Source organism: Panulirus ornatus, chromosome 3, assembly GCF_036320965.1.
Source record: "Panulirus ornatus isolate Po-2019 chromosome 3, ASM3632096v1, whole genome shotgun sequence".
Classification (NCBI taxonomy): domain Eukaryota; kingdom Metazoa; phylum Arthropoda; class Malacostraca; order Decapoda; family Palinuridae; genus Panulirus; species Panulirus ornatus.
This window is the reverse complement of record NC_092226.1, coordinates 12640377-12749890: the sequence shown is the minus strand read 5'-3', so window position 1 is coordinate 12749890 and position 109514 is coordinate 12640377. Positions and strand designations below refer to the sequence as shown.

Below are 109514 nucleotides of genomic sequence, written 5' to 3'. Positions count from 1 at the left end.
TGTACCTTCTGTGTGTCCTTCACCCACGCTCCTGTACCTCCTGTGTGTCCTTTACCCACGTTCCTGTACCTCTTGTGTGTCCTTCACCCACGTTCCTGTACCTCCTGTGTGTCCTTCACCCACGTTCCTGTACCTCTTGTGTGTCCTTCACCCACGTTCCTGTACCTCCTGTGTGTCCTTTACCCACGTTAACACAATGCTGATTTGTTTATGTATTGTTCAGACAAGTAAAGATTTAAAATGAACCATCACAGGTTCTCAAATAACAGCCCCACATCACCCTCTCAGGTCCGTCAGAAGCGTCAGAAGCGTCAGACCAGCTCCCGTTTGTCTTAGAATAATAACATTGTGGATGGGGGTAGATGAATCATTTTTTCATTATCTCAGAGACTGAGTGAAAGAACACAGAGAAAGAGGAGTTGTGGCAAAAGAAGATGGCCAAGGGGGGAGGAGGAGACATCAGACAATTTGTAACAGTGTAAAAAGATGCATTCAACCTCCTTTACATAATTCCTTACTCGCATACACATTCCTACCCCCCCTCTATAAATAGACACTGGCACATAGCCATCTTCAACCTAGAGAGAAACGGCAACCCACCACTACACATAACACACACACACACACACACACACACACACACATACACAAATGCAAGGAAATGTTCAACCTATATATAGGCCCACGGGGCCAAAAAAAAAAAAAAACTCCCTCCCCGCTACAGTACAAATACATCATTACTACCAGGTAATCACACAACTTACAGGAGTACAAAAAGCGACACGATACAGTCCAAGAGCTCAGAGGGGGGTGGGGGGGGGGGGGGGGGCGTCGCGAAGGCAGAACTTCCTCCCAGTCCGTTTAAATGGGTAATTACAAAGAACATGGGAGTTACATCATGGCGTAAGTGGGCAATTACGTTGTTTAGTGATTCTCAGAAGTGGCTTGAGTACTATGATTAAGGTCATTACATTTGGCAGTGTACAGATGTCACTGTAGCAGCAGCAGCAGTGGTTATGACGTAATTATGGAGACGGTACAGTGAACGTCATTATGTACATATATATATATATATATATATATATATATATATATATATATATATATATATATATATATATATATATTCGTCTGTTTCCTTGCGCTACCTCGCTAACGTGGGAGACAGCGACAAAGTATAATGAATGAATGAATGATATATATATATATATATATATATATATATATATATATATATATATATACACCTGCCTTGTGTACCGTGTAGCGTTGCTGACCATGACGCATTCACGGGCCGCCCAGGGTCCAACACACAGGTTCGAATCCTGTTTGCGGCAGTCGGTTCACAGTCAACCCAGCTGTTCATCCTCCCCTACGATCTGGTCGATGAATTGGGTTCCTGGCTTATGTTATATATATATATATATATATATATATATATATATATATATATATATATATATATATAACATTGTTGGAACTACTATTCCTTCAAACATGTAACATGGTGGCAAGGCATGGGTTATAGATAGGGTTGTGCGGAGGAGGGTGGATGTGTTGGAAATGAAATGTTTGAGGACAGTATGTGGTGTGAGGTGGTTTGATCGAGTAAGTAATGAAAGGGTAAGAGAGACGTGTGGAAATAAAAAGTGTGTGGTTGAGAGAGCAGAAGTGGGTGTTTTGAAATGGTTTGGGCACATGGAGAGAATGAGTGAGGAAAGATTGACGAGGAGGATATATGTGTCAGAGGTGGGGGGAACGAGGAGAAGAGGGAGACCAAATTGGAGGTGGAAGGATGGAGTGATTATGATTTTGAGATCGGTGCCTGAACATACTGGAGGGTGAGAGGCGTGCAAGGAATATAGTGAATCGGAACGATGTGGTATACCGGGGTCGACGTGCTGTCAATGGACTGAACCAGGGCATGTGAAGCGTCTGGGGTAAACCATGGAAAGGTCTGTGGGGCCTGGATGCGGGTAGGGAGTTGTGATTTCGGTGCAACTTCTACTGACGGCAGTGTTCAGTTATGTCACTATAAGCAGGACAGGGTGTTCATTCATGTGGTACATCATGTATGTGTAGGTCAGGGTGTTCATTCATGCGGTACATCATGTATGTAGGTCAGGGTGTTCATTCATGTGGTACATCATGTGGAGGGAAATACATTCATGCCACGCACGTCAGTTTTTTCTCTCTTCTGTACTTTGTGACGTTGTTACTGTAGTGAGTTGTGATGCACAGTACAGCACGGGGTGATGGTACGTGGCACATGATAATGGTAAGGGGACCCCTCGCACGGTGTTGCCAACACGTCATCCATGATATGGAATGCCAACCGTTCGTTGGCCGGAGGTAAGTAAACACCCAAACTTAATCATACAAAGTTTACTGACAATGCCAACGAAAAACAAAAAATAAATAAATATGAAAGACACGGAAGAACGTAGATCCTTAAAACGGTCATCATAACTGTTAAATTTTACGTAAAGATGGTGACGAACAGAACTGGCATTGCACAGGGGAAGGGTACTTTATGTAATTCTCTTCAGACAAATAGTCATACATTCATTTCTAACCTTATTGATTATAATATGGCGAGATGAAACGTCACATTTAGTATTAGAAATGATACAGATGTCAGAGGAGGAAACTGCATGAGTGTGTGTTGGTGTGTGTATATTAGGGGCGGGTATGGCGCCTGCTGCCCAGCCACCCCCCCCCCCCCCCGAGGAGGAGGAGGAGGAGGAGGAGGAGGAGACATGGGGGGGAGTGTACAGCGAGGAGAAGCAGCGGAGTGGTCCTCAGTCCGCTCCCGGCCACCCACTGGTACTGGCTGGCCTCCCTGTCACCACCATCACCGACCTGACCGACCGACCCTGGACATCTATCAGTCACCGTCTACCAACAGTGAGGCTCCTCCAACACAAGACAGTGTTCAGTACCGTCTCCTGCAAGGTGAAGTGTGTGCGTGTGTTCAGTTCCAGCTTAAATCAACTCATACAATATACATACATACATATATATATATATAGATCACAATTGAGCGCGTGATCAACTAAATTCCTTTCTCAACCACAGGGAAATGAAACACGGTAAGTGCACTTTCGTGTAATAATCACATCATCAGGGGAGACACAAGAAAGAAATATAAGTCAGTTGATATACAACGAAGAGGCGTAGCTAAGACGCCATTTGGTAAATAAGTAACTACACGAATGGAGGTCGGGTGCGTTCAAGTCTGGCAACATGGGCATCATAAAAATTTTATTACGTGGTTACGAAAGATATATCTTTCAAACTATTCGCCATTTCCCGCATTAGCGAGGTAGCGTTAAGAACAGAGGACTGGGCCTTTGAGGGAATATCCTCACCTGGTCCCCTTCTCTGTTCATTCTTTTGGAAAATTAAAAGAAAAAACGAGAGGGGAGGATTTCCAGCCCACCCGCTCCATCCCCTTTTAGTCGCCTTCTTTCTCCCCTATCCCCAGGGATAATATATATATATATATATATATATATATATATATATATATATATATATATATATATATATATATATATATATATATAACGACATGGGTGCTACCGGACTCTTCCTGCATGTGGTCACACCGCAAATAAAAAGTCAGTTTTTGTTGAGGCTGTTATCACTTGCAGTGTGGACTCGTTAAAGAGCTTCACTCGCAAGGGGGAGTCAACAGTTCCTTACTACTAGAAGTAGCGCATCCTTGAGCTGTAGGAGCATTTAGAAAGGGTCCTGGGGAGCACCAGGACCCTTTCATAGAAATTGGTTCCGGTGGTAATCATGAATAATATATATATATATATATATATATATATATATATATATATATATATATATATATATATATATATATATATATATGAAAGGATCACAATTTAGCGCGTGATCAAGTATATTTCTGTCTTGTATCTCCCCTCATGATGTGATTATTACACGAAAGTGCACAGGGGAACTATCGTGTTATATTTCCCCGTGGACTCATACGAATATATGTATATATATATATATATATATATATATATATATATATATATATATATATATATATATATATATATATATATATATAAGCAGTAAAAGCAAGGTTATTAGGTTTGTCAGTGGAAAGAGACAGTTTACTTGGAGTGTGAGTTTGTATGAAGTGAAGATGGAATATGTAAGGTGTTTAGATACCTGAGAGTGGCCATGGCGGTAGGTGGAACCATGACAGATGAAGTGGGCGGTGACGCGGGTGAGGGAGCGAAGGTCCAGGAAGCACCGTGGACTGTGTGGAGCGTCTGCAAGAGCAATGATAGGTCATGTTTGACGGTACAGTAGTCCCGACGGCGTATTGTGGATGCGAGGCCTGGGCGCCATGGATGAAAATATATATGGAAGACTATGGCTGTGTTGGATACTAAATGTCTAGAGGACAAATTTGTGTTGTGAGGAGGGTTGACCAAAGAAGAAATACAGGGCAAGAGGGAGGTGTGATAAGAGGAGGAGTAGGATGTATGAGAGAGCTGAAGCGTTTGCTCAAATAGTTCCGAGTGTATGGCAAAGATGAGTGAGAAGATGACAAACAAGATATACATATTGGAAGTGGAGGAAACATGGGGAAAAGCGGGAAACCGAGGAGGAGGAGGAGGAGGGTGGTGTAATGCATGTATGGGATAGAGCGAATTAGAGTAATGTGGTATACAGGGGGATGACGTGCTATCAGTGGGGCTGAACCAGGGTTATATGAAGCCGTTAGGAGAAATTCTGTAGGGCCTGCATGGGGAGTGGGTACTCTGGTTTCTATTATACATGGCATCTAGTGAGCCAGGGAGCGCCAACACCAGTACACTTAACGTTGTGCTCCACCGTCATGATGGGTTCCCCAATAATCGATTACTTGTGCCAGGTGCTATTTTGCGTAACAATTATTTACAATCATGTGCACGGGAATGCCTCATCACCTCGATCATCATATTTCTTTGTACAATTATTATAATATTCCTGTACGGCAACACGATGACCGCTCGGTCACTCCACACTGTATGCGGGACATTAAAGTGCTCCCGTCTGTGTATGTTTTGTCTGGGTGTTGGGACACAGTCTTGTGAGGGTGATAACCCTTAAGAACAAATACGTAATAGAAACATGATACTTACAACATATGTGCACCCCATGTGAGGGGCGACCCCACCTTATACGATTTTGGGACACGCTGTTATGTCGATTTTCTTCGTAATGAAGACAAAATGCAAGTTTTTTTATAACTCCCGAGCATTGTGTGATGATACAGCGTTCAAATTCATTACATATGCGTCGTGGGCAGAGACACACACACATCAGGGCTTACAATTTCGGTGGATATCTTTTTTTCTTTTTCTTCTTCCTTTTTTTCCGACCTACGACGAGGCAATATTAAGACAAGTGCTTCTTGAGTGTACTCTCTTGACGGGTATGGCGAACTGTGCTGTAAAGTTCTAGACTTATAGAATTCATCTGTGAAAATACTAGTGTTCTGGAAAGTGATATTATCTGAATGGTTCGGAAGTGTTTCGTTTGGTGGCCATACCTCCTGTGCGACATTTATATTTCTCGTGTGCGAGGTATCGATATTATTTCTAAATAATAACAATAATAATATCAACAATAACAATAATGATTTTGGGCGGTAATGATAATAATAATTCAATGGTCACCAAAGATACAATGGAATTCACATAGCAACAGGCCATTGCATCCTTTCGAGGCTGTTTGTGACAGTGAAAGTTATAAGAAACTCAGAGAACAGTGCGGAAAAATTAGAAGACATACAGATAATTCCAAGAGAGAATATCCTGCAGATTGTCAGAGTGACTAAGGAACCGCAAACAATGGAAGTTGTGGACTCGAAGAGAAATATGTGTCAAATCTATTCTTAAACATACGCACAGCACTGCTTTCAACAACTCTAACAGGCAAATCATTCCGTATGTTTACGATCCAGTTGAAAAAAAGGCTGCTTCATTCGAGGTAAATCGTTTGCCTACGAGTTTGTATCCATAACTATGAGTAAAATAACACCAATCAAGTCTTAAGTAGCTTGATGGATCAAGATTATCAAAGCCTTTGATCATCTTGTATACTTGGATCAGATCACCTCTTAACCTTCGCTTTTCTACGTTGAATAGATCCAAGTCGTTTTACCTGCTTTCGTAAGGTATGTTTCTGAGTGCGGGACTTATCTTTGTAGTTCGGCGTGCTACTCTCTCCACTCTGTCCCCGAGCCACTGATATAAAGAGGAGGAAGATGGTAGGAGACGAAGCAGAGCCTTGAGGAACACCACCGTTGGCAGATGATCCATCAAACATTGTGGGAAGATGCAAACTCGCGAACAAGAGACATGAACGGAAGCCAAAAAGAAGGGCACTAAGGATGCACGACACCCCTGCATCACACCACGCTCATGAATGGCTTCCAAATATCCAGGACTGAGACACACACGAGTCCCCCCCTAGGTTCATCTGACACACACACACACACACACACACACACACACGAGTCCCCAGCTTCATCATTTGCCGTGTGGTGTGTCGCTCCTCCCGCTCGTCCTACAGACTGTAAAAGTGACCCATCTTATTTAACAGAGTACCTGAGAATCAGGTACCCCTTGTGCCATGCGAGTCCTGTGTGGGAGTTTTGACCGATAGTGACACCACAGACCAACACGAACACTTGCACGCCCCACAACACATAAGGTTCTCCTCACACACAGTCCACTGTTGTCCTCACACACAGTGCACTGTTGTCCTCAACACGATGTGCGGCTAAGCAGGACTCACTAACCCGGCCAGTGTCAGCCTTCGCTTGTAGTCCACACGTATTGGTTGCATGGCAGCCGCCGCCCACACCACCACCACCACCAGGAAATGTTTGGCGGCGAATACTAAGACGTACAGACCGCGTTCCCACGACCGAAATGCGTCACTTTGGACAGGGGATTCGTCTGTTTGCCTGATGTGCAAGGCTTCGATAATGTACAAAACTGGATGGTGATAATTACATCAGCACCGTTAGGGCAGCTGACCAATGCTGCTTGCCAACGAGGTTTAAAGGACTGTACCCAGCTGACGTGGTCTGCACCACTCCCACACTGAGGCACTTTATGCAGCAGACAGACCGGTTCTTCTACTACAACACAAGGACCTCCGTAGGGAAGTCATTCTCAAAATACGAGCTGTGAAACACAATCTCTCATAACCCTATCAAGGTACAACATTTCAGGCGATCCGATATCGGTCAGCGGGACAGAGGAAACTGAAAGAATCGAGCGATTTGGACACGAGAGACTCCCTCCCTCCTCACCCGACGATGATCACCTCTCTCATGAAGCAGCAGCTCCACTTCTTGACGGTCACACCGCCAACATCTGCCAGACACTCTCCCATAACAACACCACAGCCCCGACATTCCCCCCTAGATAGTACAAGAGTATGAAGTTGTCTGCTACACAGACGCAGGGGAGAACTCCTCACCACGTCCACTGCCTTTACGTTCGAGACGCCAGAAGATGATTCCCCTGATTGCGTTAATCCTCTTTGTTTCAGCAGGTTTCTTATATCCTCACATTACCAGTCAAAAAAAAACACAATTTTCTAATGGGTTACGATCCACTGCCATTATCCCGATCTCAGATTACTTTTCGAAACGTTTGTCCAACGTGGCTTACACAGACGTTACAGACCACAACAGACCCAGGCAGGTGAGTAATGTGAGGGCGTTCTCTCATCAGCTGCCTCGTCACCTTCCTAAAATCTATCGGAGTCTTGAGAAACACAAAGTTCTTACCTTCATTAACTCTACCAAAGCTCTCAACATGGCCAGCCCTAACGTGTTTATCAACAAAGCTCTCAACACAGGGCTGAGGAGAAAATGTTTTCCGAGACTAACATACTTCCTGAGTGAGCGTCATCATACTATCTGCTTCGTAAGACACATCTCCCTCCAGTCCCTCTTCCCTGGCGTCCCACAGGGAAGGAAGTTGAGACCTTTGTGCTTCTTCATCCTCGAAGATGATGTCCGGATGTTATCAAGGACAACAGCTCCCCAGACCACACCTACCACCAGAACACCCTCGACAACCCTCAGAGATGGACTCCCACCATCAACCAAACCGAGAACTCAGTCATATGCATCAGCCTCACTTCCATTTTTGTCCTAACCACTTCTCTCGAACTAGGTCCCAGCTCCCTCCTGGTTGTTCAGTCCGCCAAGCTTCCCCCGATGTCGAACTGAACGATACACTAAGCAGGAAGGGATGCGTTAAACGGGACGTCATCGCCATCGTGAAAATCTCAAACTATTCTTTTTTTTTCCCGACATTCTTCATTGTAGAAAGACACTCGGACTCCCAGTGTCTGAGTTCAGTAACTTCCTTACAACTTTCATTCTTCACGCTCTCCCGAACGCCTTCCCCCCGCCCGCGCCAGACCTTCTTCTCCGACCTACCACTCAACAGAGGCCACGAGGAAAAAAATGATGCAGAAAAGGGACGGAAGAAGACCTTCGTCGGTCCATGTTTCCAGAAACTCTCAACACATGGGTCCTTCCGACCCCTCTCTCTCTCTCTCTCTCTCTCTCTCTCTCTCTCTCTCTCTCTCTCCGACCATCACCTGGTCCTCACACATGGGTCCTTCCGACCCCCCCCCCCCTCTCTCTCTCTCTCTCTCTCTCTCTCTCTCTCTCCGACCATCACCTGGTCCTCACACATGGGTACTTCCGACCCCCCCCCCCTCTCTCTCTCTCTCTCTCTCTCTCTCTCCGACCATCACCTGGTCCTCACACATGGGTCCTTCCGACCCTCTCTCTCTCTCTCTCTCTCCGACCATCACCTGGTCCTCACACATGGGTCCTTCCGACCCTCCCTCTCTCTCTCTCCGACCATCACCTGGTCCTCACACATGGGTCCTTCTGACCCTCCCTCTCTCTCTCCGACCATCACCTGGTCCTCACACATGGGTCCTTCCGACCCTCCCTCTCTCTCTCTCCGACCATCACCTGGTCCTCATCTCACACGGTCCGGCAAAATGCTATTGCACCGCGTATGTCGCCACCGTCACCTCCCTCCTGCCAAGTGATGACCACCAGCTGAAAATTCTCGAACACCTTCAGGTGTTGAGGTTACTTGAAAGGCCATGTAAACTCTTACTACGTACATAATGACTATAGATTAGCAGTACAGGACATATCATCGAGGCTGGAAACCCTGCCCTTCTTGTATTTCAGTCTCTAAAAAGACGAAACAAGAAAGAGACGAGCAGGGAGTTCTCATTCTCCTCGAAGGCTCAGGCTGGGGTGTCTGAATGTGTGTGGATGTAACCAAAGATGAGAAGAGGTATGTTGTATGCGTGAGGAAAGGAACATTGATGTTCTGGCTCTGAGTGAAGCAAAGATCAAGAGTAAAGGGGAAAAGAATGGTTGGAAAATGTCTTTTGGAGTACGGTCAGGGGTTGGTGAGAGGACAAGAGCTAAGGAAGGAGTAGCACTACTCCTGAAGCAAGAGTTGTGCGTGAAAGTGTAAGAAAGTGAATTCTAGACTGATGTGGGTAAAAATGAAAGTGAATGCCCACAGACGGGTAATTTCTGAAGCTTATTACCTGAAGCAGGATAGGTTAGTGATGACCACTTCAGGTAACATGGTGATCTTGCCTCAGTCAACCATACGTCGGCTGGTTGGAAAAGATCACCTGGCCCAACTTGCTATTGAACCAAGTCATAAAGTTGTACACTGAAGGAAAGTACACGCCTACTTGTCCTGTGTGAGATTCGAACTCACGACCCCTGGGATATGACAGCACCCCCACACTACCTGTGAACCAAAGCAGTTCTTACAGCGATCTGATCTTCCAATCATCATGGAAAGCAAACGTTCATATACAACTTCTCCTCCACCACAGTGAGGGGACGAGGGATGGAGACCGTGTCGCCTCTAAAACGCAACTGTTGTCCTCCAGCCATCTTGACTCCCGTGTTAACATCTGTCGTGTCTCTTTGCAGGTTTTTTGAGTTGCCTGCCTGAGCCCCACCACCACCACCACCACCCATGGCCAACGTAAACACTCAAGGTAAATATCTCAACATGTTTGCACTCGGTGCCACCATGGCAACGAGGGTAACATGTCACTCTAATAACATCAACACACATGATCGATCCCCTGTGGGGGTGGGAGGGGTGGGGGGTCGGTCGGTCCGTGTTGGTGGCAACGTTATGTACGGAAGTGCGGGTTCAACTTCCCCTCCCCCCCCTAAACCTGGCCCTCCCTTGTCCCCTGGGGGCCGACTTATGACCTGAATCACGTGTGTCGAGTCTAAAAGGTCATGTGGTCGTCAGGTCACATTTTCCCCTACTTCAGAACGGGTTATTGTTTACCTATGACGTACAAGCTTCTCCCATATGACGCTGCCTGTGTCCCTGTCTACGTGTGTGTCTTTTCTGTCTACCTATTTTTGTCTACCTGTGTGTCTTCCCGACTACCAATGTCTGTCGACCTGTGGTATTATCTACCTGTGCTACCGTCTATCTGTGTTACTGTCTACCTGTGTTACCGTCCACCTCTTCCTGTCTACCTGTGTTACTGTCGACTTGTGTTCCTGTGTACCTGTGTTACCGTCCACCTCTGTTCTTGTCTACCTGTGTTACTGTCTATTTGTGTTCCTGTCTACCTGTATTACTGTCTACCTGTGTTCCTGTCTACCTGTGTTACTGTCTATTTGTGTTCCTGTCTACCTGTGTTACTGCCTACCCGTGTTACTGTCAAACTGTGTTTATGTCAACCTGTGTTCGTGTGTACCTGTGTTTGTGTGTACCTGTGAGCGTGTGTACCTGTGTTCGTGTGTACCCATGTTCGTGTGTACCTGTGTTCGTGTGTACCTATGTTCGTGTGTACCTGTGTTCGTGTGTACCTATGTTCGTGTGTACCTATGTTCGTGTGTACCTATGTTCGTGTGTACCTATGTTCGTGTGTACCTATGTTCGTGTGTACCTGTGTTCGTGTGTACCTGTGTTCGTGTGTACCTATGTTCGTGTGTACCTATGTTCGTGTGTACCTATGTTCGTGTGTACCTGTGTTCGTGTGTACCTATGTTCGTGTGTACCTATGTTCGTGTGTACCTGTGTTCGTGTCTACCTGTGTTCGTGTGTGTACCTCTCCCCCCGCGTGAGGCTCCTCACCATACATAGTGATTTGGTGGTCGTGTCCGCAGGTAACCCTCCCCCAGTAGGGTACCAGCCCCCGCCAGGACCCCAGCAGGCCGCGCCCCCAGCCGTGGTGGCCACGCCCGTCGTCATCATGGGACAGACCTGCCCCACCTGCAAGGCAAGTGGAAATGACTCCTCGTCTTGTGGCATGATTACTCCACTCTCTCTCTCTCTCTCTCTCTCTCTCTCTCTCTCTCTCTCTCTCTCTCTCTCTCTCTCCATGTGGACATACATCTGTGTCTATAACCCAGTGTCAGTTATGCAGAACGCTTCTACGCCACCTGTTGCAACAGACCGTCTCCTCCCTACGTATGACAGTACAGACTGAAGACAGACAAATTAACAGACCCGTCTCCTCCCTACGTATCACACAGTACAGACTGAAGACAGACAAATTAACAGACCCGTCTCCTCCCTACGTATGACAGTACAGACTGAAGACAGACAAATTAACAGACCCGTCTCCTCCCTACGTATGACAGTACAGACTGAAGACAGACAAATTAACAGACCGTCTCCTCCCTACGTATGACAGTACAGACTGAAGACAGACAAATTAACAGACCCGTCTCCACCCTACGTATCACACAGTACAGACTGAAGACAGACAAATTAACAGACCCGTCTCCTCCCTACGTATGACAGTGCAGACTGAAGACAGACAAATTAACAGACCCGTCTCCTCCCTACGTATGACAGTACAGACTGAAGACAGACAAATTAACAGACCGTCTCCTTCCTACGTATGACAGTACAGACTGAAGACAGACAAATTAACAGACCCGTCTCCTCCCTACGTATCACACAGTACAGACTGAAGACAGACAAATTAACAGACCCGTCTCCTCCCTACGTATCACACAGTACAGACTGAAGACAGACAAATCAACAGACCCGTCTCCTTCCTACGTATCACATAGTACAGACTGAAGACAGACAAATCAACAGACCGTCTCCTTCCTACGTATCACACAGTACAGACTGAAGACAGACAAATTAACAGACCCGTCTCCTCCCTACGTATCACACAGTACAGACTGAAGACAGACAAATCAACAGACCCGTCTCCTTCCTACGTATCACATAGTACAGACTGAAGACAGACAAATCAACAGACCGTCTCCTTCCTACGTATCACACAGTACAGACTGAAGAAGACAGACAAAGACCTAAATGTTATGACAATTTTTCCCTGGGGTCCCCGTCTAACTGTGCCTTGTGCCCCACCGCCAGACCGGCCTCATACAGAGCGAGTTCACCGCCTGCGGGATCTGCCTGGCCATCTGCTGCTTCCCTGTGGGTCTGGTGTGCTGCTACCTCATGAGGGAACGTCGCTGCTCCAACTGCAAGGCCTCCTTCGGCAGCCCCTAGTGGGTCCTGCCGGCCGCCACGCCCCGCATCACCCACAACCCCAGGACCTCGTCTCGCAGACTCCAAGTAGCGGGGCCTCCAGACGCCGCCGGGTGCTAGCCAGCCACGTATCGTGAATGTCGCTGAGGGGAAAATCCTCTGACGTCTTGACCGATTCATCAGCCAAATAAAGCCTAAGTTTTATCAGCATATCCCCGGCGACGACGACCGGGGGTTCGGGCGAGGCCCTCTGTATTTCCACAGTGTTTAAATGACGCTCTCTCTCTCTCTCTCTCAGTGTGACGCCCCCACCCCCAAGACCGAACATTCCCCCTCCCCCATCACTGTCTGCTGGTCTTGCTTTACGTCACCTTTGCGTCACATGAGATATAGCCCATCGTATCATGGCATTTCCGACGACGACAAATCTACGATGCTTCAAGACGCGCCCGAGTGTTTTCTCATTGGCCTCACGTGATACGCTTTCTTATGGCCTGGAATACTGCATTCTGTGGGGGCCTCCCCTCCTATGGTGTAGCAGCAGCAGCAGCAGCGGCTGACGTCCCTGACACTGACGCATTCACGGGCACGTCTATGGGAGCGAGCCCACATATGGGTTCGAATCCTGGTCTCGGAAGTTAGGCCCACAGTCCTCCCTCAGAGGCCGGTCGATGAATGGTCATGAGTTACTCAATGGTCAAGATGCCAGACACCGCCAACACTCAAAATTACCCTCGGCTGGTTGGCTGGATGGTTGGGCTTTACGCCTGTTAACTGCCAGGGTCATTAAGGCCGTTAACTTCAAATCAGAACCACCAACCGAAAAAAATCTTTGACTCCTTCACATGTTTGAGATAGTTCTAAGTCCACATACACACTGCCATTGTGTATATGGTTCTTGCATGGTTGAATATATGTACGTGTGTGTGTGAGGGTGTGTGTGTGTGTGTGTGAGGGTGGGTGTGTGTGTGTGTGTGTGTGTAAGATCCACCAATATCAAGCCATTACTGGCACAGGTCGGATGTGTGTTCGGGTGTGCCATTCTTGGCACAGGTCCAGCCCATGTATCTACCAACATATACCGTTAAGAGGAGGGAGTTTCACACTGGTAGGTGGACCCCCTTCCATCGCTTAAAACATTCTCTACCACAACACAACGTCTTATATTCATGTCCGTTGTCTGCATTCACCACGACCCACGCATTCATCCACCACATCGTGAAACACTTATAGACATTTTCCAACACGTTTCTCGCTTAATTCCGTGTCATGTCCTGTGGTTGCTCCATCCCCATATCTCTGGAAGACGTGTGTATGTGTGTGTGTGTGTGGATACGTTTGCCGTGTAAGATGAGCACATGAGACAGAAAACGGTGTCTGATAACCCCCATATTAATACGTGCGAGGTAACCTTAAATGTGTAGTATGGCACAGTAGTGTTAATATGGACGCTGCTGGTTTTGATACCACATTCTTTTGAGAGATCTGAGTAATGTCATCTGTTTAATGTCATTTTATATGAACCATAAGACGCGACAGGGAAAGAGAAATATAATTGTGTAAATTTTTTTTTCCCTTATGTGTCAGTAACTATGTGTAGTTTGGTGAAATACCACATATATGGCTGCAAAGGTTGTAAAAAAAAAAATATATATATATATATACGATGTTTTACATATGCATAACACGATTCTGAAATCCTCTTTTACCTCTCTGTCACTAGACGTAAGATAACACTCAAGAGTATTTTCTTCAATTGTCAAAAAAAAAAGAAAAAAACTATGGATCTTTTTTTTTACAATGTCCCGCGGTGATTTTTTTTTTTTGACAATTTTCTCGAATCACATGTTTTTCCCCCAGTAAGAATCATGGCAACAACGATACAATCAGGAAAAAAAATATATATGAACGTACGCGACACTGGATAACAATATGTGCTATCACCATTCGGACAACTGCAGTTGTCTATCGTTCACAACTTTTGGGAGAAATGATTAGTCTAATTCACAGTTACGTGTACTCACGTCATCTACAGAGGTCAAAGACCACCAGGACCAGGTCTGATCAAAGATGAAGAAAAACCCTGGCATTCGTGTGGGACTCATTGTTCAAGACGTACCACCCTCATGATCCCATTATCCAACCCTCCTGTCGTTGTATGTCATTAGGAAAAAAATGTGGTCAGCTTAGGATCGCCCGTCCCTGTATGGTGGACTGGTAAAGGGTCCAACCCGACACGGGACTTGGGTTATTATTGTTGTGTAATCTAATCTGTCCGATTAATATACAATGGTGTGACATGACCCAACACTTTTTCCCAGCTTATTCACCAATAGATGTATTTCCAACTTTATTCATAATGTTCCAGACCAATAAAAATCATTGCAAGTGAGAATACATCACAGGGTGTTTACCTAAACCAACCAGATATCACAAAGAAGATTTAACAATGTTGCCAATAGTGGCGGTGGATTTCGACAGCTACAAATGTGACTGCTGCTAATAACAAAGACGAGTGATAGTGATGGTAACACTCATCATATCAACTGTAATACTAGTGATAATATGATAAAAAAAAAACATATATTAGTTTCTTCCTCACTGCCTTTCCTGACTTAACGATGTATCATCAGGATTAAACGATCAACCGCCGCACTGGCAGGCATCCAACCTCTAGTTATCACATATAATGCATCCAGACCATAGCCCCACCATCCACAGTCCATCCCTACACACTGCTCCCTGGTTTCTCTCCACAGTTTCATCTTCCCTGGTTCAGCTTACTGACAGTACGTCGTCTTCCATATACCACATCGATCCAGTTCATTCTATCCAATGACCCTGTGAATGTTCAGGTCAGTCTCCTTCTTGGCCTCTCCCTTTCTTTCACTTGCTTCTGTCGCTTCTGACACACATAAATCCTATCAGTCAATCATTCTTCACTCGTCTTTTCCATAAGCTTCAACCATCTCAGCACACCTTGGTCGTCCATCTCAGTCAAGCTCTGTGTCTCTCCGACTCTTTCATTTATCACACGATCAACCCATCTCACGTCCAACACGTCCACCCTCCTCCATTCTTATGCGTTCGGAGCCCAGGACTTATATCCACAAACCAGTGTCAGAACTATCATACCTTCAAGCATACTTATCTTCGTCCATACAGACGCTAACCTCTCGTTCCAAACAAACCTTAGCGTCTCAAAGACCTTAGCCCCTTCTTCCATCCTATGACGCACTTCGTCTCCATGGTTCCAGCCTCTGTCATGTCCACTCCCGGTTATCTAAAACATCCACTCCCTCCAGGTCCTCCCCCTTTTCAAACTCACATTCATCCCATCCTGTTTCATGGCCCTCCTTCCGGACTTCAGTATCTAACTTTTCAACTTTCTCCTTTCACACATCCTTCACACCTCTGAAACCAGCTTTGGAGTTTCTCTTTTAGAGTTTGTCATCAAGGCCGCACTATCAGCTAACAGCAACTGACTCACCTCTCAAGTATCCCAACCTCAGCATACTGTAGACCTGCCTCTTTCTAAGACCCTCACATTCACTCACCTCACTAAACCCGTCCATAAACAGATTAAACAGCCATGGTGTCACCGCACATCCTTGACATAGTTCCACCTTCACAAGACCCACTCAACTTCCCTTCCGACTCGTATCATACGTGCCTTGTTCTCCCGGCAAAACTCCTCGCTGCATTCGCCACAATACAAATCTCTCTCTCTCTCTCTCTCTCTCTCTCTCTCTCTCTCTCTCTCTCTCTCTCTCTCTCTCTCTCTCTCTCTCTCTCCAAATATTTCTCACAATTTCTTCATAGTAAACCACTCCTTAAACTACCTTCCTCCTCCTCCTCCGCAATCAGATGCTCTGTGCATGCCAACACATCCTCAGTCTCCTATATACTTTATCTGGGACACCCCAAACAGACGTATGCCGTGTAATTCGAAGGTACGCTCAGTTTTCTTTACCTTGGTACAAAGTCAACATGCCTTTTACCAGGCCTCTGGCACCTCAGGTGAAATCAGAGTTAGGAGACTCAAGATCCAAGTTCCAATACTACTGTGAGCACAAACTCCACCCTCGAAGCGGAAACGATGGTGCAGAGGAGAAGCAGCCGTGGACAGCTGGGTTTCAGAAAGAAAATGATAAGGGAGGAGGTAAATAACAAGAGGTGTCCAACAGAGGGAAGGTTAGAATTAAGACCATGAATGTTGCTGAAATGGATCTAAGGGGAGAAAAAATGTCTAAGGGCTGCAGTGCAGCTATGGAGTGGGATGAACCCCAGTCGCACGACGTCGGTTGGTCGCCAATGGATCAGCCCAACCCCTCTCAACCAGTGGCGCCGTTCTGAATCGGAGAATTCGTACGTGGCTGTACTGCCACTAATCACGATTCCAAAACAATATAATGGAAAAAAAATTATGAGACTATCTATGAGTTATGTGTTGTCAAGCTGAATACCAACAACCCAAATGTGGCTCACTGCACCATCCCCACTGTAGACTACGTGCAAATGACTTCACGCACGAGTTGTATCTGATACCGACGCCATATTGACTATCACAGTCGCAGCGGGAAGCCTAGCCTTCAAATGAACCAGTGAAAACATCTACGATTTTTTTCGTCCTGTATGTATTCTGGTGCCTTAAAACTTTTAAAATTTTCATCAGGTCTTGATAATGTTGCAAAGAAACGTTATTGTGATGGAAGTGTGACAACAACCTATTGGTATTCGATTCCAACGAGAGAAAGGAAAGCAGCTACCAAGTGTACGCTCAATAAGGTTCCCTATGTTAGCTGTCCAAACGTGTATAATGGTCACCTCGCCTAGTTACACCCGGAGTTGCAGAAGTCTAGAAACATAACAATATTCTACGTCTGGATAGTTCAGAAACATGCCACTTTGTTTACGAAAAGACCACTTTGTCGGGACATCGAAAGTACGTTTATTTGTATTCTATTTTTACTGGTATTCTATCATGATCAGTGATACTGAGTACTCTTGCGAAGAAAGAGATTTCACTGTTATTTCTAGTTCGACTGTGCAGCACCAGACAACTTTTCAAATGTCTATTTCGCCCAGTTTTATTGTAAAAGATGCTAAACCTCATTTTATATATATACATATTTGCCATTTCCCGCGCTAGCGAGGTAGCGTTAAGAACAGAGGACTGAGCCTTTGGGAGAATTTCCTCTCTTGGCCCCCTTCTCTGTTCCTTCTTTTGGAAAATTAAAAAAAAAAAACGGGAGGGGAGGTTCCTTCCACGACACGCAGGGAATACGTGGAAAGTGCCAGTTGCATGCAGCACTAATGGTTTTGCTACACAAAGCAATGACCGAAAAAAAAGGAGGGGTGAGGGGGCTTACTCTCAAGAAAGCTCATTTAAAGGTAACCTGCAAAAACTGCAGATATTTCGAATTATTGGCCTAAGACCAGGCCTAGCGTATCAACCACGATATGTGTGCACGGTTTACTCTGGAATGGCTGGATGGTCGCCAAGATTTTTTTTTTTCTATCCTCACAGCAGCTCACCAAGCCTGGCAACCTTTCTTTTAATGGCCGGACACCTACAGGAGGACGGACCTGCCTCTCCGGTTTTTCATAAAGATATGTCTACATCTGCTTCCCCCGCTTGGAGATGTGGTCCTGGAAGCGGAAGCACCAACTAATAAATCACACCGTACCACAGAATTCAATGAAATTACGGAAAATTATATTTCCTGGGAGAGAATACTCAATCCAAATTACATACAAAATACATGAATTCTCTTGAACATTTGGTACAATGATTGTTGGTTAGTTACTTGAGTTTCTGGCCTATCAATTGCCAGAATCTTAAAAGCCGTCAACGCCTAGTTATAACTACCAACTGAAAAATCTGAACAGCCTTCTTTAAGCGTTAAATGATTGTTTAAAACCTCATACATTGATTGGACGTAGCCCTAGCTGGTACTCAAATTAAAAGTGTTGTAAAATACTACACCAACAAGACGCGAATCAAATCTGGATCTGTAAAGTGGAGGCTCTGGCGAAAATACGAAAATCACATTGACCACCATCGAAATCCCACAAACTTAGTCTAAATTTACCTCTAATATGATGCTCTTCTGGCTCATCTTCTTCCCTGAAACACAAGCTTCACTGGGCACTTTCTAATCCATTGGACAATTGTAGGTACATGAGGTGATAATGCAATATTACAATGTAAACAATGCTGGATGCACGCACGCCATTACTGGGACTGGCTATCATTGCACTTTCTCCTAGGGAGCAACCTATCGTCAGTGTCTATTTGCCAATGCTGCGAACTGTTCTTCTTTCGAAACTACATCATTTGGGCGTTTTTTTCGCAAATGAATTACTCGTTTCTTCTTGAACAATGTACAAAATACTGTATAATCCTTGGTGGTACAGCCACTTGACAGCGAATGATCGTTCTAGCGACTCTTGCTGAGAAGAGCAAATGCTCTATTGCAGGGAGTAGTTTTTTTACATATTATTTTCAATCAACATTATCTACAGTCATTATTATTATTATTATCATTGTTGCTATTATTATTATTACCATCATTATTATCGTTCAAACGGACCACATTCTGTATCTCATGGTAATCACATTTCAGTCAAATTCCTGAAACAGTTCATGAAATATGTAACACAATTAATCTGTATAAGTATAAACATAATGCTTATACAAAAACCGAAAAAAAAGCGATGAAGTTTTCCGTGTTGGTGAAAGATAGATAAGTGAGTAGTGCGAGTCTGTTGATTTATTGACAAGAATTAATTGCGTCCATGACCAGTTTCCCAATATCTTCAGGAATGCGCCAAGCCGTTATAATGATCGTACAAACACACTAATCACATATCAAATATAGATTGTTGTCGCTTGATAATTCTATATGCAAATGGAGGAGAGTAAGTAGTTTCCACGGAGATTGTCCGACGAGTCACATGAGCGTGGCGAGGTCGCCAGGTGTAGCCAGCTGTTGCTGCTCCCAGATGGTACACCAACGTCGTAGCAAAGGCTTCCTCAAACATCACACAATATACCTGAAGTAGGTCAGTATGAGATGCAACTTAAGTTTTTATAGTTTGCCTATGGATGTTTCTGATTGGCTGACATGAACACGATTCCTAGAATTACTGTTTTGTCATAGTGTGAATTGAAGTGTAATGGCGTGTTCTTCCTTGATACGAACTTGCCGTGAAAGTAGTAAATATTATAGAAGGCTCAACCCTTCAAAGTATATTTAGTCGCCACTATAACTACGGTGTAGTTATAGATTATTGTGAACCAGATTCTATATTATTTTTTGTGATAATTTAGAGGTTTTGAGCAGTTTCCTCTTTGTTGATAATTTCAGACAGGGCCGACTTGTCACCATTAACGAAAGGTGCAAAGGTTCTCACAATGCGTGAATATCAAGCAATTGCAAGTAAAAGATCGCCAGGTAATTATTTATTTTTTTTGCGGTGCATGGAATATAACTTGCCATTAACAGCGAAAATCATATCATGGAATTGTTACAGTTAGTCAACTGTTAAGCCCGTTCCACTCCAAAGGATATTAGATTACGTCATGCTAAGTTATGGGTAAATTTTTGGTTGGTGTTGTCATTCTTTTCATATCTGTATTTCTTACAAACTAAACTAAACGTACACGATACCAGTTCGAGAAACCTATTATATAATCCAGTCTAAAATAACTCAAGTATTATCTGAAGTACTCATTACCCGTGGAGAATGTTTCAACCAACAGTAACACAATCATTAAATAATATTTTCGCCTGCAACGTTAAGGTGTTTTTCCCCGTGCCCAAGATAAGATGATTACTTATCTTTACTTATGATTACTTTACCTGTATGTAAATTACACGGATTTTTTTTAGGTTCAGAAACTCCTTGAAATATGAAGTTTAGACAGGCGAGTTTGACGGAGGACTAGGCTTAGAAATGTTGTTCTTTCATTTTTTTTTTTTTTTTGTATGGAAGATCAACACTTTTACCCACTACTTTTTTTGAAAAAAGTTTTTGATATGAATTTGAATACGTTTGTACAAGGTCTAAATTATCGTCTGTGGCAATGATAAAGTTTAGTGTTTGGATAGGTTTGTTTGGATAGGTTTCTTGGGTTAGTGTAATATCCTGGTCATGTCAATATGGTTTTACAAAATAAAACATAATAAAACAAAAAAACCTAGCCTTGCATAAAATACCTAACCTACCTAGCAAAAATAAAACATAAAAACCTACCCCAGCATAAAATACCTAACCTACCTAGCAAAAATAAAACATAAAAAACCAACCCCAGCATAAAATACCGAACCTAGCCTAGCATAAAATACCTAACCTAGCATAAAAGTAATGTTCTTCAAAGTGACTGCTACGAGATTAATAGAATTCTGTTACCTGGAAGAGAATCCACTGAGATTATTTTCGTCTACATTGTCAAGAACGCCACGTCAGTCAACCAGAAAAGTACCATCGTGTTCAGCCCAAAGGTTGACGGGTTTGCTAAGGAAGAAAAAAGAATTAAGGTACACAGGCTGGACTTTACTATACAGTAACTCTTTAAAGGTCCTGGAAAGGCAACAGGGTTAAGACCAAGACTTGAGAGACTGTTATGTAAGCAAAGGTTTAAAGAACTCAAAAGGATCCCACTACAAATGAAAGTACGCACTCGTGATTTTATGATTTTTTTTTTTCAAGATAGCGTAATAAAATTGTTTTAAAATGGAATCCCTGCTTAGAAGTCGAAGGAGCGTATGTGCAGTGAGTTTGTCAGGTCTTGTAATAACCTTGCACACCCGAAGGAGTTAATGATATGTTCTATTGTTGTTTATAGCTTTTCGTTGACGGCCGTAATGACCCTGCCAATCCATAGCCTTACACCCCAAAATAACCAGCCAACCTGATCGATGTTTACACGGATTCAGGAACTAGAAATGACAGGCTAAATTTTGAGGTAGAAGGGGTTTCACACTCATTGCGAAATGTATAATTACAAATAGGATAATTGAAGAATGGAGGAAAGTGTTTGCCGATGTTATAAACGCCAAAACAATATACTTATTCAAGAAGAGACTTGATGACTGTTACAGGTAGTTTGGCTGTCATAGTAGATATATGATGACCCACAGTTGCTTCATCGAATAACCAGTTGCAGGCCTGTGGGTCTGCCTTTACCTGTTTACTTTATGCTCTGTTTTCATGTTTCCCTGCACACAATTTATCGTCTGTATTCTTCCTCTTAAGCAGTACATGGGACGAACGGGTAACTGAAGCCTGATGGTCCAAGCGAGGTTATCTGCTGATGTATTGTAAACTGTGGTAGAAACAGGATAGGAAAAGCAAAAGAGATATTTTTCAAATCAGCAGCTTGGCGATGCTTGATTCATGGAGCAAGGAGGAAGGAGACTGGAGGATAGCGAAGGGAAAATTATCCCATTTCTGTCCATTGTAGAGACACCTAATCTAAATTAGTTACCACTGTAACAACTGGTTACAGCGAATAAACTACAACAGAAACCAAAGAAAATTATATTTCTGATGGTAAACTACTATATTCTGAACTTGTTATTCCATAAAGTTATTCACCAGGCGCTTCACCTGCTCTTGATTTATACTTTTTGTTTTTATCTTCCAGAAGCTTGTTGAGCTAATGTAGTGGGAATATACCTGCAGGTATGGAGCACCAAGTCCCCTCACAGTCTCAAGTCTCGTGCCAGAATCAGCAGGACACATCACCACCTCCGCTGCACAAGTCCCAAGATCCTTACTCGGAACACGAGCACCATCCTACACCCTCGGGGTACCAAGATATTATTGATCTAGGACATGAGTACCATCCGACACCCTCGGGCTACCAAGATGTTGATCTGGGACACGAGTACCATCCGACACCCTCGGAATACCAAGATATTGATCTAGAGTACGAGGAACCAGCAACCTCAGCGCACCAGGACACACCATTAATACCATGGTACCAGGCCCTAACTTCACTTCCAGGGCACCAGAATTCTTCAATTCACCAAGGCCCAACGTCCCTCTGGCAGCCGAACCCATCACTCCAGGATTGCCGAGTGATGTCGATCTCGGAATACCCAGGCGTATCACCTCTCAAAGAACAAGATCCAAAACCAGCTGGACACAAGAGGTGCACCGTAACCGTGCCGGCAGTACTGATGGACAACAATCCAACCCAGGTGACGACGGGAAAAAAATGCCCAGCATGTAGGGTAAGTTCACCCACCTTTTACTCTATTGAACTAACTCCTCTCCCTGCCTACCCCTTACTGACATATCTTGTGGATATTAAGTACGATTGTTCCAGATCTTGGGAAATGGTTTGAAATCGAATGCTGAATTTTGCCAACAATGACGAACCGAAGTCTTAAGATAATGTACATTTGATGGATAGCCAAGCAATTAACACTGACAAGGGAAGAGTGAGCAGATATTGGCTAAGAATCAATGTAAAGAAATGTAACGGTAAATAATGGACAGTAAAATGATTACTACAAAATGAGAGGACTGACAGCTGATTATTCAAAACATTTCCTGGATCGGTTTCATTATTTGTATGCCAAGATATACTAGTGATATTGTTACTTGTTAGAGGGAATTGTACAAGACCTTTAACATCACCTTAACAAAAATGATATAGAAAGGGGACAAGTCCAGATATCCTGACCATTATTGAAAGTCAGGTTAACCTGCTATGAGACACAGGTTAACTTTCTCAGTTTTCTCTTCGTTTTAATGTCAGAAATGAAGTCAGATAAGGGAACGCATAAATGATGGGGACAAAGTATAAATCACCAGAGATCAGTTGATAGATAGTTGATAGGAGAAATAATTACAAAAAAAATCATAAGTCAAGATGATTACAAGTGAAAATACAGAAAATGAGGAATCATGTTAAGATCATGGAAGATATCATGAGACGAACGAGGATCTTAGAGACCTGAAAAATATAGTCGGTGTGTTCGAACAAAGATTCAATTTAAGAGAGGGGACTAATAGGCTATATAACTAGAGGTAGAAGGGGGAATTCACTAACAACTATATATATCATTTTTCAACGAACTTTAATGTCCACAATAATCATAGATCAAAATATCACACACACACACACACGCACACACACACACACACACACGCACACACTTTCAAGTATACTGTTGTTCAAGACAGTGTGTGTGGTGGTCGTCCGGCAGGTTGGTGTGCTGCGGAAGGAGTTCACGCCGAAGGGACTGTGTCTGGCCGTCCTGTGCTTCCCTTGCGGCCTCTTCTACTGCTTCGACAGCAAGAGAGAGCGCTGCAGCCGCTGCGGGGCTAACTTCTGATCCCCTCGGGTAACACAGTCAGGCCTCCGCCTCCTGCAAGGGGAGGGTGGTGCTGATCCCCTTCGCCAGTTACCTTCCCCAACGTCCAAGTTTACCACACTGCTCCGCCCTCTACGTTCCTCACCATCTATACTTTACACTTCCCTTTTCTCAGTTTTTTCCTTTTCCTCTTTTTATCCATCTCTTTTTCTTTTCTTTTCTTCGTTTTCTTCCTCTCGAGATGTTCCACCAGCCCTGGCTGACTGAGCTGGATGATGTAATGGAATGGTGAGTCTCTCGTGTGTGTGTGTGTGTGTGTGTGTGTCTGTAACTGACGGTAATCTCGTCAAAGAGATATTTTTTTCTATTTTTGTTAAAGTTTATTTTCACGTATGGAGACTGGAGGATGTGTCTTTGTGAAGTCTCTTGGCCACCAGGAGTGTTCTCTGTCTCTTGGCTAACGGTTTAAGTCGCTTGGCCACCGGAGACCAAGAAGGTACAACCTTGGTTCCGTAGATCTCACAGCTTTTTTCTTTTTTCGTCACCATGGCCCACTTGTGCTTCTCGTCTTAACAGTTTCCAGTCATTAGAAGTCTATCATCAGATGGTGGGTGTTTATGGTTCAGTTAACGTTTACATTTATCACCCTTGTCTGTTGTATGTATAGTGTAATGTGTACACATTCTTGATAGTCTACGGGTTGACATGGGTGGGTGTTCAAATATGTGTCTATTTCGGATTGCGATTTTTATAAAGTATGACTCGACAAATTGAACTTTCCGTTACTGGAATGTTTTTTTTTTTTCTGACAATGATGGAAATAATGGAGATGAGTAAATTATTCTGAAAGAAATCTTAAAATGTTTTATTTTCTACGAGTGACCATCTTTATTGAAATCCTTATTCATCCTTGCACAGACATACATGTTTATGAAGCAAAATAAGTCGTTTTCTTACAACGAGAGACAAAAATGTGAGTTTATATCACTTCAGAAATAGGTTCCCGTTTTCAACATGACAGAAGATACACCGAAGATGCTGTAGATTACACTGCACCACAGAAGACGTAGGATGTTCCTCAGCAACGTCCTTCACAGTATTCCTATTCTCTCAACAGCATTGCAACTTTCCACACTGCGGACTATACAACATATGGTACATAATCCGTAAACCTCGACTCAGCGGACCTCTGTTCATTGGACTTCGGAAACAACGGACGCTGTCCGCCAGTCCCGAAAAAGTCGACAATTCTCTGTCGTACGAGACCACATAGATCGTATCATAAATTACAGTGACACATCATTATCTGACTTCGAAGTGGACACCTATTACGACCGTTCTCGAACATTCGAGTAAGTCTCTGTAAGGAAGAAGTACCGGACTATGCGTCTATCTAAAGCTCGTCTCCTTCAACGCTGTTGTAGCTTCTGATCCTCCTTCAGCACGATCCTAGTCTATACCAACAAGAGGACGTTGGAGCATCACGTTGATCATGTGGTCTGAGCCAACCCTGCCAGCCGCCACCTGTTGCCTCCGCTGCATCAACACACACCAGAAGACATACAACTCACACAAGCAACAAGAGGTCAACAACCATCCATTTGTAACATCATGCCTTACCACTGAACTGTCGAAAGGTCTCTTTAACTGTATATACAAAAGCATTAGAATATCTTAATTTAAGCCCTCCCGAAAAACGAAATTCATTTTACATATTGTAACAGATTAGGTAGTACGCACCAAATTCTTCTAAATCATTTTATTATCATTATTATTGTTATTACACATATGCATTCCCAGTGTTAATTTCGCGGAAGTTTCTGTATGCTGAGACTTATAACGGCTGTTATGAAGGTAACAAAACATACGGTTTGACTTGCTGGTTTACTGTGGTAACGTGATGTTAAACATCAGGATACACAGGTGTGGCAGGCTAGAGGTATACAGGATAATTTGCCTACCATGCTTTACAAGCGTTGCATTTCACTTAGGATCAATCATCTGTCCTTTTTCTTTCAAATTTTTCGACCAATATATAGTCTTAACGAGGTAAAGTAATCTTCATAGATAATGATACATATATCTCATAGAACAAGACCCAATATATCTTTATTAATGTCTTTCACTCAATTTACTAAATACTAAGGAATAGTTTGATATCTCCTAGTCAGACAAAACCAATCATACTTTAATATATCAGGATATATTTCATACAATAGTAAGAGAAGTTTAGATATGATACATGTTCAGAAAACACATCACAATAGATACACTGGTTACAGTTATTGCCAGACCAGGGGGCACATGAATGATGTACGAGGGACGTTAAGGCAAGAGGTAGAGGCCAGGAACGAGAGGTGGAGGTTAAAGGCAAGAGGTAGAGGCCAGGAGCGAGAGGTAGAGGCGAGGCCAGGAGCGAGACTTACAGACCACGGACAAAGGTAGAGGTCAGGAAGAGAGGTCCGAGGTGAGAGGTTAAGGCCACTGTTGAGATGCAGAGGTTAGGGAGGGTGTCAGAGGCCAAAACAGCATCAGGAGGAGGTCAATGTGGCGTCGAGAAACTGGCACTGAGTGTCGGCACTTGGAGGAAGGACATCTGTACCGTAAAGGCTCCATGTTCACAGCCAGGTTGTGGTCGATCATGAGTCGTTAACTCGGCCGCCTGGGGCACCTCCATGGATGTTGTACCCCGGGACCTCTCTCCATCACGACCAGCCATTGTCTAAGATCCATCCTCACACTACTGGGGGGGGGGGGGGGATGTTGTTACTGGGATGGTATCATCTCCTGGTCTTCGGGAGGGTCCGTGGGGGTTCCCTCTCCCCCCTCGGCCTTCTCTTACGTGGGGGGAAGGGGCCCCTCTGAGGGGGGGGTTGTTTGTTTGTTTGTTCACCTCTTCTTGCTGGCAGGCCGGCCTTCCCGACGCTGGGGTGGCGCTGGTGATGGAGCCTCATCACCTACGCGAAGGTGAGGCCACAGTTGGAGCAGCGTCGCTCCATCATCAGGAAGCAGCAGACCAAACCTACAGGGAAGCAGCAGATGGCTAGGAAGATCCCCATGCACGTAAAGTCATTCCGCAGGAACCCAACCTGAAAGCGGAGCGAAAGAAAACGGATCTAAGATTAGCGTAGAAGGCGAGAAAAACACGAAATTGGGGTTGTTGTTGTTTTTTTCACGGGCAATCGAGACTAGATTAATATAACATGAATGAGCAAGATTACCCAAGATTTTGTCGTTTATGGTTGAAATAACTAGCCAGCCTACCCACAGTACAGGGAAACAATGGACAAAAACCTCAGTATAGGTGAGTTCCCCATCCCTCACTCATGTTGTCTCACGCCTCACCACCCACATTTCCAACCAGTCGTGCGTAACGGCACATCCCACAAGGACATAGAAAGAAATATAACCCAAACTTCTCAACCATACGTTACACATCTCATAAAACAAAGAAACAACCTCAAGACAAAAACACTCACCAAATCAGAGAACAAATCCAGAGTCTAAATATTCAAACTTCGTCAGCAGACTCATCTCTGACAAGACAGTTGCAAACCGGTACTCACTCTCCTCAACACAGTAAGCCACAATAAACCTACACCAACCAATTCTGGAGCACGCTGATGAAGATCCGCACTCATCGTACCAAACCAAATCAGCTCCCACTCGTGAAGAACTCCCGACCCATTCCAGTGACTCTTCTTCTCCAAAAGAACACATACAACATCCTCATGAGATCTAAAAGATCAACCACAAACCAACGTCATCCATAAACAAGAAAGGTAGCGAGGAACTACACAGTTATCTTTCCAGATACAACAGCCCACCCGCCTTTCAACCCCCAGTGATATAAGTCATGCAATTAGAACCTCAGAGAGTTCTTCTGCTACAGCCCCTGACAACACATCAAACTTCCACATAGAGCACATTGGCCTGGTTGTTGTAATCCCAGCACTGACATACATCTTCAACCACTCTTAGGTACGCAACAAAATCCCCTAACATCTAGAGACTTGCCAACATAATACCAGTCATGAATCCATCCAAAACCACCTACCGCACTTTTTCCCCCTCCTTTCATCATCATTCAAACTATGTGGGAAAAAAAAATAAGAATAAAATCAATAGAAAATATCCCTGTCTTCAGCCCCAAGCACTACACCACCAACACCACGCTTCACAGTAAGTTCACACAATATAACCTAGATGGTTTCAACCAATCGCAACCCCACGCTCTCTCCCCTTCCCGCACAAGGCTTGTAGCAACAGACATCAACAAAGTATTCCACTTTTCCCTTCGACGCATCTCACAATAGATAGTCGACACCACACTCCACAACTAGGACAAGAAGTGACTGATCATCTTCATGGCCGGGTGCCGTGGTAGAGTCAGGCATAGAAAAATGGCTTCACCTCTAAAAAACACTTAGGCTCTACAGCGGAGTTCCCTAAAGCCTAGTTCTTTCTCCAACCCACTTCAGTCCCTTCCCACATGGCCACTACCCTCGCCCTCACACCACCACCAACACTATCCCCTCATGACCACTAGCGAATCGCAGCATGAAGATGCTTTCCTATGTACCCTGACCATATAATGACATCACTATCCACTGACACCATAGTCACAACAGTAAACAAGGAGCACTACAGTATACCCCAACGGGAACAATGGCTCAGCCGAACCAGAATGTGTCTGCATTCCCACAGGAAGCCTCCAATCACTCTCTTAACCCCAGCCAGACACGAAGCCACCTTACACCACCTGGTCACCTTGAATGGACGGACAATTGCTTCCACTGGGAAAAAAGAAAAGAAAACACCAGCCATTCTAATCATCTTAAAAGACACACATGACATTCACTCCCGACACCAAAAACTTCCAACACTAACGCAACACACAAACTAATTTCCCTCAGAACACAAACTGGAACGAGATCTACACACACACACACACGCACACATTTATTTACCAAATGGCATCTCTTTGTTATATATCAACTAACATATTTCTTTCTTGTATCTCCCCTGATAATGTGATTATTACACGAAAGTACACTTGGGAACTTGTCGTGTTTCATTTCCCCGTGGACTCATAGGAATATATATATATATATATATATATATATATATATATATATATATATATATATATATATATATATATATATATATATATATATATATACATAATTTTCTTACCCTGCAGGCGGGGCAAACTCCGCCCGTTACCACTACCACTGGCGTTGCCGCCGACACCACGGGTTGGGTCACGACCACTGCGGAGGAGGGGGTCACCTGCTGCGTATGCACTATCTGCGGCTGCTGCTGCTGGAACCCCAACGGAGGAGCGGGGGAGTACGGCGGAGGTGGACCAGCTGTGCGGGAGAACCAGAAATTCCGTTGGTCAACATAGTAATACCAGCGAGTCACGGCTGACTGTCTTAAGTTACCCCTCTGGTGTACATATTGAAAGAAGAAAACGTATTCCGAAAGATTGTTATCAATAATTCAGCTTATGAAAACGATAATTGGTTATTTTCACTTTTTTAAAGTTTAACTTGGCATATCTGGCATTATCATAGGGTCCTTGCACTCATACCGACGTCAGGAGCTCGAAAACAAGTAAATAGATGAATAAATAAACTGCCGAATTTAAAACGTTGCTATAAAACGTGTCGTCAACTCATGAACACTGGTCAAAAACACGGCATTTTATCCTTTCATGTCTCGATGTTTGTGCGTTATAATAACAAAACACACACATAACTGTGGGCATATCGAAAAATCTAGTCAAAATCATCGTCTATTTTCCTTATTCATGAATTAAGATAACCATCACAGTACGCACACCACACCTTAACATTACATCATCTATATAGACCTAAACAACGCTAAAACCGATGAAAGGGAAATGAAAGGAGAAAAATCAATTCTGTCTCATCAAAACGGGACAACCAGGCTAGCTAGTCCTGCCACCTTACAAGCACCCGTATACCAAATCACACCTCACTTTATTTTCCTCAAGTTCTCTTGCCGTCTTCTATCAACACAATCACTTTACCACATATTCATGATTTAAGAGTCCTATCAACAAACGTATGGTTCCTCGTCCCCGGTGTCGAGGGGTGCTAAGAATCTGCGGGTTACTGACAGATTTTGCTGCCAGTGAGAGGAAAGGCGCAGACAACAGTAGTACAGGCCCCTCCCACGACTTTTCCTCTTTGACAGACTGCCTTCATATATATATATATATATATATATATATATATATATATATATATATATATATATATATATATATATATATATATATATATATATATATATATTTTTTCATACTATTCGCCATTTCCCGCGTTAGCGAGGTAGCGTTAAGAGTTAAGAACAGAGGACTGAGCCTTTGAGGGAATATATATATATATATATATATATATATATATATATATATATATATATATATATATATATATATATTACATGCTTTGAAGAATGTATGTGAGAAATACTTAGAAAAGCAAATGGATTTGTATGTAGCATTTATGGATCTGGAGAAGGCATATGATAGAGTTGATAGGGATGCTCTGTGGAAGGTATTAAGAATATATGGTGTGGGAGGCAAGTTGTTAGAAGCAGTGAAAAGTTTTTATCGAGGATGTAAGGCATGTGTACGTGTAGGAAGAGAGGAAAGTGATTGGTTCTCAGTGAATGTAGGTTTGCGGCAGGGGTGTGTGATGTCTCCATGGTTGTTTAATTTGTTTATGGATGGGGTTGTAAGGGAGGTAAATGCAAGAGTCCTGGAAAGAGGGGCAAGTATGAAGTCTGTTGGGGATGAGAGAGCTTGGGAAGTGAGTCAGTTGTTGTTCGCTGATGATACAGCGCTGGTGGCTGATTCATGTGAGAAACTGCAGAAGCTGGTGACTGAGTTTGGTAAAGTGTGTGGAAGAAGAAAGTTGAGAGTAAATGTGAATAAGAGCAAGGTTATTAGGTACAGTAGGGGTGAGGGTCAAGTCAATTGGGAGGTGAGTTTGAATGGAGAAAAACTGGAGGAAGTGAAGTGTTTTAGATATCTGGGAGTGGATCTGTCAGCGGATGGAACCATGGAAGCGGAAGTGGATCATAGGGTGGGGGAGGGGGCGAAAATTTTGGGAGCCTTGAAAAATGTGTGGAAGTCGAGAACATTATCTCGGAAAGCAAAAATGGGTATGTTTGAGGGAATAGTGGTTCCAACAATGTTGTATGGTTGCGAGGCGTGGGCTATGGATAGAGATGTGCGCAGGAGGATGGATGTGCTGGAAATGAGATGTTTGAGGACAATGTGTGGTGTGAGGTGGTTTGATCGAGTAAGTAACGTAAGGGTAAGAGAGATGTGTGGAAATAAAAAGAGCGTGGTTGAGAGAGCAGAAGAGGGTGTTTTGAAATGGTTTGGGCACATGGAGAGAATGAGTGAGGAGAGATTGACCAAGAGGATATATGTGTCGGAGGTGGAGGGAACGAGGAGAAGAGGGAGACCAAATTGGAGGTGGAAAGATGGAGTGAAAAAGATTTTGTGTGATCGGGGCCTGAACATGCAGGAGGGTGAAAGGAGGGCAAGAAATAGAGTGAATTGGAGTCATGTGGTATACAGGGGTTGACGTGCTGTCAGTGGATTGAAGCAAGGCATGTGAAGCGTCTGGGGTAAACCATGGAAAGCTGTGTAGGTATGTATATTTGCGTGTGTGGACGTGTGTATGTACATGTGTATGGGGGGGGGGCCATTTCTTTCGTCTGTTTCCTTGCGCTACCTCGCAAACGCGGGAGACAGCGACAAAGTATAAAAAAAAAAAAAAAAAAATATATATATATATATATATATATATATATATATATATATATATATATATATATATATATATATATATATATATATATATCCCTGGGGATAGGGGTGAAAGAATACTTCCCACGTATTCCCTGCGTGTCGTAGAAGGCGACTAAAAGGGGAGGGAGCGGGGGGCTGGAAATCCTCCCCTCATTATTTTTTTTTAATTTTTCAAAAGAAGGAACAGAGAATGGGGCCAGGTGAGGATATTCCCTCAAAGGTCCAGTCCTCTGTTCTTAACTCTACCTCGCTAACGCGGGAAATGGCGAATAGTTTGAAAGAAAAAGAAAGATATATATATATATATATATATATATATATATATATATATATATATATATATATATATATATATATATATATATATATATATATTTTATACTATTCGCCATTTCCCGCATTAGCGAGGTAGCGTTAAGAACAGAGGACTGGGCCTTTGAGGGAATATCCTCACCTGGCTCCCTTCTCTGTTCCTTCTTTTGGAAAAAAAAAAAGAGAGGGGAGGATTTCCAGCCTCCCGCTCCCTCCCCTTTTAGTCGCCTTCTACGACACGCAGGGAATACGTGGGAAGTATTCTTTCTCCCCTATCCCCAGGGAGAATATATATATATATATATATATATATATATATATATATATATATATATATATATATATATATATATATATATATATATATATATATATGTATGTATATATACTACCAACGTCCGTGATCCTTCTAGTAACTTCTCCTCTGCTGAAAACATCCGTCTAGTATCTCCTATTGTATTTCTCTCTGAGACCCGGGTGTCGAACACCTATTCACATTCACCTTTAATATTCACGATTCCCGTTCATGGGCGGGGTGTCTGTGCTTATCCCAACATCAACTCACCTGTCGCACGCCTCAAGGACCTTGAATCCCCAAACTTGGCTGCGATGTGGGGTCAACGTCTGTCTCCCAACACTGGCACCTCGACAAAGCTGACTGGAATGATTTACGAAAATTCTTTCCTCGCTTTCCTTGGGTAAATTACCGACTCTCCTGTACTGATGCATCTGTCTCCACCAGACTCATAGCAGAGGTTTTGGATGTGAGAATGGAAGCATCATTGCCCCCACCCCCTCTTCCTCTAAGAAGACCCCCTTCATCCAATCCAGGCTTCAACCGTTCCTGTTCTGAGGCCATTCAGACAAGGGATCAGACATATCGGGCTTGGGGAAAACTCTCTCCTTCCGCCGACTCCGACTCAGCTTTAATCACTGGTCGTAATCACTGCAAGTACGTTATCCGTGAGTCAAAGCGTCCCTTTATTCAAAGGAAGTGCGATAACCTCTCCTCGGCATCCACTGATAGGTTTTTCTAAGGGCATCTCTGGCAACTTCTGTCGTTCTACCTTTCCTTCACTGACGGTACTATATATGTCTCTCCCGTAGACAAAGCACCTCTCTTTGGTTCCTGTTTCTCTCTGATTCCACCTTGGATGACGCTAACAATCCTTCACTTATTGATGCTCCTCTTACTAATCCTATGCCCCTTCCTGTAATCTCTTTTCGGACTGTTGGAAAAGCTTATGGTCCTGATGGCATCCATTCCCATGTATTGAAAGAATGTGCCTCTGAACTTACACCTGTGCTTGCTCGTCTGTTCTGTTTATGTTTAAAAATCACAACTTTTCCTTCTTTTTGGAGGCAAGCGTTGGTACATCCCATCCCAAAGAAGGACGCCTGTTCTAACCCCTTTAACTATTGTACTGTTGCTTTGACATCTACCATTTTCAAAGTGTTTGAATCTCTCCTCAGCTCCAATATCCTTATACATCTTGAATCTCACAATCTCCTTTCTGATTACCAGCATGGCTTCCGTCATGCAATAGCCACTGGTGCTATTCTTTCGTATATTATTAATGTCTGGTCATCGTCACTGTAAGATTTTGGGAAATCCTACGTAGTTGCCCTTGACATGCCAAAGCTTTTGACAGGGTGTGGCATCGGGTCTCATCTCTAAGCTCACCTCTTTTGGCTTCCCTCCCTCGCTCTGCTCCTTCATATGTAGCTTCCTCTCTGGCCGATTCGTCTCCGTGGTTGCTGATGGATCAGCCTTTCCCTATTCCCCCGACAATAGTGGTGTCCCTCAAGAATCTCTTTTGTCTCCTGCACATTTTATCCTTTTTATCATCGATTTTCTCTCTTCCACAAGTAACTAGATGCACTCATACGCTGACGACTCAACAACTGCATTTCTCCACGTCCATCAGTTCTGCTCCTTTTTCTCTCACTCGACCTGCATCTCGTCTCGACACAACTTCCTCAATGAACTCAGACTTGAACAAGATATCTCACTGAGGTAGATGAAATCTGGTTAAGTTTAATGCCTCCAAGACCCAGTTTCAACCCATTTCTCAATGGAAAATTCCTCACAACTTTCCTCTCTCCATCGACTCTTCTGTAATTTCATTCCTTGATTCAATAAACATACTTGGTATTACCATAACATTTGCTCTGATTACTTCAAATTTTGAACCCCTTACCCTACACGATAATGCTGGTTCACTTTCCCCTCTTCTATAGGTATTACTTTGGTTTTTGCTCCCGAGAGTTGGCTGCTTGTGTGCCCCCCACCACTAGCTAGACCACACAATACTCGGCAAACTGCTGCGTCACATGATTACTGCGTGGCAGTTGACAGCACAGGGACAGGCAGTTTTGTAACTGTCTTTCCCTAGACCTCGAAGCTTTGGAACCTTTTTCCTTCTCATGTCTTTCCCAATAACTGTGACGTGGCTCATTATAAAAGACAAGTTTTTGACTTGCTCCAAAATTCGGAAATACGTTCCCTATCTCTCTCTCTCTCTCTCTCTCTCTCTCTCTCTCTCTCTCTCTCTCTCTCTCTCTCTCTCTCTCTCTTTCCCCTTTCATTCGCCTCTCTATATTTCAATTCCCGACCTTGATGTGGACTTTTGTCCGTGACTGGAGCCTTCAACGAAGAGAGAGAGAGAGAGAGAGAGAGAGAGAGAGAGAGAGAGAGAGAGAGAGAGAGAGAGAGAGAGAGAGAGAGAGAGAGAGAGAGAAAAGTGTGACCGCCATCAGCTGTGTCAATGTTTACTACGGCGTGACGGCAGCACCTTACGGGACCTCAAAGTTATTTTCTTGATAGGGTAAGGTTAGCTCAACCACGCGGAACCTTCATAATAAAAAAAAATAATTTAAAGCGTTTAACTACAAGTTGCTATTTCATGATTTCCCGTCATCGCGAGTTAAGGGTTAATACAAGTGGGGAAACGTCCTCTTTCAGCTGAATTTAATCCTACAGCTGTCAGGGAAAAAGTCTAGAAAAGTTATTTCTGTGAACGAATGGGGCCTTTGTTGTCTTTTCCTAGTGCTACCTCGCACACATGAGGGGGGAGGTGGGTGTTATTCCATGTGTGGCGTCAGTGGTGATTCATTACAACTCAGTGCCTTGGTAGAAGTGTGGCATCAGTGAAGACCATTCTTGAACACAAAAGTAAAAAGGCTTTTCTCCAGAAAGGTAAAGAAAAGTATATCACTTCTCGATACATGAGAACTTAGTACGAAGGAGATCTGCGAATGTTTTCTCTCAGCGAAGTCGTAAACGGCAGACCTTAAGCGGGATGATAAATAACTTATTAATGCCTACAGGAAGACTTTCTCCTCGTAGCTAGGCTATATTCTTGGTAAGTGTTAAGGACATCACACCGTTGGCTAAAATTTGGGCAAGTGTAAGTCGTAGTGAAGAAGGTGTAGGTCGTGGGAAAGACTATGTAGGTCGTGGGGAAGAGGGTGTAGGTCGTTGGGAAGATGGTGTAGGTTGTGGGAAAGATGGTGTAGGTCGTATGGAAGATGGTGTAGGTCGCGGGAAAGATGGTGCAGGTCGTGGAGAAGATGGTGTAGGTCGTGGGTAAGAGGGTGTATGTCGTGGGGAAGATGGTGTAGGTCGTGGGGAAGACGGTGTAGGTCGTGGGGAAGGAGGGTGTAGGCCGTGGGGAAGATGGTGTAGGTCGTGGGAAAGATGGTGCAGGTCGTAGGAAGATGGTGTAAGTCGTGAGGAAGATAGTGTAGGTCGTGGGAAAGAGGGTGTATGTCGTGGAGAGGAGGGTGTAGGTCGTAGGGAAGGAGGGTGTAGGCCGTGGGGAAGAAGCTTATTCGTTACGAGTTAAATTTAGTTCGAACATCTTTTCTAATTCGTTGACCACCAGTTTTCTTTGTGATTCAACACTTCTTTTTTTAATCTCTGAATAACTCACTTCTTAGTGCGAGTTATGAACATCAGAGAATGTACGGCAAGGAACCTTCTGGTGTGACTTCTCGCCACTGAATTCATATTGAAGAGAGGCGTGCGGGTTGATCTGTCTGTTGGCTGTACAACGAAAAGACACGTCAATAATAAAGCCATTGATCATAACAATACATCAGTGTCTGTATAATGATTATGTACAGTACGTCCGTGTCATCATTATTTACAGGATGCACGTCATAAACACCTGTACAGGTTTACTTAAGCGTATTGATAGGTGCTTGAACACTCAGGTTGGCTCCTGGCCTCAACATCTCACAACCTGAACAAGAAAAGTTAACACTAAGACGAACATTGTACCAGAGGTGTTGTTCACCAGCTCACCTGCGGCTGGAATCCCTGGATTATATGCCGGTGGCTTATCTTCCATGGTGGAGATTGCAGTGGTGCTGGTGGTGGTGAGGTGGCGGAGGTGCTGCTGCTACTACTGCTGCTGTCGAGGTGGAGGGGATCCTGCTGCTCTTATTACTGCTGCTGCTGGCGTCTCTCCGAGCGATGTATGCTACGGGTCAAAAAATACGTACTTAACTTATTATCTTAACAAAATCTGGCAAAAGGCTGGGTTGACCCGTAGCGATAACCGCAGATAATATCGTGTGAGTGACGTGCTCTCAAAGGCTATGTGACTGGTGGGAGAGTCTGTGCGTTTGTGGACTTCACGCACACGTCCGTCAAAACGAAGTAAGTGGAAAAGAATAGAAATATGTCAACAGCCATTCAGAGCAGCTCCTGAAACTCATCGATTTTATTTCACATTAGTTATGACGGACGAACATGAACACATATCAGTTTTGTAATGTTTTCTGTCGAACGCCAATATGTATGACCATTCATAGCATAGCGGCCACTGGCTAATTTTCTTTAATGAGTTAATATTAAACAAGTGAATTTGATATCGCATTGTCAATGAAATTATGGTTATGAAGCCACGCATTTCGACGTTTACATAAAGGTCATTATATGAGAATAGTGCCTGGGATGGTTCTATGTAACTCTACTTGTGGATGATAAAAAAATAAAGCATTTATGGACCAAATCATATTGAACCTTGGCTATCTATGCACGTTTAGGTACAACGGCAAACTTCAATATTGTGAGAAGCATGGCTAACTCAAGTGTGGGCCATTATTTTGGCTGGCGGGCCGCAAGTTGGGCAATTACTTTAGCTGGCAGTTCATAATACTAACACAAAGTAAAGCCTTGTATTTGTAAATACAGCACATAAGGAAGCTAAAATACAACATACATTGAAAATCTGAGTAATAAATGCATCGCTAAGCTTATTTCTCTTATCATTCTAATACTAATACTGATATTAATAATGTTATGGGGAAGGAGTGTAAGTGATTGGAGGACGTATACGAGGAAGCAGCAGAAGGTTAAAAGGAAGGTGCAGGGGTTGAAAGAGAGAGCAAATGAGAGTTGGGGTGAGCGAGTTTCAGTAAACTTCAGGGAGATGTTTTGGAAGGAGGTTAACAACGTACAAAAAAGCAAACTAAAAAAACAAGAGAACAAATAGGAACATCTGTAAAGGGGAAAAAGGGGGTAGTGTCGATAGGTAGTGATGAAATGAGGAGGAGATGGACTGAGTACCATGAAGCACTTTTGGATGTGTTTGATGATACGGCAGGTAGATGTAGGGTGTTTGAGCTGGTGGTGGCATGCGAAGGGAGTCACTGAGAGTGGTTTGATGAAGAGGGTAGAGGTGTTGAAAGCTTTACGTACGATGAAAGGTGCCCAGGCGGCTGAAGTGGATGGAATTGCAGTTGAATTTCTTTGTGAAAGGGGGTGACTGTGTTGCTGATTGATTGGTAAGGATTTTCAATGTATGGATGGATCATAGTGAGGCGCCTGAGGATTGGCGGAATGCATGTATAGTGCCACTGCACGAAAGAAAAAGGATAAAGGTGAATGCTCAAACTCCAGAGGTATATGTTTGTTGAGTATACCTGGTAAGTTGTACGGGATAGTATTGACTGAGATGAAGGCACGTACAAAGCATCAAATTGGGGAGAAGCAATGTAGTTTCAGATGGGGTTCAGGATGTGTGGATCAGGTGTTTGCTTATGTATGAGGCATTTATGGATTTGACGAAAGCATATGATTGGGTTGATAGAGATAGTTTGTGGAAGGCCTTAAGACTATACGGTGGTGGAGGAAAGCTACAAGAAGCAAAAGAGTTTTCATCCAGGGTGTAAGGCCTTGTTGTGGATAGGGAGCTGTGATTTCGGTGCATTACACATGACAGCTAGAGAATGGCTGTGAATGAATGTGGCCTTTCTTCGTCTGTTCCTGGCGCTACCTTGCTAAAGAGGAAATGACGATCAGACGTGGTTGGGGAGGAGGGGGGGATAATAATAATAATAAAGGGGAGAAAGAATACTTCCCACGTATTCCCTGCGTGTCGTAGAAGGCGACTAAAAGGGGAGGGAGCGGGGGGCTGGAAATCCTCCCCTCTCAATTTTTTTTAATTTTCCAAAAGAAGGAACAGAGGGGGCCAGGTGAGGATATTCCCTCCGTGGCCCAGTTCTCTGTTCTTAACGCTACCTCGCTAACGCGGGAAATGGCGAATAGTTTGAAAAAAAAAAAAAAAAAATAATAATAATAACAATGATAATAATAATATAGTATAATATATAGTACGAGGCAATACAATTAGAACTGTAAGTATATCAGTGTAACAACGGAATCGATTTCACTGGCTGAAATTCCGTGTGGAGGAGGCTGGGTGGGTGTGGCCAGGTCCGGTAGCAGCTGATCCTACGCGTAATTCATTCGGGTGACGACTGGAAGGAGGGACCTTATACCTTGGCCAGTCTTACTGTTATGGCCACCAGCTCCTACATAACAGTGGTCATTTCTGAGATTAAAAAGAAATTTTTCATCTTGTTGCTCAATGTGTACCACAGAAATTATCTAGCGGACAAAAACGTACCCGGGGCTGCGTATCGCCTACTATTGGGCTATCTAGTGATACCAGGCTCAGGTGAAGGGGATATTTATGAGCTTTTTTCCTCCAATTGCGGAACATTTTCGTGTCCCTTAAAGTTCCTGGAGAATAGTGGGTTATACATGCAATTTAAAAGCGGACTGTCCCGCCGAAACTGGTACATCTATATACTCACTTTACTCTTTCCACGCCAGCCTGCACAGGCAGGCACTTCTCATTTGGTTCTCTCCTCGCCGTGCTAGTCAATGCTCTCTCCATTTCCCTTAAAGATTCTTCCACATTTCCATTGGTTTGTCCCTCTCCCCCCCTCTTGATGGCCCTGGCTCATGGCTTAAGTAATTGTTGACGTGAGGTGTTCTCATTACTCTCCACTCCATACCATCCAGAGCTTCGGCTCCTTCACCGTCGTTTGTTAAATAACACGCTCTGGTTCCAGCTTGAAGACAGTAAGTGATTTTATCTCCTTCTCTCTAACTTGCCTACATTGCAATCAATTCGTGGCTGCACGGGTGAAACTTACTACAGATGGGATACGTCACAGAACAATAAGGCAAATGAATGTGAAAATGGTGTTTGGCAGTCGTACAACGCCATGATAACTAACCACATTAGTAAGAGTGACGTTCCCTATGACAAGCAGCCCCTCTGGCTTTCCTCAAATTTATGACATATAATGTGTCGTACTGCAGTACTTTGTACTGGCAAATGAGTCTCTAATCTCTGACAATCTTACTTCACCTGGAAGCTTACCGGATGCCACGGCTGTCCAAAACCGGTTTTTCGATATAAAAAAAACAATCATTTCTCCACTGAATCACTTACACCAGGGCTGCAAGCATCACTGATACAAGATAACAGAACGAGATAACGCATGACAAGGTAATACCACGTCATCACATAGCCTAGCTTTTACAATCATCAATATCATGCCCCACAATCGTTCCATGTTTATAGTGTCATATTACCTCCCGAAAGATGGTACATTGTTTTGAATATAACCACAACCTCCCAACATGGCCTGTGTATACGACATTAATCTGTACAGTGACAAAATTGAACTACAGGAGTTACGGAAACCTTACTCAGCGATACGACGTAAACGTAGTTGGACACCGTTTCCTCTATGCCTTACGCTGATGGCTTGATAAGGACCTGAAACAGCTGCCTTGTCTTTCTAGTCCTCAAAGAACAAGGGAATTTGTTAGAATTCTCATTCTATTTCTCATATCGTATGGTTGAACAATCAACAAACTTAAATGGGCGTTTGTAGGGGAAATTCGGGCAGTGTAGGACGAAGTGGTTGTATCGGAATAAGGAAAATGAATAGTTGATACATGACGCAATTGCCTGTAAAGATTTTCTTCGCTCTGCAAACCATATTATAGAGCCCTCCCTCTCTGCTGTATCATTTATCATCACCATTATCATTACTATTATCATCATTGCACAATAATAATTTTCATTTGTTACAGACATTATAACCTTCTTAGGGTATCAAGTGTCAATGTTTGGCTACCACAGGTAATCATATGGACAGCAATATGAACAGTAACAGGTAAATGTTAAGAAATGACAGAGAATAGCAGGTCCTAAGTCTGTAGTGCTGCATTACCATAAAAAGAGGATAAATGAACAGCAAATATATGCCCTACTGGAACTCATATGACACAAACCTGATGGTCCAGAAGAAAATTGGTTTGCTTCACAGTTACATATTAGAAAAGTCGATGAAACATAAATTGAAGTTTTGGAACATATCATTGCAACACAGCATATATCGTAAAATCTAGTAAATAACAAATCAAGATGAATAGATTTCTGGCAGCTTAGTTTATCTTATATTGCTCAACAGGCTTCTTTATCCACATGATGAAATGTCTCAATTTTGTCATTCGTATGACATCTAAATCCATTTTCGCCTTCATTCATGGTCACATAATTCAACATCTGATCATTTCCACTTTGAAATAAGTCAGTAACTCACTTGTAGGGCAAGAGTCCAGGAAGAAGTGTCAAAGAGTTAGCGACGCGCCGGGAACAGCCCACAGACTACCTCTAAGTCATGGCGACCCTAGGGTTTCCTATCTTATCAAGTTGTGTAAATGACATCTGCAAGTTACCAACTAGTGTCAGAAGGTGAAGGCTTCACCAGACCTTACCACTGTCTTTTAACTTTCAATGTTCTTTATCCCTTGGACTGAACGTTAATGAGAATATTCACGTACTGGGAATTACATTCTTATGGTACTAGACAACAAGAGACTGCTTCATTATTGTGTTGAACGTGATAAACAAACTGGCATCCACAGGTGGCTAAGTCGACATTCCTGAGTGGCCTTGACGGTCAGTTATGTTTTATTACAAAAGTTCCCACCAACCCTGAGAGACAGTAGTGGAAAAATCGACTGAAGAATAAAAGAAAATATTAACTTAGATCTATGGATGTGGCACAGCAGCGCTTGGGACCATGACAACCAGGAATGATGAGTTGATTAATCTTTTACTGTTATACAAAAATAACTCAATAGGATGAGATAGTTTCCTAGTATCATTCAGTGCTATGCATTAATTGCTAAACACATTCATCTGAATACACTTATACTAAATCATTCTTTTCATTCAGTATTAGTTGCTGTATATATATACATTGTTCATTGCGTACTTATATTAGCATTAATTGTCATTCTCACAGAACTTGTACATCACTCAGAATATATGAATCTTCTCGGTGTAACGAAATTTCTGTACTGAACACACACCAGAGAACATAATGTTCTAATGTGTGACCATCCTAAACCATGCATATTCTTCACCACTCCTCCATGGTGAAAAGAGTCCCATATCGCCAATAGCATTTATATTCTAATCTGAGTCTCATTTGGACAATATCATGCCCATATAGTCTCCAAAAGAATTGCTATGAAAATGTTCATTCATTATCCTACATTCAGTCATTTCCACATGTTCACACCTGACCGATCTTCTTATCTTTCTCACAGATAAGAGACAGGGGTCCTCAGTTTCATCGTTAGCAGTTGCACTTTTTGCTAGAATATCTGCAGACGCATTTGGATAAATCCCACCCAATACGTAAAGGGAACCAGTGAAACTTAACATCAGTTTGCTTGAAAATATTCTTACATAAAAACACAATCCTCCCATGATTTCCCTGTAAGTTTGTCTCATTAAAGGAAATGCCCTTAGACAATCGAATAATCAATGCTCTTTCATTTTTCCTCCACATTTGTCAATATACCACCGCTTGCTCTTCTTTCTTCATCTCCTGGGCCATCACAGAGATATGTGTAACGTCTTTATTAGGTATATAAACAGTCATGCGAATGAACCACCTGCTTCTTATTTTGCAACAAAGATGGTCTTATAATCAATAGACTGATAAGTATATCCTCTCTCTCTCTCTCTCTCTCTCTCTCTCTCTCTCTCTCTCTCTCTCTCTCTCTCTCTCTCTCTCTCTCTCTCTCTCCCAGGATGGACAAGTAGTTCAGCCCATCCGCACACGAGAACAGAACTGACCCACCTTAAGTACATGACCGTCACAGTCCTCACAAATTTCCTTAAATTTTTTCCCCACTACGTTACTCTCGATCAATATCAAGTCTTCCACCTGTTCTTGATAATATTATTACATTCTACACATTCACTTTCTGTATTCTGTCACGATTGCTTGGCAGACTCAACTCCATTCTCATTCGTCAAGCACTGAATTTCGTCGGCATCTCAGTGAAGCTCTCGTGGCTTTATTTTTAGTATCTTTCAATTCTACTTTTACCCACCACTGATAAGCATGATGCATCATAGTCAATTATCGATCTAACAATACTTTCATACACCTCACGTCTCCCGATCGACAGAGAGCTGGCACGGCTGTAGTCTAACAGTAACACAAAAGCTGTGATGCGTCTGTTCAGAAGTTTTAGCCACCTTATTATAACCCAACATACACTCCCAGATATCTATAGGGCTGCACTCTCTCAAGCTCCATCTTATCTGATGTTAATGTTATGTTCCTCTGAGACCTACTGTACATTGGTACTTAGTTTTATCTTCAGTCACAAGTCCAAGCTTCGTTTAGTTATCACTGAGTTCAATTCAATCCCACTTACATCTCACCTCATCTGTAGGTGACTGTAATAATAAGTCTTCAGCATAGATTATTAGCCTGGTTCTACTATGATCCCTATCCTTTGCAATCTTATTCATTAGTATATTAGATAAAGTTGGACTTAGGTCCTCTCCTAATGGAGTTCATAATCCGAAATTTCTATTGATAGAGATTTTTCCCTGAAAACAGACCTTGGTAAATAAATATATCACTGAGATAATGGTAGATGTCTCCTAACCTCCTGCCTCTCAGACCCAGGTTTGCCAGTTCATATGATATCATCTGACTATTTGCCTCGCTAAAGGTCTTTGTAAGAAAAAAAATGCAGGCATCATTAGAATTAGACAAGCAATTGATAATACGAGCAGTTGATGACACCATACAAATTGCTGGAAATATTTTTTTGTACATCTATAGTTTCAGCATTTCCAGTGACAGATTCCTCCACCTGACCTGATAAATTTTCATAAAAGCCATCTACATCGTGTGGTTGATGATCACTCTACCAACCCGTCACCTGGCTAGTTAATGAAGTTGTCATAGGCACTCCTATTCACCATGAGTCTAACTCTACTGTAACCAACATACACTTCTCCAGTAGAAGCGTAATACAATAGTGCAAGGGGATCACTCACGCATTCGGGGACTACTTTACATGCCCTAATTTATTCAACAACCAAGCATAGTCAGTACACCCTTCTCTTACATTAGTTGGCGATTTATTCCCGAACACTCTTGCATCATCATACTCACTAAGAAACTGAAGCCAAAGTACACCATTCCATTTCTCACTGCCTTTGGAGCCAGCTCGCCCCGCCTAGAAAAAAAAGATCGAGTAGATTTTCTAATCTGAGTGAATGAATTCTGTCCCTCGAACAAACAAGACAGATCCCAAAATTTCGTATAAAAAGTATAGTCAAGACTGTCAGTTGTCAGGTATGTACGTACAATCCCCAGGATGTGTGGATGAGTCAGCTGATAATTGTGGCGTCATGATGACGTAGTGAAGTGCATAATCCACCTATCCACTGTTGTGAGTCAATCTAATGACATATCGGTAAATACGTCCGTACCTACAACATAACTAGGCTCCATCTTTTGAACTTTACCCTACCATCATGCACAGTTTTCAACTTCTCTATAATGTCTGCATTTAGAATTTCACCCACTTGCTCAATTCTGATTCCTCCCTTCACAACTTTGTTTGTCTGTTTTTACTAAAGATGTTTTATTTGATGATAGGACCAGGAGTGATATGTTGTTACCTTCAGTCGGTCATATTCATAATATCTCGAAACCAGCATAGAGTCATATGATTTCTTAGAACCAGCATAGGGCCATATATGATATGTCAGAACCAGCAAAGGGTCATACATGATATCTTAGAACCACCATAGGGTCATACATGATATCTTAGAACCACCATAGGGTCATACATGAGATCTTAGAACCACCATAGGGTCATACATGATATCCTAGAACCACCATAGGGTCATATATGATATCTTAGAACCAACTATGAGTCACGTATGTTATCTTAGAACCATCAGTGGGTCATACAAGATATCTTAGAACCAGCATAGGGGTCATATACGATATCTTAAAACCAACTGAGTCATACATGTTAGACCCAGCAGTGGGGTCATACATAATATCTTAGAACCAACTGTGAGTTATACATGTTAGACCCAGCAGTGGGGTCATACTTGATATCTTAGAACCAACTGTGAGTTATACATGTTATCTCAGACCCAGAAGTGTGGTCACAAATGCCTCTTATATACCGGAGCAGTACCATGCACCACTTCGGGACCTCTGAAACTGAACCGTGTGACTCCGAACCACACCACACTTTAGCGGCGCCTCCATTACCGCTACGGGATCATACGCGCTATCGTTTTATGCGTTATCTTTCCCGGGAATTGCTGTTACTGCAGCAGGGGCGTCGTATAATCTTATCTGGGCCAGAATAACACAGCCGCTCTGCTTGGGTCGCATGATCCCGATGGACCGCCCGGGGCAGCGTCGCCAGTAGGATTGAATGCTGGACTGTCGTTGGTCACACCCGCGGCTCCCTCTGCACTGTATGCCTGACGCCGGGATATGACATGCCTGACGTCAGGATATGACATGCCTGACGTCAGGATATGACATGCTTGACGTCAGGATATGACCTGCCTGACGTCAGGATATAACATGCCTGACGCCAGGATATGACATGCCTGACGTCAGGATATGACATGCCTGACGTCAGGATATGACATGCCTGACGTCAGGATATACGATGCCTGACGCCAGGATATGACATGCCTGACGTCAGGATATGACATACCTGACGTCAGGATATGACATGCCTGACGCCAAGGGAGGGGGAGGAGGAGCAGGAGGCTCGTTGCAGTAACTGAGACTTTCACATTTCGCCTGTGAAGATTCGTGGGTCCTACATCACGACGGTGCTATTTAAAGGTATGATGGTCTGACCTGACCTCTGCTCTATCAATCGTCAGGTCGAAGGCCAGGCCACCATACCCAAGGATCATACCATTGCACTCAGACTGTTGTGCCATTAAGCTTAAGAGTGTACATACGTACATGGATGCTACGTATATCAATATTGATGTACCACTCAGTAGGTCTGTAATTGGTCCATTGAAATATAAGAGACATAATTTTACTGTATAGAAATACATCTGAATATCTCTATATACAGGACACTCCCAAATCTATCGTTTAGTGATAACAGTTGTGGCAGTTCCTATCTTGGTCTAGATTAGTTACCCGTGCCCATCCCACCTCACTACTTATAGTATAGGGGTAACTAAACTCTTGTATTCATCTGTTAGTACAGTTAGTCAATCACTACCTTATGATTTCATTCTAAAGATCTCTACGAAAAACCTTTACCACTGGTTCTTAGGGGAAGCAAGCGATCTGCGGTGATCTATCTGTTACCTTGTCTATCAACATATCTAGAATTAAAGATAAGACAAAGTATCACCGAATAAGGGAAAATGATTGATGTAAGACTGTACAAGGAAAATGATGTCATAATTCCCTCTGTCATTTTCAGAGCCTAAGATGTTAATTATAGAGATACAAGTCGTCTCCTCAGATGCCATATGAAACTCACTGGTGGCATTGTAATACAGCCAGTAGAAACAAACAAGAGGACTCCATTATGAACACTCGTTACACCACCATGTACATCCTAGTTTCCTAAAACTGATTTTATTTTTTCCTAAAGTTTTGTGTTATTGTATTGTCCTCAGCGTACATCCTAGTTTCCTAAAACTGATTTTATTTTTTCCTAAAGTTTTGTGTTATTGTATTGTCCTCAGTGTACATCCTAGTTTCCTAAAACTGATTTTATTTTTCCTAAAATTTTGTGTTATTGTATTGCCCTCAGTGTACATCCTAGTTTCCTAAAACTGATTTTATTTTTCCTAAAATTTTGTGTTATTGTATTGTCCTCAGTGTACATCCTAGTTTCCTAAAACTGATTTTATTTTTTCCTAAAGTTTTGTGTTATTGTATTGTCCTCAGCGTACATCCTAGTTTCCTAAAACTGATTTTATTTTTTCCTAAAGTTTTGTGTTATTGTATTGTCCTCAGTGTACATCCTAGTTTCCTAAAACTGATTTTATTTTTCCTAAAATTTTGTGTTATTGTATTGCCCTCAGTGTACATCCTAGTTTCCTAAAACTGATTTTATTTTTCCTAAAATTTTGTGTTATTGTATTGTCCTCAGTGTACATCCTAGTTTCCTAAAACTGATTTTATTTTTTCCTAAAGTTTTGTGTTATTGTATTGTCATCAGTGTACATTCTAGTTTCCTAAAACTGATTTTATTTTACCTAAAATTTTGTGTTATTGTATTGTCCTCAGTGTACATCCTAATTTCCTAAAACTGATTTTATTTTTTCCTAAAGTTTTGTGTTATTGTATTGTCCTCAGTGTACATCCTAGTTTCCTAAAACTGATTTTATTTTTCCAAAAATTTTGTGTTATTGTATTGTCCTCAGTGTACATCCTAGTTTCCTGAAACTGATTTTATTTTTTCCTAAAGTTTTGTGTTATTGTATTGTCCTCAGTGTGTAAAGCTACAAGTCTGACGAGAGAATAGGAATATTCCAAGAGGACGTTGCTAAGGAGGAACATCAGACGATTTCTGTTGTACACTGTCCTTTACAACAGCATCTTCTGTTGTCATAAATTCGGTGTATTTTCTGCCACGTTGAAAATTCAGAACCTATTTACGTAGTGTTTTAAACTCATCCTGTTTTATGCTGTGAAAGACAGTTTTGTTATGTTTCCAAACATGTATGTCTGTGTCAATACAAAGAAATGAGAATTTCAAAGGGGAGAATGGCACTCGCAGGGGAATAAAAAAAAGGGATAATATTCTATGTGATTCATTTCAAGATAATTCACCCAGCTACATTATTATCGTTGTGTCAGTAAAGAAAGAGATCATAGATGAATAACGGTAACAGGACATTATTTTGTCGAGTTTGCTGTCATTGTCTATGTCAGGGAGTCAGCCACCGTAGTGGTGTTAATATAAGCTTCCGATTCAGGACTATTTTTCTTCTTATTATTAAACTATAATGTTTGTATTACACTTTTCGAAAGCTGACGTTTACTTTAACTTGGTTTTATCTTCTAAAAGCTTCTTTTTTTTTATTGCCGTAGTTTCTAATAAATGAAAATCTTCCCTTCTATCAAGCGACCATATGGACACAGGATTGGGTGTCAAGAAGTGAAGAGGGAATAACATTTTACGTTGAATTTCAATAGGTTTAGAGACTTTATTTTTACTTAGCTTGGAATATCCAATATAGATGAATATTCTTTCGGCTTTGTTAAGGCCCACTTAACACATTGCTCCTCCCAAATCATTTTAAGATTTTGTTATAACGTTGTCCTAAGGAAAGATAATCCTTTTAAAAGATAAAGGAAATAAGGATTATTATCAAAATTGTGAATCCTTTGGCCAATATGTTCTAAAGCCTGTCTTTACATGATGGCTTTTTTAAAAATTTTGCTGAAGAATCTAAATCCATTTATAGCTCTTCATATAAATCTCACTATTGTTCTTAGTATTTTCATCCTCACCATATCTAACTTTGAGTTATATTAGTATCATAAAAAACCCATTCCCATTTCTGGCCATGAACCTGACCTCTCATCTTCATCTTATCTCTACCTGTTTTATGTGCAGTTATTATGGATTATATTATCTAGTAAAACACCATAGGAGAAATCAGTGGGTAGCAAGACTTTAAATCAGTGATGAATATTACAAAAATGAGTATAATCTTGATAAGCAGTGACATGCCTCCTTGCTCGTCATAATCCATCAGTAAATGCGGGATATCCCACCATGGTTTATCAGAATTGCATTATAATCAGCGTAACGACATACATTGAAGAACTGAAGTGAAATTGAACCAAACGGATTGGGTTGAACATGTACGCTCGTAGCCTTTCCATGTAATTTGATGCCAAATGAATATTATTATCGGTACGGTGAATGTACACATGATTATGAATTATTTGAAATGAATTTTATTTTGCATAATTGATTCAATGATAACGACATTATTTCTTATTGAGGAGAAAGTTCCGTCATGTTGGGCAACTTATGCTGCGTGATCAGCTGTTGTGTGTAAACACACTAGGGCGGGAACCCTATGAAGTTGAACGGACACTGTTATTATGTTTCATGGGAGGTCAATGACGGCACAATACTGAGCATTATAGTCACATGACGGTCACTTATGAAAATAGCTATTGATGGTCAGGTAAGATACAGTTGATAGTTGGTGTCATAAATATAAAGTTTAGGACATTGTTGGGCACTGCTGGGCAGTTATATATATATATATATATATATATATATATATATATATATATATATATTGTAGACTGTTACAGATATGTGGGAGTGGAAATGGCAGTGGATGGAACTATGGAAGCATAGTTAGCATAGGATGGATGAAAGGGCTAAGGTTTTAGGTGCACTGAGGAGCATGTGGAAAGACGTCATGTGTGTGAGGACATATTGTAAAGATATACTACTATAGATTGGTCTGGTGGTGTGGATTGCTGTTTCCAGTGTCTTCTGTTGTGGACATCCAATGCCATTTGTATAGTTCTCATTTATGGGTGTGACTGGTATATTTTGAGTAGCATACTGAATTTAGGGTAAATTTTAAGTTTTAGGAAAATTATGTTAAGTTCTTATAAGTTCTGTTGAATTTTTGCAAGAGTATTGTATACTTTCATATTCATTAACCCCACATTTTCCCTCATATATTACTTTTTGATATTTATAACACTCAGTAAGATGTAATGCTGAAATTTAGGCTTCACATCTGTTATTGTATTTCAGAGATAGGACATAAGCATTCCAGAATACAATGACACATTAGCCAGAGGTAATAGGATGCATGCCTAAAGTAGAAAATTCCTGGTTAACTTGGATAAAGAGTATTTGGGCACTAAAACATCGTCTATTGTAGAAAAATTTCAGAAATAATCCATATATCTGCACAGCTGTAGAAAAAATTAAATGATGTTTATCATAGGACTTCAGGGCATTATTAGAGTTCACCTGCTAATGATTAGCTCCTTTCAGAGCACCTTATTATTACTGTTACTTCCTCAGCCCAACTCTCATTTGCCCTCTTTTCAACCCTGTACCTCTTGCAACTTTCTCTTATAAATCTCCCAATAATTTGCACTCTTTCCTTGTAAGTTCTGCCCTTATACCACTCTTTTCTCTTTCACAAGCCACTTTGTTATACCACCACTCACTACTTTTTCTGACCTGCCCACTTCCTACCTTACATATGTCACATCATCATTGCTTTCCTAAATACCTCCCATTCCTCACCCACTTCCATAGTTTCATTTGCTCTCACCTTTTGTCATTCTGCACTCAGTTTCTCCTGGTATTTGTTCTTACAAGTGTCTTTACCAAGTTTACGTACTTTCGTCTATGTAAGTCTATGTCACTCTTATCACCCATAACTTTTCAATTCTGAAAACCTCTGAACACCTGCACCCTTGCCTCCCCAAGGTAATGATTAGACATCCCATTATTTGTCTTTTACAGCACATTCACATCCAAATGTCCTTGTTTTACATTCTTGTCAATTAGTATGTAATCCAGTAAATCTTACTAACCTTCTCTCCTACTCACATATGATACTTATGTATGCCCCTTTTTAAACCATGTATTCCCAGTGACCACCTGTTTTGCATTTCCATTCACACTGCTGAATACCATGGACCTTCCAGTTTTACCCTTAACTCTCTCATTAATTTTGTCATAGAAGGTGACTAAAAGGGGAGGGAGCGGGGGACTGGAAATCCTACCCTTCTGATTTTGATTTTCCAAAAGAAGGAACAGAGAAGGGGGCCAAGTGAGGATATTTCCTCAAAGGCTCAGTCCTCTGTTTTTAGCATTGCCTTGCTAATGCGGGAAATAGCTAATATGTATGGAAGAAAAAAAAATATATATATATAGTTAAGAGTAAATGTGAATAAGAGCAAGGTTATTAGGTACAGTAGGGTTGAGGGTCAAGTCAATTGGGAGGTGAGTTTGAATGGAGAAAAACTGGAGGAAGTGAAGTGTTTTAGATATCTGGGAGTGGATCTGGCAGCGGATGGAACCATGGAAGCGGAAGTGGATCATAGGGTGGGGGAGGGGGCGAAAATTCTGGGGGCCTTGAAGAATGTGTGGAAGTCGAGAACATTATCTCGGAAAGCAAAAATGGGTATGTTTGAAGGAATAGTGGTTCCAACAATGTTGTATGGTTGCGAGGCGTGGGCTATGGATAGAGTTGTGCGCAGGAGGATGGATGTGCTGGAAATGAGATGTTTGAGGACAATGTGTGGTGTGAGGTGGTTTGATCGAGTGAGTAACGTAAGGGTAAGAGAGATGTGTGGAAATAAAAAGAGCGTGGTTGAGAGAGCAGAAGAGGGTGTTTTGAAGTGGTTTGGGCACATGGAGAGGATGAGTGAGGAAAGATTGACCAAGAGGATATATGTGTCGGAGGTGGAGGGAACAAGGAGAAGAGGGAGACCAAATTGGAGGTGGAAGGATGGAGTGAAAAAGATTTTGTGTGATCGGGGCCTGAACATGCAGGAGGGTGAAAGGAGGGCAAGGAATAGAGTGAATTGGAGTGATGTGGTATACCGGGGTTGACGTGCTGTCAGTGGATTGAATCAAGGCATGTGAAGCGTCTGGGGTAAACCATGGAAAGCTGTGTAGGTATGTATATTTGTGTGTGTGGACGTATGTATATACATGTGTATGGGGGGGGGGTTGGGCCATTTCTTTCGTCTGTTTCCTTGCACTACCTCGCAAACGCGGGAGACAGCGACAAAGTATAATAAATATAAAAATATATATATATATATATATATATATATATATATATATATATATATATATATATATATATATATATTTTTTTTTTTTTTTTCTTTGTTGCTGTCTCCTGCGTTTGCGAGGTAGCGCAAGGAAACAGACGAAATAAATGGCCCAACCCACCCCCATACACATGTATATACATACGTCCACACACGTAAAATATACATACCTACACAGCTTTCCATGGTTTACCCCAGACGCTTCACATGCCTTGATTCAATCCACTGCCAGCACGTCAACCCCGGTATACCACATCGCTCCAATTCACTCTGTTCCTTGCCCTCCTTTCACCCTCCTGCATGTTCAGGCCCCGATCACACAAAATCTTTTTCACTCCATCTTTCCACCTCCAATTTGGTCTCCCTCTTCTCCTCGTTCCCTCCACCTCCGACACATATATTCTCTTGGTCAATCTTTCCTCACTCATTCTCTCCATATGCCCGAACCATTTCAAAACACCCTCTTCTGCTCTCTCAACCACGCTCTTTTTATTTCCACACATCTCTCTTACCCTTACATTACTTACTCGATCAAACCACCTCACACCACATATTGTCCTCAAACATCTCATTTCCAGCACATCCATCCTCCTGCGCACAACTCTATCCATAGCCCACGCCTCGCAACCATACAACATTGTTGGAACCACTATTCCTTCAAACATACCCACTTTTGCTTTCCGAGATAATGTTCTCGACTTCCACACATTCTTCAAGGCTCCCAGAATTTTCGCCCCCTCCCCCACCCTATGATCCACTTCCGCTTCCATGGTTCCATCCGCTGCCAGATCCACTCCCAGATATCTATAACACTTCACTTCCTCCAGTTTTCTCCATTCAAACTCACCTCCCAATTGACTTGACCCTCAACCCTACTGTACCTAATAACCTTGCTCTTATTCACATTTACTCTTAACTTTCTTCTTTCACACACATTACCAAACTCAGTCACCAGCTTCTGCAGTTTCTCACATGAATCAGCCACCAGCGCTGTATCATCAGCGAACAACAACTGACTCACTTCCCAAGCTCTCTCATCCCCAACAGACTTCATACTTGCCCCTCTTTCCAAAACTCTTGCATTCACCTCCCTAACAACCCCATCCATAAACAAATTAAACAACCATGGAGACATCACACACCCCTGCCGCAAACCTACATTCACTGAGAACCAATCACTTTCCTCTCTTCCTACACGTACACATGCCTTACATCCTCGATAAAAACTTTTCACTGCTTCTAACAACTTTCCTCCCACACCATATATTCTTAATACCTTCCACAGAGCATCTCTATCAACTCTATCATATGCCTTCTCCAGATCCATAAATGCTACATACAAATCCATTTGCTTTTCTAAGTATTTCTCACATACATTCTTCAAAGCAAACATATATATATATATATATATATATATTTTTTTATACTTTGTCGCTGTCTCCCGCGTTTGCGAGGTAGCGCAAGGAAACAGACGAAAGAAATGGCCCAACCCCCCCCCCCCCATACACATGTACATACACACGTCCACACACGCAAATATACATACCTACACAGCTTTCCATGGTTTACCCCAGACGCTTCACATGCCTTGATTCAATCCACTGACAGCACGTCAACCCCTGTATACCACATTGCTCCAATTCACTCTATTCCTTGCCCTCCTTTCACCCTCCTGCATGTTCAGGCCCCGATCACACAAAATCTTTTTCACTCCATCTTTCCACCTCCAATTTGGTCTCCCTCTTCTCCTCGTTCCCTCCACCTCCGACACATATATCCTCTTGGTCAATCTTTCCTCACTCATTCTCTCCATGTGCCCAAACCATTTCAAAACACCCTCTTCTGCTCTCTCAACCACGCTCTTTTTATTTCCACACATCTCTCTTACCCTTACGTTACTTACTCGATCAAACCACCTCACACCACACATTTTCCTCAAACATCTCATTTCCAGCACATCCATCCTCCTGCGCACATCTCTATCCATAGCCCACGCCTCGCAACCATACAACATTGTTGGTACCACTATTCCTTCAAACATACCCATTTTTGCTTTCCGAGATAATGTTCTCGACTTCCACACATTTTTCAAGGCTCCCAAAATTTTCGCCCCCTCCCCCACCCTATGATCCACTTCCGCTTCCATGGTTCCATCCGCTGACAGATCCACTCCCAGATATCTAAAACACTTCACTTCCTCCAGTTTTTCTCCATTCAAACTCACCTCCCAATTGACTTGACCCTCACCCCTACTGTACCTAATAACCTTGCTCTTATTCACATTTACTCTTAACTTTCTTCTTCCACACACTTTACCAAACTCAGTCACCAGCTTCTGCAGTTTCTCACATGAATCAGCCACCAGCGCTGTATCATCAGCGAACAACAACTGACTCACTTCCCAAGCTCTCTCATCCCCAACAGACTTCATACTTGCCCCTCTTTCCAGGACTCTTGCATTTACCTCCCTAACAACCCCATCCATAAACAAATTAAACAACCATGGAGACATCATTTCCAACACATCCACCCTCCTGTGCACAACCCTATCTATATCCCATGCCTCACAACCATATAACATTGTTGGAACCACAATTCCTTCAAACACCCATTTTTGCTCTTCGAGATAATACTCTAGCCTTCCACACATTCTTCAACGCTCTGAGAAAACCTTTGTCCCCTCTTCCACCCTGTGACTCACTTCCATGCTTCCATCTGCTGCCAAATCCACTCCCAGATATCTAAAACACTTCACTTCCTCCAGTTTTTCTCCATTCAAACTTACCTCCCAATTGTCTTGTCCCTCAACCCTACTGCACCTGATAACGATGCTCTTATTTACATTTAATCTCAGCTTTCTTCTTTCACACACTTTACCAAACTCAGTCACAAACTTCTGTAGTTTCTCACCCGAATCAGCCACCAGTGCAGCAAACAACAACTGACTCACTTCCCAAGCCCTCTCATCCACAACAGACTGCATACTTGCCCCTCTCTCCAAAACTCTTGCATTCACTTCCCTAACAACCCCATCCATAAACAAATTGAACAACCATGGAGATATCACGCACCCCTGCCGCAAACCGACATTCACTTGGAACCAATCACTTTCCTCTCTTCTTACTCGTACACATGCCTTACATCCTCGATAAAAACTTTTCACTGCTTCTAGCAACTTACCTCCCACACCATATACTCTTAATACCTACCTTCCACAGAGCATCTCTATCAACTCTATCATATGCCTTCTCCAGATCTATAGATCCTACATACAAATCCATTTGTTTTTCTAAGTATTTCTCACATACATTCTTCAATGCAAACATCTGATCCACACATCCTCTACCACTTCTGACACCATACTGCTCTTCCCTGGTCTGATGCTCTGTACTTGCCTTCACCCTCTCAATCAATACCCTCCCATGTAATTTCCCAGGAACACTCAACAAACTTATACTTCTGTAATTTTAGCACTCACCTTTATCCCCTTTGCCTTTGTACTTGCCTTTGCCTTTGCGCTATGCATGCACTCTGCCAATCCTCAGGCACTTCACCATGAACCATACATGCAATGAATATCCTCACCAACCAGTCAACAACACAGTCACCCCCTTTTTTAATAGATTTCACTGCAATACCATCCAAACCCTCTGCCTTGCCGGCTTTCATCTTCGGCAAAGTTTTTACTACCTCTTCTCTGTTTACCAAATCATTCTTCCTGACCCTCTCACTTCGCACACCACCTCGACCAAAACACCCTATATCTGCCACTCCATCATCAAACACATTCAACAGACCTTCAAAATGCTTATTCCATCCCCCTCTCACTTCACCACTACTTGTTATTACGTACCCATTAGCCCCCCTTCACCGATGTTCCCATTTGGTCTTTTGTCTTACGCACTTTATTTACCTCCTTCCAAAACATCTTTTTATCTCCCTAAAATTTAATGATACTCTCTCACCCCAACTCTCATTTGCCCTCTTTTTCACCTCTTGCACCTTTCTCTTGTCCTCTTGCCTCTTTCTTGTATACACCTCACAATCATTTGCACTATTTCCCTGCAAAAATCGTGCAAATGCCTCTCTCCTCTCTTTCACTAACAATCTTACTTCTTCATCCCACCACTCACTACCCTTTCTAATCTGGCCACCTCCCACCTTTCTCATGCCACAGGCATCTTTTGCACAAGCCATCACAGCTTCCCTAAATACATCCCATTCCTCCTCCATTCCCCTTACCTCATTTGCTCTCACCTTTTTCCATTCTGCACTCAATCTCTCCTGGTACTTCCTCACACATGTCTCCTTTCCAAGCTCATTTACTCTCACCACCCTCTTCTTTTCTGAAAACCTGCACATATCTCACCTTCACTTCCACAAGATAATGATCAGACATCCCTCTAGTTGCCCCTCTCAGCACATTAACATCCAAAAGTCTCTCTTTCATGTGCCTGTCAATTAACACATAATCCAATAACACTGTCTGGCCATCTCTCCTACTTACATACAATTATTTATTTATTTCGTTATCCTTTGTCACTGTCTCCTGCATTAGCGAGGTAGCCAAGGAAACAGACGAAAGAATGGCCCAACCCACCCACATACACATGTATATACATACACGTCCACACACGCATATATACATACCTATACATTTCAACTTATACATATATATACATACACAGACATATACATATGTACATAATTCATACTTGCTGCCTTTATTCACTCCCGTCGCCACCCCGCCACACATGAAATGACAACCCCCCTTCCCCTGCATGCATGCGAGGTAGCGCTAGGAAAAAACAACAAAGGCCACATTCGTTCACACTCAGTCTAGCTGTCATGTATAATGCACCGAAACCACAGCTCCCTTTCCACATCCAGGCCCCACAGAACTTTCCATGGTTTACCCCAGGCGCTCCACATGCCCTGGTTCAATCCATTGACAGCACATTGACCCTGGTATACCACATCGTTCCAATGCATTCTATTCCTTGCACACCTTTCACCCTCCTGCATACTTATAAATATCTCTCTTTTTAAACCAGGTATTTCCAATCACCAGTCCTTTTTCAGCTCACAAATCTACAAGCTCTTCACCATTTCCATTTACAACACTGAACACCCCATGCACACTAATCATACACTCAAGTGCCACATTACTCACCTTTGCATTCGAATCACCCATCACTATATCCCGGTGTCGTGCATCAAAGCTGCTAACGCACTCACTCAGCTGCTCCCGAAACATTTGCCTCTCATGATCTTTCTTCTCATGACCAGGTGCATTGGCACCAATAATCACCCATCTCTCTCCCTCCACTTTCAGCTTTTACCCTTATCAATCTAGAGTTTACTTTCTTACACTCTATCATATACTCCCGCAACTCCTGCTTCAGGAGTAGTGCTACTCCTTCCTTTGCTCTTGTCCTCTCACCAACTCCTGACTTTGCTCCCAGGGCATTCCCAAACCACTCTTCCCCTTTACCCTTGAGCTTCGTTTCACTTAGTGCCAAAACATCCAGGTTCCTTTCCTGAAACATACTACCTATCTCTCCTTTTTTCTCATCTTGGTTACATCCACACGCATTTAGACACCCCAATCTGAGCCTTCAAGGAGGATGAGCACTCCCCGCATGACTCCTGTTTCCTCTTTTAGAAAGTTAAAATACAAGAAGGGGAGGGTTTTTAGCCCCTCACTCCCATCCCCTTTAGTTGCCTTCTATGACACGCAGGGAATGTGTAGTAAGTATTCTTTCTCCCCTATCCCCAGGAATAACGAATATTTATATTTACTTATTTTATTATACTTAATTGCCATATCCAGTGTTAGCAAGTTAGCACAAGGAAATAGACAAAAGAATGGCCCAACCCACCCACATACACATGTATATACATAAATGCCCACACACACACACATATACATACCTATAAATTTCAACGTATACCTACATACACATACACAGACATATACATATATATACACATGTACATATTCATACTTGCTGCCTTCATCCATTTCTGTTGCTACCCCACCACACATGAAATAGCACCACCCCCCCTCCTGTGCACATGCACATGAGGTAGCACTAGGAAAAGACAAAAAAGGCCACATTCGTTCACACTCAACCTCTAGATGTCATGTGTAATGCACCAAAACCACAGTTCCCTTTCCACATCCAGGCCCCACAAAACTTTCTGTGTTTACCCCAGACGCTTCACATTCCATGGTTCAATCCATTGACAGCACGTTGACCTTGGTATACCACATCGTTCCAGTTCGCACTATTCCTTGCACGCCTTTCACCCTCCTGTATGTTCGGCCCCTGATCACTCAAAATCTTTTTCACTCCATCCTTCCACCTCCAATTTGGTCTCTTGCTTCTCCTCATTCCCTCTTCCTCTGACACACAGAAAGCAAAAATGGGTATGTTTGAAGGAATAGTGGTTCCAACAATGTTGTATGGTTGCGAGGGGTGGGATATGGATAGAGTTATGCGCAGGAGGGTGGATGTGCTGGAAATGAGATGTTTGAGGACAACATGTGGTGTGAGGTGGTTTGATCGAGTAAGTAATAATAGGGTAAGAGAGATGTGTGGTAATAAAAAGAGTGTGGTTGAGAGAGCAGAAGAGGGTGTTTTGAAATGGTTTGGGCACATGGAGAGAATGAGTGAGGAAAGATTGACCAAGAGGATATATGTGTAAGAGGTGGAGGGAACGAGGAGAAGTGGGAGACCAAATTGGAGGTGGAAAGATGGAGTGAAAAAGATTTTGAGTGATCGGGGCCTGAACATGCAGGAGGGTGAAAGGCGGGCAAGGAATAGAGTGAATTGGATCGATGTGGTATACTGGGGTTGAAGTGCTGTCAGTGGATTGAATCAGGGCATGTGAAGTGTCTGGGGTAAACCTTGGAAAGTTGTGTGGGGCCTGGATGTGGAAAGGGAGCTGTGGTTTCGGGCATTATTGCATGACAGCTAGAGACTGAGTGCGAACGAATGGGGCCTTTGTTGTCTTTTCCTAGCGCTACCTTGCACACATGAGGGGGAGGGGGATGGTATTCCATGTGTGGCGAGGTGGCGATGGGAATGAATAAAGGCAGACAGTGTGAATTGTGTGCATGGGTATATATGTATGTGTCTGTGTGTGTATATATATGTGTACATTGAGATGTATGGGTATGTATATTTGCGTGTGTGGACGTGTGTGTATATACATGTGTATGTGGGTGGGTTGGGCCATTCTTTCGTCTGTTTCCTTGCGCTACCTCGCTAATGCGGGAGACAGTGACAAAGCAAAATAAGTAAATAAATATAGATATAAATATATATATATATACATACATACACATATATATGAGCACAGTAAACCCTCGAAGTTACATACCCTGATATAATGCATTTAGGAATTAATGGACCAGACAAATAAAAATACAGTACATTGATTAGAAATAGTTTAAAAATGATTTACCTCCTCCTAAAACATCTTTTTATTCTCCCTAAAGTTTAATGATACTCTCTCACTCCATCTCCTGTTTGCCCTCTTTTTCACCCCTGCACCTTCCTCTTGATCTCCTGCTGCTTTCTCTTATACATCTTCCTCTCGTTTGCACTCCTTTCTTGTAAGTATCACCCAAATGTGTATCTCTTTAGTTTCACTAAAAACTTTTCTTCTTCAACTACTCTTCAACAGACTTTCTGCATTAACAGACACCCCTTCCCCCTGTTTGTCTGTGAATCAAGGTATATGTCACTTTTTTCTAACCTATTCATCATTTTCCACTTCCCACATTAGTGAGGTAGTGCCATGGATATATGAAGAGTGGCTGTATACTTCAAAAATTATTTTGTATTTCAAAGCACTTTTATTATGTCTTTGGGCCAAGTTTTTTGTCAGGAACACATCTCCAATTACGTAATGGAAATCTTTTGGAAAGTTGCTCCTGCTTACAGAACTTTGCAGTTTTTTTTCAAGAGTTCATGTATTCTGTATGGTGAGGGATACATAAGTTTTATGATAAGTTGATATTTTGTTCTGAAAAGAATTATGTTTTTCAGTTGTGAATGTAGAATATAATGCACCGCAGGCCAGATGGATCAGAGTTCCCATCACTTTCTGGTTTTCATGGAGAGCAGCCCCTCAAGAGACGTAGAATACAAGAACTTGATACCACCGCAAGTACTGGAGGCAATTTTCAGTAAGCTGGATTGGCACATATCAGTGCAAAGATAAGAAAGTTTTTGCTGTGTTACAGAGTATAATGAAATATAGCTCCACTAAAATGGAATGAATTTTGTTCAGTAGTCTTAGAAAGTCTTAAATATTTCAGGTTCAAACTTTAGAAGAGGTTAGCAGCAAAGTTAGACATGTTATATTATGAAGCATTACCAGAAGGAAAGTTGTCAGATTCTTCATATACCAGGTTTTGAAATAAATTTTCCATGATGATGCTGTTGCTTAAGTATGGACATAAATACAGTAGTTAGGTTTCTTTAGTGGATCAGGTTTTGGGGACAAAGTAAGGAGTGGGGATGAAATGGATTGTTACAGGTGCAGAGCTATTATACAGTATAGAATAAAAGCTGTGAACTGGATGTATTGGACTTGAGGCTTTTAGCCTGCTAATTTTATGAGGAAAGGCACATGACAGGGTGCTGTAGGAAATCTTTAAGAATGTTAAAGAAGTGTAGTTAGAAATGAATAACGGCAGTTATGGAAATTTGTGGTTGTGAGACAATAGATTTGCCTTTCTAATCAATTTAGAGTGAGAAGTGAAAAACAAGAAGCAATTTAGTTGTGTGGAAGCAATTTCACCTTAGCATAATAAATGTAAGGGTATTTATAAGTAAGCTGGGTGACATGTTTGCACTTCATCCATCCCATGATGATGGAATTGGCATTAGAGATGTTAGATAGATAGATAGGTATTGATGTCAAGTCTGGTAAAACAGGTGGCACAAACCTAATGATATGGATGGCATACTGCCTTAGCGGTTATTTCATCCCTAGAAGTTATTTTATAACTCATGTAGTTATGTCATTGTTCTAGATGCATATTCACCAATTCAAGCCACGCTTGGGTTGTGTTACAGTGAAAAATTAATTCTTTTATGCTTCATAAGCTGTTTCATTCTTGTAACTTTTAGATTTATCAAAATAATCTTTTCACTTGTATAGTGTGTATAGAATGATCTTTTCAGTTGTGAAACTATGAGAAATACATGATGAATTTTCTTCCAGAAAGCTGAAACAAGACGTAATGGATGATGATGAATGGGAGGAGCTTGATGAAAATGCAATGGATGAATGTATGGTTCTTGCAACACAGATGTGCTCACAAATTATGCAAAATCAGGATGAGACCATTACTCAAAAGAACAGCCATTATTGTGAAACTGCTGGTACTAAGTCTGGCAACAATATATCCAGCGGCAACTACCTCCATACCAAAAACCAGACTCACAATATCCCTGAGCCATTTACTAGATCATCCCTCAAGGATTCCAGGCCTATTCATAACAAGATCAAAAGTTCAAAAACATGTGGTGAACAAATTAATGCATCAAAAAATAGCTATAGCAGCAGATTTACTGACTTTTCCATTCCAAGTAATTGTTCACAAAAAGTTCCATCAACAATGGGGAAACCAGTGCATGGCTTAGGGAAGGTGTATAATTCTATCCCAATGAAAGGAAATGGAGGAAGTGTCAGCAGTGCCAAAGTGTGTGGTCAGCCCTCTAACACTACGAGAAGATTGGGGAGTGATGAGAATGCATCGGAATTACTGAAAAAGATACAAGAAGAAAAAGCTAAGTTTGAGGAAGAAGTCATATTAAAGCAAGGAGAGGTTAGAAATATTATATATTAGGATGAATTATATTTGAAATGTCAAAGTTAGAAGACAATATTTTCATTAACTAGTGAGTTTAGTTCTTTTGACCAGTTTAAAATTGAACTTTATGCTTATTGGTAGTTTATTAAAGTTTGAAAAATATTGCCAACTATCAAATAATGGAATAGGAGCAAGAATAATGTATCTGAAGACTGTTGTGAACCATCACCAAAAAGGTTTGTCTTTGTGTCCACAAAGTTACTTCTTTTTGACAGATATCTTTGTTGCGGTTGGAAATGAAGAGAAAAGATGCAGCATTGGAAGCTGAGAGACTAGATCGTTGTGCTGCAATAGAGGCGGCAGAAAAGCGAGGCAAGGAGAAGGTGTGTGAATAACATATGTTAAGGAATCCTTTAGGTGAAGGATTGGTGTAATAGTGTTTTTCATATAGAGCAGCATTGTGAACAACATTTAGACTATATTGACTCGCATAGAGCAGCTTTGTAAACAACGATCAATCTATCTTGACCTTGCCCTCTTATATCAGTTAGTATAGCAATAGGATCCTTATAGTAGGTTTAATTCCATTCAGATGACAGAATTATGTCATATTTATCTGCAACAAACTTCAGATTGCTTACCATTAACTTCTTGCTTCATGTGATCCAAAGTTTACTGATCCAGTTTAAAACCATTGTTTGAAGATAGAAATCAGTATTTGCTTTATATGTGTAACATATATACTTTTTATTATTTGAGCTTTGTGAGTCATCAGCTTTATGGGATAATGAATGAGTGGATAATGATGATGATTGGCTATAATTACGATTGATTGTCATGCCCTAGAATAGTTAGACATAATAATGGGTGTGCCACTAGGATCAGTCTTGGGAATGGTATTCTTTTTCTCATATATATTAATGGTACTGATAATGGGCTGCATTTTATAAGGTATCAGACTTCATGGCTGACATTTTTGATGGGAAGTAAATCTGCAAATGAACTTGAACATTGACAGGTTCAGCTTACATAGAGAAACTGATGTATTGGTTTCATTGGTGGCAAAGTAAATTTAATGTCAATAAGCACAAAGTTTTAAATATTGATAGTGAACATGAAAAGGTGAGCTACAGAATGAATTGTGATGAACTGCAGAAGGTGAATGAGGGAAACACTTAGGTGTAAAAATACCTGGTTTATCTAAATCCAAGTTAGCAGTGCATAGAAGCAGTAAAAAGGACTAAACATTCTTGAATTCATAGGAGGGGGTTGCAAATGCAAATCAAAGGAAATCATCCTTTCTTATTACAATTCATTGGTGAATCCCCATTTTGAATATTTTGCTCAGTTTTGGTCACCCTTGAAAAATGACAGACAGAATAGGGTACAATGTTGAGTTATGAAGATGATTGCCTGATTAAGAAACAAATCTTTAGAGAGCTGAATGAAGGACTTGAATCCCTATTGCTTAGAAAAGAGAAGGTTAAGAAATGATCTAGTACAGGGAATTCAGATTTATCAAAGGTGTTGATAATCTTGATCTAATAAGCTATTTAAGACTTTATTCGTTGGTGTCTTTCATAGTTAATGGATACGAACTTATTGACAAATGTTTTACCTTAGATGAGGCAAAGTACTTTTCCTTTAACAGGATTGTTAACATATGGAATGATTTACCACCTAGAGTGGGTCAAAGCTTGACTTTTGGTACATCTAAGAAGAAACTTCATAGCTATATTGCTGGTTCACAACTAACATTATTTGTGCCTCCTTAATTGTTTGCAGGTTTTTCTCTTAGAATTGTCTGTATGCCTTCTGTTTTTACCACACTAACCTGTGAGTTCCTGATATCTTCCACTATCACAAATAGCCTTGCATTGACCCAGTGGTCTGTTGCTTTTTGAATTCCTTTTTGTATTGTTGTTAGGCATTTCATTTCTAGTATTCTTTTGTACTTTTGTTCATGACTTGCATCCATACATTGCTTTTGGGACTACTGTGCCATTAGACATAAAGTACCTATCTTTGTTCTCGCAAGTAGTGAGAAACCTGTTTTTCTACATACTCCTTTGTGCAATGGGGAACTCTACCACCTGACCCATCCACTGGTTCACTTAAGCTCAGTAACTGATCTTCCACTCATCTTATCAGGTATACTTATTAGATTTATGCCTTTGTAATTCAGACATTCCATTTTGTTTCCTTGCCTTTATTCATTGTTTACATTCATGATATTGAGTACAACTGTGTTGTATAGTCATCAGCAAAAGATGAAATTTATTTATAAGGAGGGAGTGCAGATACTACACACAAACAGAAATAAGAAGAGTTACATAAATTATATCAGTTAGAGGAATTGAAGAAAATGTACAACAACAAAAACATTCACAATATGGAAGAAACAGAGTCGTTATATTTATAAATATCTCTTGAAATATATCAAAAAGGTACTGAGAAATATGCCAGTACAAAACCTGGCAAGAAAGATGAGGAGATTAATATTTTACTAAATGAAATAAAAAAGCTGCAAGGATTAAGAAAAGAAACCTTTAAGAGAAGATTGGACAAATAGTGATTATCCCAAGATAGACAGTTATTCAGTGATAAGAAAGGAGAAAGTAACTACATTGTTAAAAATAATGGCATATGTATTAAGTGTTATTTACCAGCTCAGCCTTAAAGTGAAATCTCATCATAAGTACTCCTTTCTTCCTATTATTTCCTTCTCCATCCCTTCTCTTGTACATTTGAATTGCATATCATTTTCTCTTTCAATTTTCTTTCAACTGATGCATATTTTATCATTATTTACTGTTCACTGTCATTTGTGAAACCTCTCATAGCTGATGTGTATATCTGAGAAATTTATCAATAGCTTATACTGTAAAGATGACATTTTGTGTGGCATTAGTTGTATAATTATATAAACTTATGGCATGTAAGAATTATGTAAAACCTATTCTCAAAAGTTGTATATGAAGTTTATCGTAGTGTTGCTCTGTCTTGTGTGTCATATGTACTTGCCACTGAAATGATGGTGTAGTGGCATATTGTTCTCCTTATCCCACAAAAGTATTTGGTGAATGTTTTGTCTTCCTCAAGTGACATTTCTTTTTTACAGGTTGCAAACATTGCAGCTGAAGCAGAATCAAAAACTAAGGAGAGTATGAAAATGGTGGAGAAGTTAAAAGGAGAGTTGCATTTTAAGGTATGTAGCTCTTCATGAATTTCACTTTATTTGAAGCTGTGATTATATTCATTACTTTATCATAGGGGTGGGGAGGGGGCAAAAGTTCTGGGAGTGTTGAAGAATGTGTGGAAGTCGAAAACATTATCTCAGAAAGCAAAAATGGTTGTTTGAAGGAATAGTCGTTCCAACAATGTTATGTGGTTGCGAGGCGTGGGCTGTGGATGGAGTTGTGCGGAGGAGGGTGGATGTGCTGGAGGGGGATGTTTGGGGACGGTGTGTGCTGTGAGGTGGTTTGATCGAGTGGGTAATGATAGGGTAGGAGAGATGTGTGGTAATGGGGAGAGTGTGGTTGAGCGAGCAGAGGAGGGTGTTTTGAGGTGGTTTAGTCACATGAAGAGAATGAGTGGGGAAAGATTGACCAAGAGGATGTGTGTGTCAGAGGTGGAGGAAATGAGAAGTGGGAGACCAAATTGGAGGTGGAAAGATGGAGTGAAAAAGATTTTGAGTGATCAGGGCCTGAACATGCAGGAGGATGAAAAGCGTGCAAGGATTAGAGTGAATTGGAGCGATGTGGTATACCAGGGTCGACGTGCTGTCAGTGGATTGAACCAGGGCATGTGAAGCGTCTGGGATAAACCATTGAAAGTTCTGTGGGGCCTGGATGTGGAAAGGGAGCTGTGGTTTCGGTGCATTATTACATGACAGCTAGAGACTGAGTGTGAACGAATGTGGCCTTTGTTGTCTTTTCCTTGCACTACCTCGTGCACATGTAGGGGGAGGGTGTTGGTGTTTCATGTGTGGAGGGGTGGCGATGGGAATGAATAAAGGCAGACTATGAATTATGTACATGCGCATATATGTATATGTCTGTGTGTTTATATATATATATATATATATATATATATATATATAGAGTGAATTGGATCGATGTGGTGTACCGGGGTTGACGTGCTGTCAGTGGATTGAATCAGGGCATGTGAAGCGTCTTGGGTAAACCATGGAAAGCTGTGTAGGTATGTATATTTGCATGTGTGGACGTGTATGTATATACATGTGTATGGGGGTGGGTTGGGCCATTTCTTTCGTCTGTTTCCTTGCGATCCCTTGCAAACGCGGGAGACAGCGACAAAGCAAAAAAAAAAAAAAAAGCTTTGCGGAAAATGAAAGCCGGCAAGGCAGCAGGTTTGGATGGTATTACAGTGGAATTTATTGAAAAAGGGGGTGACTGTATTGTTGACTGGTTGGTAAGGTTATTTAATGTATGTATGACTCATGGTGAGGTGCCTGAGGATTGGCGGAATGCATGCATAGTGCCATTGTACAAAGGCAAAGGGGATAAGAGTGAGTGCTCAAATTACAGAGGTATAAGTTTGTTGAGTATTCCTGGTAAATTATATGGGAGGGTATTGATTGAGAGGGTGAAGGCATGTACAGAGCATCAGATTGGGGAAGAGCAGTGTGGTTTCAGAAGTGGTAGAGGATGTGTGGATCAGGTGTTTGCTTTGAAGAATGTATGTGAGAAATACTTAGAAAAGCAAATGGATTTGTATGTAGCATTTATGGATCTGGAGAAGGCATATGATAGAGTTGATAGAGATGCTCTGTGGAAGGTATTAAGAATATATGGTGTGGGAGGAAAGTTGTTAGAAGCAGTGAAAAGTTTTTATCGAGGATGTAAGGCATGTGTACGTGTAGGAAGAGAGGAAAGTGATTGGTTCTCAGTGAATGTAGGTTTGCGGCAGGGGTGTGTGATGTCTCCATGGTTGTTTAATTTGTTTATGGATGGGGTTGTTAGGGAGGTAAATGCAAGAGTTTTGGAAAGAGGGGTAAGTATGAAGTCTGTTGGGGATGAGAGAGCTTGGGAAGTGAGTCACTTGTTGTTCGCTGATGATACAGCGCTGGTGGCTGATTCATGTGAGAAACTGCAGAAGCTGGTGACTGAGTTTGGTAAAGTGTGTGGAAGAAGAAAGTTAAGAGTAAATGTGAATAAGAGCAAGGTTATTAGGTACAGTAGGGTTGAGGGTCAAGTCAATTGGGAGGTGAGTTTGAATGGAGAAAAACTGGAGGAAGTGAAGTGTTTTAGATATCTGGGAGTGGATCTGGCAGCGGATGGAACCATGGAAGCGGAAGTGGATCATAGGGTGGGGGAGGGGGCGAAAATTCTGGGGGCCTTGAAGAATGTGTGGAAGTCGAGAACATTATCTCGGAAAGCAAAAATGGGTATGTTTGAAGGAATAGTGGTTCCAACAATGTTGTATGGTTGCGAGGCGTGGGCTATGGATAGAGTTGTGCGCAGGAGGATGGATGTGCTGGAAATGAGATGTTTGAGGACAATGTGTGGTGTGAGGTGGTTTGATCGAGTGAGTAACGTAAGGGTAAGAGAGATGTGTGGAAATAAAAAGAGCGTGGTTGAGAGAGCAGAAGAGGGTGTTTTGAAGTGGTTTGGGCACATGGAGAGAATGAGTGAGGAAAGATTGACCAAGAGGATATATGTGTCGGAGGTGGAGGGAACGAGGAGAAGAGGGAGACCAAATTGGAGGTGGAAAGATGGAGTGAAAAAGATTTTGTGTGATCGGGGCCTGAACATGCAGGAGGGTGAAAGGAGGGCAAGGAATAGAGTGAATTGGGTCGATGTGGTATACTGGGGTTGACGTGCTGTCAGTGGATTGAATCAAGGCATGTGAAGCGTCTGGGGTAAACCATGGAAAGCTGTGTAGGTATGTATATTTGCGTGTGTGGACGTATGTATATACATGTGTATGGGGGGGGGTTGGGCCATTTCTTTCGTCTGTTTCCTTGCGCTACCTCGCAAACGCGGGAGACAGCGACAAAGTATAATAAAATAAGAAAATAATATATATATGTATACATTGAGATGTGTAGGTATGTATATTTGCGTGTGTGGACGTGCATGTATATACATGTGTATGTGGGTGGGTTGGGCCATTCTTTCGTCTGTTTCCTTGCACTACCTCGCTAACAAGGGAGACAGCGACTTTATATACACTTGATTATTAGTATTCTTATCATTTAAGAAAAAAATCTTCCCTCATTCTAGCTTTCCAGCCCTTCAACCTTTTTATGGCACTTTGCTAAGATATGTTCTCTAGGTAACACATAACTTCATATTTGTGTCATCTACTTCAGCCGTTTGACTATACTTTTCTGTTTCAAGAAATTTTCTGTTTGTCTTTACTACTCATTTTAGCAAATGACACAACACCCTTTTCAAATGATCTTTAATCTGTCATCCCATTTGCTTAACACAGTAGCCCTGAACTTTGTTGTCCAAATTGTGTTTAAAATATAAATTGGCTGATGAAACATATATGCAAACTTAATTTCCCACTGATCAAAACTCTGCACTCTTTGCTTCCAGATCTTAAGAGCACACATTGAATGATAACAACTCTCTCTTTGATTATAATACCATGTAACTGATTAACTCAGTATTCCTCTCATTTCATAGTTGAATAACATTCTTAATCTTCACTGTTTTTAAAACTTGGCTAGAAGGGTACTGAAATATATATTATTCCTGGGTACAGGTTAAGCATCCCTAATCGGAAGATCTGAAGTCCAAAATGCTTCAAAATCTGAAACTTTTTGAGCGGCAACATGATGTTACAATCGGAAAATTCCACACCTGACCTCACTTGCCCATACTAGGCTCTGATGCTCTGTTTGTGCCAGTTTGTTACAAACCATCATCACTGCCAGACCTATGTGCATCACTCACTGTGTTTTTGCTTATTCTCTGCTCTGTGTGAATAAGTGTAAGAAAATGATTGCTTATCAGTAGCGTATGAATTTAAAGTTAGGAATGAAGTTGATGCCAAACAACCGCAGATTGCCCACATGGGCGACTGACGTGACACTTTAGCTTTCTGATGGTTTATTGTTACACACACTTTGTCATGCACAAAATCATTAAAGATATTGTAAATATTACCTTTAGTGCTATGTGTATAAGTTGTATATGAAACGTATATGGATTCTGTGTTTAGATTAGGGTCCCCATTATCTATTGTCCATCATGACGAATGTGGAAAACAGGATGGTATGGAAACAAATGGGCTTGAGCTGAGACATATCTCAATGTTTTGACTGTTCAATGGTCTTCTTTGGGAGATACTGATTCCAGCATCCGGTGGGACCACATTCCCCAGTAAGTGATGGTCACCTGATCAGATGCCTTGGCATATCACTCTCTGATTAGTTCGCTTGTCCTGCTGCCTCCACTTGTTCACAGCAATCTCTGATGCCTGATGTGACCAGCAGATGAACCCACACCTTGTGTTAATGTTGTTCTTAATCCCTTTCTCTAGGTAAGCTCTAAATGTGAATAAGAGCCAGGTTATTAGGTACAGTAGGGTTGAGGGACAAGTCATTTGGGAGGTAAGTTTGAATGGAGAAAAACTGGAGGAAGTGAAGTGTTTTAGATATCTAGGAGTGGATTTGGCAGCGGATGGAACCATGGAAGCAGAAGTGAATCATAGGGTGGGGGAGGGGGCGAAAGTTCTTGGAGCGTTGAAGAGTGTGTGGAAGTTGAGAACATTATCTCGGAAAGCAAAAATGGGTATGTTTGAAGGAATAGTGATTCCAACAATGTTGTATGGCTGCGAGGCATGGGCTATAGATAGAGTTGTGTGGAGGAGGGTGGATGTGCTGGAAATGAGATATTTGAGTACAATATGTGGTGTGAGGTGGTTTGATCGAGTAAGTAATAAGAGGGTAAGAGAGATGTGTGGTAATAGAAAAGAGTGTGGTTGAGAGAGCAGAAGAGGATGTTTTGAAGTGGTTTGGTCACATGGAGAGAATGAGTGAGGAAAGATTGACCAAGAGGATATATGTGTCAGAGGTGGAGGGAACGAGAAGTGGGAGACCCAATTGGAGGTGGAAAGATGAAGTGAAAAATATTTTGAGTGATCGGGGCCTGAACATGCAGGAGGGTGAAATATGTTTATTCATTTATTCATTATACTTTGTCGCTGTCTCCCGCGTTAGTGAGGTAGCGCAAGGCAACAGACGAAAGAATGGCCCAACCCACCCACATACACATGTATATACATACACGTCCACACACGCACATATACATACCTGTACATCTCAACATTTTTTTTTTTTTTTTTTATACCTCGTCGCTGTCTCCCGCGGTTGCGAGGTAGCGCAAGGAAACAGACGAAAGAAATGGCCCAACCCACCCCATACACATGTACATACACACGTCCACACACGCAAATATACATACCTACACAGCTTTCCATGGCCCACCCCGGACGCTTCACATGCCTTGATTCAATCCACTGACAGCACGTCAACCCCTGTATACCACATCGCTCCAATTCACTCTATTCCTTGCCCTCCTTTCACCCTCCTGCATGTTCAGGCCCCGATCACACAAAATCCTTTTCACTCCATCTTTCCACCTCCAATTTGGTCTCCCTCTTCTCCTCGCTCCCTCCACCTCCGACACATATATCCTCTTGGTCAATCTTTCCTCACTCATTCTCTCCATGTGCCCAAACCATTTCAAAACACCCTCTTCTGCTCTCTCAACCACGCTCTTTTTATTTCCACACATCTCTCTTACCCTTACGATACTTACTCGATCAAACCACCTCACACCACACATTGTCCTCAAACATCTCATTTCCAGCACCTCCATCCTCCTGCGCACAACTCTATCCATAGCCCACGCCTCGCAACCATACAACATTGTTGGAACCACTATTCCTTCAAACATACCCATTTTTGCTTTCCGAGATAATGTTCTCGACTTCCACACATTTTTCAAGGCTCCCAAAATTTTCGCCCCCTCCCCCACCCTATGATCCACTTCCGCTTCCATGGTTCCATCCGCTGACAGATCCACTCCCAGATATCTAAAACACTTCACTTCCTCCAGTTTTTCTCCATTCAAATTCACCTCCCAATTGACTTGACCCTCAACCCTACTGTACCTAATAACCTTGCTCTTATTCACATTTACTCTTAACTTTCTTCTTCCACACACTTTACCAAACTCCGTCACCAGCTTCTGCAGTTTCTCACATGAATCCGCCACCAGCGCTGTATCATCAGCGAACAACAACTGACTCACTTCCCAAGCTCTCTCATCCCCAACAGACTTCATACTTGCCCCTCTTTCCAAGACTCTTGCATTTACCTCCCTAACAACCCCATCCATAAACAAATTAAACAACCATGGAGACATCACACACCCCTGCCGCAAACCTACATTCACTGAGAACCAATCACTTTCCTCTCTCCCTACACGTACACATGCCTTACATCCTCGATAAAAACTTTTCACTGCTTCTAACAACTTGCCTCCCACACCATATATTCTTAATACCTTCCACAGAGCATCTCTATCAACTCTATCATCTCAACATATACATATATATATATATATGGACACACAGACATATACATATATACACATGTACATAATTCATACTATCTGCCCTTATTCATTCCTGTCGCCACCTCGCCACACATGAAATAACAACCCCTTCCCCATGCATGTGCTCAAGGTAGCGATAGGAAAAGACAACAAAGGCCACGTTTGTTCACACTCACTCTCTAGCTGTCATGTATGATGCACTGAAACCACAGCTCCCTTACCACATCCAGGCCCCACACAACTTTCCATGGTTTACCCCAGACGCTTCACATGCCCTGGTTCAATCCATTGACAGCACGTTGACCCCAGTATACCACATTGTTCCAATTCACTCTATCCCTTGCACGCCTTTCACCCTCCTGCATGTTCAGGCCCCGATCTCTCAAAATCTTTTCCACTCCATCTTTTCACCTCCAATTTTGTCTCCCGCTTCCCCTTGTTCCCTCCACCTCTGACACATATATCCTCTTTGTCAATCTCTCCTCACTCATTCTCTCCATGTGACCAAACCATTTTAAAACACCCTCTTCTACTCTCTCAACCACATGCTTTTTATTACCACACTTCTCTCTTACCCTTTCATTACTTACTCGATCCAACCACCTCACACCACACATTGTCCTCAAACATCTCATACCAGCATATCCACCCTCCTCCACACAACTCTATCTATATCCCATGCCTCGCAACCATATATCATTGTTGGAACCACTATTCATATTTTTTTTTTTTCATACTATTCACTATTTCCCGCGTTAGCGAGGTAGCTTTAGGAACAGAGGACTGAGCCTTTGAGGGAAATCCCCACTTGGCCCCCTTCTCTGTTCCTTCCTTTGGAAAATCAAAAATGAGAGGGGAGGATTTCCAACCTCCTGCTCCCTTTCCTTTTAGTCACCTTTTATGACACGCAGGGAATACGTGGGAAGTATTCTTTCTCCCCTATCCCCAGGGATAAATATATCCTCTTGGTCAATTAGTCACTGCTTGCCATTTGATGACATAAGCTATTGTGACATAGTACAAAGCAGTCTTGGTGAATGTTGCATACCTAAATGTGAAACAGTGAATGTTGGATAACCTATCCTGTCTTAGAATAATTCCAACTTGGCAGTGTCACATGACATAGACTTAATGATGATGCTGCTCATGGATATAGAGCAAGTCTTCTGATATATATTTTTGAAAAAGTTGTTTGTTTTGTTCTTTGTGACTGCTTAGTCTGAATGGTGTGTTTAATCAGATTCTCATAGTCCATGTGGCAAAGAACACAGCAATAGTTTAACTAATCTTCAAAAAATAGATAAAGATTTACTAATCTTCAAAAAATAGATAAAGATTTACTAATCTTCAAAAAATAGATTAAGATATCAGTCATATTTATCTGATTCACCGATTGATATTTATTCAGTCTGTGGCATCTGAAAGATATGCAGATCCCTCCATTTATCCTACTGTGTTGTAGCATTTGACTTGAAATATGCAAGAGTGAGAGAAAGTAGAAGGTATTGAGAGTTTGATATTTACATCATAACTTGTAATACCTGGTTTTATCTTAAGGCTCTCTTGAGTCCTTCTTAGGTTTGTTGTTGTCTAGGCTTAGTTGGTTTATTGTTGAAAAGATATATGATTTTCTTTTCTAAATTTTTTGTTGCACATAGCTGGGGGTGGAAGATCAGTTGTGCATCAAAAGGGTTATTGACATCTTGCCTCCCAGTGGGCTCTGTATTTTATCTTCTTATCTTTTGTCTTGCATATATTTATCCCCATTGAAATATAGTCAAATAGGTAGTGATAAGAGGCAGCTAAACTTTTAGGGTTTATGGTAAGGCAAGGCATTCACATTCAAGCCAACCATAAGTCTTTTATTAATTCATTTGTCTAGTGATACACTTTATTATATGCACTGAGTGAAAAGATCCATTTGTAAAAGCTTTGCATTCATTCATGTTTTCTTAGAAATGGAAGTAGGAATCTTACTACTTACTCTTTTGTAGGCAATTTCTTTTTATCACCCATATTTGATGCTACCAGAATCGGGAGGTGGAGGAACTTGTAAATCGTTGTCGTCAGTTGGAGCAAAAAACTCGGCAGTGTCCATCCAGTGTAACTGGAACCCCACCTAAACGGGGTCGTACTGAAATTGCTTCACCAAGTATTTCTCCAGGGAAAGTGCGCTTAAATTTTATGTCAAGGTAAGAAGTGGGATTATGGTCTTCTTTTTCATCAAATGTTATGCAGATACAATATTTTGTACAGTTACTTTCTTATCCTAGAAGCATCTTTCTAGGGCTCCTGCAGTACACAGGTAGCTGGCCTGATTTAGAAATGTGATATTATGTGTATTTTTGTTTGATTTTGTTGCAGAACAATGTCAGAATAAGTGTACAGTGCCATTACTGAGGAAGTTGTATCCTAGGTGGAGGGTTATTATGTTAAATTGGTGTTCATAATGTTGTAGAGATGGCTGGTGTCCAGAAAGTAGATGAGAAAGTGTAACTCTTACATGCTTGGGGAGTATAGTTTGAGATGGGAATATGTTTGTTGGAGTGGACTGTAAAACTGAGTTTGAGATGGCTGCTGTTTAGTGCTTGGTGAGTCATTAATGTGTGCATATGTTTTGTCAATGATATATTTGTTTATGGAAAAGGGATCTGTGAGTATAGGTTGCTGGAGTTTGAAGCAGGGATGATTCTTTTGTTTCTGTTTGTGGGGGTGGGTAAATGGCTATTATGTAATTTGATTGGAAGGGGTCGAGTGCTCTTGAGCGAATAAAGTGCTAAGTAGATATGGGTGAGATTGTATTGAGAGTATTTTTGTTTCGTTGTGCTGGAGTTGAGTGATTGTGGTGGCTAGGCAGCATGTGACTGTTCTGCAGGAAAGTTCCCCAAGGAGGAGTTCTTTCTCCAGTCCCTTTCAGTCTCTTCCTACCCAACCTCCCTTTACCTCAGTGAACCACATCAAGAAGGTCCTTTCTGATGCGGATAGTCTCATAATCACCTCACATCACCCTAACACCACAAAAGCAGCAACAACCATGGTGCACCACCGTACACAGCTGGAACAACATCATACCCATAACAGATTGTCAGTTGCTCTTTCAACCCCAAACACAGGTAAATCCAGCTCACACCCTTTGGCAGTCACAGTGGGCAATCACTTCCACAAGATAATGATCAGAAATCCCTCCAGTTGCACCTCTCAGCACATTAACATCCAAAAGTCTCTCTCGTGCGCCTGTCAATTAACACGTAATCCAATAACGCTCTTTGGCCATCTCTCGTACTTACATATGTATACTTATGTATATCTCTCTCTTTAAACCAGGTATTCCCTCTTCTGCTTTCTCAACCACACTCTTTTTATTACCACACATCTCTCTTACCCTATTATTACTTACTCGATCAAACCACCTCACACCACATATTGTCCTCAAACAATTCCTTCACACATACCCATTTTGCTTTCCGAGATAATGTTCTCGACTTCCACATGTTCTTCAACGCTCCCAGAACTTTTGCCTCCTCCCCCACCCTATGATTCACTTCCGCTTCCATGGTTCCATCCGCTGCCAAATCCACTCCCAGATATCTGAAGCACTTCACTTCCTCCAGTTTTTCTCCATTCAAACCTACCTCCCAATTGACTTGTCCCTCAACCCTACTGTACCTAATAACCTTGCTCTTATTCACAGTTACTCTCAGCTTTCTTCTTTCACACACTTTACCAAACTCAGTCACCAGCTTCTGCAGTTTCTCACACGAATCAGCCACCAGCGCTGTATCATCAGCGAACAACAAGTGACTCACTTCCCAAGCTCTCATCCACAACAGACTGCATACTTGCCCCTCTTTCCAAAAGTCTTGCATTCACCTCCCTAACCACCCCATCCATAAACAAATTAAACAACCATGGAGACATCTTACACCCCGGCCGCAAACCTACACTCACTGAGAACCAATCACTTTCCTCTCTTCCTACATGTGCACATGCCTTACATCCTCGATAAAAACTTTTCACTGCTTTTGACAACTTGCCTCCCACACCATATATTCTTAATACCTTCCACAGAGCATCTCTATCATCTCTGTCGTATGCCTTCTCCAGATCCATAAATGCTACATACAAATCCATTTGCTTTTCTAAGTTATATTTTTTTTTTTATTATACTTTGTCGCTGTCTCCCGCGTTTGCGAGGTAGCGCAAGGAAACAGACGAAAGAAATGGCCCAACCCCCCCCATACACATGTATATACATACGTCCACACACGCAAATATACATACCTACCTTTTCTAAGTATTTCTCACATATATTCTTCAAAGCAAACACCTGATCCACACATCCTCTACCACTTCTGAAACCACACTGCTCTTCCCCATTCTGATGCTCTGTACATGCCTTCATCCTCTCAATCAAGACTCTCCCATATAATTTCCCAGGAATACTCAACAAACTTATGCCTTTGTAATTTGAGCACTCACTTTTATCCCCTTTGCCTTTGTACAGTGGCACTATGCAAGCATTCTGCCAATCCTCAGGCACCTCACCATGAGTCATACATACTTTAAATAACCTTACCAACCAGTCAACAATACAGTCACTCCCTTTTTCAATAAATTTCACTGCAATACCAACCAAACCCGCTGCCTTGCCGGCTTTCATCTTCCACAAAGCTTTTACTACCTCTTCTCTGTTTACCTGTGAGTGGATGGGTTGTTATTCATCTGTACCCTGGTGCTTCCTTATGTGGGAAACGGTGATCAAATATGATAAATGAGTGAATAAATATATTAAACTTGTTGCCAACAGGTTTGATTTTGGTGGTGGCCCAGCAAGTGTCCAGAGTGTGGAAGTACAAACTGAATCCTCTCATCAACAGGCTAAAAGACGACAGCAACTTAATGTTACAGCATGTAGAGGTTTGTGTATTTTAATGTTATTTGTTGTCTAAAACTGAATGATTATTTTCTATTTATCTTTTTTATAGTTTTTGTAGTATTTCAACTGTACTTGACTGGAAGTATGTTAGACTTCGTCTTGGAAAGCTAATTTGATGTTTATTTTGAGTGGATTTTCCAGCACACTCCCTCACTTACCCTCTCCCATGGAGCTCACTCATGAGCTACTGGGTTACCCTAGGTAAGGTGCAAGAACACACAACTAAAGATATAACAGTCACATTTAGTTCACATGAAAATATTTAAGTATATGTCCAGAGGTTTGTCTGAAAAACCAACTTGAAATCAGTGCTGTAATCATTTACTTAGTTCTGTCCTCATAAATTACAGGCTGTGAAGGCTTATCACCCAAATCCTTTCCCTCTTTACATAATCAGTCACTTTAAAAGTTACCAATAGGTGAGGATCACTATGAGTGCTTTGATTAAGGCTTAAGTTTTATTGATAAGTTTAAATGCTAGGAGTTAGCGGGTGGCTGAAAATCCTCCCCTCTCATTTTTTTTAATTTTCCAAAAGAGGGAACAGAGAAGGGGGTCAGGTGAGGATATTCTTTCAAAGGCCCAGTCCTCTGTTCTTAACGCTACCTCGCTAACGCAGGAAATGGCAAATAGTATGAAAAACAAAGAAATATATATTTCATACTCCCAGTGACAAAAAAAATCCTTAATATCCAGAAACTTGCCAATGTACTACCAAGCCTAAAACCCTCCAAGCCACCCAGCTCACCTTTCTCCTGCTGTTGTGTATCACTCCCATCCTCTGTATCCAGACTCTGTGAAAAACTGATCCACAACAGAATCAGATAAAACATCCCACTCTCACCCACTTAGCATGGCTTCAAACCTAAACACTATCTATCTTTATCTATGATGCCTCTTATCTATGGGAATTCCTTCAAGGAGGTGGCCATGGCAAAAGAGTCTCCATAATTAGTGAACTCCAGTGCTGCTTCTTTGTCTTTAGTGCCTCACACTTGATAGGCCACTGGCAGAGGGCATCTCCAGCATATTGTTTTCAGAGGCTTCTACCTAATGTTCCTACTGATTACTACCTAATATGTTTGCCCAATGTTCTTGTACCTTATGTTCCAACCTACTATTTCTGTCCAGTGCTCCCACCTTATGTTTCTACCTACTTCTATCTAATGCTCATGTCTAATGTTTGTACCTCCTGCTTCTGTCTGTTGCTCCTACCTTTTGCTAAAAGGCAAGGTTAGTGTATATTGTTCACCAGAGGAAAATCTCGAGTCATGAAGAATGAGTTATTAGTTAAGTGTTGTCATGTGTTTTGTGATAAGGAGAGATTGTATGTTTGTGGACAGAATGCCAGTAGTCTTTGTGTGCGTGAAGCAGAAAGAAGAGACAGGTTACTTTGGTCAGAGGAATGCAACTTGACAATCACCGAAGGGCTTAACCATTTTGATTTTGGCATCTTTCATTTTCCTTGGATAGAACTTCTCAGGGATTGCCATTTTATTTACTTTTATACCATCTAGTATCAATATGTTGGAAAAATTCTTCCTATTCTAGCAATGGGACTGGAACATGAGCTATCTTTTCAGTGGCAAATACAAATAAAAGAAATGAATTATTAAGATCTTTATCACATTTCAATATCTTGAACCTTATTACTATCTCTCTGTCTATATCTCTGATGCCCATTCCTTCTGGGACCTTCCAGTAAGGTGGTGGCCATGGAAAAAGAGTCTCCACTTGTGCTTGTCCTTACATGCCTGCCTTGCGTACACCATTCCATACATTCTTCACCCATTTCTTTGTTTTTACTCTTTTTCATAATTAATGGACCATTTGATGGGGCAATGAATTTCTTGTATCTGCCTGACCATAAGATTATTTAGGATTTCTTTTACTATTTTCTTAGTAAATTCTTTATGTTAATGTTTAAGTTAATGTATTATATTAGTGATATATAAGTTTTTAGTTTTCTAAACATATTTATATAACTATCATGTTCATTCATGTTTTCTTTGAGGCTGAAGCCACTTCTGTACTGAATTGTTCCACCATCAGATAACTCATTTCATATGTATCTACCAGTACCAAAAAACATATACATGAATCATATGTCTTCATTTACTGTCTTTGATTAATGCTTGATCACATCATAATAGATGTTGATTAGACATTGAATGAAATTACTCATCTCAAAATTCATTTCATTAATGAACAGCTGATTTCAAGGACAGAGCCATGTCATGCACCCATAAATCTGTTCCTATGTTTTGGTATTTTGTTTTTCATCATAGGCTCATTAAATCACAGATTTTGATTAGATTTGTTTTCCCACAACCACAGGTCGTGTGTCAGCTAGTAGACATACTGCCTATCTTCTCTCTGCTAGTGCATCAGTATCATCTGAGGAGAGACAAACAGATGCATCCTGCTGTACTGCTAGAAATTGGAACTTACCATATGAGTGGTCATATTTAACTTCACAGATATTAATAGAGGTAAGAGCAAGGCATGAACCAGTCACCTACTCTTATGATTTTTATTGGAATTTTGTTGCTCATGATGGATGTGGTATTGGAAAGGCACTTTACCTCTGTATTTTTTAAAGTTTTGTTTACAAAATTGTTATAATCATGTCATCATAGACCATGGGATGCAGGTAGAGTGGTCCACTCAACGGGGTGCGATATGCCTGGAGAGTGGAAAAGTTTTTACAGCAATATTTTGGATTCCCAGCTAATTTATGGTTTCATATCTTACCCATAGGTATCATTAGTAACTTAACAACACCATTTAAAAAATGTCACATATTATAGTCTCTTGATATGTCAGAGTGCAGTTGTATCATTAGTGATAGGAAGATATGATTTTATCACAATTATTGTAGTTGATTTCATATTAGAAAAAAGTTCTGTTTGCATAGATATGCAAATACATGAATAATGTGTATGATGTTTAAGAGTATGCATAATATATGAATATTGTATGGCAACTATTGTAGTCAATTGTATAATAGAAAAAGTTTTCTTGTATTGTATTCGTGTTTATATATTTTGATGAATATAAGATTATATTTTATGTAAACTTATAAAAACATTCTCTCTTTATCTGTCTGTATATATTTCTGATGCCTTCTCCTTCCTGAAACTCCCTCAGATGGATGGCCACAGCATAAAGTCTCTATGAATAGTGGACTTCATCACTGCTTTTTAGCCTTTAGTGTTTCATCCTTAACAGTCCACTGGCAGAGGGCAACTCTAATGCAATGTTTGCAGAGGCTTCTACCTAATGTTCCTACTGACTACAGCTACCTAATGTTACTGCCTAATGTTCCTACCTACCACTTCTACCTAATGCTCCTGACTAAATGTTCCTGCCTACTGCTTCTATCTGTTGCTCTTATCATCTTGCCAAAAGGCAAGTGCTCACTGCAGGAAAATATAGAGTTATGAAGAATGAACTGTAGGTTAAGTGTTGTCATGTGTTATGTGTGACAAAGAGAGATTGTATCTTTGTGGACAGAATGCTGGTAGTCCACATGTGGATGAGGCAGAAAGAAAAGACAGCTACCTGAGTTAGAGTGCAACTTGACAACCACTGAAGTGCTGGCTCACTACTCAGCCTTCGCTAATCACTGTTTGTGTAAATATACGAATGATGTGTATGATATATAAGAATATGTATGGTATGTAAACAAATATGTAAATGATGTTTGTAGAATGTATAGAATCAGTGATGGAAAGAAAGCCATAAAATGTAATATATGATTAGGTGTATGTAGAAAGAAATCAGTATCTGTCTATCTATATTTTTGATGCCCATTCCAGTTGGAACTCCCTCAAAGGGGTGGCCATGGCAGTAGAGTTTTTATAGCTATTGAACTCCAGTGCTGGTTCTTAGCCTTAGTGCTTCACCCTTAAGGCCAGTGGCAGAGGGCAACTCTAGTGCAGTGTTTGTTAAGGTTCCTATGTCCCTCCTAACTACTTCTATCTAATGCTCCTTCCAGCTACTTCTACCTAAACTTTCTACCTATTGATCCTGCCTAAATGTTCCTACCTACTACTTCTATCTACTGCTCCCACCATTTTGCCTAAAGGCAAGGCTAGCACATAGTGTTGTGTGAGTCAAGTGTTGTCAAGTGTTACATATGAAAAGGAGAGATCGTATGTTTGTGGACAGAATGCCAGTAGTCCACATGTTAGTCAGGCAGAAAGAAAAGACAGCTACCTGGGTCAGAGGAGTGCAACTTGACAACCACTAAAGTGCAGGCTTCACTAACCCTCCTGATACCCAGGTGGGTAGTACTGGTAAAATACCTTCGTGGTTGTTGGCTGCCTACCAACTATTACCTACCGAAAGAAAGAAATAACACCAACAAGAAACTCGTATCATTTACTTATTTTCTTTATTTAGGACTACCCCAGGATCAATTTCTCTGGAAGAGACCTGGTTGTATCCAGTATCTTTCTCAAGGCACCTGGTGCTCAAGGCTGTGCTACTTACAGTTGCAGGGAAGTGCAGACTCTTTTGGAGAAAGAAGCTCTTTGATTAGACTGTACATTCAGTGATGCAGCCATGCCAAAGGTAACTTTTCTACAGCTGTGTAACTTTGAGCTGGTGAAGTCTGCTAACACCCATAATCATTGCTTACTTACATAGACAAAGATCATCCATGCTGTCTACCAGATCCCTCCCTGTCACCTCATTATCCCTTCCCCCATATGAGTATAGAGTAAAGAATACTACATTCTTAGCTATTTTCTTGAATAATATGTGATTTAGAGTTGTGCAAAGTGAGAGGGTTAGGGAAAATGATTTGGTAAACAGAGAAGAGGTAGTAAAAGCTTTGCGGAATATGAAAGCCGGCAAGGCAGCAGGTTTGGATGGTATTGCAGTGGAATTTATTAAAAAAGGGGGTGACTGTATTGTTGACTGGTTGGTAAGGTTATTTAATGTATGTATGACTCATGGTGAGGTGCCTGAGGATTGGCGGGATGCGTGCATAGTGCCATTGTACAAAGGCAAAGGGGATAAGAGTGAGTGCTCAAATTACAGAGGTATAAGTTTGTTGAGTATTCCTGGTAAATTATATGGGAGGATATTGATTGAGAGGGTGAAGGCATGTACAGAGCATCAGATTGGGGAAGAGCAGTGTGGTTTCAGAAGTGGTAGAGGATGTGTGGATCAGGTGTTTGCTTTGAAGAATGTATGTGAGAAATACTTAGAAAAGCAAATGGATTTGTATGTAGCATTTATGGATCTGGAGAAGGCATATGATAGAGTTGATAGAGATGCTCTGTGGAAGGTATTAAGAATATATGGTGTGGGAGGCAAGTTGTTAGAAGCAGTGAAAAGTTTTTATCGAGGATGTAAGGCATGTGTACGTGTAGGAAGAGAGGAAAGTGATTGGTTCTCAGTGAATGTAGGTTTGCGGCAGGGGTGTGTGATTTCTCCATGGTTGTTTAATTTGTTTATGGATGGGGTTGTGAGGGAGGTGAATGCAAGAGTCCTGGAAAGAGGGGCAAGTATGAAGTCTGTTGGGTATGAGAGAGCTTGGGAAGTGAGTCAGTTGTTGTTCGCTGATGATACAGCGCTGGTGGCTGATTCATGTGAGAAACTGCAGAAGCTGGTGACTGAGTTTGGTAAAGTGTGTGAAAGAAGAAAGTTAAGAGTAAATGTGAATAAGAGCAAGGTTATTAGGTACAGTAGGGTTGAGGGTCAAGTCAATTGGGAGGTGAGTTTGAATGGAGAAAAACCAGAGGAAGTGAAGTGTTTTAGATATCTGGGAGTGGATCTGGCAGCGGATGGAACCATGGAAGCGGAAGTGGATCATAGGGTGGGGGAGGGGGCGAAAATTCTGGGAGCCTTGAAGAATGTGTGGAAGTCAAGAACATTATCTCGGAAGGCAAAAATGGGTATGTTTGAAGGAATAGTGGTTCCAACAATGTTGTATGGTTGCGAGGCGTGGGCTATGGATAGAGTTGTGTGCAGGAGGATGGATGTGCTGGAAATGAGATGTTTGAGGACAATGTGTGGTGTGAGGTGGTTTGATCGAGTAAGTAACGTAAGGGTAAGAGAGATGTGTGGAAATAAAAAGAGCGTGGTTGAGAGAGCAGAAGAGGGTGTTTTGAAATGGTTTGGGCACATGGAGAGAATGAGTGAGGAAAGATTGACCAAGAGGATATATGTGTCGGAGGTGGAGGGAACGAGGAGAAGAGGGAGACCAAATTGGAGGTGGAAAGATGGAGTGAAAAAGATTTTGTGTGATCGAGGCCTGAACATGCAGGAGGGTGAAAGGAGGGCAAGGAATAGAGTGAATTGGAGCGATGTGGTATACTGGGGTTGACGTGCTGTCAGTGGATTGAATCAAGGCATGTGAAGCGTCTGGGGTAAACCATGGAAAGCTGTGTAGGTATGTATATTTGCGTGTGTGGACGTATGTATATACATGTGTATGGGGGTGGGTTGGGCCATTTCTTTCGTCTGTTTCCTTGCGCTACCTGGCAAACGCGGGAGACAGCGACAAAGCAAAAAAAAAAAAAAAAAAAAAAAAAAGAGTTGTTCTATATGGGAAGAAAAAATCTTAGATTTTTGTTTGTTGGAGGTTGATAAAGAGGATACGTGTTGGAGGTGAACCAAGACACCAAAGTGCAGGTGGAAGGATAGAGTGAAAAAGATTTTGAGCGATCAGGGCCTGAACATGCAGGAGGGTGAAAGGTGTACATGGAATAGAGTGACTTGGAACAGTGTGGTATACTGGGGTTGAATTCCATCAGTGGACTGTGAACCAGGGGACGTGAAACATTTGGGGTAAACCACGGAAAGGTTTGTTGAGCCTGGATGTGGATAGGAAGCTGTGTTTTTGATGCATTACACATGACAGCTAGAGAATGAGTGTGAGCTGATGTGGCCTTTCTTTGTCTTTCCTGGCGCTACCTTGCTGATGCAGGGAGTGGCGATGCTGTTTTCTGTGGAGCGGGTTAGCATTGTGGCTCCGACACTGATGACAACACTATTCCATAGGGTTGCAAACAGCATTAAGCAGTTCATTTGGGATTTAGGTGCATTCTTTTTCAATAACTGCTTTTAACTTATCGATTGTTCTTGGTTTTGCCTGATAAACATTATCTTTTAGGTGGCCCCATAAGAAAAAATCCCTTGGCATTAAGTCTGTTAAATGAGGGGGTATTCGATGGTATCTCTTTGCCCAGCATTGTAACTGATGCTGTTTATTTGAACTTGTTGCAGGAATCCATCATGCCCCACATTCATGATTGTCATTAATGTGTATACGAAAAAGAGAAGTGGTCCCAAGAGTGATCCTTGTACACTTCACTTGCTTATGTTTATGTTCAGCCAATCAGTTTCCAATTCATTGAAGTTCAACCCCATCAGTGCCATGTGACTTAATTCTTTATAGTAACCTTTGATGTGGAACCTTATTGAAAGCTTTTTGAAACTGTAGGTAGATATCATCAGCTGCTTTACTTTTGTCATACATTTAAATTATATCATAAAAGAAATTATGTAAATCTGTCATATGTGCAATTTTGTCAAAAACAATGCTGGTAATCATGTATTGAATGTGAACAGAGAGGTACATTACCAGTACTACATTCCTGGGTATCTGGAGGGTTAGTGACATCTGCTCAGTGAGCCAGCACTTCAGTGGTTGTCAAATTTCACTCCTCTGACCCTGTAGCTGTCTTTTCTTTCTACCTCATTAACATGTGGACTACTGGCATTCTGTCCACAAATTTACACTCTCTTCTTGTCATATGTGACACCTGCCAACACTTAACTCACACAGCTCATTCTTCATAACTCTAGATTTTCCTGCGATGAGCACTATGTGCTCGCCCTGCATTGTGGTAAAATGGTAGGAGCAGTAGATAGAAAATAGTGGGTAGGAATATTTAGATAGGAGCATTAGATAGAAATATTCAGTAGAAGTAGTTGGAAGGAGCATTAAATGGAAACAGTCAGTAGGAACATTGGGTAGGACCCTCGGCAAACACTGCACTAGTGTTGCCCTCTGCCAGTGGCCTGTTAAGGGTGAGGCGCTAAAGACTAAGAAGCAGCACTGGAGTTCACCAATTATGGAGACTTTATTGCCGTGGCCGCTCCTTTGAGAGAGTTCCAATTGGAAGAGGTGTCAGAGATCTATACATATATATGTTCATTTGTTCCTACTCTTCGCCATTTTCCTGCATGAACGAGGTAGCGTTAAGAACAGAAGATTGAGCCTTTGAGGGAAGATCCTCTCTTGGCCCCCTTCTTTGTTCCTCTTTTGGAAAATTAAAAAACGAGAGGGGAGAATTTCCAGCCCCCGCTCCATGGAGACATCACACACTCCTGTCGCAAACAGACATTCACTGAGAATCAGTCACTTTCCTCTCTTCCTACTCATACACATGCCTTACATCCTCGATATAAACTTTTCACTGCTTCTAGCAACTTGCCTTCCACACCATATACTCTTAATACCTTCCACAGAGCATCTCTGTCGACTCTATCCTATGCCTTCTCCAGATCCATAAATGCTACATACAAATCCATTTGCTTTTCTAAATATTTCTCACATACATTCTTCAAAGCAAACACCTGATCCACACATCCTCTACCACTTCTGAATCCACAGATTGGGGGATATATTATCCTTCTCATTTTTTTGATTTTCCAAAAGAAGGAACAGAGAAGAGGGCCAGGTGAGGATATTCCCTCAATGGCTCAGTCCTCTGTTCTTAACACTACCTTGCTAATGTGGGAAATGGCGAATAGTATAAAAGAAGAAAAGATATATATCGCATTGCACAGTTAGGTTTAGTAAAATGCTATCTGCTGGCTATGTGTGCCTGTCGGGAAATAACAGGTGTAGACCCCATTGCTCACCAATGTGAGACGAAGGGTATTCGAGTACATAGTATTTGAATAGTTATTTCCTATTAGCCAGGCCCATAGCCTAGTGGTAGCATTACCGCCTGTGGCACAAGGGTCCTGGGTTCAATCCTGGCTGTTAGAGGTTTGTTTGTTCAATGAAGGTGCATGTTCATATGCACTTTATTTGTATTCATATACCTCCGTGTTGTACAGTTAGGTTCAGTAAAATGCCATCTGCTGTCTGTGTGTGCCTGTTAGGAAATAATCGGTGTAGACCCCGTTGCTCACCAATGTGAGACGAAGGGTATTCAAGTAAATAGTATTCGAATAGTTATTTCCTAATAGCCAGGCCCCTATCCTAGTGGTAGCATTCCCACCTGTGGCACAAGGGTCCCGGGTTCAATCCTGGCTGTTGGAGGTTTGTATGTTCTATGAAGGTGCGCGTTCATATACACTTTATTCATATACCTATGCGTTTTACAGTTAGGTTCGGTAAAATGCTATTTGCTGGCTATGTGCGCCTGTTGGGAAATAATCAGTGTAGACCCCGTTGCTCACCAATGTGAGACAAAGGGTATTCGAGTACATAGTATTCGAATAGTTATTTCCTGTTAGCCAGGCCCATAGCCTAGTGGTAGCATCCCGCCTGTGGCGCAAGGGTCCCGTGTTCAATCCTGGCTGTTGGAGGTTTGTATGATCTGATGCTCTGTACATGCCTTCACCATCTTAATATATATGAATATGGTTGTTTAATTTGTTTATGGATGGGGTTGTTAGGGAGGTAAATGCAAGAGTCTTGGAAAGAGGGGCAAGTATGAAGTCTGTTGGGGATGAGAGAGCTTGGGAAGTGAGTCAGTTGTTGTTCGCTGATGATACAGCGCTGGTGGCGGATTCATGTGAGAAACTGCAGAAGCTGGTGACTGAGTTTGGTAAAGTGTGTGGGAAGAAGAAAGTTAAGAGTAAATGTGAATAAGAGCAAGGTTATTAGGTACAGTAGGGTTGAGGGTCAAGTCAATTGGGAGGTGAGTTTGAATGGAGAAAAACTGGAGGAAGTGAAGTGTTTTAGATATCTGGGAGTGGATCTGGCAGCGGATGGAACCATGGAAGCGGAAGTGGATCATAGGGTGGGGGAGGGGGCGAAAATTCTGGGAGCCTTGAAGAATGTGTGGAAGTCGAGAACATTATCTCGGAAAGCAAAAATGGGTATGTTTGAAGGAATAGTGGTTCCAACAATGTTGTATGGTTGCGAGGCGTGGGCTATGGATAGAGTTGTGCGCAGGAGGATGGATGTGCTGGAAATGAGATGTTTGAGGACAATGTGTGGTGTGAGGTGGTTTGATCGAGTAAGTAACGTAAGGGTAAGAGAGATGTGTGGAAATAAAAAGAGCGTGGTTGAGAGAGCAGAAGAGGGTGTTTTGAAGTGGTTTGGGCACATGGAGAGAATGAGTGAGGAAAGATTGACCAAGAGGATATATGTGTCGGAGGTGGAGGGAACGAGGAGAAGAGGGAGACCAAACTGGAGGTGGAAAGATGGAGTGAAAAGGATTTTGTGTGATCGGGGCCTGAACATGCAGGAGGGTGAAAGGAGGGCAAGGAATAGAGTGAATTGGAGCGATGTGGTATACAGGGGTTGACGTGCTGTCAGTGGATTGAATCAAGGCATGTGAAGCGTCTGGGGTAAACCATGGAAAGCTGTGTAGGTATGTATATTTCCGTGTGTGGACGTGTGTATGTACATGTGTATGGGGGGGGTTGGGCCATTTCTTTCGTCTGTTTCCTTGCGCTACCTCGCAAACGCGGGAGACAGCGACAAAGTCTAAAAAAAAAAAAAAAGAAAAAAAAAAATATATATATATATATATTTTTTTTTTTCAAACTATTCGCCATTTCCCGCATCAACAAGGTAGCGTTAAGAACAGAGGACTGGGCCTCTGAGGGAACATCCTCACCTGGCCCCCTTCTCTGTTCCTTTTTTTGGAAAATTAAAAAAAAAACAAGAGGGGAGGATTTCCAGCCCCCTGCTCCCTCCCCTTTTAGTCGCCTTCTACGACACGCAGGGAATACGTGGCAAGTATTCTTTCTCCCCTATCCCCAGGAATGTAGGTTTGCGGCAGGGGTGTGTGATGTCTCCATGGTTGTTTAATTTGTTTATGGATGGGGTTGTTAGGGAGGTAAATGCAAGAGTTTTGGAAAGAGGGGCAAGTATGAAGTCTGTTGGGGATGAGAGAGCTTGGGAAGTGAGTCAGTTGTTGTTCGCTGATGATACAGCGCTGGTGGCTGATTCATGTGAGAAACTGCAGAAGCTGGTGACTGAGTTTGGTAAAGTGTGTGAAAGAAGAAAGTTAAGAGTAAATGTGAATAAGAGCAAGGTTATTAGGTACAGTAGGGTTGAGGGTCAAGTCAATTGGGAGGTAAGTTTGAATGGAGAAAAACTGGAGGAAGTAAAGTGTTTTAGATATCTGGGAGTGGATATGGCAGCGGATGGAACCATGGAAGAGGAAGTGGATCATAGGGTGGGGGAGGGGGCGAAAATCCTGGGAGCCTTGAAGAATGTGTGGAAGTCGAGAACATTATCTCGGAAAGCAAAAATGGGTATGTTTGAAGGAATAGTGGTTCCAACAATGTTGTATGGTTGCGAGGCGTGGACTATGGATAGAGTTGTGCGCAGGAGGATGGATGTGCTGGAAATGAGATGTTTGAGGACAATGTGTGGTGTGAGGTGGTTTGATCGAGTAAGTAACGTAAGGGTAAGAGAGATGTGTGGGAATAAAAAGAGCGTGGTTGAGAGAGCAGAAGAGGGTGTTTTGAAATGGTTTGGGCACATGGAGAGAATGAGTGAGGAAAGATTGACCAAGAGGATATATGTGTCGGAGGTGGAGGGAACGAGGAGAAGTGGGAGACCAAATTGGAGGTGGAAAGATGGAGTGAAAAAGATTTTGTGTGATCGGGGCCTGAACATGCAGGAGGGTGAAAGGAGGGCAAGGAATAGAGTGAATTGGATCGATGTGGTATACCGGGGTTGAAGTGCTGTCAGTGGATTGAATCAGGGCATGTGAAGCGTCTGGGGTAAACCATGGAAAGCTGTGTAGGTATGTATATTTGCGTGTGTGGACATATGTATATACATGTGTATGGGGGTGGGTTGGGCCATTTCTTTCGTCTGTTTCCTTGCGCTACCTCGCAAACGCGGGAAACAGCGACAAAGCAAAAAAAAAAAAAAGATTTTTTTTTTTTTTTTTTTTTTTTTTTTGCTTTGTCGCTGTTATTCATTCTCTGTGCAGATTTACTTAATCTGTTATGTTGGTTATTGGATTCTCTGAGTTTTAAGTGAGCTATTTTCTTAGAAAACAGGCACTTTTTTTCTTCATTATTTTGCCAAGTTGGCTTCATTTCAGAAATAGACCATCTGCTATGCATTGATACTTACTTTCCTTCTACTTCCTTGAAGGTTTTACTGAAGCATAGAGCATGCTGATAATGATAACAAAAGTGAGTCTTCTACTTCAAGAAAAGTGATATATGTGTTATGATAAATATCCAGGTCACCATTTGGAGAACATCTAACTCCAAGGCAGGTAAATGCATTATGATAAATGTAGTACAATAAGATATTATGATTTACATTTATTCTTATATGTTCATTCTTTCAGCAGAATGACAGCTTGGATATGGAGAAGAAACTGGTAGCACTGGCTATTGAGAGACTGCAGGAGGTGCATACAATGATCATATCTAGAGAAGCTGAAACTAATTGGTGTGAGAAAAAGTATGTGGAGACGACTTGATGTCTGACAGTTTCTTTTCTCTCCTCTGTTGGTCTGCCATGTGAGCCTGAGATATATTCCTAGGGGTATCAGGGAGCAAGGTCCTTCTAACCCCATCATAGTGGTGGGGAAGAGCTAGATTTCTCATCTATCACTTTCATCACATCTGTGGTAGTGGCTGCCTGCTTGTTTTGGGATGGCCTTTGACCAACCAGAGACCACTATAATAATGATGTCATCAACCCACTTATTCCCAGAGTTAGTTGCCTCAGGTTGCCCGGAATTCTCAGTTGATCATGTGCAAAGCATATACTTAATCCAACCTTCTGCTTTTACCAGCTTCTTTCATTCTTCCTCTGGATTAGTATCCTGTTGCTGTTTATTATCACTGTGGTGTACTGTAAGTATTCTTTCATGTCTTCTTGGCATTTCCTGTCTAGTGAGGTAACACCAGGAACAGATGACTGAGCCTTACAGGAATAATTACAAATTATTGCTTGGATCCCTTCTTTGTTCCCTCTTCTGCAGAGTAATTTTACAGGAGGGGATAATGTCTGGTAGGTAGTAGTTGGTAGGCAGCCACCTACCAGGTGGGTATCAGGGTGGTTAGTGACAGCTGTATAGTGAGCCAGCATTTCAGAGGTTTTTAAGTTGCACTCCTTTGACCCAGGTATCTGTCTTTTTTTTTGCCTCACCCATGCATGGACTGCTGGCATTCCGTCCACAAACACACAGTCTCTCTTTGTTGCACAACATTTGACAACACAACACACAAAGCTCATTCTTTGTAACTATAGACTTTCCTGCAGTGAGTGCTATGTGCTAACCCTCCCTTTTGGCAAAATGATAGGAACAGTTGATAGAAGTAGGAACATTAGACAGGAGTGTTAGGTAGGAGTAGTCAGTAGGAAAATTTAGGTATGAGCATTAGGTAGAAGTAGTATGATGGAACATTAGGGAGTAGTTGGTAGGAACATGAGGTAAGAGCCTCTGGAAACAGTGTGCTAGAGTTGACCTCTGCCAGTAGCTTAGAGATCACCCTGAAGACCTTAACAACCCCGTCACATTATACCCCTCATCTGATTATGCTACCTGTAAAGTCATTGAATCTGTCCTAATTGCCAATACTAAGAACTTGTAATCTTGAAAGGAATATCTCTAGGGAGTTTCTGTTCCTTCCATACTCCTCATAGAAGGCAGGGTGTTATTGCACCTAAGTCTGACCCTGCCAGAGGCATAGGTGCCCTTTTAGAGTAATTGACTTGGGTCTTCAGGCAAGTCCTGAAATTTGCTACTTGTGTCAGGAGTTGACTTCAGAACTTCCAAAATTTTTGGTAGTTGTGAAGTAGGTGCATCTGCGTTAAAAGAGGTCTTGGATAGAATTGGGAATCTTAGCCACCCCTGTCAAGAAAAATTTTAGGATGTCCTCTAGCTCAGCTCTTGCAGGAACACACCATGGATTTTATAAGGAAGGATGTCATAAAGTCTTAGATAGGACCAAGTTTTATCAATACCTTTTTTCTTGTCTTATAGATGGAATAAGATAGAAAAAGAATGATTTTGGATTGTCTTTGCTAACCACTTACAACTTGAAATATGATTTCAGGATGACCACCTTACAGTTCAACAACTGGACAGTGAGTGTACAGTTAGGGCATCCATATTGTCACATTCAGAATTGGAACCTAGATTTGATAGTTCAACAGAACTTTTTGATAATTCTATCCTTAAGATGTAGCAGAAAGGCCTATAAGTTAGTTTTCTATCATGTTCTTTCTCAAGTATTCTGGTTTAAAGAAAAATGCCAGAGATATTGTGAGTATAAAGAGCTGTCATCATTGTCTTTGTACTTGTGTTAACTTTAACCAGCAGTCATGGCTGTGAAAACAAAAATAGATAAAAGGTGCTGTATGTATAAAACATAATTGAGGCTGTCATACTTCTTCGTGGAATCAAGTGGAAAGCCTTGTGTCTTTGATATATAGACAGATAGTAGTAGGTTACTGTATAGAATCAGAGGCTTTATGAATGGATATTAGCTAGCGACATATATATTATTGTGGTCACTTCTGGTGTCATCCTTGTGAATATACCATAGTTAGTGGGTTAAAGGGTGATATAATCACTCTGTGAGCAGATATTTTCTGTAATGCTTATAATGAACTGTCTTTGGAAGAGAAACACAATTATTCATTCCTTAAAACCCACTTTTTTTTCGTAGATCTCCAGTGGATTGGTATGAGAGTCGTGTGGGCCCAGCCTTGCATGTGCTATGGTCATTTGCGTCTTCATGTAAATCATCCCCTGATCGTGTTGCCCTGCAAGTCACAAGTAAACATCTTTCACCTCTGTATATTAAGGTAACACAAGCACTTAAGTATTCTACACATTTTGTGCCTTCCTAAACCCTTGAACTTATTCATTCTGGTTATATGTACACTCAAAGAAATTTCAAGATGCTGTAGTTACTCCACCCGTCCTTCTTTTTCTGTCCTTTTTTCCTTTTGTATTAGACATTTCTGGTTAGGAAAACAAGTTAATGGATTTCTGGTGGAGTTGGTTTGATTGAATAAGTAATGTAAGGGTAAGAGAGGTGTGGTAATAAAAAGAGTATGGTTGAGAGAGCAGAAGAAGGCATGCTGAAATGGTTTGGACATGTTGATAGAATGAATGAGGATAGGTTGACAAAGACGACATATGTTTCAGAAGGGGAGGAAACAGTGAGAACCAGGTAACCTAATTGGAGGTGAAAGAATAGAGTGAAAAAGATTTTGAGTGATCAGGGCCTGAATATGCAGGAGGCTGAAAGGCATGCGCGGGATAAACAGAATTGAAAAGACATGTTATACAGGAGTCAATGTGCTGTCATTGGATTGACTCTGGGCATGTGATGCTTCTTGGGTAAACCATGGAAAGGTCTGTGAGGCCTGGTTGTTTTTAAGGAGCTTTGGTTTGGTGTGCTACATATGATAGCTAGAGAATGGATGTGAATGGATGTAGCCTTTCCTCATCTGTTTCTGAAGCTACCTCACTAATGCAGGAAACAGTGGTTAAGTACAAGAAGAAGAATATGTGAGAAAAAATGTTTTTGTATCAATATATCACCAAACACATTAGGGTCAGAGATACGTTTACTCTTGTGTCTTTATTTATAGAATAGTTTGCTGTGAAATCAAGATATTACATGGAACTCTTGTTGCATAGATTGGTTATGATGTGCGTAAGATGGAATGTATATTGAGTGATGAAGTGCCTGGTAAAAACAGCAGAATTCCATGAATGGAACTATGACAAGCTGAACTGAGTCTCAAAAAAAAAAATGGGAGCATTGAATTACAAAGACTGGGAATGAAATATTGCCATAACAAAGCTTTTAAAATAAACAGTGTAGGTGAGTGCCAGCATTATAATAATAATAACCCTTTAACCAGACCTCATGTCAGTTTATGTTGCTTGGTATAGGGGACCTCACATAAGATCTGCAATTTTTACTTTCATGCAAACAATCGAATTTCAGCTGATGTGTGGTAGTGGCATGAGGTGACTAAGGTCTCCCAATACAACAGTTACTTCAGTTAATCAATTACCTATCAGCAATGGCATGGGGAGGTTGTTACAGTAGAGAGCTGTATAGTATTTGCTCAATAGTGGTAAGGAGTAGCATTCCAGATGATAATCACTGTAGTGATAAGAATGATTATCATAGAGAATTAAGATACTTTATAAATGAGGTGGTGTAATCACTCCTCTCATTACTAGGTGTATAAACACTAACAGTCATTCTAGCTTACATCAACCCTGAACTCACTTCCTAGTGCTTAACACAGTCCAATAGGTCCCTCACCAGAAGTGTCACCCCTTCTTTTGCTTGTCCTCTCACTAATCTCTAACTTTACTCCCAGGACATTCGTGAACTATTTTATACCTATTTCCTTCCACTTAGTTTCATTCAGAGCCAGAAAATGTAGGTTTTTCTTAAATATAATGCTTATCTCCTCCTTATTTTTAGGCTAGTTACGTTTATGCAGATCCATACACTGTAGCCTCAGCATAGAATAGAACAAATCCTCTCTTGGCTCCTTCTGTCCCTCTTTTAGAAAGTAGTAATGAAAGAGTAGGGGCATTCCAGCATCCCATATAAGAGGAGGAGCTTTCCAGCTCCTCATCATACCTGTTAGTTAGATCACATGACATGCGTAAGATGCATGGGTAGTGTTCCTACTACCCTATTTCCAGGAATATGATGAACATTAACATATGTTTATATGAATTGTGTTGAATGAGTATTTTTCACTAAGCAAAATAGAACATGTACAAATATAGAAAGGGTATGATATTTTGAGTTAAACATATAATCCCATTCAATATCATCTTTGTTACAATAGGGAAAATGTGATCCAGTCAACTTGCTCCATCAACAAAAAGGAAATATTTTTTGAAAGACTTTGCCTTATCTGTTTAGGGAATCTCTGCATTGTCTCTAACCCAACCAATTTCAGGTTTAGAGGAAAGGTACTATGAAGACTCTTGCCACTTATCATTGTTAGAAAATAATTCCCAGTAGGTTTGCTTGTGCATGGTATCAGTACCATACATAAAACATTTTGGAGGTTGACACAGGTGGAAAAAAGGATATTCTGCTCCATGCCAGCTATCTCAACAGAATGTATTATATTTTTTTTATTATTATTTATATATTTATTATACTTTGTCGCTGTCTCCCGCGTTTGCGAGGTAGCGCAAGGAAACAGACGAAAGAAATGGCCCAACCCCCCCCATACACATGTATATACATACATCCACACACGCAAATATACATACCTACACAGCTTTCCATGCCTTGATTCAATCCACTGACAGCACGTCAACCCCGGTATACCACATCGCTCCAATTCACTCTATTCCTTGCCCTCCTTTCACCCTCCTGCATGTTCAGGCCCCGATCACACAAAATCTTTTTCACTCCCTCTTTCCACCTCCAATTTGGTCTCCCTCTTCTCCTTGTTCCCTCCACCTCCGACACATATATCCTCTTGGTCAATCTTTCCTCACTCATCCTCTCCATGTGCCCAAACCACTTCAAAACACCCTCTTCTGCTCTCTCAACCACGCTCTTTTTATTTCCACACATCTCTCTTACCCTTACGTTACTCACTCGATCAAACCACCTCACACCACACATTGTCCTCAAACATCTCATTTCCAGCACATCCATCCTCCTGCGCACAACTCTATCCATAGCCCACGCCTCGCAACCATACAACATTGTTGGAACCACTATTCCCTCAAACAACCCATTTTTGCTTTCCGAGATAATGTTCTCGACTTCCACACATTCTTCAAGGCCCCCAGAATTTTCGCCCCCTCCCCCACCCTATGATCCACTTCCGCTTCCATGGTTCCATCCGCTGCCAGATCCACTCCCAGATATCTAAAACACTTCACTTCCCCCAGTTTTTCTCCATTCAAACTCACCTCCCAATTGACTTGACCCTCAACCCTACTGTACCTAATAACCTTGCTCTTATTCACATTTACTCTTAACTTTCTTCTTCCACACACTTTACCAAACTCAGTCACCAGCTTCTGCAGTTTCTCACATGAATCAGCCACCAGCGCTGTATCATCAGCGAACAACAACTGACTCACTTCCCAAGCTCTCTCATCCCCAACAGACTTCATACTTGCCCCTCTTTCCAAAACTCTTGCATTTACCTCCCTAACAACCCCATCCATAAACAAATTAAACAACCATGGAGACATCACACACCCCTGCCGCAAACCTACATTCACTGAGAACCAATCACTTTCCTCTCTTCCTACACGTACACATGCCTTACATCCTCGATAAAAACTTTTCACTACTTCTAACAACTTTCCTCCCACACCATATATTCTTAATACCTTCCACAGAGCATCTCTATCAACTCTATCATATGCCTTCTCCAGATCCATAAATGCTACATACAAATCCATTTGCTTTTCTAAGTATTTCTCACATACATTCTTCAAAGCAAACACCTGATCCACACATCCTCTACCACTTCTGAAACCACACTGCTCTTCCCCAATCTGATGCTCTGTACATGCCTTCACCCTCTCAGTCAATACCCTCCCATATAATTTACCAGGAATACTCAACAAACTTATACCTCTGTAATTTGAGCACTCACTCTTATCCCCTTTGCCTTTGTACAATGGCACTATGCACGCATTCCGCCAATCCTCAGGCACCTCACCATGAGTCATACATACATTAAATAACCTTACCAACCAGTCAACAATACAGTCACCCCCTTTTTTAATAAATTCCACTGCAATACCATCCAAACCTGCTGCCTTGCCGGCTTTCATCTTCTGCAAAGCTTTTTTTTATTATATGGTTAATAATTATTGGCAACATTAGTATTGATATTGGAAGTACAGTGATGATAAAAAAAAATAGAGGAAAAAGTTCTGGAGAAAAGGGCAATTCTAGGTCATGAAGTGATGGGGGTCATGGCATTTACTGTACCTGCCACCCACCTGGGCACATACCTTTCATATTTATCCCTTTTTTTTTTTAGTTTTTATTGCAGTTTTCATTGTTTAAAGGCAAGGGAGACAGAAGTGAATGTTTGGATTACAGAGGTGAAAGTTTGTGTAGGAAAGTTGTATGGGAGAGTGGTGCTTACGAGGGCAATTGCAAGCATAGAACATGAGACTAGGGAGGAACAGTGTGGCTTCAGGATTGGTAGAGGATATATAGATCAGATGTTTGCTTTGAAGAATCCGTGTGAAAAATTCTTAGAAATACAGAATGATTTGTATTTGGCATTTATGGATCTGTTGAAAGCGTATGATAGGGTTGATGGAGATGCTTTTTAGAAGTTTTATGAATATATACTGTGAGTGAAAAGTTACCTGAAACAGTGAGGAGTTATTATCAAGGGAGAAAGGAATGTGTGCAAGGAAGAAGAGAAAAGGGTGAGTGGTTTCAGGTGATATATTGTGGATGTGGCAGGGGTGTATGATGACACCTTGGTTATTTAATCTGTAGTTAGGGAGATGAATATGATAGTCTTAGAAAGAGTGGCAGGTCTACATTCTACTGGGGATGGGGGGCCTGGAAAGAGAATAATTTGCTGAGTATGTGGCTCTGGTGTTAGGTTCAAGTGAGAAATTGCAAAAGCTGGTTTCTGAGTTTAGGAGTTGTGAAAAGAAAAAATTCAGATATATTCTGAATAAAAGCAAGGTTATTAAGTTTAGCAGGGGAGAGAGACAGGTCAGTGGGTCCTAGATGGGAAAGTGTTGAAGAGATTGGATGTGTCGGAAATTAAATGTTTGAGGACAACATATGGTGTGATGAAGGTTGATTAATTAGGAAATGATAGAGTAAAAGAGAATTGTACAAGTAAGATGAGTATGCATAAGGGGGTTGAAGAGGGTATGCTGAAATGGTTTGGACATATGGAGAGGATGAGTGTGAAAAGAGGCTCACCAATCTTATGTGAAGGGAACAAGGGGAAGAAGGAACTAAGGCTGAAGTGGAAGGATGGAGTGAAAGAGGCTTTTAGTTATTAGGGCGTGAACATGCAGAAGGTGTAAGAAATACATGGGTTAATTGAATTGAAGAGATGTGGTAAACATGTTGGCATACTGCCTTAGGCTGAACCATTGCATATAAAGCCATCAGGACGAACCACAGAAAGGTCTGTGGGGCTTGGTTTTGGAGATGGGGCTCTGGTTTCAGTGTATTACACATTTCATCTAGAGAGTAGGTAAGAACAAATGAGGCTGCTCTTCATTTGATCTTAGTGCTACCTTATTATGCAGTAAACAGTAAACAGTATGGAAAAATAGTTTCGATTGAATGGTATCCTGCTGTACTATTTGGCTTTTCAAATGAATATAAGAGTGTCACAAAACTTATTTTGTCCTCTCACAAAAGATAATCTGTCTTGTGTCACATCAGTTAATCTTGCTTTCCCATTGTTCAGTCATGATTTTAGATTGACAGTGTCACTTGCTGGATGCATTCATTCTTTAAAAAGTTTATTTTCTGTTGTCCAAGTATGAAAAAACAAAACAAAATTAATCTAGTCATATAGATGCTGAGGTTTTTGTTGAAGATTTTTTCGTGTATACCATGCTGCTCTAAATGCAGAAAGTGACACAATAACTATGATGAATAGACTGAATTTTTTCTTCTCTCAGGAAGCTGTTGTAAATAATAGAATACGTTGTATAATCTTAGAAACGCTGGAGAGAGTTGCAAAAACAACATTACCACCATTGGACAAAGTAATGTAAGTACATGTTTGTATCTTCCTGTCATGTTTGACTCCATTTGTATATACAGCATGTAGTTTTACAAGGCTGTAATAGTATGTGAAGATAGGATAAGCTTTTATTTTTAATGAGTTTTTCTTATTCATCGATGGAAGTGCATCATTAGGAATTGAGGAATTTTCCTCTGTCCTGTTAATGTTTATATAGCTGAAACACAAGGAGTAATCTTCAGAGGAGAATGATCAAAGGAAGATTGAGACAGAGATGATAAATACAAATAGAAAGTAAAGTATTGGGAAAAATCATTGGAGGCTGGAGAGCATATCATCCCCACCTTTAGTACAAAGAGGCCAGTTGTATTAAATCATTTACTCCTAAATTAGTTTTCCTGTCCAACCCTTAGAGTTTCAGTTTTTCAAGTATGAAAATTGTGTTTAACCTTACAGTTTAAATTATAGGCTAATGTATTTGTGGTCCATGTCAACTTCAAAAAGATTATATTTGAAATACTGAATGCTCTTTTCTGTATTTGAAAATTACTTGAGCTGCTTAGACACCCAGCTCTTTTTCTGTTTTAGTAACCCATCTTAAGACTAGTTGAAATGCAAGGCAGGTTGATTTGTTGCTAGCTACCTGGTATGTTTCTGCCATGAGGGATTAGCTGGTAGTCATCAGTATTTAGGAGGAATGTTAGATTCAGGCCTTGCCTCTTGACTGGTAGGCCCTTAATAGCCAGTTCATGAGGAAGTATCTGACAGGCTGATATTCCCATAAATGTGGTATGTTCAGCCATACTAAAAAATCTCAAAAGGATAGGTAATGTGTGTGATTTGTATGTTGTTCATGTACAAAAGGAATCTAATATTATATTTCAGAATTTATTTCCTTGGTTAAGAAATTCAGTATTCATTTTAGCTTGAGCATTTTTTGTTTTAGATATTTAACATGCCTTCACATCCTACATGTACTTTTATTAGATATTTTTATATGTATTTCAGGTGTGAGCAAATGATAATGCCACTTACAGAATGTTGTGCCAATGCTGACAGTGGCATTGAAGTTCTAGCTGTGTTGAAGCTTTTGCTGGCATTGTCTCCTCACATTGCACTTACCAGTCAAATGTGCACTGCCACAGGTAATACCAGATCAAGAAATTTTACCTCAATTATCATTTTTGTATATGCTTTCTGAAACAGCAAATGATGGAGATTTGATCTTTGAATATTTGACACATGGTATATGAAATTATGCCAGAGATAACAGCTACACCATTTTTGACAACTTTGCAAAATATTTTCTTTGCAAGTTCTTTGGTTATGGAGACTCTGTTGCTGTATCTACCCATTTGAGGGAGTTCCATTTGGAACAGGCACCAGAGGTATAGATAGGTAGTTAATCTTTTAGTTTTAGTTTTTTCTTTCATACTTCTTCACTGTTTCCCATGTTATGAAGTAGCACCAGGAAAAGACAAAAAAGATGTATCATTTGCTTACATCCATTCTTTAGCTATCATGTGTGATGCACCAAAACCACAACCTCTTATCCACAACCAGGCCCCACAGACCATTCCATGGTTTCTCTTACCTGCTTTGTATGTCCTGGTTTAGTCAGCTGGCCACATGTTTTTCCCTGTATACCACACACTCCAGTTTACCATATCTCTTACACGGCTTTCACCCTCCTTCATATTAAGGCTCCAGGCACTCAAAATCTTTTTCACCCCATCCTTCTATCTCCGGTTTTGTCTTCTTCTTGTCACCTTTGCTTCCTACACTTATATCTATTTTGTCCCCACTCATTCTCTCCATGTGTCCACACCATTTCAGCACACCTTTTGCCCTATCAGCCATACTTTTCTTATTAGCACACATCTCTCTTACCTGATCATTACTTAATTAAACCTCCTAATAGCACATATTGTCCTCATACATTTAATTTTCAAGGCATGCATCTTCTCTGTACATTCTCATCTATAGTCCATGCCTTGCATCCATACCTTCAAACCACTATACCAATATACCTTCATACGTAACCATTTTTGCTCTTTCAGTTAGTGACCTTCCAAAACCTTTGTCCCTTCACCCACCTTATAACTCACCTCTGCTTCCTTGATTTCATTCATTGCCAAGTCTTCTCTCAGGTAACTATATGCTTCACTTCCTCCAAATTTTTCTCTTTCAGATGCACCCCAACTAACCACTCTCTCTCTTCACTGCTAAAATTAACCTTGCATTTATTCATGTTTCCTTTCATTTTCCTCCTTTTATAAACTTTCCCAAACACATGCACCAACTTCTGCCATGTCTCACTTGAATCTGCCACCATTAACATGTCACCAGTAAACAGCAACTGACTCATTTCCCTGCCCCCTCACCCTTATCACACACCCCTGCCACAGACTCACCTTCACCTGGATCCACTCACCCTACTCTCTACTTACTGGCACACATGTATCACTTTCACGATTAAAACCCCCTCACTTCTTCCAGTAGCTTACTCTCCACACCATGCATTCACGACAACTTCCATAATGCATCTTTATCAACCCCATCAAATGCTTTTTTTCCATATACAAATCTTTTTGTTTCTCTCAGTATTTCTCAGGTACATTCTTCAATGAGAAACATGATCCACACATCCTTTACCACTTCTGAAAATGCATTGTTCCTCCCCAGTCTGATGCTGCGTGCTTGACACCACCTTCTCAGTCACCACTCTCCCAAACAGCTTACCAGGTTTACTCAAAAAGATAATACTCTGCAATCCGGCCACTCACCTTTGACCCCATTATTTTTATGCATTGGCACTACACATGTATTCTGCCAATCCTCAGGCACTTCACCATGATCCTGCTTACATTGAAAATCCTAACTAACCAGTCAACAACACATTCACCTTCTTTTTTAAGAAATTCAGCTGTAGTACCAACCACTCCAACCATCTTGCCACATTTTATGCAAGACTTTCATCACTTCTTTCTTCACCAACCCAAACACCCTACATATGCTTGCTAACTCCAAATCTTATTTGCTTTCTTTTCATTTACCATATCTTCCTGTTAACCCCCTGCTACTTTCTCTTTTATATCTCCCTATCATTTGCACTCCTTCTTTGTAAGTACCACCTATTCACCTCTCTTTTCTCTTTCACTTGCAAATTTACTTTATCCCAACATTTGCTACCCTTTCTCACCTTCTCCCCTCCCACCTTCCACGTGCCACACACTGTATCCCCTAATGCCCTCCATTCCTCATTTCTTTACATTCTTTAATACATTCCCTTAACTTCTGCTTCTCATCTTGGTCACATCCACACACATTCAGACATTCTGACCTGTGCCTTTGAGGAGGAGATTCCCTCCTGGCTTGGTTTCTTATATTTTATCTTTTAGAAGTTGAAATATAAAAAGGGAAGGGTTTCCAGCACCTTACTTCTGCCCCTCTTATTCACCTGCAAGACGTAGAGAGTATATGAGTAGATTTTTTTCTCCTCTATCCCCATGGGATAGATAAGAAAGCTAAAGAACATTACAAAACTGTTAATTTTGGTACAATTATGATTCCATTATAGCTTTTACCTTCATCAGGATGTGTGTGTTTAGTAAACTGTTAACATGACTGTGATTACACTCTCAAACACATTCCCACTATTGCTTATGTGGTAGTGCTGCAGCATCCTTGTCTCTTGTCTTCACACCAACCCCTGAGACTTTCTCAAACCACCCTTCCCCCCTACCCTTCAGCTTTATTCTTGCAGAGCCAGGAAATCCATTTTCCTTTCTTCAAACTTACTACCTGTCTTTCCTTTCTTCTCATCTTGGGAACATTCAGAAGGTAAGCACTCCTAGCTTGGTTTCTTCTATTCCAAATTTTAGAAATGGAAATACAAAAAGGGGAGGGTTTTCAGCATCTCACCTCCACCTCTCTTATTGATCCTCTATGAAACGTGAGGAATATGTGGGTAGAAACCCAAAGTCTACCTTTACAGACACATGCATAGTTCATTGCAACCACCAGCAATGTCTCACATCACATATAGCTTTACAGTCTCAAGTATCATCGGGAGAGATATATGATTTAACTTGGCAACAAATAGAAGAAATAAAGAAAAATGTTTTGAACATGAAAGCATCAAGACAAGGACAATTTAGAATCAAGTCAAAAGTAATTCCTGGAAACATACCAAAAAGGCACAAAACAAAGATAGTCAGTTAACTAGCATGGAAGTTGAAACATCTATTTAATGCAATACCTGGTGATCTAAGAATCTTACACAGAGTGACTACAGAAACATTCAGAAGATTACTCATGGTTGAAGACAATACTGGGTGAACCAAGAACGGATAACTATGCCAGAGGAGTAGCTACTGAAAAAATAGCATTATACGGCAAGCAAGACAAGTGATAGGATAAGGCAAGACAGTTAGGAGAAACATCATTATTCAACATATAAGTTAAGTGGTGAGCACTATGCACTAGCCCAGCTGCCATGGTAAAATCTCATCATAGCAACTCGTAGGTACAGTATTTGCTACCTTGGAACTATTATCTCAATATGTCATTGAAAAATGGTCTAGGTACCCCAAGGTGAACTATTCTGGGAGCTTGTAGAATTAAGTTGTCAGAAAATGAATTTTCTTTGTGATTTTTTTCCCAAAAAAGATTTTGCATTACACCAATACCTCTGTTAGCACTACCCCCTAGAGTGCTGTTTTGTTATAGTACTCTTGCTTGCATCTTGCCCTCTGCCATTGGTCTGTTAAGGATGAGGCACCAAAGTCAAAGAAGCAGCACTGGAGTTCACTAGTTATGGATACATTATTATAGTGGCCACCCTCTTAAGGGAGTTCCAGTTGGGAACAGACATCAGGGATATAGAGAGATAGATAGATTGCATCTGGCAGTGCTTTAGTCAGTATTACCAAAGAAACTGGTAGACACACCACCACCCCCATCATCACCACTGGCTCTATAAATCATAATTTCAGTGGTGCAGAGATGGATTAGCTTCATCCAGAGCAGAGGCATATGATATCCACTGCCTCCTGCTTCCCACCTCCCTTCCACCCACTTTCACTCATTCTACCACATTTGTGACTATTCATCAAACAACTGTCATTCATGATACAATATGTAAATTGTTTAATTGTTATTCTTTGTTTAATAAAGACATGTTACTGTAATAAAAAGTTTATATTACTACCTGTAACCCTTATATACAATCCTGTATATATCTCATAGGTAAAACATAGCATCGTAAGGAACGCATGTCCATATGTGCAATATCCTGTAGAGAGCTGTTTTGCTTAGTGCTCCATATTCCAGGAATCTATTCTGAGTGCTAATTAGGGTATTAATGAATATATGTATCAGAAAATATACTGATTTTTACTTTACTCTCTGCATTCCCACCCAGGTTCGTGTTTAGTTGGTAAACTGTGTAGTGGCATTGGGAAGCTTTGTAAAACTGGGATAACCACAGTCACTCCACTTATAGACTTGATAACATGCTTGGTAAAGGAGCCTCCCCCATGGTTACAGTCGAGTTGTTCATGCTCATCTCAACTTTTGGCTACACTTCTTAAACAGATCTACAAATTATTAGATTTTTCTGACGTAGAAAGAGGTAAGGATAATTTTCTTAGTCCATATGATTCACTAATTCAGATGCTCATATGAAGTACAGCTAATTTTCCTTTTTATAGGGCATTCCTTCTATTTTTCATATTCACTGTTAATGCTGTATATCTAATCATCTATGTCATCTCCAGTGGAATTATTTCCTTAGTATGTATCAATCTCATGAATGTACATTTATGCAGGTTACAAAAAGACTGCTGTGTACAAGTTACTGTTATCATCCGTCCGAGTGTTGCATTGTTGGTCCATAGTTGACTCAGGTTGGTGGGAAAAAGTGGCTTATCTCCCTCACTATACTGCTTTGATGGGGGCTTTCATTGCTAATGCAAAAGAAATACAACCTGACAAACAAACAGGTAAGATATTGAAAAATATATTCTTGATTAATGTGTAGCCACTATAGACACCTGCATAATCAGAAATAGTAGCATTGCAGGATAATACAGTATGTGCATTGATAGGTGTTGAAAGCTTTGGAAGTCTTACCTTGCAACACACAACCATTTAAAACATTCAAATTATAATTGGTGAATGATACAGTAAATTGTTATTTTTGTACAACTTTTCTACACACTTTTTTCAGTGGGTTCCTCCCTATACCTAACTCCTGAACTAACGATGATATACATTTAGGTTTAGTCTGTCCTTCATAATTATGATAGGCTGCATGTAGAAATGATACTAGTTTATGCACTCAGCTCCCTCCTGGAATCAAAGGTTCATTATGCAGGAACACACAATAGACTCATTTCCTCAACATGTACTGTGTTCCCTTATTTCACATGACCCAAACGAGTATTTTTCATTTTTCTATGTCTCAGTTTGTAACACATTTCAGAGATACACCATGAAAAGTAATTAAAAAAATATTAGAACGGCACAAAAATTTTACTTAAAAAAAGATATAGTGAATATGTGCAGAAAAGACACAGACCATGTTCCTTAACTCTTAGTTGTGTATTTTGATTCCATTTTGATTCCATTCTTTGTCAAAAGATGAAAATAGTTTTTATTATTATTAATTTTTTTATCGTGAAAAGACCATGAAGTTACTACATAAGACACTAAAATTCCCTGAAAACATCAGATGATGAAAAATGTTGCTTTTCAAGAAAGAAAAAATATCACAATTGATTATCGATAAATGGTATGAAATTATGAAAAAATATCCCAGTTATCAATAAATAGCATGAAATTATGAAAAAATATCCCAAAAGCGTACAGTACTTTCAATAGTACTGACAGAATAATTTTATGAAAGTGTTGTGCTGTGAATTGTATAGCTTCGTTTCATTCACACTTGATTGCCATTTCCCACATTAGTGAAGTAGTGCCAGGAACAGACAAAGAATGGCCACTTTTCAGTTTCTAAAAGAAGCTGTAGCCTTATACTTGTAAAAATTTTGCCAGAATCTTGGCAGCACTCCAGCAAAGTGATGCATTTTTTGACGATGTTGATGAAAATCAGACCACACATCAAGCAGGAAACTACCTCTACAGAGGTCAAGCCATGCAGTTAAAGGTTATGCTTCAGGTAGCATCCCACTATATTTCTTCAGTTTGTCATGTTCCCTCAGCTCATGCAACTCAAAAGAGTATTTTCCTCTATTTTCTATCTCACTCTATATAATTTTTCAGCCATGCATTATGAAATGTAACTAAAAAAGCCCACAGGACAACTGAAAATATGTATTGGATAAGATGTGTTGGTAATAAACAGAAAAAATAAAGACGTATAATCCAATCTGAAATCTTCAGGTACAGTAGATACTCAGACACATCTTTCCTCTAGGAAGGTAAGCATGGTAATCCAGAGGAAGTTGAATAGTAAGACACAGTAGGTTGCTTTGACAGTGTGAGAGGAGGATAATGAAAGTAAATCTGAACAAGAGCAAGTCTTGTTTTTGAAAGAACTGTTTCAGGAAATGAAAATTTGTATAACAGCAATACATGAATCATAGTTGTGGGATCAGTGCAGATTAATGAAAAATCTGTAAAATTTCCAAATGTCATTTCATCAAGAAATTTGACATTCTTTATATTTTTCAGCATACAAGGACATGAATAACATCATGAAGCTAACAAAATTACTTTCATAGTGATGTAGCCACTTGACAGATAGTGTTTGCTTTCTTCACAGAAACTCACACAACAAATAATGACAGTGTTATGGATCTGACATTGCAACCTGTACAGTTGCAGCAAAATAGGAAGGACTTTGAGGATTTGGATGTTATGTATCCAATTTAATCAGAGATGGAAGGATGGAATAGGTAAGGTATTGAGTGCTCAGGGCCTGGTCATGCAAGAGGATGAAAGGCATGTGCAGGATAGAGTAAATTGGAGTGATGTGGTATACAGAAGGGAGACATGATGTAATAGACTGAGTCAGGGCATATGAAGCAGTCAGGGAAAACCACAGAAAAGTCTGTGGGGCCTGGTCTTGGATAGGGGGTGTGCAGTTTTAGTGCATTACACATGGCAGCTTGAGAATGGATGTGGGTTAATGAGGCCTTTCCTTCATCTGTACCTTGTGCTACCTCATTATAGAGGAAATGAATAAATATGAAAGAAAGAAAACGATCAAAGATGTGCATAAGTTAATGACATCCTCAAATGGTGTAGTATTAATTTTCAAGATTGAAAACTTAAACTTAGGTATTGCACAGATATGTAAGGTACCAGATACAAAAGCACAGGAATTTACAGAAAAACTGGGAAATATAAACTCTTGCCTAGATAATCTTGAGAACCTAACCCAACATATAAATCTACATGAAGGTTTTAGCCTTCAGTGCAAAAGATGAAAGTGGTTAGGAAACAGCACTATAGCCAAGAACTGCAGAGGAATTATTATGGATGAACAGTTGATGTGATAAGTTTGCTTTTAATTAACAAACAAAGAAACATGCCAGATGAAGTAGTGTGCTAGATTTGATTTTCACCATTAATGTAGCCTTCATTTGACTGACTCACTGTACTCAGCTTGCAACCTAATTGAAGCACAGACAAGTAAGGACAGTTAAGTGCTGCTGGATAATGCTCACCACCATTCAGTTGATTAGACAAATTTAACTTTAACAGTGATTGTATTAAGTGGGAAGAACTATGAAACTGAGTTGTATGCAGTGCAACTGGAATCATTTCAGGAGTAAAAATACCAAAAGAATATTACATATGAAGTTACTAAGTACAGAAGCATTTCAGACAGACATGCACCACTGAGAAAGAAATAAAGAGGGTCATGACTAGAAATAGAGTGGTTCTATCTCTCGACAGGAGTAGTTTACCTTTTCAAAAAGACACTTCACTCAACTAAGGAAAGAAGATTGCAGACCATTAGTGAGACACAGAAAACTCCATGATACAACTGTAACCCACTACTCTGTGATCTGTTTATCCAATATTCTTAAAAAGGTGATTGAATAATGTAGATATGGAAAAATCAAAAAAGTTTTAAAAGTGCACATGGCAATAACAGGTAATCACTGGCAAGAGGTGACTTATACCAAGGTGTATACAGTATACAGTCATGTCATTATTAACAAAAATGATAATTTATTATGCCAAAAGTAAATACCCAATCCCATGATTGAGGTTGAAGGGGTACTTAAGGTAGTGGAGCAGAGGAGGCAGATAATGAAGTTGTGACCACAACCACTGGACCATTCCTCTATGCTGGCAGCACAATCCTGATTCTTATATTGTAAAATTGCATTGATTTATTGTAGAAATTAACATTTTATGTATGTACAGAAATATTGGAAAAGAAATATGTTAATGGTGTTTTCTGAAAATATCTCTTCCTTTTTATCATGGAAATTGTGCATCATTTTTATCTCAGTGATATACAATCCACCAGATTTACACTTAACAATAAAGACAACCTATTTTACACAAAATCACTAACCAGTCCCATGATTAGGATTGAAAATAAAACTTTACGTGCTGACAGGCTGGTGGTGGAGGGATTGTGGGCAGAGGAGTAAACACCACCACTCATTTGTTCTGGGTTGTTTGGTTGGTTATTCCACTGCAAGCCCTTACAGATGTCTTCCTTTTTTTAATTTTTCATTCAGAATTTGCACTTTACATTTCATTGTATTGCTGTTCACTACAAACACAAAAGAATTGATAATAGTAAGAGACGAGGGAGGATCTCCACCAAACTCTTGTCACTCTTTCTACTGTTTTCGTGCATTACACTAATATATTTACATGTATCACTGTTTTTGTAATTAGGTGTATTGTGCACAACTTTGCCTCTGACAAATGTCAGGTACAATTGATAAACAGGGCTGACGTTCAGGAAGGTATCTGTATCAGTTGTGTCACAGGATTGGATAAAATTCATTTTATTTTATTTTACTTTATACTTAGGTACAATAATCTGAGTTTAATTTTTTGTTTGTTTACTAAGATTAATTTTGTACAATCACTGCACTGTATGTTCCTCGACATTTTATTAAAATTTTTGAATGAAAATTTGGCTCAGAAATTCCCAGAGGCATAACACACACTCACACTCCTGTTATCCCATTGAATATTATGTTTAAATGTGATCCACTGTCTAGTGTTTCTGCTAAGTTGTGATTTCTTTAGATGGGGACCAGCTGTACTTCTGTTCATATGCTTCATTAAATCGAGGATTTTGATTATTAGCCTACTAAGAATAGAAGAGAGTACATATACAGATAACATTAAGGAGATTTTCTTTCTTTCAAACTATTCGCCATTTCCCACGTTAGCAAGGTAGCGTTAAGAACAGAGGACTGGGCCTCTGAGGGAATATCCTCACCTGGCCCCCTTCTCTGTTCCTTCTTTTGGAAAATTAAAAAAAAAAAAAACAAGAGGGGAGGATTTCCAGCCCCCCGCTCCCTCCCCTTTTAGTTGCCTTCTACGACACGCAGGGAATACGTGGGAAGTATTCTTTCTCCCCTATCCCCAGGGATAATTAAGGCAAAATATTAGAATTTAGTATGAATACATGATTCAGAAACCCAAAATTGATATGTAAGATAAATTACACAAATAAGCTTTTCCATTATCTTCCCCACTACTTATTCTCTTGCAGAGAATTCATCATCTTTTAAGTTCTTTCTTTTCCAAATTCCCTCACTCTGGTCTTCTCTTGCATTTACAGGGTGTCCCAAAAAAATGTACTCAGTTTTTCACACCCTATAACACTGAATTTTTTTTCCTTTTTCAGATCCAATTGACTTAGGGTCAGGTCCCCAAAAAATGTACTCACTCTGTAAATGATAATAAATGCAGTGTTTATTGACTTAGAAACAAGATGGTTGAAATTAATCAAATTCAGTGAGTTATAGGGTGTCAAAAAGTGAGTACATATTTGTGGGACACCCTTTATTTCTGAAACTTGTTTCCATCCATCGTAAATATAATGGGTATAGCATTTGGATAGGCAGTGCAGGTTCTTTTTTAGATGTTCCAGTCATACATGTCATTACATATCTCCAGTAGACACTTGTATTTCTGTCTGATTAGACATTATTGTCTTGATATACAAGACAAAATTAAATATTGATAATAATTATCTGAAAATTCATGATCAAATATTTTTTTTTTTTTTTCAGTTGATCTGCTGTGTGACTTGTATGAGTTTGATGAGGGGACTTTTGATAGTTCTGAAAAAAGTTGAACTGAAAAGAGACATGCCAAAGACCTGATCAGTTACCAGTTTGGACTACAATGTTTCCCTGATGTGCTTGCACAGGGCAATTAGAAAATGTAAGTAAAATATTTTACCATACTTGACTCCAGATATTGAAATGTGTTGACACCTGAAAGACATGTGGAATGCCTTCTTTGATAAACCATCATAATAACAGGATCTACAATCCCTGTTTTTGTCAGAAGAAATACCGTACATACAACAGTCACCAAAGAAATTTAATATATGACTTATTTTTGAATAAAAATCTTGGTATTATTATTTTGTACCAATTTTTTTTATAAAATTTATATGCTCCAGGATGCAAGATTTTATGTAAATTGCTTATTCACATTTTCTCTAGTGGCAGGTTTTATTATAAAGTGCACTTGTCCAGAGTTTTGAAAATTGGCTTTACCGTAAATTTATAGACTGTAGAATTCAAATTACATTGTAGAATGTATTCATTTCTATTCCAATAAAATCTTCATTGAATTGCTTAAATCATTGAAGCACATTAAATCCAAGAAAAGCTACTTTGCACCATTCTCATTTATGGTAAAGTGTGTCATTTTAGATTCATGATATAATTCTAGTAAGGCATATTTCTGTGTAAATTGGTAAAAACCTTTTTCTGTACGTAATTGCCTCTCCTTCCTTAGTAAGAAAGCGTCAGAAACCAATGAACAATTCACTCACTAGCGCACAGCCACTCTCTAGCTGTCATGTATAGTGTACAGAAACCAGAGCCTATCATCTCCAGCCAAACCCCAAAGACTTCTCTGTCATTTACATATTTCCTGGTTCATCCCACTGATAGCAAGTCACCTCCCATATATCACATCTACTCAGTCCACTCCACCCAGTGCATACCTGCTGCCCTCCTGAATGTTCCAAGGCTTGATAGTGTAAAGCCTCCCTCACTTCATCCTTCCATCTCCTCAGTCTACTTTTTCCCTTTGCTTTATCCATTTGACACACAGACCCTTATAGTCAGTCTTTCTTTGCTTATCTTCTCCATTAGTCCTAGCCATTTCAAGCACAACTTGGTTGACCCTTTTAATCTGTGCTAACTAGTACACCTCTCTTACAAAATCATTCCTTATTTCATCGACATGCATCACACCACATTTCCTGCTCTTACTTTTGACTTCCATCACAACCATCTTTTTTGTTCAAGGCCTAAGAGCCACATCTATACAACATCAGTAAGGCTACTATACCTTCAAAATATCTATCTGTCTTTGCCCTTAAAAACACCCATCCCTCCCTCCATATTTAACCTTTTTGGCACTTTTACTCCTTGAGCTAGTGAACAAAACAGTAATTACCCT

At 41.1% G+C, this 109514-nt stretch overlaps 4 protein-coding genes across 5 annotated transcripts; 3 read left to right on the top strand and 1 right to left on the bottom strand.

The window, feature by feature from the left end:
* The first annotated feature begins 2762 nt into the window (after nt 1-2762).
* On the top strand, nt 2763-14986 carry LOC139760580 (membrane protein BRI3-like). Its single transcript, XM_071683937.1, has 4 exons — nt 2763-2955; nt 10034-10101; nt 11240-11352; nt 12468-14986. Exons 2-4 carry the CDS (start codon nt 10080-10082, stop codon nt 12603-12605), a joined length of 273 nt encoding a protein of 90 aa, XP_071540038.1. The 5' UTR covers nt 2763-2955; nt 10034-10079; the 3' UTR covers nt 12606-14986.
* Nucleotides 14987-19512: 4526 nt separating this feature from the next.
* LOC139760564 (uncharacterized) lies at nt 19513-26700 on the top strand. Its single transcript, XM_071683913.1, has 3 exons — nt 19513-19652; nt 22240-22831; nt 23813-26700. The coding sequence occupies exons 2-3, from the start codon at nt 22280-22282 to the stop codon at nt 23939-23941; spliced, it is 681 nt and encodes a 226-aa protein (XP_071540014.1). The 5' UTR covers nt 19513-19652; nt 22240-22279; the 3' UTR covers nt 23942-26700.
* On the bottom strand, nt 25791-41142 carry LOC139760570 (uncharacterized). Its single transcript, XM_071683923.1, has 4 exons — nt 41010-41142; nt 36400-36577; nt 29120-29295; nt 25791-27009 (listed from the first exon to the last, which is right to left on the bottom strand). The coding sequence occupies exons 2-4, from the start codon at nt 36443-36445 to the stop codon at nt 26878-26880; spliced, it is 354 nt and encodes a 117-aa protein (XP_071540024.1). The 5' UTR covers nt 36446-36577; nt 41010-41142; the 3' UTR covers nt 25791-26877.
* Nucleotides 41143-48795: 7653 nt separating this feature from the next.
* LOC139760554 (uncharacterized) lies at nt 48796-108675 on the top strand. 2 transcript variants are annotated; one of them, XM_071683900.1, is made up of 15 exons: nt 48796-48952; nt 59651-59790; nt 60834-61440; nt 61701-61808; nt 64547-64633; nt 73056-73216; nt 75832-75941; nt 78296-78450; nt 88486-88598; nt 90818-90956; nt 96793-96884; nt 97866-98002; nt 102283-102492; nt 102689-102862; nt 108104-108675. In XM_071683900.1, exons 2-15 carry the CDS (start codon nt 59669-59671, stop codon nt 108166-108168), a joined length of 2280 nt encoding a protein of 759 aa, XP_071540001.1. In that variant the 5' UTR covers nt 48796-48952; nt 59651-59668; the 3' UTR covers nt 108169-108675. The 2 variants fall into 2 exon arrangements, with proteins under 2 accessions (XP_071540001.1, XP_071539991.1); XM_071683890.1 differs by having other exon boundaries at nt 88483-88598.
* The last annotated feature ends 839 nt before the right edge of the window (nt 108676-109514 follow it).

What these genes read in the sequence shown, in the direction of transcription:
- LOC139760580 (XM_071683937.1), top strand. Translation starts at nt 10,080, where the DNA reads ATGGCCAACGTAAACACTCAAG. An exon ending in GGCCAACGTAAACACTCAAG is followed by an intron (nt 10,102 to 11,239) that starts GTAAATATCTCA and finishes TCGTGTCCGCAG; the next exon opens with GTAACCCTCCCCCAGTAGGG. An exon ending in AGACCTGCCCCACCTGCAAG is followed by an intron (nt 11,353 to 12,467) that starts GCAAGTGGAAAT and finishes CCCCACCGCCAG; the next exon opens with ACCGGCCTCATACAGAGCGA.
- LOC139760564 (XM_071683913.1), top strand. Translation starts at nt 22,280, where the DNA reads ATGGAGCACCAAGTCCCCTCACAGTCTCAAGTCTCGTGCCAGAATCAG. An exon ending in AAAAATGCCCAGCATGTAGG is followed by an intron (nt 22,832 to 23,812) that starts GTAAGTTCACCC and finishes GTCGTCCGGCAG; the next exon opens with GTTGGTGTGCTGCGGAAGGA.
- LOC139760570 (XM_071683923.1), bottom strand. Translation starts at nt 36,445, where the DNA reads ATGGAAGATAAGCCACCGGCATATAATCCAGGGATTCCAGCCGCAG. An exon ending in TCCAGGGATTCCAGCCGCAG is followed by an intron (nt 29,296 to 36,399) that starts GTGAGCTGGTGA and finishes TCTCCCGCACAG; the next exon opens with CTGGTCCACCTCCGCCGTAC. An exon ending in GAGTTTGCCCCGCCTGCAGG is followed by an intron (nt 27,010 to 29,119) that starts GTAAGAAAATTA and finishes CTCCGCTTTCAG; the next exon opens with GTTGGGTTCCTGCGGAATGA.
- LOC139760554 (XM_071683890.1), top strand. Translation starts at nt 59,669, where the DNA reads ATGCACCGCAGGCCAGATGGATCAGAGTTCCCATCACTTTCTGGTTTT. An exon ending in TTTCACCTCTGTATATTAAG is followed by an intron (nt 90,957 to 96,792) that starts GTAACACAAGCA and finishes TTCTTCTCTCAG; the next exon opens with GAAGCTGTTGTAAATAATAG. An exon ending in TTTTTCTGACGTAGAAAGAG is followed by an intron (nt 102,493 to 102,688) that starts GTAAGGATAATT and finishes ACATTTATGCAG; the next exon opens with GTTACAAAAAGACTGCTGTG.